Source organism: Drosophila novamexicana, unplaced genomic scaffold (assembly GCF_003285875.2).
Source record: "Drosophila novamexicana strain 15010-1031.04,08,12 unplaced genomic scaffold, DnovRS2.1 tig00000986-arrow-arrow-pilon, whole genome shotgun sequence".
Lineage (NCBI taxonomy): Eukaryota > Metazoa > Arthropoda > Insecta > Diptera > Drosophilidae > Drosophila > Drosophila novamexicana.
The window spans coordinates 714026-858204 of NW_020824835.1; the positions used below are offsets into that span (position 1 = coordinate 714026).

The following is a 144179-nucleotide window of genomic DNA, read 5'->3' on the forward strand; positions in this document are numbered from 1 at the left end:
AGTTTAAAGATCGAACTCATGTGTAGAAAAAGTTATTTTATTATATTTATAAATTTAAAATAAATGTGTTTGTCTCAATAATATTTATAAATAATTTCAAATTTTTTTCCTTTTTGCAATTGAGATACGTCTATTTAAATGAAGAAAAAGGGAGCCAGTCTTTATTAAGTTTGTTGTTTTTGGAGGTGATTGGGACCCTCGGATGTGCTAGAATGGCTCGATATGGATAGCTGGCAAAATATCTGAGATTTTGATGTATTAATGACAATAGATTCTAGCACTGCCTCCCTTTAGTTATTACATTATTTTTTTGTACAATAATAAATTATGTAAATAAATAAATATATAGATTCTCTTTTATTTATCTATTTATTTATTTATTTTGATTATTAGAGTTTACATCTGCTTGAAGTAGGCACGAACTACACAAACAATATAATATAATTCATTTCAACCTAACGACGTCGGGTAGTATCTTCTAGTTTGAGTATAAAGCTTGCGTAAAAGTGATTTAGTTAAAAGAACTCAACCTAGAAAAATATTTGGATTTGATAACATCATCAATACATACCAATTATAATAAGAAATCTATTTTGTTTTCGAAATGGTTTAGTTTGCACATTTATATTTTGCGAAGAGTTTGTTGAAACGGAATTCAAAATTTATAAAATGTAGGAAAATTAAATATAACTAAAACCTAAGTTTTCTAAAATTAGTATGGGTATTTTTAAATTTTTAAATATTTATATTGTATAAATATGAAGAACTTTTAATATGCTTTTGTTTATTAAAAAAATATAACTTAAACAAAATATTCAACTATTTTGAGACGTCGCACAAAATGCAACGGACAAATTCATGGCATGGCGAGCAAAGCATTGTATTTGTATCTGAATGTGAATTTGTATCTGAAGCGCGTTGCGTGCAACTGGCGACTGACAACTGGCAACTGGCGAGCGTAGAGTGCCTGTCGAATTGAGTGCAAAAGTGACTAAAATCGTTTGAGTGAAAACGTACGCCGCCTGGCCTATAAGAAAAATCAGCCCTCCTCCATGATGAATTTCCACAGACAGAGCGAGTTTTCCACACGCGCAAATGGTGAATTCTCCGCTCAGCGCTCAAACATGTTCGAATGAACTTGCTCGAACATGCCAAATGAACGCATGGAGCAGTCACTGGCAACTGGATTCACTGGTGAGAGTGAGCGAGCCGTTGGTTTGAGTAGCTCTTATCACTTGCTGAGCGCAGCGAGTATGGCTCATTCCGTTTCGGTTTCGCTCATTCATTCGGTTGTTCGGTGTTTCGCCTCTCTGTTTTGGCTGCTTCTTCTTCTTGTGCTGCTGCCGCTGCTGCTGCTGCCGCCGCTGCTGCTGCGTATCGGGGGAGCTCTACAGGCAAAACGCTGCCGTCGCTGACGTTCGCTGCTTGTGGCCCGTTGCCATTCAGTTGAGTTTAGTTGAGTCTCAGTCAAAACACAACCAACTGCGATTTGGTGGCACATTCGTTCGATGGCAACGGTTTGGATAACAGGCGCGCGCTTTATTTTATTATCCCACATTATCAGCGGCATTATTGTTATTGGCATTGTACGCTCAATTTTAATGTTGTATGGCCCGCGCGCTCTGAAATCGCAGTCGCCTTCGTATCTGTAGTCCAGTGGCCAGTGAATATCTGAATTTGAATTTGAATTTCAATTTGAATCTCAATTTCGAAGCGTATCTGAAGCGTCAGTTGAACGTGAAGCGCGCGTTCGTCGCCGTCGTCGGTCGTTTCGGTCAGCGCTAATAACAATAATAATTATAATAACAATAACAGCAATAATAATAGTAATAATAATAATAATAATAATAATAGTTTGTAATAACAATAATGATAACGCTATGAATGTTAAACGAGTCATTGAATTCAAAATGATTCAATAGGCGCCACTTCGAATACTTCAAATCAATATTTACTTATTAACACCCAACAAATATTATATATATAGTGCCCAGTGTCAAGTTAATTAAACACGCGTGCAATTGCAAAAACGAAACCAAAATCAAGTATACGAAACTTTAATGCAACTTAATTAATTTAAACATACAAATATTTTATAGAATTTTATAACTGATGCGAGCCGGCAACAGTGCAATAAAAATTTAAAAAAAAATAATAATAATTTCAAATATTCCAAATTATTTGAAAAAATATTGTAAAACTTAAACACATTGCATAAATAATAAAAATTAAAAAAGAAAAAAAAAAGAAAACTTGAAACCAAAATATATTAATTATTTAAAAATAATATTAACTTATTTAAATACTATTGCTTAGGCAATGCCCATTGTGCAATTAAGCGCAATTGAGTGCTAAATTTTGTATACGAGTGCCGTGTGCCGCGTGCAGTTACTTTTAGTAGCTGCTGTAGCTGCCAGTTAACCGCCAAAATTCTCACCGCCAGCAGCAGCCACAACATGAACTCCTACTTTGAGCAGGCCTCCGGCTTCTATGGCCATCCGCACCAAGCGACGGGCATGACAATGGGCACGGGTGGCCATCACGATCAGACAACGGCCAGCGCCGCAGCGGCCGCCTACAGAGGCTTCCCGCTATCGCTGGGCATGTCTCCCTACGCCAACCATCATCTGCAGCGCACCACACAGGACTCGCCTTACGATGCGAGCATCACGGCTGCCTGCAACAAGATCTACGGGGATGCAGGCAGTGCCTACAAACAGGATTGCCTTAATATCAAAGCGGACGCCGTCAACGGCTACAAGGACATTTGGAACACGGGCGGCGCCAATGGCGGGGGCGGAGGTGGCGGTGGCGGTGGTGCCACCGCTGGCAACACCTCAAATGGCTCCAATGCGCCCAACGCTGCAAATGGACAGAATAATGCGGGCGGTGGCATGCCCGTTCGCCCATCCGCCTGCACGCCCGACTCTCGCGTCGGCGGCTACTTGGACACATCGGGCGGTAGCCCCGTAAGCCATCGCGGCGGCGGCAGCGCTGGCGGCGGCAACGGCACCGCTGGCGGCGTACCACAGAATACAGCCAGCGGCGTGGGCGGCGGTGTGGGCGCGGCCACACCATGGAATGCCAATTGCACCATCTCGGGCGCTGCGGCGGCCCAAACAGCGGCCGCCAGCAGTTTACACCAGGCCAGCAATCACACCTTCTACCCCTGGATGGCAATCGCAGGTGAGTCCACAGCAGATCCAAGCAAAAGTGAGTGTCCAGCGCAGTCTCAACTCTCTACTTGATCCATAAATATATTTTAAGCTTCAGTTCGATTCAGTTTTGCTTCATTTTTATTAGCCAAGTTAAGTGCCTTGTTGTTGTTATTGTTGTTGCAGCTACAGATGTGTTGTCATGTGTGTTTTCATAGTTGTTTACCTGGTCAAGTGATGATCCATTAGACACCCACTTGCCAAGTGAATAACAGTCACTAAAAATAACAATATTGTGACTAATATAAGTAAATTGTTGACACTGTCTGGCCGTTATGGAAAAACAGTTTAAATAAACTGAATAGACTTTATTTAGTTTAAACAGATTTGCAAGCTATGTAATTAATACAAAATTATTTTGAAAAATATTTAACGTACATAAATATGTACTAAAAAAATGTTTTTGAAACAATTATATTTCTTTGAAAATGATCGGGCATTTATAAATTTTCGGTCGAATATCAGTTTTTTGGTTAATTTCGGGACTTAATAAAAAGATAATGAAAATACAGAAAATAAATTGTCATTTACTTTGATTCAACATTTAAATTATATGTTTTTTATTTTTCAAAATATTTTTGAATAATATATTTCTGTACCTTATATATTTTCCAATATAATAATATATTAAACTCTGAATCTCTGTACAAAAAATTCGAATTTGCAAAGAACAAATACAAAATTCAAATTTATTCTCAAGAAAAACAAAATTAAATGTTTTTCTTCAGTTCAATAAGTTCAGAAGAATTTTTTTTTTATAAAATAACAAAAATCACATTTCAACAATTTTTAAAATGTGTCTATGATTTCATTTTACTTTTTGTAAAAGGCTTACAAAAAAATATAAAATAAATTATAATCAAAGTCTAGTGAAAACTAAAGAATATATCTCAATATATTTTCTTTAAATATTATTATTTCAAAATTCTTAATTAGTTGGAATTTGTTAATTGGTTCTGCAATATTTAAATGAAGTGTCTTACACTGTTTTAATGCAACGCATTAATTTAAAGTTTAATCGGCCACTGGGCACAAATTTAGCTTGAAGCCAACTCAACTGACGCATGAACAAAACTCCAACCACTCGAACTGGGCATAACCAACCGATCTAGATATAACTACTGAGCTGCACCTGGTAGTTACCTCTTGTTCTCTACTTTTACTGTGCGCTGCTGCTGCCTCATAATTTTCAACACTTTGTTTACTAATTTTTGTCACCTTTGGTTTTAATGATGCTCACCGGCGACGTCGTCGTCGTCGACGTTGTCAGTAATTGTTGCAACGACGACAACGTTGGCGGCAAAGTGGCAACAAAACTGTGCTGTAATTTGTGCAACAAGAGCAGCCGCCGCGGCAGCCAACTGGCAACGCAGTAAATTATGGCCATGCGGCTAAAAGAGCTGCAAGAATAGCAAAAAAGCCAACAGCAGCGTGAAGAAATCCTTTTGCCAGGACACACACTGAGCGCTCGCGTCGGGCGGTTGAGCAGAAGGCGCGCTTATTACAGTTAACAACGCCATTATGTAATTATGTACTGCACGTCCTCAAGTAGACAGCCTTTTCGAGCACTTCGGCCACCAGCCGAGCCAAGTCCAGGTCGGTCGGTCATCCCGCAGCCTATTTACCCGTCCTCTAGTAGCGAGTCCTAAGCACAAACCTTATCAACTGCAGCTCATAGGGCTTGGGGTCGCAAACAGTCGCCGATAAGCCACAAAGCACCTTCAATAATCATAAGCGAAATTCCATTTTTAAGTCGATTCCAATAAAAAAAATAAAAATAAATCAGGGTTCAGTTCAAGACCCCCAAAAACTGACCAAGCGAAATTTATGATCGCCTTCATGTAGGTGGTCAGCGGGCAAACATAAATTTCAATTCGCATTCTGAACGCGTTAAGTTTGCAACATTCATGTGGCACTTGGGCCGCAGGGCAAAACAGCAGTAAGGGGCAGTAAAGCAGCAGTTCGCAAAAATCAATCAAATTTCACTTGGGCTATCGATAATTACAAACTTGCCACCACGAGCACCCGTAGGGGCATGCAGCTGGTTAAAAAACAATTAAAGTTGAACCAAATATGAGATGAAGGTACGCTCGGGCGACAGGTTTTTGCGGAACTGGTTCGCTCCAAGTGCTTCATTGCTCTTCATTCCCCAAGCATCGGACTCGATCTCAATCAATCGATTCCCGCTATAAAGCAGAGATGATCGTAATGTAATTTATGCCCAACGTGAAATCCTGACAATGCATTTCACAGCCCATTTCGTGCTGCTTTATACAGGGTGTTGCATGCGAATTTCTTCTGCGAAACACTCAAAATCTGATTGTTGTGTTACCTAAAAGCAACACCAATTGACTAGCTAGACTCAAATAGGTCTTCTAAGAATTCTAACACCTGAGTTTTTTTTAGAGACCAACCGTAATTATGCCAGAAGTGTTTCCAATAAGAATACGATATGAACATAAAACTCACCACGCCTTAGAGTTCTTCGAGGTGCGGGTGAATTGTTGGATCTGTTGGTGAATACAACATTTGAATTATTAGTTATATTTTATTTCATTGAATTATTTATTTATATCATTGAATTATTATTTATTATCATTAGTTCTGTTATAATTGTATAATATATTATACATGCATTTTGTTCTATATAGTTTTTGAATTTTTATATATACATACAGATATGTTTTGATGCATATAAAATGTTTACGAGTTCCGCAAACAGAAAATCAAGATTTTAACATATAAACTAATTTTTTTTATTGTAATCTAAAAGAAATCTGTTAAATATTAAATATGCTAAAAAATATATTCGCCCAAAATACTCGCCTTTATTATAATACAACATTTTGTTCTGTTTACTTAAAGGTTTTTTTTTTTTAAATCAAGATTGAAACTAAATTTTTAAATATTCATTTATTATTATAAAATTGACTATTTGTCAATTCAAATTTGCAAGGACCCATTTTAAGCACACTTTAAAGCTTATAAATACGCCAAGAATTATACATTAATGTTTTTACCTTCATTCCTTTCATTTATTAGACTTTATTCGACTTAAACGGTTTCTAACAATTTCCTCGATTTTCACATACTCCAAATCTTGATTTGCTGCTCAAATCAGCTTACAAATCTCTATTAAAATCAATATCGAATCTAAATTTTTTGCACTGTTGATTTATTTTACACTCGAAACAATTTGTAATGTGAACAATAATTTAATATGGAGCGTTTTTGGCTGTGAGCCACTGATTCCATCGCAAAAGTATTCGCAGAGGGGAAAACAAAATCAAGCCATAAATAAATCGGCGCACACTTCCAGCGATCATCGATCATTTCCAGCGGCCTCCAAAGCCAAGCAATAAAAAAAGAGAAAAAATCAAGAAAATAATGAAAAATTCCGTTTTTATCGTATCTAAACATGGTTTAAGATTTGAGAACCTACTTCAGTTTTGTTGGCTGTTGGCTGTTGGGTGTTTGAGTTGGCGATTTGTTTGTTGTTGTTGTTGTTTGTGTTATGTGTGAACACGTTGAGCGCGGGGCCATTAAATCATTGTCCGGAAGGCTTTTAAGTCATTATCGATAAATTTCAACATAAATTCTTAAATTCGTAAATTTGCTTTATTTGCCTGGCCCACACACGCACACTTATATACCAGTTGTATATGTGTGTGTTTCTGTCTGACACGTTGTGTCTTGGGGCCTAAATTTGTTTGGCTAATTTTGTTGCCCACGCAGGAAAAAAAAACAGATCCATATCATTTGAAAAGACGAGCCGCACATGTTTCGTTTCCCATTTCTTTATTTGCCCCGAAATGACCTTGAGAATCTGCTGGCCAGGTCCTGCAATTGACACGTCCTGCTGCAATCATAATTCATATTTTGAGGCTGCGTCCATGCTGCGTCTGCAAATGGGCGCAATTAACAGTGGGCATTGTCTCTGAGCTTAGGTACAGAGGCCGAAACACAAGATGAGCCAAGAACCTATCGACCTTTTTATGTCTGTTTCTCAGTCTCGGAAATCTATGTCAATTAGTTGCAGTGCAGTGCAGCAATTGTGGCATGCACGTACAATGGCCAAAGGCACGTCGAGTTCTGATTCCATTTCATTCAAGGTTAATGTTCTTGGCAACATTTTTGGCCAACATTGCATAACCAAAAATTCATAACTCATAGCTCGCAGAGTCCATATTCAGTTCAAATGCCAATGCACTACCAACATTTGGCGTGCCAGGCAGCAGGAATTGCCGCAACTGCAACTGCAACTGCAACTGCAACACGCAATTAATAGGCCACAAGTGGCACGCACCCCCAACCAAATGTTGTTATTGATGATTATGTAAGCAGCGCGAGAAGCAGGAAAACATTTTCAACGCGCGCTTTTAATCAAATTTGCAACAAACAACAAAATGCAAAATCAAAGCAAATCAAATCGATTGAAAAATTGGTTAACAACTTGCAGCGGATGTGGCTGCAGCAGACGCACGGCCAGCAGCCGGGGTGCAACATTGAGCAGCTGATGACTCGCCGCATTCGGGGATTGGTCTGTGTTCTGGGGCAGCTTCTTGCATTTTTTAATGTATTTTTAAATAAGGAATTTAATAAGCACCTTGGCGGCCGTCGGACAACGACTCGAACGCAGACATCGAATTCGACGACGACGACGACAACACAAAGTGGCCCAGACACATGGTCCATAATAAAAATAAAAAATAAATATTAAAAAAAAAAAAACAAAACAAAAAGACTGTAGGGCGAGAAGCAATTTTTGGGTATAACCCAGAACATACAGTGGGCAACAGATCAACTATATACTAGCTAAAAATGTAATAGCTAATAAAAAATAAAAACAATTATTTAATATCCGAATTAAGAAAAACGAGATATGGAGAAGATAAAATATCCCTGCAGACGTTTGTCTATGTTGGAATTGTGAAGCTATTAATGCTAAATTTGATGAAAATATATTGGAAAACAGAATATTTTGTTAAACAATAACCTATTTTCGACCGATTATGACACCTACATGATATATCTATATATATATATATAGATCATACTGAAACTAATAAATGCCGAGTTTGGTCAAGATATCTTGGTATGCGGAAAACTTTTCCAAGCAAGAACCTACTTTTCGACCGATTATTCTTACGGCAGCTATATAATACAGCTGTCCGATCCGGCAGCTCCGACATATGTACTGCCTGCAACAGAAAGACGGACCTATGCAATCTTTCAAGACGCTAGCTTTAAAACTGAGAGACTAGTTCACATAGAAAAAGACAGGCGGAGAGACGGATGATTGGACATGGTTATATCAACTTGGCTGTTGATGAAACAATAATACTCTCTACAAGGGAATAGTAAACATTGTCATTTTGTAAGATATAGGATGTAGAATGTGGGCTTGGCAACTACTGCAGTCAGCTTGAGAATTCATTACGCACTTCCATCTCTTAATATTTCCAGTTCCGACTTGGACACTCGTCATCGGAAATGTAGAGAAAATTTTAAGAAAATAGAAAAAAATATGTTTCAGCTTTGTTATTACTATTTAACAATTTGTTGTTATTATTTAAAATAAGAATGTTTTCAATCAGTTTATTATTATAAGATAAGTTAGATAAGTTTCATTCAGATTCGTCAGTTTTATACCATTGTTCATTGGTCGCTTCTTGGCAGTTGCGGAATCATGTTTTAAGGTGTTTTTGATACCTAATAAAAACAACAACACAGCCCCGGCAAAAAGCACACACAGTTACTCACGCACACACACACGCAAACAGAACTGCAACGAAAACGCGCCATGCCAAAGGGTCAACTGGAGATGGGGCAAGTCAGCAGCGGCAATGGAAGAGCGGCAGGCGGGAAGGAAGGGAGGTGGGCAGGGGTAGCCGCGGACTTCAGGGCAGCGGCCAGCGTCGCAGTGGCCAACAGAAGAAATACTTTTTGGGCCCAGGTCCCCAACATACGTCATAGCGGCGACGTCGACTGCGACGCCGTTCGGCGTGTTTATTATAAAACAACAAATCATTCATTATAACCACTTGTGTGTACACACACAGGCACAGATACAGATATGCCTACATGTATAGGTATGTGTGTGCATATGAGAAAGTGGCGTAAACATAAAAAGAAACACAAGCTGGCAACGCCATGAAGTTTTTGGATATGGCCATCTATGTGCTGTATCCGAATATGAGTATCTGTATATGTATTTGTATTTGTATTTGTGTCTGTATCTGTGTATGTATCTGTGCGTGTGTGTTGCTGTTTGCTGTCGTTTAATATGCATATTTGCGTATTATTTTGATTTTAATAATGATTTATTTATTATTAATAATTCATTGGTGGTGGGCCCTCGCCAAGATCGGATTGGATTTGTGCTGGCTTGAACGCTGATTGCGATCTGATCTCCAGCCACCAGGCAGCAGCTTCTCAAGTGCAAAAGCACCACGCACCTCAAACAGAGCCCGATCTCCAGCCAGGTTGCCATTTGAATACGAGTATCGGCTCAGTTCAACTTTGAGTCCATGAATGGGCCTATACTATATATGTGCCCAGCTGAGCCCGATCGTTGGCTGGCTCGTTGGTAACACAAGTTGCGTTATGTTGGAAACCTAGGAAACGCATATTATAATGAGCTTCAATTAAGATAGAAATCTCGAAAACAAAAGAGACAAAGATTTATAGGTTCACAATTATGCATTGACTACCTTGAGGCACTAGACCAAGAGACCAAAACTATGTGAGACTTAGTACAAGTTGACTAGTTAGTGGCAAACACACACACACATACAAACTTTCATTATCTAATGCCAAAAAGAGCTAGGTATACTTTGAATATTTGTAAAGGGTTGCAGATCACATTAGATTGTATTTTGTGTTTAGCCAAGTGAATCACCCATATTTGCCTGTGGCTTAAAATAAAGTATAATATTTATGAAATATTTTATCCTAAACCAGTAACAGCTGGTATGGTTAATATGGAAATATATTAAGGTTCGTTTAGGCATTGAGAAAACTCTAGCACAAGAGTGGTTGAATGGTTGAATCTGTACCAAATTAATGTTTTATAAATTCTTGATTTATCTTCATTTTATTAAAATATGTAAAATTTGGCTTGGTAGGCAAAATGCGGTGCAGAAATTAAACAAAGTGAGAAATGGTTCTCTCTTCAATATAATGACATTTATTTTAATAAAAAAAAATCACATGTTAAAGTGATTTGCTTGATTTAATACAAAGCAATTCTCAATATCTGCAATACTCTATAAATCGTATATGTAAGACTATATAGAAAATAAATAGTCACTTTAGGTGCAATTAAATATAAATTTTGTGTCTCGCATACTGGGTTAGAGCATTTGACTAGCGACCACTCGGCTCAGTTCTCTTGACCCATTCTCACTCTTTCGCTTAACTCGAACAGTAGCCTCTCATGTTTACCAAGTCTCCCATCTGTGATTTACGAGTGCTCCATGCAAAACTGGGTAACTGTTATACCAGTTTAAATATTTGGTAAAAGCGAATCGATGGTATATGCGACTTTTGGCCAACATGAATAATAGACCAACTATTTTGATTTACTGCCGTGCATTGAACTCAAAGATGTAGCCCCTAAAAACCCATTGCTGGCGCCTGTGAGCGCCCCAACGTGTCCCAGCCTTCGCTTCCCTTTTCGGCGCCTGACCAGTAGGAGCCTCTGTCTCCGCCTTGCCACATTAATGTCAATTTAATGTTTCCTTAATGACTTCTTTCGTTGCAACTTCTTTGCCTCTTCTGGTTGCAGTTGTTGTTGCTTTTGTTGTTTCAGTTCTTATCAGTTGCTGGTCAAAGTTGTCGCTTGGCTGGAAAGTGTTTATGCTAAATAGCTAACGAGTTTTTCCCCCATGAAAGTGAAGGGCGAGTCTTCAAGTCAACCAAATAGTTGGTTATTTCTTTAAATTTGGAGAGCTACTGCTTTAGTATGATATGGTATTATATGGTATATTCACTGGCTGACATGTGCTCGACGTGCCGTCTATTTATTTGGGTCGGCAATTAAGATTTTTATCAGCGCCTTTGATGGGGCAATAAAAACGCAAAGAACTTGCAGACAAACTGCAAACAAATGCGCACTCTTTCTGTTCTCTATTTCTCTGGCTTACGCTCTCTCCCTCTCCCTCTTTGTCTCTCTGGCTAGCCAGCTCATTTATGCGGCTGGGTATTTGTCAAGAGCGTGCTCCGCTTTAAAAAGTCATAAAAATCAGCTAAATGCGCCTTCAAAAAGGTGTAAAAACACAAACACCCAGCAGCCAGATGGGATGAGACTGGCTGCACTTGACGAAATGGTTGCCAGTTCTAACCGCAAACTTAAGGTTTAATTTTTCGTCGCGCACGTCGCTAATAAACACCCTTTGCAGACTCCTGTCTGCCGGCGATCCGGCGAGCCGCCAACCATTTGTTTGAATTTGTCTAAAGTGGCTGCCTTTTTGCCCCTCTACTTTCTCTGTCACTCTTCCCCGTTACAGTTTTCATAATTTTCATTGCTGCTGCAGCAAAAAAAGCGTTTGTCAAATTTTTCGTTTACTCTTAGTTGGCGCCCCTGCTCACAGTCGGGCACCCACACTCCGCGCATAGTTGTGTTTCCTTTTATTTTTAATTTAATATTTTTCTTTGTTGTTTCTTTTTCGGGTGCTATGTCTGCAGTCTGCATCTGGATGTCCGTCTGGGTCTACTACTCTCCCTCCCACCCTGTCATTCTCTCTCCCTCTCCTGCTCTAGCGGTGTCTTCCCCGCTCACTGTGTGCTCTTCAGCTGAAAATTACGTTTACTCAGGCGCCAGGCGCGCATATTTAAATACACACGTGTTTTATCGCTGCCATTAAATCATATTTTTATACTTTACCTTTTTGCTGTGCCACCTTCAATGACTCCACACCCTCAGCCCCTACTACGCCCACCCACCCGACCAGACTACTTTTGAGCGCGTTGGCATTTTGATTGTTTACATTTTGCACTTTCACGGCATAAACAAACAAACGGCGCTAAAAATTGTGAGAAAAAGTATAAAATAGAAATACAAGACAGAGGCAGAGGCAGAGGCATCTAGTTGAAAGGGAGGAGGAGAGAGGGGAGTAGCCTGTTTGCGAAAGGGTTTGGTCAGAACGTAATGAAGGCTCTTGTAGCGCCAGACGAAATTCCAAGTGTTTTTAAAAGTGGGATTAGCTTTAGTTATTTGATTGATAGATTGATATTGTTACACAAAAATATTCCAATAAGCCATAACGTAAATATAAATTGAATGCAGAGATGGGTATGCGCTGTGTTTTTTTCCGAGTCTCGACACGTCTCGTAATTAGAACTCTTTTTCTCTTGAGCAGCAGATCTCTTAAGTCATTATACAGTTAAAATAATTTTATCAAGTGTAACTTTCAACTTAAACCTATTCGATAGCTCGTACGTTACCATCAGAAATATTAAGCAAAGCATCGGGTAAAGATGCTTCTATCAATAAAAAGTTGCGAATAATTTTAAACTTCTCTATTTTCGACCGGGTTGTGCTGTTTTGAGCAATGCGTTTGTAAGTTTTCCCGGTATGTGTTTGAAAAAAATGTTTCGTCTTCGTATTGGGCCGATCTGTACAAGCCGGCCGTATACCATTGCAAACGAAGCCTTTATCCGTGTATTTTCGTCAGAGCCTTTATTATTAAGTTAAGTAGTTTTCTCAGTTGGGTAGCCCAACGCAACAAAAATAGAATAAAACAAGTAAGAGGTTCTAGTCCGAAGCTCCCGACTAAGGGTTACCCTGAACCCTCTTCTTCCAACATCAAATGCACATATATATTATATTTTAGAAGCTATATATCATGTTTGGTGACACTAGCTCTTATTATTTACCAAAATCGCCAAAAAAAACAGAATATCGATATCGATTTTATCGATTATCGGAAACAAACTCAATCTGCACAGGCACTGGAGCACCTACATCTAAAATTTGAAGTCTCTAGTTCTTATAGGTTCTGAGATCCTAGCGTTCATACATACGGACAGACAGACAGACAGACAGACATGGCTAGATCGACTCGGCTATTGGTGCTGATCAAGAATATATATACTTTATGGGGTCGGAGATGCTTCCTTCTGCCTGTTACATACATTTGGATTTTGCACAAATACAATATACCCTTATACCCATTTTTAATGGGTGCAGGGTATAATAAAACTAGTTTGGACAGTAACATTTGGTATGCGGCAAAAATTGACTTAGATCAAAGACCATCAAACTGTTTATTAAGCTAACCTTTTTCTTAAGTCCTAATCGCAGCTGATTTAACAAGTTGAACCATAAGTGTTGCCTTACACTTCGTATGTGATCAGTTGCATAGGTGAAAGATCAAACGAACGTGTCCCTAATCGGCTACTGTTCAGAGTGTACTTGGCAACGCTCCTCCTAAATCCCTCCACCCACTCCACTGCAAATTGCAGCATTATGGCAAAAGCAAGAACAACAACAACAACAACAACAAGAAAGCTTAGTTTCAATTTACAAAAGTGGCCCCACCACACGTGGGGCTGCTTAAGCATTAATACCTCACGCATCGCTCTCCCCCTGCGTCTCGCCAAGCGGCTGCTGTGGCATTTTTTAGCATTTTTTAAACGTTTCTCTTCTCTGGTCTTCTGCATTTTCAGGTAAGATAAGATCTGATTTAACACAATACGGCGGCATATCAACAGACATGGGTAAGAAAATTTCCACATTTTTATTTCTTTTATATTTTTAATTTAGTTTGCATTAGCGCAACGAAACTGGTTAAGATCCAGCCTAGAATATTGTAGAGTTGTCTACTAATATTAGAAATTAGTTAGAAATTAGCAAAAGGTGTTGGTGCTACATACTCCCCAAAGAGACATTGGCAAAGCAAAATTGAAGGCGTCAGAGAGGAAAACGAGCTGAGAATCTTCTCTTGTAACTTAGGGGCGTCAAACGTTAACTCAAATGCGCCAGCCCCAGACCGTGTGGAAATGATTGATTAGCCAGCTCCAAGCTGCCTGCCAGCTGATTAGGCCAAATGCGGCTTGGCAACACGCAACGTCAGCGCAATTAATGTTAACATTAAACAGAGTCAAGTAGCAGCCACCAGCCACACGTCGCAAGTGGTTCGCACTGCGGCCACAATGCTCAGCCGCTGCTCTGCCTGCCTCTGCTATCGGCAAGCGGCGACTTCTGTGGCCCAGAGCCACTGGAGGCGTTTATTTTTCAGCCAGTTGCTTGGTGGAGCCTTCGCGTTGCGAGGTTATCAATCAGCGCTTCGTCGTCGTCGACGTCGACTTCAAGCAGCTACTTCTTAAAATCCAATTACACGCACAGATTGCCCGACTGACAAACTGAGCAACTGGGCAACTGAGCAATTGCGAAACTGAAAGGCCGCCAGACTGATCAGCCACTCAAATTACATGAATCAAGCCGGCGCAAGGCATGAATTGAGGCGCAAAATTGCCGAGACGCGCCACCCAGACTTTGCCAGCTAAGACCCAAACCCAACCCACACGTCACCCTTCCCCTAGATCGAGGCTCGACTCTGCCTTGGCTTATTATTGACTATATTCAATTGATTATCTCGTGCAAAGCGGTAGCTAAATATTGGCACAGACGCAACAAGTGGGCAGCTAGTCCAAGCGTGAGTGTTTGCATCTCTAGAGATGCTCCACGGCAATCCTGGCCGCGGTCATCCTCAGTGCGGTGGGCAGTACTTTTGGCACTTGGCAATTGGCTAAAGTTGGGATAAGATGCGAGATATAGATTGGAGCTGGCAACTAGGTGCCACTGCAGAGAGCTACCACTTTGCCAAAGTGAGTGGGTATTTAAGGTTGGCTCAGCGAAACGATCCCCAGTTAAGTTTACTCTAAATAATATGAATTTTGTTATCTTTTAATATGATTTATTGTATATTAAAGTATATAATAATATGAGACCAATAGCTAGACTAAACTGTCAATATATAGGATGATAGAAAGAAAAATTCCATAAGTATTAAAGTCTTTCAATCCCAAAAATGTGCTTAAATATTAACTTCAGTTCATGTTACAGATTGTCTTGTTATTTTTCAGAAACTGATTATTGTTATTCATTTATGCTTTATAATCTTCTTAGTAAGATTCTTACTAAATAGTTGATTTCTGTTGTTTATTTAAACGAGAACTTGCAAATACTCTTGGCTCTTGATTTCCATTCATTTAATTATTTGATAAAATCTTATTTCCTTTACAATGTACATAGAAAAGGGAACATAATATGATATAATCTATATAGCATATGGTATATATGACAACGAAGCCCACCTTTTACCCGCTAAATACAACCTATAATAATGATAATCATTTTGTGCCGCGCAGGTAAAATCTCATAATTTCGCTGTCATTTCTCACTCATTTTAACAGCACAAAAACAGAGCTAGAACCCCAACAGTTGGCGCAAACTAAACGCAACTAGGGGAAGGTGGTGGGGTTGGGGCTGTATCCATTTGGTGGGCGGGGCCGTCATTCGCAATGCTGCTGACATTGAACATGACATTTTCCCCCAAAGAGATAATTAAATTGCGGGCTTAATAGAATTAAATGCCGTGTTTGCATTTCAAAATCCAAAACGTGCCAAATGCCAATGGCCGTGCTCCCCGTTGCACACCCTATTCCAGAATACGACGCGGTTCGCCTGGCAACAACAACAACAACTGCAACAACGACAACAACAACAGTGGCAGCCGCAACAAAAATACAAAAAATGTCAATTTGGACAAGTTTTGATAATTGCAGGCGCGGCCGCGACCGAGGTCCAGAGTCGCGTTCGAATTGTGGCGGCAGCTACTGTGCTGCATGTTGCACGTTGCACGTAGCACATGGCCATGGTGTGTGGTGTGCGTGTGTTGCGGCTGCTCCATGTTGCATGTTGCAGTTAATAATTATTGAAATGTGCGGCCGCCAGGAATTGTGCTCGTGCTCCTTGTGCTTCCTGCGCGGCTTCCGTCAGCAGCAGCGGCCACTGCAATGGCAGCGGCAGCGTCAATGTTGCATGCATCGTTACCTTTAAGCTCTGCTGTTGCTGCTGCTGTTATAGTTGTTGCTGCTGCTGCTGCTCAACTTAAGACTAACAATGCTTGCATTTTCCCACCTTTTTCACATAAGTTTTCAGTTGTTGTTTTTTTGTTTTCTTTTCGTTTCCTCAGTTCGTCTTCGGCAGCCGTTGCCACTGGCAGGGTAAACAAGTCGGCCACTTGGCCAGCAACTCGTTACCCACCACTCGCTGCCAACTGCCTTTCCGCCCGACACACAGTTAACCCTCTGCGGCGCACACACATCGTCGATGTCTCGAACTTGTTACCACTTTGAAAGCGGGCCGGCCTCCGTTTGGACTGGCCCCTGTAATAAATTCATATTCAAATTGTTAATTGAATATTATTTGTTAAATTTGCAAGCATTAAATGTAAATGTCGGCTGACTGGGCAAATGTGGCGGGGGCGTGACCGCGGGCCGTGCAAATACCTCTTTGCGTATAATTTCGTAATTTTGGTTATTTAATTTTATTTGCTGCTGCCTTGTTAACAGAATCTATGCGATTTCCAGAGATTTTAAAATCTGAGCTGCAATTGAACTATTAAATTCATGCATCTTTAATGCTGGACCAATTCTCTGGCGCCAATAATTTGGTCACTGTACCAACGACCCGCATAAAAATCTCACCCAAAAAACGCATCGATGAACAACGAGTACTCGTGACTGTTACTGTAACTGTAACTGTCGCTGTAACTGCGACTGCGACTGTAATTGTATCCTGTGTCCTGTGAGACTGTTGGCTGTTGTCCTTGTCAGCCGCTTTGCGTTGGCTGTTGTTGTGCAATTTCCATAATTCATATTCATAGACATTACAAGCGGCCAGACAAACAAACAACAAACGAGGCTGCCGCGAAGCTACCTGCACCTGCAATACGGACAAATGTCCGTCCCAACAGTCGCCAAAAAAAGAGCCACAAAAAAGAAACTGCAAAGTGTAAATGCGGCCAAAGTGCAAAAATTTCACATATGCTTTGGGGCAGGTTCACAAAAAACCCCGTATAAAGTAAAGCTTACATAAAACGTTTCAGCAGAAGCGATTGTGGGGGAGACAGAGCTAGAGAGAGGGAAGAACCTAGAGAGTGCTGTGTAACACAGAGATTATTGCGGCACGTTTAGACATAAATTATGCTCTACGATCTCAACAAGTGCATGGACAACTCAAAGGTTTATCCATTCATTTGATTGAGCTTTGAGTTACGAGTAATTTATACCCTGAGACGAGAGACGGAGACCCTCATAAAATAAACAGAAAATCAACAAGCCCATCATCATCATCATCAAAATCATCGTAAACATCAACACCGAAGAGAATTCAACTAAAGTATCTTATAGATACGCATGCACATTCAACGTGCTACATATGATTTTACACACAGACTCTTTGAAATTATTAACTGGGGAGCATTTTGTAGTTCGGCAAGCGTAAGTGTTGTCCTGGACCTCGAACAGCAAACTGAAACAGAAACACTTCATAAAATGGCACACGGCACTTTCGTTTTTCCCGTTGGCATCTGCAGCACGTGAACGAACAAGATGAGAGAGAGAGAGAGAGAGGAAGCAGGTGAGAGGGCAGCCAATAGAAGGCTGCCACATGTGGCAGTGGACAACGACAGCTGGAGCTAACCACCAGGTTTCAATTAATGAATTAGTAATTTGGCTTCATTGCTGTAATGAACACTTGGACCAACGTCTAGTGGGCGGATGTGTGTAAAATTTCTGTTAATGTTGTTATAAGACAGTTTGCTATAAATGATAACTTGTGGATAATATGGGGGCAGAAAATCACAGTGTATTGATGCCAATAGAACAGTTGGCCCTTCATTTGATATTTCAAGAGAAGCACATATTTATGAAATAATATTATATTTTATATACCATATCCTGACGTGCAGGAAGAAAAGAAAGAAAGCGATTGCAGGAGAGTAAATTGAATGTGATCATGAGCAGAGATACATTTTATTAGATTTCTACACTGCATCGCGAGAATCGCGAGAGGGCTCGAGTAACAATAGGAAAAAAAAGATTATTAAAATTATGGAAAAAGGTAAAGAAAAAGAGAGTAGTCTTTAGTGAGGGCATAGGCAGAAATAACTTTGTTTTAGATTGCCAACACAACTTATAATCAGCGCATGAAAAATCAGTAAACCTTAAATTCACGAAAATGGTAGGAGAACATATATGCATACGTAACAATCTTAAACCCATATATCAGTAAAGGTAACTCCTGTCGGCAAATGAGTTTGTAGGGCCTTGCGGTATGGGCTATCCGTTGTCAGTCAGCCAGTGAATCAGCCGGTACAACCAGTTTTATATTTAGATTATTAACATGAATGGAATTGAGCATAACATTTGTATTCCAACCCGGATCTGTGCTCGGCAATTCACATATTTATAGAACTTTTGGAATTTCCACAATCTAATCAATCTTGCTCCAAAAAATTTGCAATCTATTAGATATTTATTTAAGTCATGCTCCTGGGACTGGAATGGTCTTTTATGGCTCATTACATCAGTCAATGTGGCCAGCACTCGGGGAGCTCAGCGCTTCCATTAAGAGTATTAAAATTATGAATACTTCTAAACCAATGATAATTTTGTAATTGTAGTGTAGAGGCCAGAGTCCATGTTTATTACTATGCTTCATTCGTTTCATTCGCTTCATTTGTTTACGGCTGCTAATGAAAGGTTGCACTTGTACTACTCGTATTATCCGAGTATCTTTAGGCGGGGACACACCCACTTTACATTTGCGGAGCATTGTAAATGTTATGGAGCTTGCGGCCATTTGTTTTTTATATCACTGCAACTGGCAATTGTGACATTAGAGCCACAATTACGGCAAGTAATCCATAGAGACTAGGGCAAAAATTATTTGCTAAGTGAACTCACGATGTCGACAAGAAATCAGCGACGAAATTCACTTGCAGCACAGTTTGAGATACTTTTTTTCTTCTTATTTTTTGTTGTTTTTGTATCTTTTGCATTTTTTGCTTCGTTGCCTGCTTGGGCGACGCTGTAGGTATGCAATTAGTCAATTAATTTGAAAATTTATTAACCGCCAAAAAGCAATTTGCTCCACATCAAAATATTTACACACACACCAGCACATACACACACACAGATAGAAGCGCGCGCGGCTTGCGAAATGCCGGCGGTAAACAAAATCCGAAACCGAAACAGAATCTGCATCTGACGCTGGGGCCTCCGCTTGATAGCGATTGCGATAGGCCCTGCCAATCGCTGCGAGTTGGTAGCCGGATCAGTTCACGTTCTCGTTCGACGGTCAGCTGGCAAATGAAGGAATTCTGCAAAAGGTTGCGATTGTAAACTTTCGGTTTGCTGTGGATTTTGCTTTGAACAAATTTACTTATGATTTGCTGGGCAACTGCGAGCTGAAGCTCAGTTCGGGCTCAGGCTTGAAGGGAGTAGAAGTAGAGCGTGGTGCAGATAATTTATGGGTTCAGGCTTCAGGTTTGGCTCTGCGGTGCGGACCGTTGGCAGCGGAAGTGCGTGCGTCTGTTTATTTTTTTACTTTTTAGTGTGCTTATGTGTATCTTGCAGATACGTATCGCAGCTACTGCTCGCCAAAATTTCTAGGTCAAAAGAAATAAATAAATGACTTTTGTGCATGTCGCGCAGTGGCAACCGTCGGCTTCTGCTTTGCCCATAAATTTACAGCTCAAAATCAAAATGTTTTCAAATTTCAAATGATTCACGTGCTCTTTCGCGCGCGCTCCCTCTCTCTCTCTCTCGCTCTGCTGCCCTGCTCCATGTGCGTGCTAATGATTAATAACGAGCCAGAAATGAAACCTGCTTTTAGTCGCGGCCATCATGGCGATCAGCTGATCGCGGATCGTGGATCGCAGAGCAGGCGACTCACACGTCATGTCACCGCCATGCCCGCCAGCCAAGTGCAGAGGCCATCAGTCAAATCGTAACTGCAACTCAACCTGTGTATCTGTAATTGTATCTGTAACTGTTTGTTTCTGTATCTGTGTAAGCCCATTTTGAATTTTAGGTACAGCAGGTAAATCGGAAAATAGAATATGAAAACTACACAAAACAAACGTCACCTGAGCGTGATCGGAACCGCTTGCTCAGAGCAAAGGTATGCTCTCAGTTGCTGCCTCTCTATCTCTTTCGCGCGCGCTCTGTCTCTCCCTCTCTTTGTGAGGTGATTGATCATCTTTTTGCTCAGCCACAGCCGGTTTTCTTTTAATATTATGTGCGCTCAGCGTTGCGTCTGAATGAATCTCACCTTTTATTATTCGAATTGGAACATTTTGTCGGCTAGTTGGATTCTCGTTGATCGTAAACGATATTCAGAGCTCGTGTTCGTTACGGCTGCCTCTGCTTGGAGTTGCGTTTGATGTTAGAAGGCAGATCGAAGTGAATTATAGCAGCCAGTTAAAAGTGTTATACAGGCCGCAGAACACACCTGGATCTTCAAATTTGAACTCTTAGCTAGACTTATCAGTTTCTAAGTGAATTTTGTAGCATGCAGCTTTTTAGGTAATTTTATTAAAATTAATTTCTGAATGCAGGTTTTATTGGTGCATTTATTGAATTGAAGCAATTGAATTTATTTATTATTCGTCGCCAATTAAACGTAGAGTGCGGAAGATATATTACAGCTGTGTTGGCTTTCTTATAACTTATTTAGATTTTTTAGATAAAAGGAATGAAACGCCAAGGATGATAGAAAGAAAAGTTAATTAAATACAATTCTTAGCGCTTTTTAAAATCCCTCTTCTCGGATTTTATATTTTGATTGGAGTTTTTATATTGATTGATTGATTGCTTTTCAGTTTGTAATTAGAAGACTCCATTGTTTTCTCTTATTGAATATAAAATGCAATTTAAAATTCAACTTCTATTTAATTCCACTCACTTGGTTTTTAATTTTCTGTCAGCAACCACCATTGAAACCACATGCCCAAACTTTTTCCCAAATTCAAACGAATTCGAATGCGACCTACCACAGCTTATCGAAATGGTTTCCAATCTCAATTGATGATCTATTAACGAGAGCCCATAAAAATTATGCAACTTTCCACAGCAACAACAAAATGGTGCCCACATGAACAACAACTAAAACAACAACAACTAGTACAGCAACTACAATAACAGCTGACATGCAATGCCATTTCCTTTGTCACCGAAAGCAGAGAGGCTATAAATCTTGAGCATATTAACATGGACGTGCGATGAAAGTGCCAGCCAAATATGTCATTGTCAGCTCTGACTTGGGCATTGGGAATTGCATTGGAATCGGGATCGGGATTGGGATAGGGATCGGGGTAAGGACATGGGCATGTCCAATGGCCGCCTCTGCGGCTACCAAATGCGAGTGTATTGACACCTGAGCCCAGACCCAACCCAAACAGGACTAAAACGAAGCGGTTGCCTCTGGCGCCAATTGCTGCTGCTGTTGTTGCTGTTGTTCTCATGTTCGTTGTTGCTGCTGTTGCAAATGAAGTGAAAGAAAAAGAAAGTGTCAGCAGTCTCCGAGGCTCTGGGCCTCTTTGAAACAGGTAACAGAGTGCGACTAGAACCAAATGGTTAAAAAATGCCTCCAGCTACGAATCCCGCAACACTTTCCAATGAAATTGGTCAGGCATAAATCACTGATTGGATTCCTGACTAAGTGTGTGCGTATGTGCGTGCATGTGTGTGCGTGTGTGCGTGAGTGTATGTGTGCTGATAACTGACAGAGAGTCAGGCATTTTCGAGTTGCTGCTGCTGTTGCTTATCGTGCATTTGAATTGGTAGACAACACATTTTTATTTATACATATAAAAATTCTCTCTACGTCACAAAACATGACAACATTTTGGGCGTGAACACACACACACTCTTTTACACGCACACATTTACACTTAACTGCCCAGCAACAGCAACGGCAACAAAAACAACAACAAACATGGCTCAAAAGGCAGCAGCATCGTCGTCCGTGGTGACAGTGCACATAAATCTCTGTAACATGACACTTTTGGCAATGGAAATAAAATATGGCATACGGCGCACCAAAATGTCGCACCAAAACTCAGGCAGCAACAACCAAACGGCAACAGCAGCGGCAGCAGCAACACTTTTTTCGGCACTTGGCTATACTTCGACCCACTGTGCCATTTGAGAAGCAACTCATGCCGCATTCAGCTAATTACAAATGAAATTACAATGGTCAAGTCGCAGTTGCAGTCAGCTTAAAGCCACAATGACACGAGCTGAAAATGGTAATGTTTTACTCAGTTGTACAGCTACTGAAGTCCAATATGTATAATACATTATAATTACATTTTGCCTTTGCATTCAGTGGATCTTCGGGCAAGCTTTCTGTAATAGTCATGTCTTTTAAATTGTATATAAAGAAATGATAGCTCTGTCCCTATTTTTCCAACTTATATTACCAAACTCTTTTCCATTCACTTTTGTTTTTTCACAGCTTATATCAATATCTGTTAAAAAAGCGTTGAAAGCTCATGAAAGCTTAACAGCAACTTTAAAAGCTGATAAAAGCTTAATGGCTGCTTTAAAAACTCGCCTTCTAAAAGCAAATTAGTACAAAAACTAAATACAATTGAATACTACGATTTTTTGCTCTTAATAACAATGCACAGTTTTTTCTTATTTTAATATATTAATCACAATTGAAGCTAGTGTCATTGGGCCTATGGCAACGTCTGCCTCTGATGGCGATGCTGTCACTTGCAACTGTCATTTTCATTTCGTTTTCATGTGTCACTTGACGCGCCTGCACACGCCTGCCCAGTGCCCAGTACCCAGTGCCCAATGTCCAGCTCCGTCCTCGTCTTCGTCTCCTTGTAATAAAGCAAAACGGCTGCGCATGCGCGATGGTCACTCAGCCCCAACACCAGCAACAACAATGAGAAGCATCTAAAGCCGCTGCCTCTGTCAGATTTTGTGAGTGTCACTTGGTTGCTTTGTTGACTGGACCTGGGACTCGGTCTTGGTCTCATGCACGGGCACGGGCCTGGGCGACTTAGGGACTTGGAGACTTGGGTGTTTGTTATCTGTCCCGTCGACCGTCTTCAATTTCGTTTGGCCATCTCTCAGTTGGCTGCATTCCGCGCACAACACGCAAAATCTGCGCGCCTGCGTATAAAACTGTTAACTAACTCAATTTTGTAGCTGTCAGTTGGTTCCTGTTCACGACCGTCGTCCCCCTGTCCGAACGATCTCTGCCGCTTACAGATGTTGGTTGGCTGGTTGGTCGCTTGATTCTGGCTTCAGAGTTCAGCATGGGTTAATGAGTTGTTGTTGTCGCTGTTGCTGTTGCTGTTGCCGGCTTGCCGCTTACACGTGTCACAACAAATTGCTAACCGTTACGCGTCCCGGGCTCATAAACAAATCACTTGACCTTCGCATTGAAAACATTTGCGTAAAGCGCAAAGAGAACTCGGCCAAAAAAGTGACAGTGGAATGGCGGAAACAAACAATGAATGAAATATTTTCTTCAATCAAAAAAATTTAATCTGCCAATCTACAAAAAAAAATTTAATATGGATTCATAATTTATATAGAAAATATAAAATGTGCTCCTTTATAAAAAAGCTTTGATTTAATTACATTTAAAAATTTTTATAATAAATTCCGCATACGGAAAATTTAAATACAATCAAAATAAATAAATAAAATAAAAAAGGGTGCCATATTACAGGTGTTCCCGAAAAAGACTTTCTGTCCGAAAACTTATAAAATTTATCCTAATAATAATTGAGGCATAAATATCTTTAATATAAAATGAAATATTTGGAATAGAAAATGATTCATTTAAACAAAATAAATAACTTATATTTGTCAAAATACAAATCCAACAATAACCGAGGCATATTCAAGGTATTCCCAAAAGTCCTTTCTGTACTGAAACATTTTTAAGACAATCGGTAGATTATCCGCTTTCTTCCATTGTGTGCAATATGCATCTGCCTGTACCCCCTTGTAATACAACCCCCCTCGTGTGCAACAACTTCTGACAGTTGCACGTGACACGAAAACAGTTTCACGGATGCACGCGCGCATGTCTGTCACACAAATGTCACTTAAAGTTGCAAAACTCAACGCACGCATTGCAATTTCATAACTTTATTAAGCATGTGCAAGGCGGGGCACAGGCGGGGGCGACTCCGAGCTCCACCTGACAACTAAGGCAATGAGAACCGAGTGTCCCTTACCAATGCTCGTCACGTTTTGCCATCTAAACGCCAGGCAAGCAGCTGTAGCTACTCCATCGAGATTGGGAGAGGAGGAGTCCAATTGTTAGACCCGAATCGAGGTCTAAGTAAGCGCTAGTGCAGCGCTAGCTAGTGCCAGCAAAGTGGGCAAGAGGAGGCCAAATGATATAGAGTTGGCAATTCAATCATTCAATGCTTTGGCCCACATAAGGCCATCAACTGCAGAGCCAAAGAATTGCAACTGCAATTGGTGCTGCTTTAGGTAGCCCCCCCCCCCCCCCCCCCCCCCCCCCCACACACACACACATACACACACCAGAACTCCCCTTTCGAAGACCATTGTTGTCAAGGGGCTTGTGCCGTTCCTTGGTATTTTCTTTACATATTTTTGTTTTTGTACTTTCGTTTGTTTGTGTCACTCGGCAGTTGCTGGGCGCAGTGACAACAACAACAACAACAACAACAACAACAGCAACAACAGCGACAACGACAACAATTGCAGCGACAGCAACAACAAGAGCTGCAACAACAACAACATTAGTAGCAACATGGGTAGCGCAACGAACCACGCGGTAATTCTACAATGAAAGCTTTGCACACACACACGCTGTGTGTGTACAAACAAAACTTGGGGCAATAAATTTTAAACGGATCACATAAATCACATTCAAGTGAAGCTTAACACACGCGCCCAACTAGAAGAGACACAAATACAAGCGTCTCACAAATATACACACACATACACACATGCATGCTATGTATCTGTGTGCGTATGTGTGAATAAGATACACACACACATATTTGTGAGCTTGACATAGAAAACATTTATTTCCAGTTTATAAAGCTCATAAGAGTTCCCAAGGGAAATTGAATATTTTTTGCTACCTAAATTCTCAGCTCCAAATACTTTTCTGAGATCATTTAAGAAAAGTTAGTTAACCGTGTATGAAAATTTAAAATGGATACATTTCGATTCGTTATTAAAAATGCAAAAATTTGAGAATGAGTAAGGGAATATAAAAAATAAATGTGCATTTATTTGGAGCTATGATTAAATCATTAAAAATAATTTTTTTTTTATTTTATTACTTAATAATTGGAATAAAAATTTTAAATTTTCAAAAAAAATATATAATGTGCTTGAAAAGTCAGAAGCTTCTCTTTATTATCTTATTAATTGATATTGATTGAAAGAAATTAACATTAGATGGGCTTCTACGAAAATGTATTTTATAAAAAGGATTTTCTCTTAAAAAAAAATCTGTTTAATATTTACTTTTTGACCTACAAAATTTGTTTAATTTCATTCATTCAATTCTTTGCAAAGTAAAAATATGTGTGGGAATTTAGTGGAAAAAATGTAAATAATATATTTTTCTCAAATAATAGAGAGCACAAGATTAGCATAAATTTCACTCTAATATGCACGCTGTATATATTTCATTTGCAAGACGCTTGCAATTCTCAAAAAGTTAAAGCTGGGAAAGGGAGATGAGGTTTCTGCAACCATGAACTCAATAGCAAAGTCTGCTAATAAAAGATAAATAATAATAATATACATCTCTTGATAAAGCTTTACAGACAAGCGTTAATTTCTTGTTGTTTCTATCTACCTCTTTTTTTTAAATTCATACATAACAATAACCACCATAGCCTCGAGTAAAGCAGCTTAATTTTCATAACTTACATTACTTAACTGCTCCAATTTCTTGCGCCATACATTCCAATATGTTTACAATAGCCGCACCTTTCCCCAACTTAACTTACTCCTAGGCAACCTCCAAAAATGTTGGGCCAAGTAAAAGTTGTACGCGCTCGTTCGCCAAATTAACTAAACGGTTAAAGCAACAACTGCAAATTGGCAACAAATTCACAGATCATAAAGTTGCCGCTGCAACAAGGCAAGCAACAACAGCAACAACAAGAGGAAGCGGAACAGGAACGAGAACGGGGAGAAGCATCATTTCATTTGAAGAACTTTGGCATTTGAACTTGACATTTAGCACACGGTTCGGGGACTTCTTTGAAAACAATTGCAGGCCACACACACAAACACTCACACACACACACATACCCATACAGCTGCAATGCACTTTTGGCATTCCTCGGCTGTCTGCCATGGAATGCCAGGACACACCAAACAGCAACAACAACAACAACAACAACTAGAACTTGGGCAAGGGATTCCAACTAGAATGAAACAGTTGCAAAGAGCCAGCCGTTGGCCGTGCGATAGAGAGACAGAATGAGAGCGCAGATACGTCTGCAACCCTCGGCAGCAGCTGCTGCAGGGGGTGAGTGCTGACCCACAGCAACACACACACACACACACACTCACTCACACACACAGACACACACTCACAGACACAATCATGCACTCAGGCAAAACGCAGACAGCCGGCCATTGCAGCACCTGTCGGCCATGCGACAGCGTCGTGTGTGTGTCTGTGTGGGGTGTGTGAGTGCTTGAGTTTGTGTGTGTGGTGTTTGTTTGCCCTCCGGATTTTGCACCATTAACAATATGGTTCGCTTGATTCGTTGCGCTGCGCTGCGGCACGCTCGCCTTATTGAGGAAATGAGGCACAAATGTCATGTACATTTACAACCAACACCCACCCACGCCCCCTCCATTCCTGCACGGCGTTAGCGCGGCAAGGGTGGGGGTTGAGCTTAATGCAGCGCCATTGATTTGCTTATAAATTAACCCATTGACAAATGAAAATATTGTCTGTTAATTGATCAATGTGTATGCAGAGAGAGTGCACAGAACCAGTTGTTGTTGCCCTTTTAGGGGGCTCTACTGTACGACCGTGTGCGTGTGTGTATGTGTGTGTGTGTGCACTGCAGCTAAAATTTAATTAGATGCGTTATTTGTATTTGTATTTGTATGCGCCAAATGTGTTTTGGTCATTGTGGGCGCAGTGAGGCAGCAAAACGAGGGTGTGGCCACGCTCTATCTGCATTGCGTGTGAAACATTTACACACACACACTCGTATTTCATGTCGTACGTGCAAAATTTATTGTTATTGAAATACAATTGCAAAATTAACTGTCAAAGTGTGCGACCCATCGTCAATTTAGTTCGGAGCCATATGTTTCGCTGTCTGTATAACAATATCAGCAACTGTCTGTGTTTGTGTTTTAGCAGAAACACTTGTGCTTCTAATTAGTTGACCTGAGCTGTGCATGATCCTTAAACAATATTTGCTCTGAAATACTCGGGTCAATGGAATATTTTACATTATTTAAGTCTTTAATGTCGCCAAAAGAGTCCTTATTGAACAAGAGTCGCAGCAAACGACATGCTCAACCCGCCTCCCTCCCCTCGAAAATGGCACTTGCCCGCCCGCCGCTCTCTTACACCCTACCCAACCTAACTAACCCTTTATTTACACCGCTAAACGAGCTTTGCATATTTACTGTACTAGCAACAGACATTTTACGATATATTGAGAATTATTTGCAATATATTTGGCCAACGAGGATGAGAGGTGATGCGGGGGTAACAGCAGCAGCAGCAACAAGGACGACAAATGTTCCAACGACAACAGCAACAACAACAATAACAACAGCAAGTGCAGTTCGGTGCAAATGCAGCCAGAAAGCTTCTAATTCCGGTACTGAAACCATAAGTCTTTGCCGCATTGTATACACACACACACACATATCACATACACATAAGCACACATATAGGAGAGCACATGTGTATATATGCGCGCAGTCTATCTTTATGTTATCCTGACATCCCAGTAGGAAATTCGTAGATGAATTTATCAAGGAAAACTCATAATGTGAGCATATTACAAATTTTAGGTACTTAAAGCCTTAGCTTAACGTCAGATTTTATAAGATAAAAGACAGAAAAATATACAAAAATTAGGATAAAAAATATTAGGGGTCTAAGAAGTTAGTTAATGTTACAGTTAAGATTGAAAAAGAGAAAGTAATTTTTTTAATGGAAAAGTTAGGTTTAAGCAAGTAAGAGGTTCTGAGATCCTTGCGTTCATACATTCGGACATACGGGCAGACGGACAGACGGACAGACAGACAGACGGACATGGCTAGATCGACTCGGCTATTGGTGCTGATCAAGAATATATATACTTTATGGGGTCGGAGATGCTTCCTTCTGCCTGTTACATACATTTGGATTTTGCACAAATACAATATACCCTTATACCCATTTTTAATGGGTTCAAAAAGCGAAACTCAAAGGTTGCAGAAAGCAAAAATATATAAAGATATATAGCACACGCGCACCCATGTGATTTTCATGCATCTTTCACTCTTGTCCTTCCTGCTGGGCTATTAGCAAAGCTAAATACTTGAGCTAAGACCGAGACTATTTCGGATTGCAGCATCCGCTTAATAACTTAAGTTCGATACACAAGTTTTGCATATATATAAATAGCAAAAACTTATTTTTCTGTTTTCAAAAGATTTTGTTTAATTTACGTAAATTTGCATAAGATACAATTGCGAGTCTGGGCCTGCACTCTGCAGTCTCTAAATTTGTGCGAGAATTGAGCCAAAGTTCAGCTGCGCATACAAAAAATAAAAATAGAAAAAAGGAAAAATAAAAAGAGTCATAGAGTTTATTGCCTTCGGCCTGGGCTGTTGCCGGGGCTAAATTTGAATTCAGCTCAAATTGAAAGTTAGCAAAGGCACCAACAAACACATCCAACCCCCAACCCCTTCCCCATACTCACACTCACCGCTTGATATTTATGCCTTTTCGAATGCAGCTCAGCTTTAATTTAAATGGATTTCTCTGCCGGCTACCATAGCAGACATATGCCAGCATTCGCAATTTCCATTGGAGTGCGCAGCCAGAGAGCAAATGGGGGGTCGGAGAACCCATGACTCCCGACTGGCAACTGGGAAATGGCAAATGGCAAATGGCGACTGGCGACTCCAGCAACTGCCGAGGATTGATTGTGCTTGTTGATATTTTGTCAAATAACGCAAATAAATACACAATTACACACTCAAGTGAGTCCCAGGGAGGGCCGCAACGGACTGAATTCGTGGGGTTAAAACGGACAGGTCTGTGAGTACTCCACCCACCTACAGCATGACCCAACTCCTGGCTGGACGCACCGGCTGGCCGCTCTCTGTTATCCTTGTTTAAAGGATTTTCATTTGTTTAAATGTGCTTTATCGAAAATGGCCAATTGGTAGCTGGCTGTTGTTGTTGCCGCAGCCACGTGAAATTTATTCTAGCCGCACAGTGGCACAAAATATCAGGCATTTGCGCTGGCTCTTTTTAATTCAGGTGTTTAAAGTGTTATATGCCATTATTCGGGACTTAATATAATATGTTGAAAAATTAAATTTATATTTTAAGGTTTGTCAAACAAATCTTAAAAAGGCATATTGTTAGTGCAAATTTAATAACTCTTATTCCCTCTAATAAGCACTTTTCCAGAAATTCCCATTGCCATTCTTTCCACTGTGCGGCGACTTTTGACTTTGTCATTGTTGTCGCTGTTGTTGTTGCTCTTGTTTTTGTTGTTGTTTTATTTGCCACACGCCCGTAAATTCCAATGTAAAATGTTGCATTTATCTTGTAAAAATAATAAATCCAGCAAAGGGACTTTACTCTCTCACGCTTGGCAGCACACAGCGAGGAATGGTGAGGGGAATGCTGAGCGGATAGGACTGGGCGTGGTGACTATTGTTAGCTAATAGCCAATGCTCGGCAGATGGAGTTGCGTAGACTTGGCTAATTTTATAAATAGTCAAAAGGCAGGCCAAATGTGAAACATTTAACCCTTGACAGAGGGTAATGATAGAAGCGTGAGCTGCGCGATGTAATAAAAAAGAAACGCACATTGCCATTCATTTAATTTATTTATTTGCTGCTGTTTCATTGGCGCAAATCCCGAATACTATGCGATAAATTTAGTAAAATGTGAAAATTGTGTGTGCATTTTGGCGCATGCAGTTTATATACACGGACACAGAGACACACACATAGGCACAGAAACACACATGTGCATATCGTTTGTCAAGCGAGGATTTTCATTATAAAATATCGCCTGGTGTTGCGGCCCGAATATGGAAATGCATTGGGCCAAACAAACTTGCAAAAGAGTCTGCAATTTATTTTAAAATAAAAGTATCTAGTGTGACAAATAGTGTGAGATATGTTTTTGCGCAATGCGGCCAACACAGCCTCCGGACGCCAGCCGCCAGCCTCCCGTTACGCCCAACACCCCCTCGACTGCCCAGCTCTTGCACCGAAATGCGACATGTGACGCGGCGTCGCTGATTTATTTGCATACAATAGCGCAGACGTGCATAAAAAATATAAAAAATTCAACAAGAAAATAAAAAATAAACAACAACAACAACTGCAAACGTAACGCCCATTTTTGACGCCAGCTTGCAACGGGACAAGCTCCAGGGGGCGGGTTGAAGTTGCCAAATGCAGGTGGGCACCTAGCGGGGGCTGGGCGCACAGTATGCGACCTCCGAGAGTCAATAAAAGATACATTTTAAATGGCAAATCAAAATATATTTACTTATAATCGAGGTGGAAGAGGAGTGGGAGGCACTTTTATATGATGTGTAAAAAAGGCTAGTTCTATTTGGAGTTCAGCTGAATAATTCAGCTAAGCACCACTCACTGTGGTATCTAGAAGATACAATAGATCTTAATTTGTTTATTTTTTATTTAAGTTCTTGGTAGGAAATTAATTAAATAAGAATTTTATACATGAATATTTTTTATAAAGATATAATTAAGAACGAGAAAGTAAGGAGATTTTATACCCTTGTAGACATTTGCCTCTTGTCGTTATGTAAGAATAGTGAAGCTAAGTTTGATGAAGATATCTAGAAAAACAGATTATTCTTCCATACAAGATCTTACTTTTCGACCGATCGTTAAAACTAAGAGACTAATTTGCATAGAAACAGACAGACCGGCAGGCGGACTTACGGACATGGCTATATAAACGCTGCTTATTTTGCTGATCTAGAATACATATACTTAATGGGGTCGGAGACGTTTCCTTCAATGCGGTTCACATTCCATAAAAAAGATTGAATACCCTCTACAAGCCTATTTATATTCGATCCTTGTAAATACTAATTGTATAACTATAATATAAAAGACATCTTACTAATCTCTCCCCGTCTGCACTTGGGTAGTTGGAGCCCAAGCTCTAAAAAATGGCTTTATTAAGTCTTCAGCTCCTCGCCCTCGTCGCAATTCATCATTTGGCGCCATTTTGCGTAGCGTCAAGTTGCATTTAGTTGTTATTTATGCAAATTTAGCATGTTTCAACTTTTCGCCAAGTGCGTCGAGTCGTTTTCGATTATTTAAAACTTTGGGCGAAATTTAGTAGTGGGTGTGGCGGGAGTCCTTTTAATGCGCGCACCTGACGCGCTTCAATGTCTTACTGCCGGCTCCCTGGCACATAACGGTGACTGGCACCTGGATTATGGCTAAGACGGAGACTGAGACTGAGACTGTACTGCGGCGTGCTGTGTGCATAATTTTGTGCGCTGCTGTTAGGACAAATAAATTGTAGACAGCTAAAGTTATTAGATTAGCATTAGGTACAAGGCGGAGCGAAGTGCTGCTCCTTCTTGTGTGCTCGCTAAGCTTGAAATTATGATTTAGCCGGGTTATTTACATGCATATAGAGGAAATAGAGGATGCCGCAAAGTTGGCCAAATTTATGAAAAACTCGCCGCACTCTTGGCAGTCATGTGTTTTTTATAGTGCCCCCCCAATCTAAAACGACAGAAGCCACAAAAGTGCGAAAATTTCCAATTGTTTATCTTGACAGTGCTGAAAAGCGGATGAAGGCTTTATTTTGTAATTTTTAAGCAACTGTGGAAATTTTCAAAAACCAATTTTTAAATATATTTAATAACATATAAACAATATTTGATGTTATTTTCTTTTTTGGCGTTTTTTATTTTGTTTTGCTCAAAATAGATTTTTAGTTATTTAATATTTGTGAATACAATAAAAATAAAACATAATCAAACAATTATTCTCAATTAAATACGATACATTTTAGAATTATAATTTTGCATAATTCGTAATTTAATGTTTTTTTAAATCGTAATATTATTTTATCTGTTATTACTTAAAAAAAACGAAACTAACCCGTTTTGACTCTTACACAATTCTTTTTTTTTATTATTTGATTACTAATATATATAAACAAAACTTTGAGGCATTTCTTAATCTTAAACACTTTCAACTAAGTATATGTTTTCTCTATTGATTTTCAGGTAAGAGATACTCAGAATCTCTTGCGGGATCACTTCTTCCAGACTGGCTAGGTAAGTGCACTTTTCTTTATATTCATTTATTAGCTTATAGTTTACAAATATGTTTTCTTTTGTTTTTTGTCCAAAACAAATATATTTTAAAAGAAGTTTTGTTTTAAATCATGCAATTATTTTTGTTTTCAAATTTTCTTATAAGTTGCTCTCCAAAAGCCGCGCTCAGAAATATTTGAATTTTGTTTTGAAGAGTGCCCGAAACCCAAATCCCAAAAGAATCGCTACATTTGACAGAAATTCCCGAAACAAACGAAAGAAAAACTAAAAAGCCCTTTGTCCAATCCGTTCATATAATCCAAAATTGTTGAACCCATCAAAATGCTTCTTCGAGTTTGGTTTTTCTTTACTTGATTTTTGTTGTTATTGTTGCTGTTGTTCTTGCGCCTATTGCATCCTCTTCATTTGGTGTGTCCAGTGTGTCAGTCAAAGGAGCGCGCCCCAAGGCCCCCCAGAGAGGTAAACCCAACAATATACTCAAATACCAATAAATTGTAAATGTTGTCTGCATTTGCCCAATTTTCAAATACATATGTGCATACTGTATATAAACTTTAGCATGTGCATGCCCCAAGAGAGAGCGAGAGAGAGCGTGAGAGAGTGAGAGAAAGTAAATTTACTGTAAAGATGTTTGCGATATGAGTTTAACAATATAATATGTGAAATTATCAGCTCATAAAACTTGCCAAATAATTGGCAATTATTCAGTTTGTCAACCAGCATAGACATAGACACACACACACACACACACAAACACACGCACACAGACACTGACTCGATTACTCATAAGGTTTTCTTTGCTGCACAATTAAAGCCGCCCACAAAGTGGGCGCCTTTTCCCGTTTCTTGATTTTTTGTTGGTTTTTCTGTTGCACTTGGAAAAGTATCACTTGGCACGCAAAGAAAAGCGAGTGAGAAAATTGGAGAGAGCTAACCACAATTTACAAAGCGTATCATTTTGTTAGCAATTTTTCAGCATGCTGCACTTCACAGTAAACCGCTTTAAGGCACGCAGCCAGCTGCACCAAACACCAAACACCACACCCAAGCCACACACCACCCCACTCCACCTATCGCATGTAACCTATGTACATATAGCACCCATTTATATATATAGCATAGAGTATAAGCCAGGCAGTGTCCAATTAAACACAATTGAGATAACAACTCTCGACGCTGCAAAACACAAACAATTCCAATTGTTAATTGTTGTTAATTTCTGTTTTTAGTTGTGTTAACCAGGCCAAAAGTGTCTGCCTGTCAGCGACAGGCGTTCACAATTCGGGGGATTGGCACTGCAAGAGTCGCCCTCGAATATGCAACCTTTGCAGTTTTCCGCTTGTCTAAATGTTGTTTGTTTATTGGCAATTTATACAAACGCATAAATTACTAACAAGCACACACAGATACACATACACACACACTCTGAGATACTCGCAAGAAAAACATAAACAAACTTCGCTTACTAAATGCCACTTGCCAATCGTAATCAATTCTCATGTGTGTGTGTCTATAAAAAAAGGGACCCAAACGACTGTCGCTGACAGACAAACAGCCAACTGAAGTCAGCATCCGTATCCGCATCTTTAGATGTCGCTCTTGTCGTATCTGTATCTGCACCCCATAGTCGAGGCGGTGCGCATAAATATTTATCTGAATTGTTGAAATCTTCAAATGCAGAAACGTAAAATCCATTAGAAAATTAATAAGGAGCCCATAGAAATATACTTACTGCTATATATACATATATATCTTTATATATATATATATATATTTGTAGACATAAATGTGGTTTTGCTCACCCTGTAAAAAACATGTCATTTAGAATGCCATTGAAAGATTGGCTGGAGACAATAGATTGCGAAGTGGAGCGGGGGAGGCACATGAAATTAAATTGATTAAAATGCTGCCGGGTCTGGATAACGTTTTGACTTAAAGCTGATTGGGCCGCAAGTTAATGTTTCTTTTCTCATCGTCTGCAAAAGATATATTAAGAATTTTGATACAACTTTAGAAATGTATATATAAACAAATTTATGCATGCAGCTACATAACTATGTGTATATATTTATATATATATTGTACACTCTTATATTTAAATAATGATAAAACGAAACAACGAAATAATGTTGAAACAAAAATTGTATATAGTATATTTATTTAAATATAATCTATTTATAACAAGCTCCACTTATATTAAATATGATACCGTATAATAGCTAACTAATCGACTTTGCCATAAATAATAATAAATAGTGTAATTCGATTAGATAAAGAAATATCTGACATTCTCAAAATGATTGCAACTTTTAAAAAGCCAGGAAATCAATTAAAATGTTGTCTCTTTAATATAACACTCTATATTTATGCCAGATATTATATAAAATTAATACCAGCTAATAACGTATATAAACTTGTTTACAAGCTTGTAAATCTATTCACAATCTCAAATTCGAATTGGTATATTCGTATTCTATTCACAATCTCAAATTCGAATTGGTATATTCGTATTCGTATTGCCAGCTGACCTGGCTATTTATAATGGCCTAGAAACTTTGCCAGAGAGATCAATATTTCGAATATTATCACGTGATCGGATTCGTGGTCTCGTGGCCATATGCTCGCACACACTTGGGAACTGGAACTTGTATTCATAATTATAACAAAGCGGCTATTTATATAGATAGAAACACAAGAACTGCGTGTAGCAAATGTCTCGTATCGTCGGGCCGTCGGGCTGTCGGGTTGTCGGGCTGTCGGAGTTCCATGACAAAGGGGGTAGGCGCCAAGCGGCACGCAATTCACAATGAGAGGAGCATAATAATGTGCAATAAACTATCTAAATTTGTTGAATTGTTGATAAACTTTGGCGCCACTTTGTAGAAAAACATGAAACGAAGCAATTGGTAACGCGCCTGTCCCGCGCCCCGCTCAAGATCACCCTGGCCGCAGCTTTGAAGTGGGCAACAAGCTGAGCGTGTGCCAAATTGCCACATGAGTTGTTTTTTCTAAAGGTAATTTTTGTGGAATATTTAGTTCAGCTTATTTTTTAATTGCAGTTCATTTGGACTGTGGAGCTAGAGTTCCATTAGGAAAAAAGCACTTTGGCGCAATGTCGAACAGTTCGGTAGCAATTTCCGGTATATTGTAAAGTTTTACCTACTGTGAGATAACTATTTACAAAATTATCAGTTCGCCTGACATTTGACATTCGCAGGTAAAACACACAAACTGGCTGTAGGTCCAAGTTAATTATTATCTGCAATTGTTTGTGCGTGTGTGTGTGCGAGTTTCTGTGTGTGTTTATCTGTGTGCGTTTGAGCTGTATCTCTATCTCGCACATGTCGCTGGCGCCACAGTCCGCTTCCATTTAATTGCCCCTCGGAGAAGCTTGGCAAATTAGTTAATTGGCGGCCAGTTTATTGTGGCTGCAGTAAGTGGCAACTACTTCCCTGAAAGACAATCTAAACGAGCTCACATAAGTTCCATTTACATACGTGTATATAGTGCACATAGTATATTTGTAAAAGCAACGCTGGATACTCATAGAGATTCTAGAGAGAGTGGGCCATAAAACAAACCTAGTCTTAAAATTATTTAAAAATAATAATATTTATAGAACAAACTTAAAAAAGGACTAACTTTTAGCATAGAGCCGTACTAAGTTAAAAAATAAATATATAAAATAAATACTCGATTGTGGGGCCTTGAGGTTTATATTAGAATCAATTTTATTTGGATTCGTCAATTTTGGAAAGAGTATCTTAAGAGTAGATTCTTTGTATTTGAGTCTGCAATTATTTCATTTGCATATTTAATACTGATAGGATATGTTTAGGTTCCATATTGAAGCTGCAGTGCAGACAGATTAAATGGATAGTTAGACATATTTACCTTAAAGCTGATCAAGAACTCAGTTGAGTTACAATTCCTGCACCTAGAAATTGTCTAATTAGAACGTTTCGCATCGAATCAAATTAATAGCACACTCAACATTCGTTTTGAAGCTAACAGTTTGTATTTTGTTAATTTTTTAACTGCTTATATCTTTTTTTATTGAACTTTTGCAGTTTGATAAACGGATCTGAATTTTAATAAAGCCGAGTATAAGCGAGCAACCATTTAGCATTAACAAAAGATATGCAATGAAATTATGCAAAACAACAAAATAATACTTCTATGACCTACTATAAAAATAATAACAATGTTAAAAAAATATAAAAATAAGCGCTATCTACCTGTGCGTTTGGGCAAATTGAAGAAGTCGCAGTTAACGACGTCCTTTTATTGATTTTCGTACGCCATTAAATTTTGCACAGTTACCCATATTTTCCGCCATTTGCCAGGACGCTTACTAACCCCCAATTCGGCAGCCCCCAAGCCCTGCCCGCCCCCTGGTTGTGGGGCAATGTGGCAGATATTTTTCTTTTGCCAGCTCAGCAGATGAATGCGTGTAATTTTCGGTTTGATTTATGCCCGCTGACCCCCGCTCCAGGCAGCACATTCGCATCCGCCCGCAGCCCGCAGCACACATGGCCACCCAGCTCCGCCCCGCCTCCTGCCAAGGTTGGCAACCTCAGATTTGTTACGGGAGCTGCAGGCGCTTCTGGGTTTGTGCGTGTGCGTGTGCGTGTGTGCGATTCCTGCTGGCTGCTGGTCCTTCTTTTATCGCCCAAAATGCTAAACGCAGGCAATACATTTCAGCCATCCTTTGGCTTTCTCAGGGCGGGCTTTATTACATTAGGCGTTCGTAAAATAAAAATTGTGCCACTTTCTCAAAAACACGCACAACAATACACACGCACACACACTTATCTGTGCGTGTATGTGCGTGTGTGTGTGTGACACTGTGGAAATCAACCTGCTGCGGCAAACTACCGAAAAAAAGGGCAGGCCAAGCAGAAAAACAGGGCCTTGGTCTGGGCGGGAAAATGCGAAAGTGGTTTGGGGAATGGTTGTGGTGGCAGTTCTGCCAGGACACCAAATGCGCTGTGCCTTGTTCAAGTCCTCGCTTTCGCTTACATAATCAGTCATGTTATCCTTGTTTCGCATATCCTCTGACAAACACACACGCACACCTAGACGCGCACACACACTCCCCAACCTCGAGCGTGCATATAAAAATTATTTATTTATGTCACTGGCTTTTCTCAGATACCTATTTTTTATATTTTTATTGCACTTAGACCCCGTGCTGGGTGTGTGTTTGGCTCAAAAGTCGGTCAACGGATAGTAGAAAAATATTTTGGAATGCAAGGAAATCTAAGCCAAATACAACAGATAAAATATATACACATATTTATTAACATATATTCTGTATTCAAATGTGGAAGCATATTTACATAAGATATATTGCATATATATTACTCGAAGAATCCTGGAGTTAAACAGTTAGAGATAATTTTTAATCTATGCGATCTACTATGCTTTTATTATAATATATTAATATGACATAATGTACACATTTCCTTATCCATACAACTAGTTTATATATTTAGTATTTGACCCGAATAAAATCGTCCTTATCGGGAGCAACTACTCACACTAGAACAATAAAATTGCACCCTTTTAATGTTATATACATGTATGTAAGGGTAGTTTATTTTGTTATACCCATCCCTGTCTAACTATTTAAAGACCCTGACAACCCTGTGGAACTATAAGCCTCAGGAATTATATCAAAAACTATACAAATTAACAATCCCAAGCTCATTAGAAATTGACACAGCTTCGTTTTACTATTCTATTCCGATTTTACCTTGGTCTCTTAAATTTTCCACTAAGTTTCTCTCTCTCTCTCTCTCTCGCCATTCTCTTGGCGCTTCTTCCTCGACAACATTTTGTAGCTTTCCGCACTGAATTCCGAATTCCTTTGCCATTGATAAATGGCATTTGGCGCACTGTTTGTTGTTGTTTGTGTTCTTCTTCATCATCTACTTCTGCTTCTGCTTCGCCTTCTTCTTCTTTGGGTTGTTTGCTTTGCGCTTTTCGCAAAGCGTTTTAGCCGTTTGTCCTTTCGCAGTCGGCCAAATGGCAAAAGCAAAGTTTTGTTTGTTTCTGTTTTCACTTGCCTTGCCGCTGTCTCTCTCCTTCACCATCTCACTCTCTCTTTCCCATTCGGATTATTTTTTTATTTTATTTTTCCTTTTTTTCTGCTTGCTCAACGGAATCTGGGCTATTTATTCACCCAATTTCTTTTCCTTTTTTTTTCGTTTTTGCTTAGCACATTTATCATTGTGCCTTCAGCTGCACACACACACACACACACACACGTGCACGCACAACAAAACCAAAAAGCGCTCACGCAGAGCTCACACACACAATCAAACAGACAACAGTTACACCCACCAACTTGTACACTCACAGAAATCCCTTAAATGTTGTAATACAACATTTTCCATGCCCTAATGAGTTTTTTTTCGTTTATTATGCTTTCATCATTCATCATTCATTTCTTTGACCTTTTCAAGCACTGTGCATAATAAATTGATGTGTAGGGTTTTATTAGTATATTTTAGCGGAATAGGTACGCCAAATAATTCCGTATTATATTTTTTTCTGCGTATTTTGTGTAGATTGTAACCGCTTTGCGGTCTTCTGAATTCCCTAAACGCTTCGGTCCCATATCGCTGTTGGGGGAAAAAGTTTCTGGCATAAATCAACGGCGTTTATCGGCTATTTAAATTGAAATGTGACAGGCGTTGACATTGGGGAGGTCAATACTTTAAGCTAAAATATCAACAAGAAAATGTTATCTGAACTTTTTAAAAAAATTAATATAAACATATAAACATAGCAAAATTGTAATCGCTAGAAAACTCCAAAAATGTCTATTCTCGGTTTCAAAAGAGTCCAAATTTAGATTTTCTGTTTCCTTTTATTTATTGTATTTTTCAATATCTGTCATTTTTGATTTGCACTATCAAATATTGGAATGCTTTAAATATAAACTAAAACACACAATATCACATACCCTAAAAATTTAAAAAGGCATTATTGGACTATTTTACATATTAATTTTTAAAAATTCAAAATGGGAAATAAGTTTTTGAAAAATAATTGGATTGCACAACCACAGATTCCTACATTTATTTCAATTTTTTATTTTTTTTTTTTTTAATAATTTACCAAATTAAAAACGAGGCTTTGAATTTGCCTTTGATGCAAAAGAAAGAAAGATTTTCATGTGACCCACAACTGATCGCTGCGCACTTATCGCTATATTATCGTGAGTTCCGTTTGATTTTGACTCATTGTACGCACGTTTTGCACTCGTTTGCTTCACCTTGGCGAAACTCATAAACTTCTCAGCGCCGGCGCGAGTTGCGTCCCGCTTTGCGTTTGTGTTTCACGCACGTGAATTTGCCAGTCATTCATATCCATATCCCCCCACACTCCAGGGTACAGCCATTTTGCACACACACTCACAGGCACACACACATTGTGCGTGTTGGGTAGCCAAAAATAACTGAAAGGCTTGGCCGCATTGCGCATTCAGCAACAACAATCATTGAGCAGAGTTAGAAGCAGAGGAGAACGATAAATGAGTCAAGCTGCCACGCAGTGCCATCTGTTGGGCATTAGCGGCAACTAAGAAGGGCCCAACGAGCAAAGCTTTAACAAGCTTTGCGGGATCATTGCAGCTGCTGAGCTGCGAGTTTGGGATGCGCCTCAAATCGAATCGAATATAAATCGTTTGTACCCATACATAGCAACAACATCCTCACACACACACACTCGCCGTCGCACACACAATTGGAGGGTGTTTTAATTAAAATGCAATGCACGTGTCCACGGCTGGTGGAAAAACATTCGTTTTGATGAGGTGTTGACTGTAATTTAAATGACAACGTTAGCAAAAAAATATATGTATATGTACATATAAAAATCCAAAACTGAATTTTAAGTGCAGCCGTTACCGCTTTTTAAAGCATCGAAATGACGTTATTATATAATTATGTGCGGCATACAACCTCCGACGGCAGCTTCTAAGCAGGCCAGCGGCCCATACAATTCCCAATGGAATTGACCCATATAACAATCGAATGCTCTGCTATTCCAGCGACGGCGTCTGCTGCTTCTGCTGCTGCGGCTGCTGATGATGACGAAGCGAGGTTATAAATGAGTGCTTTATTGACCGGCAGCTTATGCAATAAAAAGCGCTCAAGCTCAAGGCGAGCGCGAGCTCTCTCCAGCGCCTGGCCGTGCTGCCGGAGTCTGAGCTCTTTTAGTTTTCGGCGCGCACACATAAATAAATCGATGAGCGCTCGAGCCGCGTCGCGTCGCGGCGTGAGTTGCAATATTTTATTGATTTTGAGCGCGTTGTTGTTGCAAGTTCATTGTTTATGCGCTCATTAAGTGTCAAGTGAACTAAGTTTAGTTAAGTAATTGAGGAAAGCAGCCTAAATCTATAAATAAATGCAATTGAGTGTCGAACATTTAAACATTCACAAGTCTCGCTTCAAGCAGCGAAGCTGCTCTCTCACTCGCCATCGCGCGCTCTCTCTCTCTCTCTTTCGTTCGTTCGATTTGTATGTGTGTGTGGAATTTATGGCGGCGCATAAGAAAGCGCGGCAAGTGCGATAAATTTTGCAGCCCTGCGGCCATAAAACATGCGACTTGCAGTTGAGTAATTTTCGTTGGTGTTTATTTTGCGGCAACATTTACGGAACATGCGCAAAAAGCAATGCCGCAAAGCGAAGAAGAAGCAGCCCAAATAAGCTGCGACGCGTGTGTTGCAAATTAAATTTATTTATTGTATTTAAAATGCGAGCAACAGTGTTTTGTGTTGTTTTTGTTATTGCTCTTACTGCTGGCTGGTTCGCACGTAAATTTCCAGGCAAAAGACGTGCTTAATTCGCTTTATGCGCATTTGTCGCCTTTTCACAACAAACCAAATTGTTTATGTGCACAAAAATTGAGCGATTGTCGCTCGTAAATCGCGCGCGCCGCACGATGAGAAACTTTATAAATATTAAATAAACTTCATATTGTTAATTAATAAACAAGTGAACGAACAACTAACAATAACTACGTGTGAAGAGGTCCCAACGTTTTGTCACTCAGTTCGCGACTCTGAACAAGTGCTGGAATTTTATTTCCCCTTCGCACTCATACACACACACACACACACACACACAGCGCAGGCAGGCAGGCCAGCGCACACAATGTCTGCCTGATTTATTTGCCATAAGTCAAAGCAGGCGCGCGCACATGCTCGTCGCCTATGCGCGCTCTGCGTGTGCGAGAGCGAGCGGACGAATATGAAGAAAAGGCTGGGTTATTTGTCTTACGGCAACGCTATTATTCATTTGGGCTGTTGTCTTGCGCTCGCTCGCTCTTTCACTCACTCACTCATGTTCATTCTTCGCCGTCTGGGCGCTCATTCGCTCTCTCTGCAACTGCTGCCCAGCGAGTGCAAGTGTGTGTGTGTGTGGGTATCTGTGTGCTGTGGTATGCGTGAGTATCTCTGTGCTTCTGCCTGTATGAGTGTGTGCTTGCGCTCTCTCTCTCTTTCACTCTCTCTCTGGCTGATTTTAATGGCCGAAGTGAAGTGTTTATCGTTGGCACACAATATTCGCAAGTGGCATTTCTTATGCCGTCGGCCAAGCCCGCCCCCTTTTTCACTCAAACTCAAACACATACACACACACACACATCTATATATATATGCATGCATAGGGACAGTGTCGCATTCATGTGCTCTCTAACAGTGCGCTTTGTTTTTGTCCGACTGTTTTCCTGTTGCTGCTGTCTCTAGTTGTTGTTGCTGCACTTTTCCTCTTGGCTTTTCTTGGCAGCAGTTGAAAAACCGCGCCACAATTGGCAAAGCGTTGCGTTGCCTTTTCTGCTTCTTCATCTTCATCTTAGCGCAAAACTTGGCAAAAAGAGTTGTTTTAAAAATTGTTTATGGCCGCAAAAGCTGGCGCTGTTCATTTTCCAGCAACCGAAGGGAACATTTTTGCCCCATCTTCGCCTGCAACATTCCACTGATTAATAGTTTTATTTATTTTTAGCGCTCATCTTCCGAGTCGCAAGTCGCTTTGTCGTTGCTTCTCCTCATCTTCTTCTTCTGATTCTTGTGTCTTTTTCTTGTCGTCTCTTTGTAAATTTATGAGTCTTTATTAAAATGTTATACGAGTTTCTTATATGTTTTCCCTCTCAGCCTCGCTGCTGTCCAGTGCTTCTTTTAGTGCCTGCTTTTTTCTGATTTCTTATACGTTTTATCAGCTCTCCGCTTGCTTTTTTATCAAATTTGGTGTCAGTTTTTCCTGATTTATTGCATAAATTTTCGTGGGGCTCCAATGAATTGTATCAGAATCGCAGATAAGGGGGCTTATAGTGGCGTGATGGGCTGCTATAAAAAGGGTTTCGTTTAGCTACTTGATAAGTATTTAATCTTAAGATTAGAGCTAAGTGTGAGCTGAGATAAACGGCTGCGATTGCAGAATAGATACCATTTTTGAATAGAAAATACATTTATATTCTATTTATATAGTTTACGAGAATTTTTAGTCTAAATTTCTTGGCGATATGATATTTTACAGTTACGCTTAATTTCGTATATCAATTATTTCTGGAATCTCCGCTCTATGAAGATATCAGTACTTCAGTCGTAATATCTGAACATATGATATGAAATGGTAAAAATTATTAATTTGTGGTAGAGCTTAGTAAAGTCTTATAATTGTAGTTTTAATTGGCTTGCATTTAGTTTTAATTTTGGCTGCTCAACAGTTGACAATTCTCCCATCGTTGATCCCAAGTTTCTTTCGACGCTGTTTTTTTTTTTTTTTCGTCATCTTCTGCATTTATCTGAACCACGACTTTTGGACTCTGAAGCTGAATCTGAACTTTGCTGACCCCCAAAGTGCAACATGTGAACGTTGCTTGTTCTGCCTCTTGTTGTTGTTGCTGTTGTTGCTGCTGTTGTTGGTCACATCGTGTCTGTGTCCTCTGGAGTCGATCGAATCATGACAAGAATTTCGTGCCGAAAACCTCAACCGAATGAGAAATGTTGTTCATGCCGCGTTATTTCTGTGCATTTCAGCGGGAAATGGTCGTAAATTGCAGGCGGCACGAACTGCAAACAGACGGCGGATCGAACAATGTTAGAGTTATCCTTGAGCGAGTCCCTTTCCCTGGTTTTTTATGCACTCCACACACTTTTTAGCCAGAAGAATAACAAACACATGAGCAACAGCATTTTTATGATTGACAATTGACTTTTTAACGGCAAAATAGTCAAGGTCCTGCGCCCGTCCTTGGGCTGCGCTCTATGAGCCTTCTTTTTTTAAGGATCTGTTGGGCAATAAAAAAAACACTTCCAAGTGTCATAAACAAAACGCGCGCCTCGGACGGAGGCAGGTCTGTTAATTTGCGCTTCCGTTGAAAATTCGCTCGCAGGATGCTGTCAGACAGCGCACAGGACACACACACACACACAGATAGTGTCGTGTTTTGGCATTGCCTTTTAGGTAGATAGGCCGCGAATGTGCCTGGCATTTGTCAGTTTTTTATTAAGTGTCCTGCAATTGCCAACTGCCAGGAGCAGAAAAAAAGAAGAAGAATTGCAGGTAAATAAGCGGAAATTGCGGGAGTATTTAAGCGAATGCAAGCACAAATGATATAAATGGCAGTAGAATTCCAAGAAGATTGTCTTAAATACGTGAGTAAATTATTTAGAAAAGAATTGCAATCTATTAAACATCTACTGACAACAAGAAAAAAAACCGACAACTAAAAAATAATAATTTAGAAAAGAATTGCAATTATAGGCAATCTATTAAACATCTGCTGACAACAAGAAAAAAACGACAACTAATACAAGATTATGAAACTGTGATCGAATGATTTAAGACTTTCCTTATATATATATATTTATTCTTAATTTTATATATAATGCTTTCCGGATTCAAATCAATTATTTATAGCTCTGCCAAATGTACTCAATTCGTTGTTGTGTCTAAGGTGACAGACAGTAAATATTATGGACTTTATTGTCTGTGGCAATTAAAATATTAAAATTTTAATGGTTTTACTAGCGCCAAACTAATAGAAATTAGTAATCAGTTTGATGCCTGCAATCTGCCATTCGCTGTCCCTCTTCCTCTCTCTCTCTCTCTGCCTATCTCGCTTACTCTCTCTGTGTTCTCGAAGAACCAACAGCACAGAACTTGACAGTTTTTGCAAATTAACTGAGGCGCAATTCGTGTCAAAGCGCCTATCAGATTTCTAATTAATTTTCCGTAAAACGCATGAGTCGACAGAAATGTGAGCGCTCTGGAGAGAAGTGCGGCGTGTGGCTGATGGGGTTAGGCAGGTGGTGGATGGGCGACTTCCTGGCTCTTGTCAAAGTTTGCTGATTAAATCAGTCATAGAAATGTCGACAAAGCCAGCACAAAAAGAAAAAAACAAACAAAAAAAAAAGAGAGGCAAAACCTTTAGACCAAATCAAATATTTGCCAGTGCCTGGTCAGGACGGCCCGCGTGGTCTGTGTGTTTATGTGTGTGCAAGAGGGGGAGCTGACATAGGAGACCAGCATTTAACCGTTAGTTTTGTGGTCTTATTATGCAAAAAAAAGTCGCAGTCAGAGTCGGACCACCGCCAAGCGCGCAGGCCCAAGCAGCCAACCAAAGAGCCACGACACAAAAACCAAACACGAAACAGTTAAAAGGCCAAAAGGAGGCAGAGGCAAGGGCGAAGAGGGGGTGGGTGCACATACATACGTACAAGGAGAAAAAGTCATCGTCATCGGCAATTCAAACATATGCAGAGCTGCCCCTGCCCCCGCCTCCGCCCCTGCCCCAGCCCATGCTACTGACTGCTGACTGCTGGCTGCTTAGTTAGCCTCATTTAGAAAACGTTTGTTATGCAATGCCAACATTTGTATTCGAAAATGTTTTTTATTCAGTTGTGGACTTTTTTCTCTGCTGTTGCTGCTGCTGCTGCCTTTTGTGTTGTAAGTTTTTCGTTGGCGCGGCCTAAATGGCTGGGCCTCTTAGCCAAGCGAACTGGCCCCGTGTGTCCCCCGTGTTTCCCCGTGTCGCCTCGCGTCCCCTCGCACTGCCTGAGAACGTGGCGACATGGCTTTTGCGCCGACTTCAGCTGTTTTTCCAACAAGAGTCGAGTTTGAATTTTAAATGCAATCATTTCCTTTACCGCAGTTGGCTTCCCTCTGCCCTTCACACCGTCGCCGTCCACCGTCCGCCATCCGCTTGGTTAAGGACACTTCGTGATTTTTGCTATGATTGTCTGGCCAGGCCGTTGCCTGCTTTTGGCCCAGCTCGTTTCTTAACTAACGAGCCAAAATTGTTTAAATATGCGCGAGATATAAAACATTTCGTGAGCTACGAGAGCGCACAGCGCACTGCGCAATGTTCAATGTTCAATACGAAATTCAAATTCAAATCCGAATGGCCAATAGCCCAACACAACGGGACACCTAGGCCCAAGATGGCCAAGAGGCCCCAGCTTCGAGCCGATGCCGATGCCGATGCCGATCGCTGCACGCCCGCAGCATTTCCACACAAAAACCAAAAAGAAAAAAAAACAACACTGATTTATGTTGAGCAGCTTTTTTTGGCGCAATTTATAAAGATGTCGACGGAAAGTTCGGTTACGTTTTGATATACATATAAATATATATATTTAAGGTATACATTTTGGGAGTTTCACGTTTTACCTGAGCGCCCAGCAACTCAATAAGATACCACAAAATAAAATGAAGAAAAAAAACAACAAACATTTCGGCGCTGTCAACCCAATTCAAATTGTGTAGAAAATCGTGAGGCGCATAATTAAAATTTATGCACACATATGTTTAATTCATGGCCGAGGGGGAGCAGTGCGCGAGAGGGGAGGGGGAGGGAGACATCAAAACAAGCGGCAATTGAGATGTATTCGAGTTGTTTTTCGATTGGGCAGCGCAGCCAAAAATGAGTCTCGAAAGTATTTATAAATGAAGCTCATGACAAGTTAATAACAATCGCGATAAACAAATTTTATTATGCATTTTAATACGTGTACTTGCGTCTGGCATAATAAATGTGCAGGAATTCGTTAAAATTTAGAATGCGTTAATATAAATGCTGCGATTAATTTTGGCAAAGCAATAAATCAATTAAATTATAACCTGTTGCGGGCTTTAATTCCATTATAATTCATTGGGAATTATATTTTAATTGATTTTATTCGTTTGACATGCAAAATTAGCTAATGCCATAAATAAGCTCGGATTAGTTCGGATAAATACTGTGTGTACAATGAACTTATTAATAGGGCTCCTCCCCAACTATTAATTTCAAACATTACAAATCAATTGAATGATCCGTTTGATTATGTATTTGTTGTTGCAATAGGCAAATGATTGGTTAATAGCCCTGCTAGCAGATTAAACAAGTTAGTTTTGATCGCATCGAAGACTCATTCATTTGTTGTATATTTAAAATGTGATTTGATAGATAATTTATGATCACAGTTAGCAAATTATAGTTGTGCAAGAGTCTGCTGCCTTTTACTTGTATTATTCCAAAAAATATCCCAGCTTGATATTGAGGCCATACAAATGGCGCCAGTTAGTCAGCGAGGACTTTGGGCCAAGCCATGGGAATTGGTCAGGGCCAAGTGGCCCGGCCGAGATGCTGAAGGCGCTGCCATTTTTGGTGCGATGCGAAAACTTTACAATGGCAATTAAAAGTAATTACCACAGCCATTAACGCAGCAGCAACGAACAACGAAAAAAAGCGACCTCGAAACGCGATACCAAAAACGGGCAAAGCCGGCTAAAAGGAAAAACCGGCAACTAAAATGCAAGAAAAGCAAACAGCAAAAAATGCACGTAATTTATTTGTCATCAATTGGCTGGCAATAAATCAGACAATCACAAAAATGCTGTCAACATTAAGACATGTGAATACGAATACGAAGGCGAATACATTTGCAACAGCAACAGTCGCCGTCACAGCAGCAACAGTTGCTGCTGCTGTTGTTTTTGCTGTTTGCTGCAGTCGCTGAGACAACAGCGTCGAAGTCGCCAGCATTTCAAGATTTATGGGCGTGTAACCTGTTTCTTTAATTGCACATTTGCAGCCCCAAACGACAACGACAACAGCAGCAGCAGCAGCAGCAGCAGCAACAGCAGCAAAAACGTGAAAAATGAATTAAATAAAAATGCACACAAAGCAAACGAAACGATTTGAAAATGAACTGAAAACAGTAGCAAAAACACTCGCAAAAAGTTGACTCGATTCTGTTGCTGCCACTGCTGTTGCCGCTGTTGCTGCTGTTGCTGCTGTCGCTGCTGTTGTCGCCGCTTGGCTGCACTGCATCAAATTTGGCAGCATGCGCGGCTGCACTGCAGAAAGGTTGCCATTTTATATATTTTGTGGCTCGCTTTCAGCTTGCCAGCATACGTGAGCAGCAGGCCTCTCAATTGTCGCCATTTTGGGTCTGTGTTGCAGTTACAAGCCGCATGCAACATCGTTAATTAGCCGCTGCCATATATGAGCGACTGCAGTCAATCATTAAATTCAATTGCAAAGTTTTCCTTGACTATTTATGGCCAACTGCTGAAGCTGTGCTGATCAAGCGGCAGCAATTAGCAAAAAGTTGCTCAATTCAAGTATTACTTAAAGCACTTTAAAAAATATACAACATTTAATTGTGATATACAAAAATATTTGAATTTTTTAGATTATTTTAAACTCAATCTCAAAGGTATCTATACAAAAATCTTACCTCTGTGAGCTGGCAGAATGTACACAATGTACTTAAAGTATGCATTTTTAAAACTTGCCAGACTTAAAACACGAATCACGCCAAGATTGTAAAAATACCACTTTACTTGAACCTATGTAGTGAATATTAAGCCGAACCGAAACAACTGAAAAGAACAAAATTTATACGACACATCCAACTGCAAAGCATAAATAACCCAACCGAACCATTTCATTGAACTAATTTTATTTTGTAAATGCCAATTTTAGGTAGAGATCAAGTTTTGCGGGCATCTTTTGTATGGAAAAGTAGACTTGAAACATAAAATAAAAATTAAAGTTTTTATGGTAATCTAGCGGGTATAAATGTTCTCAAAAAGCATTGAAAATGCTTTTGAAACTGATTGGAAACAAACAACTTTCATACAAACGTTTCCCAAATCGCTGAAACGAATACATTAAGTTAACTTATATAGAGATTGAAAGTGAAGTTTGAAGCAAATCTGTGAATCGCATTTCTACCGAAGGTGTTTAGATTTTGCGAAAAATGTGAAACACGTCTCAAATGATTTTTGATATATATCCTTGAAAATGAATTTGAGCGCGAAACGTAATCCACCAAATCTTTCACCCCTATTTCCACCAAGGAGGAAAACATTTTTGGAAAAGTGTGAAACACCCTTCAAATGAATTTGAACAAAGAATTTTGAAATTGAGTTTGAGGCCGATCGGATGGTAAACAAACAAGTTTCATACAAACGATTCTCGCGATTTTTCCATACTTGCGGGTGGAATTCCCCGAAACCTCGTCTTAACGTGCACCTTCATTACATAATTTAACTACAGAGAGAATTTCAGCTTCCTAGCTTCCTGATCACCAATCTGTCAGTTAGTCAGTCAGGACAAACAGTTTTATATATAGAGTTAGATGACAAAAGAAGTAGCAAAACCAAGCCTAAGTGAACTTCATGCCTTGAGCATGAAGTTGGTCCGAAACGTTGTGGATAATGCCCAGTTACTGTTTTATTATTATTCTCCCAATTGCCGTAAAGAAAAATAATTGTAGTATTATTATTATTAATTAATAAAACTTGTTGTATTAAATGTATTTAAAAAATAAATACTTAAAGTTTCATGCTCAGCTTCATATAAGTATATGGTTATCAATTTAAAAAAATCACTTCAAGCATAACAATCAAATGCAACACATTAAAGTTAAATTTGAATTAAATAAAAAAAGGGTATAAGCCCCTGAAAACTCTGTGCAGCTGCACATTTGGGGCAAGTTGCATGTGGCAGAAGCAGCAGCTACCAAATAACCAATAACAATTTCAGTTGCATGTTTTTGCCGAATTAAAATTTGCAACGTGGCACGTTCGCAGTTAGCCGCCAAAGTTTGGCGCTGATCCTGCCACAAGCACCAGGCCGCAGGCGGCAGGCGGCAGGCGGCAGGCAACACACAATCTGAACAAACCCCCTTCACATCAAGGCTGTGGCAGACGTAAGCAACTCGAGTCGTATTCCCGCTTAGTTATTCATGTACATTTGTATCCTGCGCATAAAATGCGGCTGCGGCTGCTGTGCGGAAAGGCAGCAGACAAATAGTAATGAAAACTCTTCTCGCCAGCCAGGACACTAGTTCTTCTGGCTCCATTGTGTGGCTGCCGCGTCGTCTCTTTGCTGTGGCAGCAGCGGCGAGGGGTCGAGGGGGCAAGGCGCGCAGCGAGGCAGCAACATTTCGACATAATGTAAACTAATTAAAATTCAAAAGCCATAAACAGATTTTGCCAATAAAACTTTGCTAGCTAAATATTTTTTGCGCACACACACACACACACACACACACACAGGAGAGCGGGCAGAGAGTGCGATAGAGGGATTCAGGGGGGCATAGCTAGGGAAAACAAAGAAAACTTCAGACAAGTGCGGGGATCTCGGGCATCCAAGTTTGTTTGGGCTGAGTCTCAATGTTAAAGGCAGCTTTTAAAGCGTTTTCTCTGCCTTGTTGTTATTGCTATTGTGCATTGTTAGTTGATGCTATAGAAGCAGATATATGTACATACTCCGACTCGTACCCGTACCCGTATACATCAGATATGCATGTGTGCTTAAGATGTGCTCTCAAGTCGACTCGTGTCGAGTCGAGTCGAGTGCAGGAAGTGAAACGTAGGAAGTGTGGCCAACAACATTTTATACTCGAGCGCATAATATTCATATGCAGGCCATAAAAAACTTTGGCAGCTCAACGAGAGATCTTCTTCTTGTTCGTCTTATGCTGCTGCTGCTGCTGCTGCTGCTGCCGCTGCCACTTCTTCTTCTTATTCTCGCACACCCACCACCCGCCAAGCGCCGCAATGCTTCTGGCAAGGGTTTGCACAATGGGTAAAAGCGCCTGGGAGAGTAACTCTTAAAGTTATGAAAACTGAGCGAATTATTATATAAAAACAATTGCATAACTGATTTCGAACATTTTTTAAGAATATCTTTTATATATGATATAATTGCTTACATAGTTACAGCGATTTTAGCTGTCTAATAAAAATATAATATAAAATTTAATCTATATAAAGAAATATTTTTATTATTTCTTTATTTGACTTTATATCGAGTAGTTATAAGACGATTCTTACAATTGTGGCATCTACTTTCATAGCGAGTAGTTTTAGGTAGGCATCACGATGCCCAAAATTCCCCATTGTGCGTTTGCAACACTTGAATCTTGGACAGACATTTGTGCAATATACGAGTGGGTTTGGTTTCGAGTCGAACTGAGAGTTGGGGTGTGTGTGTATTTGTGTTTGTGACTGAACAATTGAAGTTCGCCGTGGCAAATATAAAAAATGAGCGCCAGAGATAGAGAGGCAGAGAGTGAGAGAGCTTCCCGATTTGATATTGTTGCTGTTATTGTTGCTGCTGTTGGTGCAACGCCTCCATTCGCTGGCAAAGTTGCAGCTATGTTGGGCAGGGGCGAGGGGGGCGCTCGGGTAGAGCTGGGTGCTGGCGGCAGCTTAACTTAACTTTGCTTTTACTGCGATAAAATGAAAATTGCACACGCGCCATAAATAAGGATTCTCACAAGGATAATTTATAAAACTTTGCTCACAACGTTTTACTTATGAGCAGCAGGCGACGCCAGACGAACACACACACACACACGCACATACAGCCGCCCCCTCCCCGTCTCCCGGTATACCCCTGCTGCCAGCTGTACCTGTGGGGCAGTTACGTCGCCTTTTGGGGGCAACTGATGCACTGCAGTCTCGTCCTCACTGTTCCTCTGGCCCTGCACCAGTTAAGTTTGTAAATTCCGTAAGTGTTGAGACTATGACGTATGCAGAGAACCCTTGCCCCTGGTGGAGCGACCCTATCTAACGAGACATGCCACTGGCTGACCAGGCCAGGACCCAATCGGCCAACAAAATGGCCCCACAACAGTCGAAATTGTAATCGATGTGCGAAATAAACAAAAGCGGACATAATTATCGAGTTATCGCGCGGCGCCTTGCTGCGGGTGTAACATACCCACACGACCCACAACCCACGACCCCACCACGCAGTGTTCCCCATCAAAATGGATGACCCTGCCTGCCGCCTGGTGTCGTATGTGCGCTAAGCCCGCACCGAAAATGCTCGCCATGGCAACGCATCGATATTTATGATGTCATGGATTTTATTGCTGCCTCTGCTGCAAAATATTCATATGCGTTGCAGAGCCAGCTACGGCAATGGCAATGGCCACGACTCCGGGTCTGGGCACGGGTCGGGGTCCAGGTCCGGGTCCGGGTCTGGGTCCGAGTCGGGAGTCCGGCGCGGAAACAGTAAAACGACCATCAGCCGAACAGGATGTAAATTTTGCAGCAAAACGAGACGCACAAGGATGTGAGGCAGTGCGGGGCAACAGCGTCTGACTGGGAGTGGTGGGTAGGTAGGGTTTCGAGCAAAATGAATGTCGTCGGGTGGCTTGTTATTGACGTTGCCGATAAGGAGGTGGCGGCCGAACTGGACCAGTGCGAGATGACGCTGGCGCGATAGTCCAGTTGGGCAGCCGGACAGACGCATCGAGGAGGTTCAGCAGCGGCGGCGGCTGTGCGGCTGCCACAGATGCTCTAGGTCACAGTGCAATAAAATGTTGCCAATATTATTTCGCTGTTGTTCTAATGCATTTTTTTTGCTGTTTGCTATTTTTTGTTTGCGCCTCTGCTGCCTATTGCCAACTTTGATGCAAACTGGCCCGCAGAACGCAAGCGAGCCGAGGCTCAAACTGAGGCAACACACAGCATCAGTTAAGAGCCGCGCACGGAAGTTGCACATATGCCTCTGCCTCAGCCGGAGCGAAGGGGTCAAGGCGGGGCCCGCAGGGGTCGCTAGCGCACTGTTATGCGGGCTTTGGAGGTCGCGCTTTGGGGTGTCGGGTTGCTGTTGTTGCTGTTGCTGCGCCGACACTTGAGTTATGCGCATAGATTGAAAATTGTCGATAACCGAAAAAAGAATCGCACGAACTGCAGCAACAAACAACAAACAGAAACAGCAGCAACAACAACAACAATAACAACTCGCAGCAGTTTGCAATTGTTGTTTGGTTTGTCAGGAACAACGATCGGTGGGGTGTTCAGTGTGGTTGTGTGTGTGTGTCTTTGTGTGTGTGTGTGTGTCAGCAGGCATCGCTGCTTTTTGGGGGCGTGCCCACACGAAGTTTGAGCGCGTGATACAACACGCCATTATAAAGTTATTAAAAGACAACACACAAAAAACAAAAACAGCAACAACAAAAAGCAGAGCAGTCGAAACAGGTTGAGGAAGCATGCGAATGAGCGGCAGGTGAGAAGGCGACGAGCGCAAAGCTTAGGTAATTGTTGCCTGAGGATTGTTGCAATTGTAAGCTGCTTATGAGACAATTTCGTGGGCTTTTTAGGAGTCTGTTTAGCTAATGAAAGTAGATGCAGAGAGTAAAGTGAAACCAGAAGATTGCAGGTACTTGAGAGAAACAGACGTGAAGATATACTTCGAAACAAGCCCATAAAATAGACATATTTAGATAATTTATTGATTAAAAAGGTATATATATATATATATATATATATATAATAAGCAAGGCCAACAAATGTTTTTGTTTGTTTGGCTTGAGGCTGGGCTCGTGCGCTTGTTTTACCAAATTTGTAAAGTCAGACTGAAGTTCGAACCTTGGACTCCCTGCAATTTTTAATACAACTATTCAATTGATCCTCAATTAAATTCATTACATTTACACACATTTATTAAATCAAATTTGAATATTTTTGATATATAGAGTACATAAACAATTATTGGCGTAGTAGCAGCGTAGGCTCAGATGCTGCTGTTTTTTATCCAAATTTGGCGGATTCAAGTTTCAAATGGTATTTAAATTGGGATTCAAACCGCTTCGTTGCACAATCTTCTGCAGTTTTCATAGGAGTTTATTACTTATAAGAGCTCCCTCTAGAAGGTACTATATTATCATCGGAAAGGTATTATGTGCAAAGTAGCTTATTTAAACAAATATCAGACTATGTATTTCTATATCTCACTTTCGCTCCCACAATTACTTTATCATAATATTTTTTTTTCAATTCTGCTTTGCGCGATATCCGTAAACGTTTTGCATTTAGCGCCGCTGTTGCTTAAATTTGAATAAATTAGAATTCGAGTTTTTTATATAACTTTTTAAGATTTTAGATATGCGACATTCAGCACAAATTGTCATTTCAAAGTGGTATATAAAGCTTGTCGTAAAACAAAAGAAATAGGAGTTGGTGTTATAAAGATTATGCTTCATACAAAATAACACAGCTCGATCAGTATTCCCTGCCTCACAATCTGTAGTTTTCCCCATATGTTTAACAAAAAGGATTTAAGCCGTCTGCTGACAGTCAAAATCGCGACAAAAACAAAAAGAGTTTGCAACAATGCTGAAATTGTTTATGAGATTAAGCTCATAAACTGCGAAAATGCATTTTAATTGAAGTGCAGCTTTGGGACTTCATAATATACTGTATATTTTTGTTGTTGTTGTTTTGTTTTTGGTTGCAGAACGCGAAGCGCTGCCTTTGCTGCAGCTGCTGTAGTTGTTGCTGTTGTTTCAGGCTGTTGCTGATAGTAAATTGTGCACATATCGATATATGAAAACTGGAAAACGTAGACAAAATGAACAGCAAACTGGCCTGGTTCCCGCCGTTGTTGCCCGCAGCCCGTAAGCCGTAACCCGTCACCCTGGACAATGGCGTTGATTGTTTGAACTTTGTTGGCGCTTGCCTGAAATTTTTTCATCTCTTTTATTTATTTTTTTGTTGTTTTTTTTTTTTTGTGGAACTGCCAATAAATTTGCAATAAGCATAAATCGTTAAGATTTATGACACGCATGCATATAAAATAAATAAGCTTCTCTTTATAAAACAAAAATCAAAACGACAAAATAATGGCTGTAATTAAGAGCGTTGATTGGAGCTGCCGTCGAGCAATAGACAAAGTTCAGTTGCGAAGGGAAAAATAATCAACGAGGAAATGCAAATATGCGATATTCTATCAGTTGATAAGAAATGATGAATAGAGTTTTTCTAGATTATAAGAGTCCAATACTGTTGCCCATTTGTCAGCATTTGATTTATAATTATGGCTGCTGCCATGCCGCTGCCGTGTGTATTTCATGTCATCTGTGCTGCCATCTCTATCGGATGTGGCACTCAAGATGTGGCGGAAGTGCCGCCCCGACAGCGCACTAATTGCCAGTCACTCCAGCCAACTGCAGCCAAGGGGGAGGGTTGGGTGCTCGGCCTCATAAATACGCCATGTTTGCATGCATTTTAAATGAGAAATTGTCTGTGTCGAAATACGGCAAAGCACGCCATTTAATTTGTATGAATCCATCAGCGCCTTTGTCTTGGCCAACACCAAAAAAAAGAAGAGAAGTGCACAAAAAACCGAAACTAGACGGCGACGCGACAAGTGAAAACGGAGTCTCAACCCCCTTCGGCGACAGTGCCTCATCCTGTTGGCAGTTTTCATGGCTTCGCTCAGAATTACCATCAAGTTGACAGTTCTATGGCGCGTTGACAGTTCACACACACATGTACTCACACACATATGCAAATGTCGCCAACTCGTTGGACTCATTCTTGTGGAAAATGTGTCGTGTGAAGAGCCCGCAGAACGGAAGGAAGGAACTGGGCGAACGAAACCAAGCCAAACCAAAACGAAACGGAACGAGCTAAAATGAAATGAGGAATGTCCCCGGCAAGTCGTGTGTGTTCCACACAAAAAGCGCAAAACGTGGCGAAATTCAAATGTCTGTAGCTACAGAAAAAAAAGATGGAGTTTCCTCGCACACTGTCCAGAAACTTGAAAATGCAAATAAATGTAAGTTGGCCATTTTCATTTTTATTTGCTTTTCTTTTTTTCACGTCGCGAATTCGTCACGTGAAGCGACCCCGCCCCCTTGCCAGTTGTCGCTCGACTGCCGTTCAAAACTATTTTGGTCGTTGGCATTTAAAGTGTCACATTTATATGGCATTTTTATGCGGTCCGAAGAGAACAACTGCCGCCCTTCCTCCGTGCGCCCGCGACGCCACAACAAACCGCACAACTGCACACCACATTCACCGCATTCCCCCTTCGTTTTCTCTTTCGCGTATGTGTGAATTTTCCTGTGCCTGGGCTAGAATTTTAAAACGTCTCCTCTCTAGACAATGGCCACGTATAAAAGTCACTCACGTGTTAAAATACAACGACACTTGAATGGCTCCGCTCGCTTCTCATTGTCGGATTGAATGAGTGCAGCTGACAGTTGTGGTGATTAGACAACAGCCAGGGGATTGTGCCAGTAAAGTCAAGGGTATTTTGCTTACATAGAGACATATCTGATCTCTACTTAAGCTAAGAACTCTTTATACTGATAGATGAAATATTTTGTGAATAGATTGGGAAACCTTGACATTCCTGAACTGAATCGCGTCACCAAGTCTTTGCATAAGGATTTTCCGTTTAAGATTAAGCATGTATAGGATACTACACTTTTCTCAGCTCTCTTCATGCTCAAATGGAGCTTAGCTCTCGATTCGAGTCTCAGATGGACTCGCCACTTAAATCGAAAGTTAACAAACCCAAAGATCCCCGATAAAGCAGTGACATTTCAGGTACATAGTGCATACAACCAGGTTCTTATGCTAGAAGTTGGGTTTTATCTGAATTTCTGAAATCCATGGCCTATACTCCAGAGATTGAGCACATCCTGTTAATGTCCCAGAATGGGATAATGGGATAATTGTCAGGCCATTGCAGGCATTGCAGCTCCAATTACAAGGCATTGACTTGTTATATGTTCCCAACGAAAAAATTATTGTGAAATGGAAACATTTTGGTTCCTTGTCCCGCAAACATGGCGACTATTTCCATTTTTTTTCTCAAGTGCCGCACAAATGTCTCTATTTTTGGACGACAACCACTTCAGATTCCAACTTTGAACTCCTAACTTCGCTGAGCTGCAGCAAATGTCTCGCTAACTAGCGCATATGCGCACATTTTACTGATACACACACACACATGCACACCAAAACGCACACTCGTACACGTAGATATTCTAAGTACCCTTGCGCCAGCTACAACATGTTCAAATCATAAATCATAATTCAATATGGAGTACAACTCCCCCCTTAGAAACAGAAAAGACAAAGAGGCAGAGAGAGAGAGAGAGAGAAAGAGAGATAGAAAGAGGGTGAGAGCGAGTTTAACAAGAGCTAGACAAGCATTCAATGGGACATCGGGCGTTATCCCTGGTCCAAGTTTGTTGTACAATGAAATATGCATTAAAATTGCCTACCAATTGGCAGGCCATAAAGTAGAACCCGATCGGGCAACGCTGCCATGTCGAATTATCCAGCACATTATGTGGATTTTTCGTGGAAATTCGATGATGCTTGTCCCAAGACTCCAACGAAAGTACGCTGAGCAGCTGTATCTGTGTCTGCAATAATTTCATTTTTGAGGGAGGTGCCTGAGCGTACATTGGCGCCATGGTTCGTCGCCTGGGAGAGCGTTGCCAGATAGTTGCCAGCGGCATGTCGTTCATTAAGCAGACTTAGTTGAGTGCTAATTGCATAAATCACATGAGGATTTTAGTCGTCTGGTTGCCTCAACAACCCCCCGCCCTCACCCCTTTAACAATGCTCAAAAATTTCATATGTGCATTTGCCATGCTTCTGTCTAGTTCTTGCTGGGGCAGCGCCGGATTGAGAGGGGTCTTAGCTTTGGCAAACGTTTTGGCTTTTTGTGTGTGTGCGATTAGGCAAGTGACTGTCTAAATAATCGCACACTAGCTAAGACCCAAAGCCCACTAGTTGGCCACAACACAAAGATGCCTCCGACATGTGGCACTAAAGTAGCTTGTGGATGCAGATGTATCTTTTGGCAGTGTTCGAGGGACCGCAACACCAACACCTGAATCTTGGGACAACATAAACTGAAGTGAGCCAAGGAATTTGGATTAGAACTTAAAAGATATTATGGATTATACAACATACGTGGCCAAACTGTTTTGTCTACTCTGCTGCGGCAGCGGCGGCGGCACACAAATAAAAAGAACTTGCCAATAGTTCGATGACATTGCCACAAAACAACATGGGACAAGTACAGCAACAACTATCAACAACGATTGCCGAACAACATCATCAAGCTGCGTCTGCGTCTCGAGTTTGGGGCCTGAGAAAATTGCCACCGCCAGCGGTAAAGTGCCACAAAAGACCCGCATCCGCAGCGACAAAAGGCCATTGGAGGGGGCAGCAGCAGAAATGCTTGTTTAAGATTTAAAAGTAAAAATAGCTCCTTATTCATCTTCGATACACGAAGGCAGCTGAGGATGCGGATGCACCCCGGCTGCCAGTCCGACTGCCTGCCTGGCCAGCTGTCCTGCTGTCTGCCCGTCTGCCTGTCTGCACTGGGAGCCAAGTATTTGGCTGCCACGGAACGTGCAACGTGGCAGCAGCTTCAAGTCGCATGTTGCGCCGCATGTTGCATTATTTGCATATGTGCGAGGGAGGAGCTTGCTGGGGAACAGCCAGAGCGCCTTGCTGCCGCCAGCATAAAACGCAATCCTCCAACCACAGAAAGAGGCAGCATGTTGCCAGGCGATAGGCGAATGCAGCAAAATGTGCCCGAAAATTGTGGCTAAAGCCAGAACAATGTCTGCGCCTTCGAGCGTTTTGTGCGCGGTTTGTGTGCGATTTAAAGCAGCGCCAAGTAACTAGTAAATTAAAAAGAAAGCTGATTAATTTTTATGAAAATTAAACGATGCTTAAAAATAAATAATATTTTTCACATATTGTTGTGTACATTTTCGTTGTCAACCTACTTATTATACAAAAAATTAATGTTTGTTAATGGGAATAGGGGAATTTTATATTTATTTATTTTTCTTTTAAGTTATCAATTTAGCAAACAGCTGAGTAATTAAAATACATTCTCAAGTTATCTGCAACTTTTAGTAGGTATCTGAAAGTCGAGCTATATGCAGTATTTCTATTGATTTTATTTTAGTCTGTTTTGCTTATCCGCTCTCCATTATTTAGATATGCATATGTATTGCTATGCGTGTGTGAGTGTGTGCTCTTCATGTGTTGCTTCAATCGCTTCCTTGCTGTTGTCTTCTTCTTGCTTGTCTGCCCTCTTTTATCTGTTTCGCGTCGCAGTTCGACTCGCCGAACTCTGGCGAAAGATTCGCTTTTGAGATATGCCCACAATAAAACACACAAATAAAAGCTGGCAAACCTGCAGCAACTGCGACTCACCTTTGCAGGCGCAGCCCCTCTGCCCCTGCCACCTGCCCCTTGCCCCTTGGCCCCCCTGGCCTCCTTGGGATCGTCTCAGCTACTCGGCTGCGTTTTCTTTAGCCTTAGCGCTGGCCAAAGCTGGCGGCAAACCTTTTGTTTATTTTATTATCGTTGGCTATTTGGCCGCTGCCTGCTCCTGCAGCTCCTTTTGTATATGGAGTGTGGCGAAAACGCTTAAAACGAAATTTATTTAGTCGACAAAAAGCGGGAGAGAAACGCAGCGGCAAAGAGTTCAACAGAGAGAGATTCGCAATGCGACAAAAATGCGACTAAAAATAAAGCCAAAAATCCCAGCAACAAAAATTGCGACGCAGAAAAACAAAAACAAGAAAAACTAAAAATAAATAGACGCAATGGTCCAAATGGTTGGCTAAAATTAATTTTAATTTCTATATTGCGGGCCAAAATTTTAATTCAAAAATGTTGTGCGCGAAAAAAATCGGCTTAAAATAGCCGCCGAATCAGCTGCCAAATCCAATTTTATGATGGTGCGCCCGACATTTGCATAAATGTATGTGTGTGTATTCGTGGGAGTGTGTGCGTGCGTGCAACAGGAACAACGACAGCGCAGCATGTGGCAGCCTTGTTGTTGATGTTGCTGCCATTTGAAGCCAGAGTTAGCATAGATTGGGTCTAGGGAGGACATGTGGGTGGGGAGCAGCTACCATGGCATCGCATGTTGCTCGTGTTCAGCAATTCTCGCATGCAAGCAAACAGCACGCGAAGACAGATTAGAAATCCGCCAGCCGTTCCGCGGCAGCGAGGTGGCGAGGCGGCCCACTGCGATTTTCTAGAACTAAGCCCCAACAGCGAATGCTACTCCCACCGCTGCCTCGAACTGGATGTGGGCATAGAGCATGGAGCATGAGAATGGCTGTTATCATTCCAAACCCAGCGGGAAACAGCGGCAGTGGCAAAGGCAGTCGATTCGTAATCAAAACTACAATTGAATGTTGGGGGTGCTAGGAAGGGAATTAGATGTTTTTATTGAGCAGAGCTTGAAGCGGAAGTTCTGCAGATCTGTTAAGTGTCCGAAGGAACCGGCTTCAATAAACAATGCCTTAAAAATATTATTAATTAATGAAAATTAAAGTTAAAATGATTTTTGTAAAATGTTAACTACTTTTTGAGGCGATAGTTTTAATGGCATAATGCTTAGTAAAATAATAAAATAAAAATGAAATAAATTCAATTTCAATAATTATGCAAAACAATATGTTCTCCTTTTGTTGCTAAAAAATTGCAAAAGAAATACACTTCATTTCCGATAAAATTCTTCAAACTAAGCGAATGCTTTCAGACATTTCTAAAACTTGCATAAAGAAACTTATACCTTGACTTGTGAATTATTTGCGCGGGGCCACAATAAAAGGCAACTAGAGGAGCAATGAAATCATTTTCTTCAAGGAGTGCCCAACAATTGTCGCTATTTCTCTAACATTTCACTCTGCCTTTCTCCAACTGCCGCTCAACTTTGGCTGCGCGCTGAAATTTGCATATGCCGCCTGTCGTCGGCCCAAGGGAGGAGGGCAGGGCTTGTTTGTTTTTCTTTTAGAGAAATGGCAAAAAGTTCCTGCATTTTTCTTTGTCTTGCTCCACTTGTCTAGCTGGTGTGCATTGTTGTTGTTGTTGTTGTTATGCTTGCAACTGTCGGCATTGCCATTTCGAACTAAAAAGTAAATAGAAATACGAGCCGAGAGTTGAGCCATGGCCAGAAGCAGCAGCAGGCCAAGCAGATTCCAACTCCGACTCCAACTTCGACTCCAGACTCATTTCTTTAATTTTCTAAACGATTTTCAATTTATGTGCCGCTTTTTTGCCTCGGCACAGCCAAGATCTTCAATTATACGAGAGTTTGGTTCGGTTCCAGGTAAGGCAGGCAGTTGCAACTGCCGCTGCGTCCCTGGGGCATTGCTTGTTAGTCGAGGCTGCGAAATTGCAATAATGTTAATTTTTTGCAACTATTTGCCATGCCCCATGCCTCCGCTACCGCCCCTGCACCACTACCTAACCGTGCTCAGCTTTGCTCCTCTGCAGCAACAGTCGCCGAAAAGGGTTTAATTTCATTTCATTCCATTGCAACAAGTACGTGTAAGTGTGTGTTTATGCTTAGCAGCTGCTGAGTGGGGCAAGGGGAGGGGTCGACGTCCCAAGTAGAAGCTGCAGATGGAGCTGCCGTTGCCATTGCCATTTCTGTTGCTGTTGCTGTAGCTGTTGCCTTTGCCGTCGCCGTTGCCTGTTATCTGCAAAACTCCATTAGAAAGGCAACGCGGCGGCACGCAGGAAGCAAATGGCAATGGCGCGCTCCAGCTCCCAGCTTCCAGCTCCGAGCATCGAGCATCGAGCTCCCAGCGAGCTAACGAACAGATGCACACACACACAAAAGACCGCGGCCGAGGCAGGCGCAAAAAACGACGACGCTTAACGACTTTAAAGAAAAATTAAAAACATCCCAAAAGGAATACATCTTCGCCCTGCCGCATACATCGACATGGGGCGAAACTGGAACCTGAGACTTGGTCTCTGGCTCTTTTCTGTTGCTGCGGCAGACGTTGCATGTTGCCCATCCGTCCGCTCGGCCGTCCAACTGTCCGTCTGTCCATCTGTCCGCCTGTCCGTCTGTCCGCTCAACATTGTTAGTGGCTCTCGAATTTATTTTAACGAACTAGTTTGGTCACTTCATACAACATTTTTTTTTTCTCTTAGCCAAGATTTTTTTCTGCTGCTACAGAAAACTGTTGCTGAGTTTTGCGCTGTGCTCGGCTGCATTTGCTGCGGGTTATAAAATATATTCGCTTTATATAAATAAATAAATTGGTAAATGGCGTTTCATTTGGAGCTGGCATCTCATGTGTTCTTGTCTCCGTCCTCGTCGTCGACGTTGTCGTCGTCGATGTTGATGCGATGATAAATGCGGCAAAAACCTGTCGCCGTTTGCCGACTAGCAGCAAATTGAATTTATTTGCTCGCAAACGTCGCCAGGCAATGGCCGCAAGATGGAGACCCGATCCAAAAAAAAAAAAAAAAAACCAAATACACAACCAGTTGAGTTTTAATGGCTTACAGCGCGGCTTGTCTGATTGCCAGCTATGCTGAGTATTTGGCCGAGCTACAGAAATGCAGACAGGTCGATTTTAACTGCCAGATTGAGGAATAACCCAAACACAGTTGCAGTTGTGAATAAGGAATAAGATACATATGTCATTAATTGGAAAAAAATATATATATCCATATACATAGGAATATGTCGATTTCAAATGGAAGATTGAGGAATCACATGATGATAACCCAAACACAGTTGCAGTGGCTGCCCTGTCTATATATATATATATATATATATAAAAGATATATATTTTGATTATAAGGGAATTATATGTACGCATACATAACATTAATACATAAGATATAAATTTCAGCAAATATATGTACTTGACATAAGTATATTAGTATATTTGTTTAAATTCAAGAATTTCGGGATATTATTTTGCCTTTGCGGTATTCTTGATGAAAGTAAGACAAGCAGTTCTTTAACTTCTATATCTAGAATACATTCCTTTACTTCATTTACAACTTCTTACTTTCTTTTTTCGTATTTGTTGTATTTTCTTCAATATATTAAGATTATTTTTAAATTTCCACTTAACTGCAGCTAAATGTGTGTTTTAAATTATATTCAAGTGGCTTATAAGCCAATTGCTTGCGCATTTCCCTTTAAATCACTAGGATGTACGTATATATTTTGTTAATCCTTCATTAGCCACATCTACAACACTGACGTCATTATGCCGTCAAGTCAGTCGCTTACTTCGCTCGACTTTACTCATCGTATTATGCTAAGGGTATATATAGAGAGGGAATATTGCAGAACGCACCCAAACATGAGATAAACGAAACGGAACCACTTTTCGCAGCTGGCGCGCCCTTTTTATTACGCTTTTATACATACATATATAGATATAGATATATATATATATATTCTTTTCTGTGGCGCATTATGAGCAACAACAGCAACGACAGCAGCAACATTGAGCAACAGCAGCAGCAGCAACAAAAGAAAAGAAATCGCACAGCAAAATGCTTAACGAGCACGAAGCACTTGCAAAAAAATGTTGCAAGCAAAACGAACAGCAAAGAATTATTTACTTCAAATTCCGAGTGCAACATAGAATTCGTGCAGCGGCAACATGTTAACTGAAAAGCGCAGCAGCAACAACAGCAGCAGCAGCAGCCGGGACTCATGCATATAGGAAAAGAGCTAAAACGCCGATAAAAGCAACGATGGCAGTTCGGCTTCGTTTGGCTGCCCAGGCGGCCATGTTGCTGATTGCCATTGCAACCAGCAACCAGCAAGCAGCAACAGCGACAACAGCAACGGCAACGGCAACTCATTGCGAATGCAACAACTGCGCGCCTTTCTCAAGACTTGGACAACGTTTCGGCCAGCATCATTACTTCCATTCAAGCTGTTTGGCTTGGCGTGTACATAAAAAAAAATGCTGCACGCTGTAGCTGCTGCTGCTGTTGTTGTTGTTGTCGTTGCTGCTGCCACAACCATTTTGGACAAAGCAACTGGGCATTGGTTGCATGTGGCTGCTGCTGCTGTTGCTGCAGCTTCCAGCGAGCCACTGCCAAATAAAGCAAACGCATTGCAAATTCCTCGTCGACCGTTGTTGTTGACTTTTTTGCAGCGTTTTTTAATGATTTAAAATTCCATTTTAAGAATTTTATACTTAATGATGTGTTTTGCGTTGTATTGCATCGTCTGTCCCCCCCTCTCACACTGCGCTCGTGTCCTCTGCTGCGTCCTGCCATTGGCGACTGGCAACTGGCGACGTCGTCTTTGCTTTTGATCTAAACGCTGCGTGCTTTTCGTAAATTGCTTTTCGTTGTCGTCCCGGAACGTAGCCGGGTTCTGGGCCGACTGGCCGACTGTTACCTTTTGTGGAAGCCGCATGAAATGTGTGCGACTTGTCGTCCTTTTTTTCTCCAGCTCTTCGGGTTTTTTTTTTTTTTTTTTGCACAAATTAAAAGGGCCCAAGTGCAATGCAATTGCCGTCTGCGGAGCATGAAATCGCTGCAACCAAAATATTTGCCACACACACACACCAGTAGCAAATGCACACGGCTGAGATTTACGAGGGTCCCCGCAACTGGCCGTAAATCAACGCAAAATGCGCAGCAACTGCAACTGCAACTGCGAAAACTGAAAATTGCAACAGTTTCTAAATTTTCATATTCCATTGACGCATGCAAATTTCACGCCCACCGCCCGCCGTTCGCCACCTGCGGCGATGTCCTAACAACAAACAATGGGCAAATACCTGCGCCATGGCAATTTCCCGAATTTCCCGCCAAGTGCGTGCGGCAATATGAATTTTCATAATTTTTGCACCGTTTGCGGTTTCCGCCTGAAATAGTCGCAGGTTTTTGTTCCCGCTGACCTGTCATAAAACAGCTGCAGTGCGATTTTTCCTTTTTTCATTTTTTCTGTTGATACATTTTCATAACAATTGTCATACAGGCCGACAAAACGTTTTGCCGACTTTTTTGTTAAGCTAGATGTTTTATTTTTATTCTCTCGTGCTGTTTAGAAAGTGCGTTACATGCCCGAAATTGAAGCCCAGCGTCGAGCTTGTGATTTATGGCCCGACGGCAATTTTGGTCATTTAGAAAGTTGGCAACACAATTTAGTGGGAAAACTGAATGCAACGAAGAACTGACATCAGTTGCGGCTGAATTTACAGTGCGGACACACGAGTCGAAAATGAAGGCGACAAATAAAATATAATATAATATAAATATTTAAATCTTTTCATAGTAACTATAAAATGTAATTTATAAAAATAAATATAAAGTGATCTTAGAAAAGAGAATTTATAAAAAATATAATATATAAAAATAAAAAAGACAATTTTAAGCGATTCAATCAAAAAGTTTCTCTGAGTCATCGTCAAGTCCAGCTCCATTTTGGTTGCCAGGTCATCTTAACTGTCCTGCTGACCTCTCTCAGGTAATTGCAAAAGGCTCTGAAGTTCATTTCGTGTCGCCTGTTAGCGCTGGCATAAAAATTCAATTATCACTTAATAAGAGCAGCAAATGAAAACTGCGCGCGGCGCACAGTTGCAACAACGCATTCGCATTGCTGTTGTTGCTGTTGTTGCAGTTGTTGCATAACGCATGCAAATGGCCAACCTGCAACCGACAAGCTGCAACCTGCAACAATCAGCGAGAGAGAACATTTGCACTTTGCGTTATTAACAAAAGGTCGTTAAAGCATTTTAAGTTACTTTATGCGGCTCATTTTAATTATTTCATTTTACTCAATTATGCCACCAAAATATGTGGCGCAGCAGAGCTTGCCACGTGCGAAATTAAAAATCAAGCAATAAACTGTTGCACCTCATCATATAAAACTGCCAAAAATTATTAAAAATTGAAAGAGAATTTATAGAATAGTCATAATGCATGTTTTAGTTGATTGACATTGAGAATCGAAATAATTATTATTTAATAGACAAAAATAATTGCATGCATATAAATGAGTCCCATAAATATCTGAAATATTTAAACTATCACAAACAATAAACATATGTATTTGAGTTTTAAAAAATGTATAAGAATATATACGTTCTAGTTTGATATTCTTCAATAAACTTTTTATTTTTCTGCTTCCAGGTAAGTGTCGCTATTTATGAAGAACTTCTTCACATGACTCTTCCCCCAAACATTGACAAAGTAAGAGCATTCAGCTTAAAGTGAGTAAATAAATATCAAAGTTTTTAAAGCAACCACCAGTTAAGAAAAAAATAAAAGAACTCCCACTCAAAGCCAAAGGAAAAACCCATTTTCCAGATTAGCTGCAAATGCGAAACAAAAATTGGAAAATTACTCATGCGTATGTTTCAGGCTCGAGACCCAACCCAGGCCCAGGCCCAGGCACAGTACCCGTTGCCAATATGGGCACACATGCGGGATTAGTTTGCGTTCAAAAAAGAAATAGAAATTTTTTGCCGCCTGCTCACAAGTGGGCGGGGCCCAGAGACTGCAAACTCAACGCCCTCATTTAAATTTATTTGCGCAAATTTACTTTCCCATAGCATAAAATCAAATCCAATCAATAAGCATCTTAAATAAATTCATGGCGCCCGACACACACATACACCCTTACAGTGCCATACCCCACCTCTCCCTTCTTACTGAGCCACTCAGCTACCTCATTTTTTGTAATGCTAAATAAATTTATTTGCTAATGTAGTTTTTTCTTCTCTCTACGCCACATGTCGAAGAAGTGCAGCAAAGTAAAGGAAAAAAAAGAAAACAGCTCCGAAACGGAAAGAGAAATAACGAAACTTGGTACTTGTTAGTTTTATCTGCATATCATTGAGATAAATTTGGTGCCGATCAAATGCCGTGTCTGCTATCTGTAGGTCTGACTGTCTGCCAATGTTGCCCCGCTTGGGCGTGGACAAAAAAGGCGTCGTTTTCGGGGGCGAGCGGCGGTAGGAAAGAAAAAAAATCGGCAGAAAAGCCGCTGATTTGCATACGAAAGTAATTTGATGTCTTGCGAGTCATACACACTCGCATACACACACAGAAAAGTAAGCCGCCATAACGGCACGTCACGAGCTATATTTCCCGAGCTACTGATAAGCAACTCGCGAGTAACGGAGCGGGGGAAAAGGCTTTGGAATGGTTTTCCAATTAATATCTTGCATGTAGAAAGGGAACTTATAAGAAGAACCCATATATTTATTGTATATTATTCTATCTATTATAGTACAGAACAGTTTACAGACAGTTTAATGCTTATATGCTTATATAGAGAAAAGTTAGTCGATCAGTAAAATGTTTAACTATACAATGCAAAGCATAAAACTGTAATGTGCTAATATAGATAACAGTTTATAGATTAGTAAAAGGACACAAGTCAAACAAAAATATACGCCAATATGCTTTCGAGGGAATTAACTTGATCATTTTAGAATATATCCGACGCATGTATATGGCAAGCTAGGATAAAGTAGAAGAAATGGGTCTAGAACTAGATTTCGAGAGCTTGGGATGGTCTATGTAGTTAAAAACTACGTTCAGCAATCTGATTACCCAAATTTACACTCACATTAATCAACAGCAAGCGGGTGCTTAGCTTTATGAGAGTTTCATCCGATAAACATTTTGCAATATGATTTTGAAGAATTTTCAATTAACCGCCTGACAGTTTTGTCACCCTTATAGGGAGCATTTCGGGGCGGCTTTTGAGGCCATGATACTCGCGACCAAATGCAAAATGGCCGTTCAGCGTGCAAATTGAAAATTTCCCTAAATTTTCACAGCCGTTCTTGATGTGCCAGACGTCCCACCCACACATAGTTTTATAGTTGTTTGGTCAGTGCATATGTAGATTTTCAGCTGACCTGACAATTTCCCCAAAATGTGATCAGGGCGGGGGCTTGGGGCGTAGCAATTTATGGCGCTACGAAATTCCTGGGACTTAATTGTCTGCGTATAATGAATGAATAAACGCATTTGCCTGGCCAAACTACATGCATATAGCATTGGGAACGGACATGGCCGAGCATATTTATCAAGGGGGCCGCTGTGCTGCAGCTACTGAACGCTAGGTGGCGCTTGTGAGCCGCCATTAACTCGCGATTATTATTAGTTTTTATTGCGCTTTTCATTGTCGATTTTCAATTTTTAATTGAATTTTAATGGAATTCATGGGGCGTGCATTTCGAACGCAAATTTTTACGGCATTTTTTTTCACCGAATATTTTGATTTAATTGCTCGCTCATTTGGAGTTAATCAAAGGCGAGTCTGATTATTTTCGCTAAATTAAATTTTAATCATAATTTTAATGGGTCGACGCGTTTATTGCCATTTTGTGGCATACGTATGCATATGTATATAAATATATACATGTTCATTTTATGTGTATGTATTTAAGTACATTTGCAACACTTTAGCGAGCCGTTTAATTAGTTTACACTGCGCTCCAACCCATTTTTGGCTTTGCCTCTTTTTCTGCTTTTGTTTTCACGTGCCCCCATCTACCCCAGCTACCCCCTGTTTTGCTCCATGCCGACAAACGTTTTATTTCGTTATCTTTTTGCCGCAGGCAGCTGCAAATGCCACGCAAATTAAACATGCTACCTTTTTTTTACACCAGCCCTGCCTGCGCATTTTTTACCTTTGTCGCTTGACAAACTGCTCAGCTCTCGCATTTCTCTTACATTTTGGGCCCTCTCGTTGGGTCGGCTTGGTCGTTTGGCCATTTGGTTGTTGGCCATCCGGTTATTAAACACCCACTTATTAGCTGCTTTTATTTACATATTCATGCGGCACACTCCCAGCTTAATTGGAAGCCTTGCCACAGCCTGACTGCCTGCCCGGTTACCATTTTAGGTATGTGGCCAACGTAAATTTTGACTCCTTGCAACCTGCACAACAACAACATCAAAAGTCTGCTAATCGCATCATAAATATTCAGCGTGGTTTTGCTTTGGTTTTTGATTCAAGTTTTCACACCCTCCGGCAATTCGGGCGTTTAACATATTTTATGACTGCGCCGAGGAGCAGGCCTCTTGAAAAAAGTGTTGCATACGCCGCGGCGCACGCATGAGGCAAGGATTGGGCTCAAGCAATTGGATATGGGCTGTGCACCGAGCGTATGAGACGCAGGCATAAATAATTTCACAGCAGTCGCAGCAGCCTGTGAATTATTTTCGAGAAAAGTTTGTTGAACTTCTTCTCATTTTTTATTGCGTATATATAAATATGTGTGTGTGTGTGTGTGTTTGTGTATCTCGCATGCCTTTCACAGCGACCGCTGCTCGAAAATTAATTGCTTAATTAGTTACGGGCAAACACTTTGAAATATGGCCGCGACGCTCGACTTTGCTTCAATTCAGTTCAGTTCATTTTTTTGAGCTCAGCTCTCGCCTTTCAACTGGTCATAATTGCTCTATTAAACGGGCTTACTTTGGAAACTCGCTTTATTTTTTATTGTGGATGCGACATGGGGCTGCAACCGCTTGTGCTAATGGCCAGTTAGCTGTCAAGGGTTAGCGTTAGGGGTTAGGGAGCGGTTGCATTGAGTTATACGACTTTCGGCTTTGCCATTAGGCATGCAATATTTTTATATACCAACACGCATACGCTTGCAGCTATACAGATATACAGTTATAGCTACAAGTACAGATATAGATACAGATACTTATGGCCATTGCAACAAAAACATGTTTTATGTCGTCCTTAATGACCCCCGAGTCGAGTCGAGTCGAGTCGCCGTACTCCGTCCTCCATCGTCGGCGGCGTCGTCGCACTTAATCGCTTTGAATTGCAAAAGCAAATAATGTGCAAAAAAGCATAAGGATAAAGGATAAAAGGATAAACCATAGCGTCGCCGACAGCGGCAGCATCATGTTTGTGTGTGGCGGTTCCTTGTTGCCTTATAGCATCTTCATCGGCTCGCCACGACCGCCACGAACGGCACTCCCACATCTAATCGCCAATGCCCCATCCCTTGGTTATCTCTCTGGCGGCCACTGCAGAATGACGCCATTATTTTGACAAATTTTTTGGCAATGTTTTTTGTTGTTGTTGCCGTTTCTGCTTCTTGGCTAAAAGCTCGACTGCTGTCAGCTTTTGTTGGTTTTTAAATTGCATGCAATAATTCAATTTTATATATCCGCAAAAAAAAATCCGCAAATTTGTATCATTTTTATTGGTGCTAGATTTTTCTTGAACAACTTTTTTTTGCCAAGGGTGCAGTATAGTCTCTTATATACATAGATAAATATATGTACATAGAAGTGTGTCTTTTTTGGCACAGCTCGAAATGACTGTCTTTTTGAATAAAGTGCAGCATGTGATAAGTATGACAAAATTCGAGTACTCTGTAATTTTAGTAAAACGGAAAATCAAAATAAATAAACTATTGGTTCCCTTGAATGTATAAACTCGCCTGTGCCTATTCTCTTGAGAGTAAGAAAACTGTTCAATTCTTCTTTGTGCGCTATCCTTAAGCGTTTTCCATGCGCGCTGCTATGCTACTGAAATAAGAGTCATTTCATTAATTTGTAATTGCCAAGTGAAAAAATCTCTTATATAAAAAATACTTTTAAAATTGTATTATTTAATTGTGACCAAATCCTTTATTACCAGTATAATCAGCTTTTTAATTTCCACACCTTGCCACCCTTTTGGCCAGCATATGCTGCAGTGGAAGTTTATGCAAATTACTTAATAAAATGTTGACAACAACAAAACTAAATACAATTTCAATAGCCAATATAAACATTTCCCTTAGCACTTGCCCCCGAAGTGTATAGCACTCTGCCCAGCTTTGGTCAGCTTTACAAAGGGCGTTTTTTGTTGGCCATTTATGGTCTTTTAAGGGCGGTAACTCCCAGTGCCAGCACCACCCCTTTTGGTGAGTGCTGCAGCCATGGTTGCCTTGGTGGTTAAATCACTTGCGTGACACAGTTTTTGAGAAGAAAATGCGAAACGTAATGATGAACCTGTCCTGAGGGGGTTGAGGGCGCTGCTGCCACTCGGCTTACAAGTTGGCTTTTTTGTTGGGTGACAGCACATAAATTTCGCATTAACCTGACGCGTGAGAAGTCCAAGGCATTAATAAAAACAGCAGCTACTCCTGTTGCAACCCTCGCGTTTGAGACGCTCACGTGCCACACGAGGCAGCAACTGCTCCTGCGCCTTCGCCAGCTGCCCCTCCCCAGTCCACAGTTGTGCGCTGCTGCGCTGCTGCTCTGGTTTCTGTTTGGCTTCTGTGCCGATTTCAGCTGAAAGATAAATAATAAAGCGCTTCCCGGACGCAGTCATATTTGCGGTTGCTCGCCCCACCTCGCCGGCTGCCCCTCTCGTCTCCCTTGTGGCCGCCTGACTTCTTCGCATTTTCGCAATAAAATCGTAATAAAACACATTGGTCACGTAATTTCGTTTGTCTGTGGGATTTTATTGCCATTTTTTCGTGCAATTTTAAATTGTTATAAATGCGACGGCAGCACACAGAAGCCGTGTGTTTACGCTCAGCTTCATTTTCCCCCTCGAGCCACTGGTTCACATCCTGCCTCCCGTCTCCTCGCTATGCGTACTTATGTATTTATGATGTGGAAAATATCTTGAAACCTGCAGTCAGGCAAAATCGATGGTATTTGCTTTTGGGCTTACTCAAAAATGTCTTTTCTCATTAAATTGCCGCCCCTCATTGCCTGTTTCTGCAAAATGAACAGCAGCACACGCCCTCATATTTGCCTATACGCCAACCAACAAGCTGACAGGCAGGACACTCGAGCGAACAAACGGCAAACGGCAAACGGCAAAACTTTCACTGCCAACACCGCATGGACGACAATTAAGCAACAAAACTTTGATAAATTGCTTCCTTGCTGGCATTTTATGAGTTCTGTAGACCCCCAACCTGCGGCCAGAGGGCGATTCGAGAGCTGAGAGCTTCTTTACACTAATTATGGGGCTCATGGTTTCCTGCAAATATTTGTTATCTACTTTGTGGCGCTGCCAGCAGCCATTGGCAACCAGTGGACCAAAATCCAATAGTAAACAAGCAACAACAACAAAAACAATGTGAGGAGAAGCAGAAGCACCAACAACAACAGTAACAAGGCAGCCATGTGGCGCCACAGTACGATGTTTGCCTCATTGGGCAAGTTCGTTATAAAGCACAAATTGTTGAAATAGTTTTCATTTGTCGGCCTCAGCTCATCGAAAGGCTAAAGCAATTTGGGAATATATAATGAGGCAACGTTTTTTAAATAATTAAAAATATTTGAAATTTTTTATTGTTTCCTTTTAGTATAATCCAAAACCTTAAAGATAGATTTAAAAAAAATATTTATTTTGGGAATTTTTTAGGTGCCTTATTTTCTTTTAATATTTGGAACTAATAAGAAACTAACAATTTAATTCAAACCTTTCCATTTTCTAATATTTTCTATTGGCCTGTTCCTTTAAGAAACAATAACAAACCAGTCCGTTGTTTAATTTTCCAGGTTGCCCTTCACTCTTCCCAAAAAAAAAATGTTTCAAAGCAATCCATCACTAATAATAAATAGTTGGCGGAGTTCGGGATATTGTCTATATTGATTAAATGCACTTCATGGAAAATAAATTGTTGGTTTGGAAAAGTGGAAGTGGGTGGGTGGGGGGTGGGTGGGTAGGAGAGGCCATTGTTATGGTTATGGATAAAACGCAATCTTCAGCAAATTATAGCAATTTTTATGCTTATAGAAAAGCGCATTGCATTCAAGTCGCAATTTGCTCCACTCGCTAACCCTAAAGGGTAAAGACGCAATTACTTTTATTATTCAGCCGGACCTCAGCGGACCGCAGCGGACAGCGTCTTGACCAAAGCTTAGCCTTCACATTCACCCCAAAGGCAGCAGCGGCGTTGGCAGCAGCAGTGGCAGCGGCAGCTGTGGCGAGTGCAGGCACAGGTCAATTCCTTTGAGCCCCGACTGATTGATGACTGTCTAGGCAATTTTATATACGAGTATATATTCTGGCGTTTTTCGTAAAGTATAGCCTGATATTATTATAATGCAAAATGTATTATTACAAGTAAATGGCAGCCAGGAATTTTTCAGCAACTTTTTCCGTGGGCGTTGCGGCCGACTATGGAGAATGCTACGCCCTTTCCCTGCCTTTGGTGATACTGCTGCCTCTTATACTCGATCTTATACTCGGCCATAAATCGCAATGAGTCAGCGACTGCAGAAAACTGTCCACAGTTCTTAACTCATTTTGGCTGAACGAGCGATGAACGCACAACGCGCGACGTTTATTGGTTCCGTCTGGCCATTTATTTCACTCCTATGATCCGCTGGCGGAAGCCATTAAAGCCACCACCAACATACGACGACGACGACGACGCGGCTGTAGCACAGTAGGCTACCACTCGGAACCGGCTGCTGCTGCTGTTGCTGCCGTTGCTCTACCTGACTTCAGTCGGGTTTTTAAGATAACCAGAAACCGGTTCGCTTGTGACTCGCTGCTGCTATGGCAACCATAAACATGGCAAAGAGCAACAGCTAAAGATGCAATGGCACTGGGCAACGGGCAACGGGCAATACATCAGCCCAGCTCATCCAGTTGAAGCGGTTGCAGAAGGAGCCGCTGCCCATTTGGCGACCCATTAGACAATCGCGCACATTTCATCAAGCCAACCACTTTGCAGTGCACGTGGCTGCGTTTGGCTCACGTATTCACCACCTCCGCCAGCCCCGAGCCCCCCTCCAGGTTAATCATATGCGCAAGTGCCAAAAGCCCGCCTGATGAACGAGCCGCAGTAGAACCGAACCGAACCGGTGTCTTCGCCAGTTTCTTCGTGTGTGGCCCGACTTTTCTATGCGAGTGCCGTTGGCTCAGGTTCGGCCTGGTCTGGCCCATTCCGGGGATCGCAGTGCCCAGCACAGTCATTAGTTTAATTGCGCTGTTTATGAAGCGTTTTCATTGACTGCTGGCCAGGCGAGTGGCCAACAAGTGTCTGCAGCTGGTTCTGCTGATTATCATTTAACAATTTTGTTGTTGTTGTTTGTTGTGTGCTGTTTGCATTTTGCATGGGACGCGCTCATTTGGCCATGTTGTGTGTTGTTAGTTTTAAATTAAATTAAATTTAACGTCAGTTAATGGAAAACTTCATTTATGCCGCATGATACGTGTAATCTGTGGCAGCTTGAGCAATATTCTGAGGCGTTGCATGCGGCAAGCCTAAGTCGTGTATTTAATTTAAGACAGAGAGCTGTGTTTATCTGGGTTGAATCAGAACTTTTCCAAATAATACCAAAAAGATAAAATATAAATTTGAAAAGATATCATTAAATGCAACTTTTAAACGCGGACCCAAACTTTCTAAATATTTATCGCCTTTTTATAACAATATAAGTATATGACAATTTGTTTAATACTTTTGAAACTTGAAATTAACAATTTAAATTTATTTAAAATTTGTTTTCCTCTTGCAATTATTTGTAGCTCAAAGCCACTTGCTCGTAATTGTCGTTAAGGCTTGTAACATATTATCCCGCACTTTTAGCTTGGCTTAATCTTAATGGAAATCAGCAGCAAATTGCTGGCGATGTTAACAATCAATTTTTATGCGCGAGTTGGTCCCCAACTTCATATAGTTCCGGTTCTTATCGCGACTAAGCAAAAAAAAAAAAAAGAAGAAACATTTTCGTCTATTACCAGCTGCTGTTAAAACAATACAACAACAAGCTGTGTGAAAATGTTGTTAGATCGGGGAAGGGGGAGGAGGGCAAAATGCAAAAGCAACAAAACATTTAGAAGCAAATAATTTCGAAACGTACTTAAAATCAATTTACTTAATAACTGGGCAATTTGAGTGCGCGCAGAGCCCGCTCATTTATTGCGGCTACTTTTGAATGTGCCGACGCACACACCAGTGTGTGTGCGTGTGTGAAGTGTGTAAGTGTGTAAGTTTATGAATAAACTAAACATGTTGCATGCCAAGAGTCGAGCCTCTTGCCACAACGTCTCGGGCAGCTCAATTCATTTTGGCATGAGAATAATAATTTCCAGCCAAAGCAGAACAATGGCCGCAACAACAACAACAAAAACAACAACAATAACAGAGCTTGTAAAAAAAAGGAAGAACAAAAACAACAACTAAAAGCGCTTAATAATAGTTGTTCCAACACATACGCGATCACTAACCAATGCAGGCCTAGCCGGCGGGTAATCGTTTTACTCACCCGGCGAACGTTCAACGGGCAATTTGAAAAGCGCGCAACAGCAACAACAACAGCAGCAACAGCAGCAGCAACAACAACGGCAACAGCAACTGGCCAAAACAAATCAACGGCAACGGCAACAGCCGCAGTCCCAGCCCCAGCCCCAGCCACAGCAACCTGCTGACCAGTCCGAGTCGGTTTTCAGGTCTTGACTGTGGAACGTGTCCCTGGCCATGGGGCAGACCTCCACTACATCCCAGCTCCACTTTTGCACTTTGCATGCAGTCGCTGATACGACAGTCAGGCGGGGGCGCAGAGGCTGGCTAAATTGTTTGACTGCAATCAAGTTGGGGCTGCCTTTCGTTGCGGCACACAAATCGCAGCTGAAATTCGCAAAAGAATTTCTAATAAATAGAAGTTGTTGCCTGCGTTTAATCAACTGACAAACTTTTGAGTTAAAGTTTATAAATTGAATTAAATATGCGCCTCAATTATCTGCACTTGCATGCTGCAGCTCCTCTTCTTTATGCGCGTAATCTGCAAATTTATTTGCACGCTCGTCTTACGTGCCCATCTTAACACATACTCAGCGGCTATGAGTTATAACTGGTATATTGCAGGGCTCTGCCTTTGGCCCAGTCTCTGCTCCAACTTCCTTCGCCGCAGCTATGTCTGCATCGCATCTTCGCCTGCCCGCTGTGCAGGATGCGAGCGCTCCAAAATCCCTTTTGGCCAAACTGCAGCAATTGAAGCGCAAAACATTTCAGTTAAGGACTAGACTTGTATATACTTAATATATACTCAAGCTTAAGACGTATGGATTATAATTGAGATATTGCACTTGATTTAAAATAAAAAAAGAAAGATCATAATTCAGCAGAGCAATTTTACTATTAAATAAATTAAATGTAGATTAAGCATTTTAAGTATGTTAACTCAAGTAACCATGTTGTTGTATAATAATTCAATTACTGAAAATCTTTTATGGACTCTTTCTGTAAATACACTAGTCGCAAATCCAACTAACTAACTTAACTAATTGTCTAATAACGAAAGGCACTTTACCGGACCCTGCTCAATTCTATTCATTGCCTGCAAATTATATTGCCAGCTTATTTGTCATTTCATTTCGCTAGCAGACAGCATTTGTTGTTGCTGTGTGTGTGTGTCTGTGTGTGTGTGTATGTGTGCGTTGGTAGTTAGTTTTTGCTGCCCAAGCAGAGCAGCTTTTTGGGGGCAGAGTTTGTTTTGTGGCTATTTTATTGCATACACATACATATATATTGTATAATACACAAACACCAGCATAAATATCATATATATACACATACATACATAAACATATTTATATGTACATATATATATATATTTATATGTGTTTGTTTATGTTTTTGTTGGCTGACTGTAAAATTTGTGTGCCGAGAGATAAAAGTGCCAGAGCAACTTGTCATAATAAATTTTGGAGCGAGCGCTGCGTCGCCTTTTTGCCATTTTATTTATGCGCTTTTCATAAAACACAATAGCTTTTGTTTAATAACAGTGAAATTTATTTTAAAACAACAACAACAATTACTTTTTTGCCTTAATGAAGCGCCCGCAGACAAATTTCATGCACTTCGATTTTTTGTTTTGGCTTCTGTTTATTTTTTATATATATTTTTACTTTGTTGGTTTTGTTTTTTTTTTGCAATCACTTTGCAATTATAAATTTGCATAAATTTATTTAAATATTAATAATCTGTTAACGATGCAATTTCGTTTGGTCGCTTGCTTGTGGGGAATGATCGAATCGAATTCGAAAACTATGGAATACCAAGTCCAATAATGTTTATCAGCTCCGGTACACTCACATGCATACACACACACATAGCTGCAAATAAACTGCAACAGTATGAAAACAATGTGCAGCATTCAAATGATTAAAACAGCTCCAAAATGCTGCAGCCACAGACCAAGCACAGCTCAACACACACAAGCACACACGCACACACACATAGAGAGAGAGAAAACAACAACAACTGACCAACAACTGTGTGCGCCACGTTAATCTTTGAAAATCCGAGTGCTGTATGCGGTATTATGCGAAAATTTATCTGATTTAACACCTAATATACAATAACTTAATATGCAGTGTGTTCCAAACGCTTGCACGAGCCTGCAGTCATCCAGCAGCCGCCCAGCATCACCAGCTCCAATACCACAGCCAGGCTCTAGCCCCAGCATTTGGTCAGGGCGCAGCAAGCGGACAACAACTGCGCTAGGCCAGACCAACAGCCAGGCACAGTGCACAGTGGCACACATATAGACAAATATATTTTAAAAAATATGTATATAAAATATATGTATTTTTTTGGGAGCATTTTGCCTTATGATAGAAAGTAGTTCCTTTATGAATCATCATCCAATAATTTTGTTCTTTTAATATGGTTTTTTTATAGTTGTTGGAATCGAAATTATATTTATGTATATATATTTATGTATTATATGTATTATTTTTTTGTTATATTAGTCTATATGTTTTATTAAGTTCTTATAATTGGAAATATTGATTTGATTTAAAACCGACTTATTAATACTCAATCGAATAATGATTTTTAGATTTGTGCCTGCATTAAGAAAGCAGTTACCCCACTGTGAGGTGGCGGTGTTTTTGGGGCTTGCAGCAACAACAACAACCGCATCAACTGCAATGTTCAGCGTTTGCGCCCAAAAAGGTTCAACAACTACGACTGGCCTTCTACTCCCTGCCTCCTTCTCCGCTCTCACTCTCTACGTCTCTCTCTCTCTCTCTCTCTCTTGTTTTCTCTCTTTCTCTCGCACACATATTCACACACATTTAGGCACGTTTACAATGTCCGTGTCCATGTGAGTCGCTCCTCGACTGCGTTCGAATGCTGCGCCTGGTATGCGGCGTTTGGAAAATGTGAATATGAACTGCATAAATCTTTGAGAGGCAACGGCGGCAGTCTTTGCCAGTGAGCCAGCCCCTCGTCCCGCCATTGGCTTTACGGCTTTTCGGCTTCGGCCTCGTAAAAAAAAAAACAGATAGAGCAGGCCGCCTGTTGGCGCTGGTGCGAGCCAGTCCCAGTCCCAGTCTCAGTCCGGCCGGTGCAGATATATGGGCATAGGTACTCGTAGTTGGAGCGCAAATGCGAATAGAATGTGGCGGCATCAAAGTTCAGTTCACTTACTCACCCGGCGTTGATGGCCATGCCCAGGGAGGACTGGATGTGCAGGAGGTGGCAGCGGGCACTGCACTGTGCGCCCGCCGCTTAGTTCACTGCAGTTTTATGCGTCAGTGGGGCGGCAGCCAGTCATGGTTTGGTCTGTGCTGGCCTGCTCTGGACGTGGCGGGGTATTTTTTCTTTTCGGGCCTAACACTCATAACTCTGATATTATTATGCATTCATATCGCCATTTTAATCACACACATGTAACGGACCATGTGTCCAGTGATGTGGGGATTATAGGCATCGCTATCGAATGCCAAAGCAGCGGAGAACAAAGAAAGGGGGCTTAGCTACGAAATATAGGTGCAACAGTTGCTCGTAAAGGATCGTAATGAGCAGCGGATGTCCATTTTGAAGTAGATACAAGGGTATCCTATGGTAGGTTACCTGTATGTCAAGCTAAAGGTGATTACAAATGAGCTGCAGGTGATTCGGTTTCATATTTAATGGGAGCACTTAAGGAATAAGCTATGAGCAAAGGTTGTTGGATCAAACACTGAATTTCCTTACATATTTACAAAAGTCACTAACATTTTCAATTCAGTAGATCAACATTTTATTTTGAATATATTTCATTATGTTTTAAATATTTTGCAATAGATAATTATACGTATAGGAAGAACTAGGTATATCTTGAAATTAGAGGAACCATTTGAAAAGAGTTTACGTTTCTTTGAAGGATATACACATTTGTTAGTTTTTGAATATCAAGAAGTATAAGAAATAATCCTAAAATTTGGTATGCAAGCCATATATATAAGGCTAAACGTGCTCTCTAAACTTATTTAAATTCTTTGTGGAAAAGTAACAAAGATATTTCTCCAAATTAGTGATTACAAAGCACTATAACCTGCAGCTTATTCGATTTTAATTGAATCAGTGGAAATATACCATAAACATGCTGCTCTACAGCTGGGTCTTCCACCTCAAGCCCAGCAGCGAACTCAAGCAAAATGTCGCAAAATCTATATAATTTGTAGCGCAACAAATTCCAACTGTGTGCTGCCGTATGCCACCGCAGTGTGTATATAGAAGGCAACACTTTGAGGCCCCCCAATGATTTATTACCCAATTTTACTGCCATGTTTTCTTAATTTCGCATTCGACATTTTCCCTGCATTGGCGCTGTCGAGGCGCCTTCTTTGCCTTGGCAGCCATGCGTACCAAGATACAGTTAGTACACACACAAACGCACACACACACACACACCCCGACCCACCCCTAGGCAAAGGGAAAGCATGTACCGTTAGCTGGCGGGTAGTAGCTCAAAGAAATAAAATAAAACACGCACCAAAGCACATTCATCCCTCGAGAAATATCGCTTATTTGGTCGGTAATAATTCTTGCGCTGTGCCAAGCCGAAAAAACCCACCCACTTACCACCCGCCCTCTCCCCCCTCTGTCTTTCTTCTGGCACGTCTTGATAAAACAACGAGCGGGCGGGCTCTAAGACAAAAGCAACAACAATGGAAGGCAATGGCAGCAGCATCTTCTGCCGCACTCCACCCCCCTTTTCCAGGGCCGCCGCATCCAGCTGCCACGTGCGTGAGCTGCCGGCGAAGGCGTGGAACCGAAGCCATGGAGCCGGCCATGGAGCTCATGAATGCCGCAAGGAGAAAGTTTTACGCCCGGCGAAACGCAACTCAAGGTCCAAAAAACCAAGAAGTTGGCCAAAGGTGAAGCTGGCTGAGAATAGGAGCGGCCCCGGCTCGCATTTTTCGCTCGTAGACACTTTTTACGAAATATTTCATCGAAATGTGTCCCTGGTGTAACATTTAATATTAAAGGTGGGCGGCCGCCCAGGCGGGTGTTGGCCAGTGGGCGGCGGGGTGCGACTTCTTATAAATTAGCTTTACTTTTAAGACATTTTGTTGCGAATAAAGCAGCGCCCGGAGAAAGTTTACAAAATGAACTAGGAGAGCGCGACAAGTGGAAAGCATGAAAGAAAATAAAAGAAAATAATGAAAGGCAACGGAATGGGATAGGAAAGTGTAAAGAAAAGAAATGCCGCCCAATGAAGCGTCGCCGTAGCGCTAGAAACTTGAACCAATAAATCACAAGTTAATTACAGGCGCGTATTAACTCAGTGCGCTGCATTGAGAGGGCATCCCTCCCCCCTCCGACCCCCTCTCCGTGCATAGGCCAGCCCTTGGCCACATGGCCCGCCCCCCAAGCAAACAAGCTACAAATTTCATAATTATATTTTATGCGATTTATTATTTGTTGCACGCTGTCATGTCTGTTTGCCCAGAGATAATGCCCAGGCTGCGTCTTGTGAGCCACTTCTACTGAGCTCTGCCGCTTTCCTCACTCCGCCCCCTACCCCAACCAGTCGCATCTTGCCCGCTTGCAGTTTACCCCATTGTCGTCATGTGTTGGGCCAATTTAATTGCCGAACTTTCTTTGTAGAGGATGGGGGACTGGCGACAAATGCGGGCATTTTTAATATGGCGCATAGCCAGGGGAACCGCTACGGACGTACTGCCTCGATTTATGTCTGGCAAATTTAATTGCGCGCCTCGATAAGAAGAAATCATATTAATTATGATTATTAATTTTATTGGTTTCATCTGCTGCTTCTGTAATTATTGTTGTTTTTGTTGAGGTTGTTGTTGTAGCTGCTCCCAACAGAAGATGGCACCATTTTACTAATGGCAGCAACATAATTTTTGGATGGTTCGAGCTGCGCCGTTTGAACTTTCGTAATACGAATACGAATCTAAGCTCAAGTTTTGAGTCAAGTTTTCATTCTAAAACATTTACTATTCTGTTGTTATATATATTTTCTATTCACTTAATTTAATATTTATTTCTTATTAAGTAAGATGGGTTATATAGCTTATAGATTAAGAGCTTTTAAATTGTTTCAAGCTAATGTATTTTTAAAATCTTTATCCAAATCTTAATGTGAATATTAACTTTTTCATCTTTATCTCTTACAAACTTAAATAGTAGGAGCTAGATTTTTTTATTATACACACATCACAAGGAACAAATAAAATTGTGAACGGGGTGGGGTAAGAGCAGGCGAAACAAAGAGAATCACAATGTGAAAAAAATGTAAGCGAAAAATAGAGACATGCGAGCAGAGTTGAAAACGCAACTGTTAATATAACACTTTAATCAAATCATTAAAAAGTGTGTGTAATATTTGATTTCAGGAGAATCGCAAAGAAAGGCAATATATAAAAATAAGTTTCTATGAAAAATTGAAATATCTTGGTCTGCGTTTATTATAAGATACACATACATACACGCATACGTACATACATACCTTAGGACTTTCAGAAATGTGCAATTACGAACATATTTCTCCTGAGGCTTTTTCCACTTATTAAAAACTGTCATTATTATGTGTATCCACGTAATCTCTTGATACACTCAACATTTAAGGCGGCTAAAGTTTCCAATTCTTAACGAGTGTTCATATACTTGGAGGCATTCTCAGCTGCTCTGACTCGAACCCTTAGTAATTTGCACTTTATAAATGGTATACGAAGCATAGGAAAGTTTTCATTGCCCTCTGAAGATTGCGTGTGGCATTTCTTGCATGTTTGTGTAAACAATTTGTTGTTGTTGTTGTTGCTTGCTGCTATTTTCCTCAACTTTTTGTTTTGTTTTTTTTTATTTTTTTATTTTTAGCCAAGTAATTTACATATTTCCAAGCATGGCCTGGCCATTCGTCTAAGCGCCCCCGCCATTTATTCATTAATTCCAAGTCGTCCGACATAAATTAGTTAACTTGGACTCGGAATCGGACTCAGAGTTGGCCTCTGTCTCGTTCTTGTTCTCGTACTTGGTTTCGGTTTCGGTCTTGGCTGGGAAGAATTTTAATGTAGCGGCGCATAAGGGACGCCCGTTCAGTATTCCCCCAGAGGGGAAGCGAGAGCATCCAAGCCAAAGTCGTACTGTTTTGGGTGCCCAACGGTACCAACTCGGAAACTCGGGTAGGAGGCAAAAGGCATATACAACTAACATAAGCTGCGGTTTCTTTTTGCCAGCAAGTGAAGTGCATGTTGAAAAAGCAGCAACAACAACAACAACAACAACAACAACAACAATCGAAACCTTGGGCTGGGCAGGCGGTGCTGCCAACTCAAGTAGAAAAATACTCGTACAATGCAATAATACAACAAAAAATAAAATAAAAAAATAAAACCTGGAGAAAAAAAACATTGCAAAATGAAACGACGGGCGTGAGCATGAAAAGCGAGCGAGTGCCGGTCCGTTGGCTGGTTGGTTGGCTGGCTGCTTGGCTGGGCTGTCTGAGGCAGTTGGGTTGGTTGTGCCACCTTTTTTGTTGTTGCAAAGTTTTCCTCGGCTTTTTGTTTTGTTCGCAACAATCTTGAACATTTTTTGGCGCTGTCTTTTTGTGCAGCAAAGAGAGAGAGAGAATGTGGGCCGCAGGCGGAAACACCCAATACAAGTCACATCTGGATTTATGTCATGCCTTTAATTGGCTGCTGTGCCGATGCCGATGCCGCTGCCGCTGTCGACTCCGACTCCAACTCCCACTTGCAAGCCCCACAGCCACAGACCGAGCCCAGGCCAACAGTCATCCATTAGCTGCAAAATCGAGTTTGGGGGCGGCCAAAAGACTAAAAAACACAAGTGCCCAGGGTCTGTGCCGCAGCCGGTCCCAGTCCCAGCCCCCGCCTGGTCCCGGTCCCGGTCCCGATCCCGGTCCGGTGTGCTGGGCATCTGCCCGCCTTTGCCAGCAATTAAAAGCAAATTTTTCTGGCCGCCATCTTCGGGATTTTCAGTCGCAATTAAAAACGAATTTCGCGCGGCTTCATTAGGCGACGCGGCCAAATGCGACTTTAAATATTCATATGCCCCATGCCGGATTATGTATAGAATCAATGGCTGGATCTAATTCTCCACTCGAGAATGATATACTAGTGGGCACATAACTAACCGAGCATCGTAGTGCCAGCTGTCGCCGGCTGTTGTGCGATTTCAAATTAAATTCAATAAATTTTTTGCATATGCAAAAACTCGGCGAAATATCAACACTTGCAAGGGTTGCCACAGGATGGTGTGGGGGCGTGCCCGGGGGCGGAGAAACGGTTCCGAGCTCCACTTGAGAGTTAACACTGAAGCCGTCGCCCAGTCTGTGGCCCCTTGGAATTTATGCGCTCCAACGACAACATATGGTCACGTAAATTCATGCGACAATATACGATATGATGTCACACACACACACACATACCCAAAGAGACACATGTGTGTGTGTAAGCGTACTTTATTTTTTATGCAAAACGTTGTAGGGATTTTTTAATATGTGAAAAGAGTCTTAAAACTGAACTCTGTGCACTGAAAACTGTCGCACCTCTCGAGCCGCCTCAGACTCCGTCTCCGACTTTGATTTATGAATGACAGCCGCCATTCGCCTGACTTAATAAGCGTGGCAGGCATCAAACAATAATTTTAAAAACTTTAAATGTTATTAATATGGAACATAGGGGTTGGGAAGTGGCTCAAAAGCAAGAAGAGTGAAGCTGTGTAGAAAGATAGAAAAGTCTTAAGGAGTATTAAAAAAGACTCAGGGAAAGAAGGAAAGAAAAAGTTTACAGAAAAAGTCGTGTATAATATAAACACCTTTATGTTTGTCAATAAATTTAAATATTTAAAAATTCATATATGTACATTATTTTCTTGTTATATTTACTTATTTCAAGTTTTTCAAAAACTGATTGCAAATAGTTAAGCAGACAGCGACCGTCGCGAGTATTCGTCTAGTATAGAACGAAACCGAGTGCCTCTTTTTTAAATGTCCGGAAAAATTTCCCCCAAAGACGTGTGTCCGCCTAATAGGAGTGTCCTGAAAAATTCGATTGAAAACCTTTCCAACTATAAATAGATTTCATACATTTCAAAAGCTGAAATTGGGATATTAGAAGAATGCATTATGATTTGAATAGTTATTAGCTTGTGGAATATGTTTACTTGCTCACAAATTTGCAAGCCTTAGTAGTTAGTCTCTTGGATCTCACTGATCCATATTTGTTATGCTTTGCCAATAGTGGGCAGAGCGGTTGGCCCGTTGTTTGCCAGCTTTTGTTTTTGCAGTTGCCAGACTCTTGGCTTCCCCTGGCTGACCCCTTTCCGGGACAGCTATTGGCCGTAACTTATGGCTGCCCCAGCAGCGTTTGGCAGAGTGTGAAATTGGCAAGCAGCAAAATAAAGAAACTTTGCCTTGTGGCCAGCTAGCCAGCTAGCCAGCTAGACAAGCAGACTGATAAAGAGAAAGAGAGTGGAAGAGGGAGAGGGGCAGATAGTTCATAATTTCGAGTAAGATTTTATAAAATATTAGTTAAACAAAACATAAACCAAAACGTTGCAGACGTTTCTGCATACGAGCGTGAGCTAAATCACCTAAAAGCATGCAACATAATTCAGCAGGCAACACTGCCAGCTTCTTGCCACACACACACACACATACACACACACACATGTGTACACACTGGAACAGAGACGAAGACGTAAACAGACGACAGAGCCAGCCAGAGAAGCGACGAAGCTTAACGTTTCCGTTTCCTTTATGCTCAAGCAGCATACGAACACCCACACCACGCCCCACCGCCCACTTTTAATGGCACTGTCTTGAGGCGCAAAGGGGCAGAGGCTAGGAGATTGCCTTTTCGGAATACGCTTTGTTTTGCATGTGCATGAGCTAAGTGAATCTCGAGACTGGCACTAGCTCTGGCTCTGGCCTGGCTCTGGGACTGGGACTAGTACAGGGACTGGGGCTAGGCAAGACAACAAGGTTGACATTAGCGTGCTTGGCGCACAACGAAACCCAATTAGAAACGAGAAATACGACACCAAAGTGAGGCGACGAAACAACATGAAAATGGAGCTAGCTCCGCTCCCTCTTAGTTGGCCCAAGGATGCTGCCAGGACGCCGTTTGGACCGTGTGCGCAGAGGCCAACAATGAAGCGTGTAATTACAAGCGTAAACGGTGGCCCAATACGCAACGGTGGGTGATGGGTGGTGGGCGGTAGCCTTGCTTCGTGTCAGGCCAAAAATCTCACATACTCACGCGCGCGAAAAAGACGACAACCATTTTTTGAAAAGGGTTGCGACTGAGTTATGGCGCCGGGTGGGTTGAAGGTGCTGTACACGAGTGAGCGCCTCGCAACGCATAATTACTTTACAAGTTCATTATAAAACATCATAAATCTATAAAAGAACGCTTGGTGGGGGCTGCAGCGCGGCGCTCGAATACAATTTTGAACTTTGGCACTTTCCTTTGGCCCATTGTCGCAGCGGTGAATTGCGAGCATTTCTGAGAGGTGGGCACCAGTGAAAAACAATAGCAAGTAATTCACTTGCGAAAATGTTATTGATTGCGAAACACATGAAACACGATGACAAAAGTGCGCAGACAGCAACAACTGCGGCACTGTAACGAACAGTGGAACAAATGCAAGCACACTATCGAGCACAGTGGGTAAGAAAGCGGTACTTTATTATAATTTAATATATATATATATATATAATTAATTAATTATATATATATATATATATATATATATATATATATTAATAATTAAGTACAGAGTATAGGCGTAAATATGACAGTAAATATGATGAAAATATGTTAGCTGAAACCATTTTTAATTTCGGCTTAAAAAGTAATATATAATTATAATCAGAATAAGAATTTGAATCGAATAAAAATTCGATATTTGTACATATATTTTGCATCAGCTAATTTATTTTATGAGAATATCAAAAGTTACACGACTTTGCTACACGGTGCTTTTTGGCCCTCCAGAGCTGTTTTTTGTTGATTTTGCGCAAAAGCAATTTGAGCATAAATCTTCTAAACGACAAACTCGCCTGCACTCACACACACGCACACACACTCACACAGTAGTCAATGTGGACTGAAACTTGTGAAAATGGACGGGATAAAAATGGGTGGGTATACGGACTAGGAATAGGAACCGGTTCCAGTAGCAAGTGGAATATGAACGCTGCAGCCTTCGAAATTAACTGCTAGTTTCACACGTTCTAGCAGCCAAGAAAGAGAAGGGCAAAGGGCAGCAGGCAGAGCTCGAGTTGAAAAAGTCGCGTAAGCCAGAAAAAAGTAGAGGAAAAGACCTGAAAGAAATGTTGCAGTAAACTTTCACTTTTGCACAGAGCAACAGCAGAAACAATGAAAATAAAAGCTGAAAAACGGAGAAGAAATGTTTGGCTTTTGCCAGGGAGCAGCTGCTCTGAACCCGTAACAAATACCCTCTCAACCTACCCCCCCCCCCTCTCACTCCCCTCTTAATCTTCTCCCTTCCCAGAACTATTTCTCTGTGGCTCTCCCACACAGTTGAGCCATAAGTTTGTCGTTTAGTTTTTGGATGGAAAATAAAAATAAAACTTCAAGTGCCAATTATGTGTGAAATTCCGACACTTTTAGCTTGTTTACTTTTATGCGCTCTTAATGAAGTTGCACTTGCCACACAAACACACACACACACATACTTAGGCACTTACACACATGCCAACTGTGTAATACGAGCAAAGGTGTTGCAACTCTTAGGGAATTTTAAGCTAATTATATGGCTTGTATGAAATTGAACGCCTCAAAAAATCTCTCTGGGCCAAGTGAAGCATCTGAAAAGCTCGAATGTGGCCATATCGAAGGGTGCTGCTGTGCAATTGGCCGCCACAGCTGGCAGCACCATTGAAAAAGCAATTAAAAACGCATTCGATGCGATTCCCTGAAACGATAAACAAGGCAGCAACAAAAAAAAACCGAATAACTGCGACAGCAAAACGGCAGCCAGTTAAGCGAGTGGGCGTGTCAAATCAGTGGGGCGCTCTCAAATGCAATTAAAAGATACAGATACCGAATGTATCTCAAAGATTGCCTGCGTGCAGGCTGAGCGCCTGCCCGCTCGGCGGCCCAGTCCATAAATAATCTACATCTGCCGCTTATCAGCTCTAGCCGCCATTTTGTTGCACAGTATAATTTATGATTTGACACTTGCGTTGATTTTTATTGGGCAACAACATTTGAAGAGCCTGCGGAAATGTTGCACATTTCCGTTTCTAGTTTCGACTCGCAGCTCCATAACTTTCCGCGATAGTCATCAAAAGTTCTCGATTACGTCAGAGCAGAATTTTTTTTATTGTATTTTTGGGTTTTAGTTTTTGTCTAATGAACTCTGAAATTGAAAATATATCGCTGGCAAAACTCTGGCCACTGGCCACTGGCCACATCACCATCAACATCATCATCATCGTCTTTTCCAGGCAGCTTCCGCTTGCCCCCTTGGCTCATCCTTTGCAGCTGCTGCTGCTGATGCTGATGCTGATGGTGCCCCACGATATGGAACAGCTTGACATCGTGCCACTTATTTATTTATTTATAATGTCGACATCGACTTTGGTCTTGGATTTGGCGCTTGCTGCCTGCTGCTGAATAACTTCATTTGGTAGTCGCGTCTTCTCTCAAAATGCTTTTGGTTGTGCTTCGCATTTTGGAGCTGTTAAGAGTTTCTTGTATCCGTAGATGTATCTCGGCGCATCCCGCCAGCTGTTGTCCGTTCATGGAACCGAGCCAAAATAGAGTCGTTGATTATTTAAATGAAGGCACGACAGAAGAAGGCGTTCCACATAGTCACACATGCCCATCTATCTCTATCTATTTCTATATCTCTTGTATCAGTATCTGTATCTTTGTCTATGGAAATATGGAAATGGCGTGTTGCGTGTTCAAATTGTGTTTCAATTTTTTTTCTTGTTTTCTATTTCTTGTATTTTGTTAGGGCGTTCACGGCTCCCATTAATTGAGCTATTAAGATAAGCCCGCAGCGCTTTTTGTTCAGCTTCAACGCTTCGAAGCGACTGGGTCAGTCGTCATCTGGAGCGTCAGTCAGCCAATGATGGAATTATTATACAATCCAACACAATATAAAGCTACATATTCAAGCAGGGACAATAAATTTGTGATGTATTCATTGTCTTTTCAAATGTTGTTTTAATTGCCGTGACATGGCGGCCAATTCATTTCGGGTCTGGTTTCGGTTCCGCATATAACATGAAAGTGAAACCAACAACTTGATGGAAAAATTTATAACATCCGACCTCCAGCACTCAGTCATGCGTGAATTTGATTAAAACCATTTTCAAGATGAACTCAAGACATTGAATTGAAGCTAAGCTTTTGATTCAAGTTTTGCACTGTGTTTGTTTCACGAGTATCTAAATTATAAATCGTAGCTTAGTAGCTGGTTTTATTTCGTTAGCTTAAAATTAAAATTGTTTATTTTGATTGTTTTTATTTGTAATATTTATATTAATATTTTTATTATTATTATTATAATTAGTATCATTATTATAATTGTTATTATTATTATTATTATTATTATTATTATTATTACTATTATTATTATTATTCTTATTATTATTATTATTATTATTACTATTTTTGTTATTATTATTATTCTTATTATTATTATTATTATTATTATTATTATTATTATTATTATTATTATTATTATTATTATTATTATTATTATTATTATTATTATTGAGGCTTACAATGTCAAATATGTTGACCGCATGTCAACACTTGTGAACAGGCCTCGAAGACTCTGGAAAAGGTTCGCCGTGCTCGGATGTTAATAAAGCGAAATTTGGCCCTCCATTTCCTTAGAGATTATAGGATATAAGTAGTTATAGTTATTGTTATTTTATTTGTTATTTTAAAAAGCTCATAAATCTAAAGTACGTTTTTAGCAGATAAACTAGTCTCATTTATACTATTGACTGCCCTTGCTTACTCCTTATCAATCTCGCTATCTTTTCCCTCTTCCCCTCTCTTTTTCACCTCAATTTTTGTTTGCATCGTTTTCTCATAACGAACTTTATTAAATTGCAGTACCGTAAGAGCTTCGACGCATAACTCAACACTAAATGCAGGGCTGCTCTTCTCTTCCGTGGACCCTGCCCTGTCCCTGCCTCTGCTCCTGCTCCTGTCTGCACCGCTGATCGCTGCTCACTGATCACTCGTTGCCGTGGCTGTGCGCAAAGGAAGCTACCTGTTGCAACGGCAGCTCTGCCAATGAATTATTTTAATGACGAGCAAAATGTCCGTCTGACCAAGTACTTGTCCGTGTCCTGCGCATGCGTGAGCACCAGTTGCCGCCATGCCGTAAAAACCAGTTTCGGCTGCATTTCCCCCACCCTTGCCACAGCTCACCACAAAGCGGCTCATCAGGCGGCCATTAAGCGTTGCGCTTGCACCAAAAAAAAAAAAATATATATATATATAAACAAAAAAATGCGTGAGCTACAGTTGCCCCCAAAAAGAGCTGCAAGCCCGTTCTTTAAGCTGATTTTATCGAGTCAGCAATTTCACCAGCGAATTGAAGCATTGGAGCAGCGGACCTCGTATCACAGCAGGCCCCATCGACAAAGTGAATTTTCGAGCCACAATTATGTTGAGTTTCGGATAATTTTGGAAGGCTGTGCGCACTTTTATGCTCATGTGTGCACGCTTAATCATCCTTGGCACATCATTGTGGGCTCATGAGAATGGGAACAGACAGAGGCGGAATTGGGCATGGGCATGACCATGGATTTGGGGCTTGGCAATCGGTGGCTTTCAAGTGCAGTTTTGCAGCTAAGGCATAAATCGCAAAACTCAAACAAAGTCAATTACCAAAGTGTCACCAGAAGCACTCCGACTCCCCCTAGAAAGGCAGCTATGCGTGTGTGTGTGTGTGCAATTAAAATCTGATTGCCTGCTACTGTTGCAAGGATATGAGTTGGTGAAAAATAGAAACTCCGACTGTTTGTCTGCGCATATCCGCAAGATGCAATTTGAAGGTGCGTGTGTGTGTGTGTGTGAGTGTGTGTGCAGCTGTGCACACCCAAAACGTGTAGCTCAAAATTTGAAAACCACACGCACACACACACTGAGAGAGACTGCAGCGGGCACAGATACAGATGCCGGCATTGTGTATCTCGAAGATTGCGTTCGTGTTCGCAATTGCAACTCAATTGCGCATTTGCCACCACAAACATCAATATTCAGGAGGGAGACATTGGCATAGGCATAGACCATAATCACGTCTGAGGAAACAGTGGCTGTGCCGCGCCCTACCACTCCCCCCAGAAACACACCCGCGTCCACGCGTTGTCTATACGCACTAGAGAATCGCACTCCCTGCGGCCAATTTAATTGACAGATTTAGTGCGCCTCGATTGGCAGTGCGGAAAATTAGTTTTCTGTCTCGCAATCAACCTTCGGTTTGATTTTCTGCGGCTTTTGTGCGTCTCTCTGGCGCATTTAATTGTTTTATCGACACTCTCGAGTAGCCGAAATTCAGCATACATATATAAATACATATATATATACATATATATATGCATGTAAAAGCGTGTAGGTTGCCTTGCCCCCCGGACGTCATAAGGTGGAAACACGCCTACGAGCAACACGCACGAAAATAGATTTAATTAAATTGCGAACAAAATGCGTGCGTCGTAGTAATCGGGGTAAGACAAAGGCGACAAAGGAAGCGGGCGGGAGGGTGGTCTGGTAGGAAAGCCATCATACACTCAATTAATCGATTTTGTATGGATTGTCCATGCATGTGTGTGTGTGCGTATGTGTGCGAGAGAGACCTTGGCAGAAAAGGGTTCCTGTCAAACAATTTCCGGTTGAGCGACTTCCGAAAAGCTTTTGCGACTCAGCATATATCAGCCTGAGCCTGTTGAACTGAAATAAAGAGCTTTGAGATTTATGCGAATTCTATTGAAATTGTTTATTAATTTATATTTGATGTGGATTAAATGATTCGACGAATCAATGCTATCAAAATAATTTTAAAAGTTTGTTGAATTAAGAAATCATATATTGACAAATACACGCTTAAACCATGATACATATAATTTTCCTAAAAAAAATACAATAATATATTATGATGCTTTTCAAATGAACTGCCAACTAACTGCAGATCATATATTTATTTATATTTTCCTAAGAATCAAAAACAAATACCCTTTAAAGTTGCGTCTAGGGTCTGCATAAGATCTAATTATAAAAATCTGAGAGCTAAATATTTTCAACGACTGTTTTCGACAGTTTTTAAAAATATCTCAGATCACAATCGTATATTCCCGAATTACTTTGTCTGCGCCGTCACCCCTTTTCCAGCTAAGCGATTGTAATTCCAGCGAATTACAAACAAAATTGTTGCCTTATTATCAAAGTGCTCTTAGACTTTGGTCATGTGCATTGGGACGTGTTCCGCGATGGATTCTTCTCACTTCTGGCCCAGTGGCGGGCGCGTGCGTGACAATTTTATGTGCCAGCAAAGGCAACAGCGACGACAAAACAAAACATAAATTAGAGCACGCTTGAAGGAGTGTGGGAGCGAGATAGGGAGGTATCTGAGGTAGCGTTTAGGGAAGCCATTGGAACTGGAACTGGCAAGTTGGGCCGAAATCGAATTAAATATAAGTAGTTTCTGTTGCCTGCCAGCCACAAGTATATAACTGTGTATAGCACACACATGCGCACTGCTGGTGCGTGTATCTGTGCCCGTTTCTCCACATGTATTTGTATCTGTATCTGTAGCTGTGTATCTGTGTATATAAATAGTTATAATAGAAGCATAGATCACACGATGCGCCGCATGCAACATGGAGTCACCGTCACCTGGAGATTTATTGGCAACGCCCTGGCCAGGGGTGAGTCAGTATGAGACAGAGACAGAGACAGAGACAGAGACAGAGAGAAAGAGAGAGGCAGAGCGGGAGAGTGAGTGTGATGCAGCCACTGTTTGTGGCAGTTGGCCAAAGACGCGGGTTTGTTTTTGTTTTTCTTTTTTTTTTTTTTTTGAAAAGGGGGGGCTTGGTTCAAAGTTCGCTGTAAAGGCAAACACGTAAGCTGTCAAAACTTTAAATCCCGCAGGAATTTAAGTTAAAAAATACAACACGTACTAGGCACCCGGGCGCAGCTGCTACACAGCAAGTAGGTCCCTTCCCCTTCCGCTCCCGCTCCCGCTTTCTACGCCCAAATAAAAACGAATATCAGCCATCAGCAGCGTAGACAGAACCTTGAAAATGTATCTCAAAGGTTGGGCGGGGGCAAAAAGAGATATACGAGTGTGCTCAAAAGATTCCAGTATACCTCCGCCCTACACCCCTCCTTCCTGCCTTCCAATTTGCCCATCCTATTTAATGCTCGCACTCGTCTAAATAATCTAAAAAAATTTCGCGCCTTGCCATAGCAAGTTTTATTGTCTAGTTAAAGCCCTTCCGCTCCCCTCCCCCTGCTGCTGCAAATACCAGCATTTAAATTATGTACTTAGAAATACACAAAAATGCTCCGAAAGTCTACAAAAGAAAATGGCGCGACGCAGCAGGAGATGTGGCAGCAGCAGCAGCAGAAGAAGAAAAAGAAGAGCATGGCAGCAAAATGAATTTCGCACTTTTTCGCATAATAAATTTAAAACTTGGCCAACACTGGAGAAAAAAAGTGAGCCCCGCAAAAAAATAAGCCAAAGTATAAAAAAAGTGGACGCAAACTTTGGTAAAAAGTTTATTTTTGCATATATATATGTATATATATATATATATATGTATCTGTGTATAGCGGGCAGGGTAAGGGGGACTATGCTGCGGCAGGCGCGTGACAAATTCCATTTAAAATTGTTGAGCTCAACTCACGTACTAGCGGGAACCGAGTCGGGAGACGCCTTCTTGCCAGTTGCCTCCTAAATAAAATGAAACTTTTGCAAACCTCAACGTGATGTATTCCACTGGCACAGGACATGCGCTAGGACTAAGCGCAGCCTCCGTGCGTGCGAGTGAGCCAGCGCGAGTAAGTGTGAAAGAGGCTGTTCACTAGGGAGGGGGCGGAGTGCGGCAATACCCGAGTCAAGCGCTGAGACTTAAGTTAATCAGCAAACAGGTTTAGTGCTAAATAAATTTATTTATGCATTTACGGGTTGCCATTTTATTTGTATTATTTGCATTTTAAGAAAAGGAAGGGTGGAGCTCGGGGGCCGAACGAATAAATTGGAATTGCAAAACTCTGGCATTAAGAAGAAGAAGCCCAATGAAAACTTAAACAAGAAACTGTTTGGACTAGTAATAAATAGCACGATTCCTTTATTGGGCTAATCAATTCAATAAGCTTATCAGAAATATTGGAAAAATACTATTTCTTCAGTTAATAATAAATATCACGTATTTTACGCATGAAACACAAGAATTTGACAAATTATTTGAAAAAAAAAAAAATATTTTGAATAATGTTTACATGCTAAATTTCTTACACAAAAAAAAAAAAAATACAAGTAAAACAAATAAAACAAAAATATTTCGTTTTTTAAATGAAAATAATAAAATAATTTGAATAAATTAGAATCAAATTTAGAATTTCAATTTTGAATTCTTTTTAAGTATATAACATAATTTATATTATAAGCATAAATATAATACAAAATATTTACAACCACAAATCTATTTTAACAAATCTATAAAAATAAATAAATACATTAATAATGCAATCGCTCTGCTCTATACATAGTAGTGCCATATTCTTCGAAAATATGCAGTTTTTTTTTACAAATTAATGAACTTATATTATTACGTCTTTCGATACCAAAACCTCAATCTGAAAGCCTTTCCGATTTTTCGATATATAAAATATATGAAATGCACAAAAGTTGTATATTTTGTAAGAATTTCGCGCTGTTTGTAATTAAATAAATGTTATATGCGAATGTTTTCATAAATAAATAACAAAATTATATTGTATAAATTTACCTATCATGGTATATGCATTCGTCTGAACGTATAAGCAGATAATTTCTTTGTTGCATGGTGGAAATTTATTTTCATATCGTTTTTATTGTCTATAAAATTTTCTCGCCATTTATTTAACGTGTGTCTGGGCGCATGCACACACGCACATGCATACATACATGCACACATACATACAGACTCCAATGCTGGAATACTTGTTCGGGTAAATGTGAAAGATAAATGCGTTTTCACTTTATGACTTTCGTGCCGGCATAAATTTGTTAATACCTTTAGGCCAAATTTATAACATAATAAATGCTCATAATATTTAACTTAACATTTTGCCAGGCCAGGCCAGGCCAGGGCTGACGGCGGCCCAGACTCAAACTGCGAGAGCCGCCCCAATAAAATGCGAAAGTTACTTAACATTGTCCATTGGCAACTGGCCACAGTGCAGTCGGGCAATGGAGGGGCAATGGAGGGGGGCGTGTGTGATAAAATCTCTCCAGCTCTTGTGCTCTTGTGATTGTGCATAATGCAGTCGAGAATGCGTGTGTGTGTGTGTGTGTGCACATAAAATTGAGTTATTGCACTTGAGGCAAATTAAACTTCATAAATATTTAAAATCAGAGATTAACACGGCAGAATAGCACAGCCTACTGAGATAGACAGACAGAGAGCGAGAGAGAGAGAGAGAGAGAGAGAGAGAGAATTGTTAAAGTGCAGTCACATTCCATGCTGCTGTTGTCGACTCTTGTGACTTGGCCAATTAAAGTAGCATTACAATGGCATAACTGCAATTTAAGTGGCACACGGCACAACGTCACTGAAAGGCTGCCAGTCAGCATATGGTACGTGCAACGTGCAACGTGCAGCATGCAACACGACTGACAGCAGCCTGAACCGCGGCGGCACAGCAGCAAACGTTCAATTTAAAGTAACGATCTCTGTGCCAACAGATACAGATACAGCCGCAGCTTCAAGCTACAAGCCAACAGGCAACTGCCAATGGCAATAAAATGAAATGTATTTTTTTTTTTGTAGTATTTGTTTTTTGGTTTCTTGTTGCCTGCCTACGTCAAAATGTTGCTGATCGTTGCTGAAAAATTTATATTTATGTTTTCGCAAAGACAAAAACGCAAAAAAAAAAGAAAACGAACGATTTCTGTAGCAAATTTGGCAAATGATTTTTCAATTTAATATGCTTGTTGAAATGTTTATAAACGATCCAAATGAGGCAATTGAACCCACACTCGCTGTCCTGCTATGTCAATGTATTTGCATACCCAGTCCCTGCTAAAGTCACCAGCTGCAAATAGTATTAAGACATTTGATTAAGACTTCATCTGGGAACAATTGCAGGTGAAAGCTTAAGTCGCCTTGCAGACATACCTATGCAGCATCTTAATCTTGTGTTAAATGCCATTTACGGCTATATTTGCTGTAGCTTAACTAATGTTTAAACTTTCTTCTCGCCAAACAGGCACAAATGGTCTGAGGAGACGCGGCCGACAGACATACACCCGCTACCAGACGCTCGAGCTGGAGAAGGAGTTCCACACGAATCACTATCTGACCCGCAGACGGAGAATCGAGATGGCGCACGCGCTGTGCTTGACGGAGCGACAGATCAAGATCTGGTTCCAGAATCGACGAATGAAGTTGAAAAAGGAGATCCAGGCGATCAAGGAACTCAACGAGCAGGAGAAACAGGCGCAGGCGCAGAAGGCAGCGGCGGCAGCGGCCGCGGCGGCCGCCGTCCAGGGCGGGCATTTAGATCAGAATTAGAATCAATTCAGCAAAAACAAAAAACAAAAAGAAAATTATTGTAACAAATAAACCCTTTACTTAACTTAAATTAATAATTGCATATATAAATTAATAATATTGATATTGTATGGTACCATAAAAGAACTATTTCAAATTGTTTGAAAAGCAACCGAAAATACGTAAAGCGAACAGCAACAAAAATTACAAATAAATTTCGTAGACACTAAGAAAATGAAGAACTCTAAAAGTAGTTGACAGAACACAGATCTACTTACCTAGATACATACATACATACGTATATTTATGCATACGAATACAAAATACAAATTTTCATATAAAGTTCCACAAGAAATGATCTTCGTAAACTATTTGAAAATTGTTTGCCCGCGTAAGATTTTTGTTTTAAAACGAGCAAAATTTATTTTTCAAATATTCTGTTCAAATGTTGTTTTCCACCAGTGTCGCCCCGCAACCCGCACCCTGCCCTGCCCTGATCCACACAAAAAAACCCCTTTGTTGCTTACTGCTATGTTTAAATTATTTTGTTCGAATAAAGTTACAAATAAAAAATATAAAAAAAAATACTCATATAAAATGTTAAAAGGTAAAATTTAAATTCTGTTGATATGAATTTTTGTAAGGCGCGTTTTTAAACCAATTAAAAACAAAACAAAAAAAAAAGGAAAACACAAAAACAAACATTACTTAAAAACAAAACTATTGAAAATTTAACTTAAATATAAATAGAATTCGTTAGCAAAGTAAAAGTATATTACAAAAACAAAAAGAGAATAATAGAAAACTAAAAAACAAAAAAAAAAAGAATTATTATAATAAAAAAATGTGTATAGTTCATGCTTAAACTTAATGCAATTTTAGTTAACTCTGTTTAATTTTAAATTAATTTGTTTAGTTTTCGTCTTAGGCTTTTTAAGCGTGCAACAACAACAACGCCACACAACACAAACATCAACAAAAATAAACGTGAAGCTGTTTTCTTTAAATAATTTTTAAAGTTTTTAAACTAAATTAAATCCTATTTTTATTATGTTTAGTTTAATGAAAAGCGTTTATGAGATTATCTGACAACAACAAGCAGAAAAACAAAAACTTTGCTTCGGCAAAACGAATAAATTATTGGTTTTGAAAAAATCTAAAAAAAAAAAAAAACAAACGAAAATTAAAGAAAAACGAATGAATTAATTGTGTTATTATTTTAGTTACGATTTTTGTTGTTTCGTTTTGTCTTCATATAAAATAAGAGCTTAGAGTTCTTTCGGAAATCAGCGGGTCGCACTTGCGATCCGCGTTTGTTGTGCATGCGAAATTGCTTTTGATCTCGTTTCGTTAATTGTTCGTAAGTTGAATGCTATGATAGAGATGATAACCATACCGATAACATTATCGTTATCGAAAGCTATCGATATCTTTCGGCCAAGCAGCGAGCTGTGCTCGATGCGACCTCCGAGTTGATATTCTTTTCAGTTCGATTCACTTAAGGGCTAACCAAGCAACCTTCACATGATGTATACGTAACTAGCGCATAAGGTTTAACAGATAAATATATATATATATATATATACATATACATAAATCTCAAAATATATATATACATATATATATATTTATATTTGTGTATTTTACATGAAAATCGAGTATAAATGAACAACAATAAGAGAATATTTGCAACAAACGAAAGTACGTAAGAGATAAGTTAAATGTTATAGATTTTAAATGCAAACAAAATGAAACATATACGTAAACAACAAAACAAAGAAGCGTGGAGTACGTGGCCAAGAGAGCTCCCCTCCCCCTAAAAAAAAAGAAGCTAAAAATACAATATCTAATGATTTAAATGTGAATTGTCGTAGCAACGGATATACGTAAAAATGAAACGGAGCGCGTCGGCGTTAGAATTTATTGCATTCTACAAACTTACCTACTACTTACTTATGTAATACATATGTATGTGTGTATATGTGCATGTGTACGTACGTGTATTAATAAAAGGCTACATTACGATTATTGTACATTCTTGTGGCTTTCTTAATTTATCTTACCCCTGACAGCCTCATCACCTAATTGACATTAATAATGTTTTTCTATTCCTTAACACTCATGTATAAACGAAGCCCAAAAAAAAAAAAAAAAACCCGTCATGCGTACAGAAATGAACAAACATGCAAAATACTGTCATTTTGTGTAGGGTAGACAAATCGTTTATGCTCGTATGCTATGTAATTTTTAATTTAACGCCATTCTATGTTAGAGCCGTAAGCTGTAAATTATCAATATAAACTATACGTACTATAAATAAAAGGCAAAAAACCAGTGAGAGTGTGGTAAATAAAAATAAAGCGAATAAAAATTTGAACTAAAATCTCAAAACAAAAGTCGAACTTTTAAAGCGGAATCATGGAGGGCGCCCGTTGGCAGCGCCACCTGGGTCTTAATATGCGCAGTGGTGACCAAGCTGACAGAAAGCTGACTGCCACGAATGTCCCGCACTGTTAGTTTGGCTATCGACTGACAGAGGGCGCCAGATTGTTCGCTCTAATCACCCTGTACCTGCCCATCGCTAGCATTCATCGTTTAGTCTTGGACACACAAATAGGACATATCGATAACGAGCACACTTTAAGATACGATTTAGGATTCTGTATCCAAGTCTCGCAGATAAATTTAAATTCGTATCAATTTGCAATATTTTTAATTTAAAACGCAATAAGTTTTCATAGGGAAAAGAGAATGTTCCGTTAGAATAGCAAGTGTTTTAAGGGTTTTATAACGTATTCCATTAATTAATTTGCATGTACTTGGCCATGCAGATGTATTTTTCTTACGTATTCATTGATTATTAACTAAATATACTAAATAAAGATTTCCATAAATTGTTTATTTATTTTTAATCATTCAACATTCCCTTAAGCATTTAAAGAGCAGGAATCCACTCTCTAAAATCTGATGTTCTTTCAGTTTGCGCTCTTAAAACTCGTTTCAGCATTTCACAGTTCCAGTTTAATACTCTTGCAGAGTAAGCGTACAGTATTTTTGCGGGAAATGTGAATCATGTGAGAACGACTTGGTTAAATATATTAAAGCCATCTATTTTCGAGTGACATATTTTAAAGATGGACCATACAAACATCTCAGTACATATCAAAGCTAACTTGAGCGCAATTAATGTTTTAGGGTATTAAGAGTTCGACGCGTTGCAAATTTTTTCATGCATATCAAACGCTGTTTTAATATTTTTCAAGCCAGTTCTGTTTGTGCTGTCGATCGGCGCGATCGTAATTGCTTCCTGATAGCACAATCATCTTAATTAAAAGTCGGATTAATAAATACTGTAAGGAATACAGATGAGTGCACGCATATAATTGTAATCTTTTTAAAACTAAAATAGTGAATATGCTATTGAAATATTTCAAGTCACATTTGTTCAGCATCTGCGTGATTTGCTTGGGCTTTGGCGCAAGTAAGTAGAGTATAGAATGGTAATAAGAATATCAAAGTCTAAAAATAAATGCCCAATGAAAACACAACTGCACACAACACACATGCATACATACACACACACACACTGTATGTGCACAGTCGTTGCATATCAGGCATGCCAATGTTAATATGAATTTGAGTTAGTATTTGTGATCGTGAGAGCCGTTGCCGTAAACTTGATTTGAGCCAGCATTAAAAGAATCAAAGAGAGGGAGAGAGAGAGAGAGTTCGCTTTACAATTTTTGCTCTCTGTTATTGTTTTTGCTTTTGCTGTGCTATCGATGAGAGGCTCATCTCACAGGTAGATAAGAACAAACCTAACTTGAGTAAAGTAAACAGTACGCGACCGATTTGACAAACTTATTGGCCTATAACCAAATTAAGTTTATTGTTAAAAAATATAAAAGTGTACGTACAAATATACATAGATATGTTTGTTCTCTATATATATACCATTTACATGCGCATATATATATATATACAATATGTAACTATATATGTATATATGTATATATTTAACATATGTGTATACATATATATATATATATATGAATATACAGTGGTCGACATATTTATTTTGATGTATTCTTTTGAATATTGGATAAAAAAAATTTCTTAAAAAATTAAATTAAAATATATAATTATTTGCCTCTATGTTTACTATATACATAGAATATATATAAACACTGACCTGTGGATCGGTCTAATAATGCATTTTGCAATAGATAATTGTTTTCAAATTCAGTATTTTCATTTTCGAGCTGTCTTTTTTTTCAATTCAATCTGTTTTATTATGCGCTGGGATTGATCAGCGCCTTCTGATCTCTACCAAGCGAAAGACAGTGAAAGAAGGGTATAGCCACAGTGTTTTGTAGCTTATATAAGTAGTATTTACATTGAGTGCTATTGACAATGACGGGTTTTTATAGTAAAGGGAATTGAAGATATAAAGATTTAATTTAGAGTAATTCGCCTTGTTGTTAGGTCGCAGGGCTCGCAGCAGTTTTTCGTCGTAGCGGCTGATGATCTCCTTTGTTGTCGAATGCTGTTTCTACAATTTAATTGAATAAGGAATATTTTTACTAGCTTGGTTTAAATAATTTAGTTCAACATTTGTGTAGGGTATCGAAAGCAAGAAATTTGACTTGCAACTGATTTTAGAGTTTTTTGGCTTATCAAGATTTTCGAGCACACTTTTTGTTTTTATTATATTTTTTACTTTTGTATATAAAGCGCTCATGCTAACTTTCTCTATGCCAAATAGGAGCAGTTTATGGGGCCTGCGGCCCCACCAAATTCGAGTGCGATAATGGCAGCTGCATATCGAAGTTCGATGCGTGTGACGGCGTCAAGAACTGCCCAGATGGGTCGGACGAGACGGGTCAGGCGTGTGTCTCGCACCGAAAGCATTGCAGCAAGCCCTACTTCCAGTGCAGCTACGGGGCATGTGTGATCGGCACGGCGCCCTGCAATGGGAAAAATGAGTGCGCAGATGGATCGGATGAGACGGTGCTGCGATGTGGCACCGATGACGATATACGGGCGTTCGATAAACTCCATCAGGGCAACTGTCAGTGAGTGCTTAGTGGTTGAAATAGTGGTTCGATTGGCCAGATAAAAGCATCGGTTTCGATTTCTAGGAGCAACGAAATCAAGTGCCTCTCTGGCATATGCATTGATAAGAGCAAGTATCTGTGCGATGGCAAGGATGACTGTGGAGACGGCAATGGCTTTGACGAGTCGGTTATGATGTGCGGACACATCGAGTGCCCGGGCTATGCGTTCAAATGCGCCAGTGGCGGCTGCATTTCCAACCAGTTGACTTGCAATGGCAAGACCGACTGCTTTGATGGGTCCGACGAGGCGCCATTGTTGTGCAATACAACCGGAAAGCCCTCAGAACAGCCGTTGGTGGAGCCTACGGATCAGCTGGGTTGCCCACTGCCGTTTGGTGATGAACAGCCCATACTGAAGGATCATCATGGCACCTATCTGACGCCACCTATTATCAGGGCGACCGTCTACTTCTCTTGCAATCCCGGCTACGTGCTGGAGGGCGCCGAGAGCAGCCACTGCGCCAATCGCAAGTGGAGTCTTCCCATTGTGCCAAAATGCGTGAGTGAGTAAATGAGGGCAACAATTGCTGGACAGGACCTGATCTTTATAGCTAATGGTACTTATTCTTGGCTTTCAGAATACTGCGATTCCTTGCGTAACTCGAGCGGCCACTCCAATAACCTGTTCAGCGGCTATTCCACAAGGGCGACGTGTATTTATAACGGGCAGCAGGTTAATTGCGGTGAACGCTACCATCCACCTGGCACCGAGGTGAAGTTCGTCTGCGCCACCGGCTTCCAAACGCTCAGGACTACGCTGCCTGATATCAAGTGTCTGCCCAGCGGCCACTGGAGCCGTGAGCGGGAGCGCTGCGATCAGGAGTGCGGACAGATTGCGACACCCATCAAGCAATTCTCGGCCTTTGGCTACTCCGTCAACAACACGGTGGTGCCCTGGCACGTCGGCCTCTACGTCTTGCTCAACGAGAAGGTCTACAATTTCATCTGCGGCGGCACCCTGCTCACTCCCGACTTGGTCATCACGGCCGCCCATTGTGTGTACAGCGCGGTGTCTGAGCAAACCTACAGTTTCGAAACATTTAGCGTGGTTGCCGCTAAGCTCTATAGGGGGTACGATGATGTCACCAACGAGGATCGCAAACGGGACGTGAAGGACATTAAAGTGGCACCGTAAGTGTTGGATTTTTACTTTTATTAAAAGAGCTACCGATTTTTCGAAAGTGTTTTATTCAAGTGATCCTGCCGAGATTTATCCAAGCATTCATTGGATTCTATCATTATAAATTGGTTGAGAAAAGCAGATCCCATAGACTCCTGTTCTAACCTAAACCAACTGAAGACATTTTAGTAATGGAGTTCATCTAGTCATTTTATTCATTTTATTTTTTTTAACACTCTGAACCCATTAAAAATAGGTAAGAAGAGTTTAATGTATTCCGCAAATGTATGTAATAGGCAGACGAAGGCATTTCCATACAATATGTATATACTTGATGAGTACAAAGAACTGAGTCGATCTAGACATGTCCGTCTGAAGGTCTGCTGTCAATCCATCTATGTGACCGATGGTCGACATTTAAAATTCGGTGACTCTAGGCAATAAAACCAAAGAGTTTTGCTTAGAAAACAGAATTTCTATATCGATTCTTATTGATTGCTTGGAATCGGGGCAAGATATCGATCATCGGAAACAATCTCGCACTGCGCATGCACAAGGAGGACCTACTTGCATGCACGTTCAAGACTCTAACTCTCATAGATCCCGAGATCGACGCATTATACACACGGTCAGTCGGAGCGACGGATGGTCAAATATACGGAGATGACAAAGTCGAATGGGTTATTGATGCTGATCAAGTATATATATACTTTATGGGGTCGGATATGCTTTAGATATTACATATATTACATTTCAGGATACAAATATATTCTTAGGGCTAGGGTATTAAGAAACATTTAAATTGGAATATATTTATTACGGTATTATTAGAGTATAGTTTATATTTTAATGTAATAAAATATTTATTTTTACTTACCCTGCAATATTCCGATTAACCTGATATAATGCATTTATACAGCCGCTACAAGGGGCGTGAGGACAATTTCCGCGACGATTTGGCGCTCATCGTACTGAAAGAGCCCTACCAGCTGAGCAATGTCATTCGGCCGGTGTGCGTATACTTCTTCGACTATGCCTTGAAGGAGACCGTCAATAACGAGGTGCGTGGTCAATTTGCGGGCTGGAATTTTAAGGATAAGCGCGAGTTGCAGTTTGTGCCGGCCGAATCGAAAATGAACGCCGTCTGCGCCACCCATCTGCGGGATATAAGTCCCGATAAGTTCTGCATGTATACGCAGGGCAAGTCTCTGGCATGCCACGGCGACAGCGGAGGCGGCTTTACGGCGCAGCGAGAGACGCAGAGCTTCTCGCGGGATACGAGCCGGCACTACTTGTATGGCGTCATTAGCAGTGCCCCGAATGCGGGCCAGTGTGCCCAAAGTTTAACATTACTCACAAACATACAATATTTTGAAGATATGATCAATGATGCTCTCAAAAAGAGTATTGAATTCAGATCTTAAGTCTGCAATACTTGAATATATATAGAGATAATTTAGTTTTAATATAAACATTTTATGTTGAAATATCTAGAGAACACTCAGTGGTAGTTACTCGAAGAATAATCTACACTCTGTATTTAAAAAAAAAAAAGAAATGAGTGTTAATAAAAGTTCTGGTAGCTAGCTGCAAAAAGACAAATTTATTAATATAAATTTTATAATCTTCATTTCGAAATATAATAATATTATTCCAAATATATCTCTACCAAAAATATGTATGTAATCGTTTCATAAAATATAATTCATTTATATGTTTATGTAAAATAAAATACTTAACTATAACTGGTCTCAATCAGAATTATGAGTTATTGAATTGGCATTTTATAGCTCAAGGGTGAGCAAGAGCCTACCCTTTTTGCCAACAGCGACTTTTCTCCTAACTCTAGATTAGCAAACCCTTTTCATGAGTTTGAAGCCATAACTTCTTGAGAATTATAAGCAACAAAAAGATCTTATGGTTCGGGCTGTGCGTTAATCACCAATCAGTCAATCAGTCAGAGATAGAAAAACAGTTTTAATAATATAAATAAATATATGTTTGCAATAACGTTCTTAACTATAAATTTAGACGAATGATTATTTTATCGTAATCTAACAGAAGGGGGGAGACGAACGAAGAATAGAAAAGCAGAGATAATGAGTACTAGCTTACAATTTGTAGTGAGAATCGCGTAGTAGATCAATATTTTTAAATACGTTTCTGGTTAATTTTCAGCTCAGCTTAACATAAGCAAGCATAAAAACGATTGTAAGAGTTGAAACAATAATTGTAAGCTTAATAACTAATTATGTTTATAATACTCACCAGCTTTTTCAATGGCCTCCGCCATAGCCATAACTACTGTCTACTCCATAGTTGAATACGCTTAAGTTGATGTGTTCCCAAGCCGTTGCTGTGAAGCCGTCGTCTCCTCCATAGTTAAGGACGTCGTCTCCTCCATTGATCGAGCTGCCACTTTCTTCAATTTTGAAGCCCCCGCATCCTTCTTTGTTCAAGCTTTCGTCTCCTACTTAGTTGAAGCGACATCCTCCTTTGCTTAAGTTGCCGTCTCCTCCAATATTACAGCCGCCACCTCTTCCACTTAAAGTGAAGGCCATAGGCTTCTCATAGGACTTACTTTAATTTATGAGAATCGGGTAGAAGATAATTCCTTAAGTATAAATTCCACCCGCAAGTATGAAACAAGTAAGAGGTTCTAGTCGGGAGCTCCCGACTAGGGGATACCCTGAACCCTCTTCTTCCAACATCAAATGTATATATATATTCTATTTTAGAAGCTATATGTCAAGTTTGGTGACACTAGCTCTTATTATTTACCAAAATTGCCCAAAAAACAGGATATCGATATCGATTTTTATCGATTGCTTGGAAACGGAGTAAGGTATCGATTATCGGAAACAAACTTGATCTGCGCGGGAACTAGGAGCACTTACATCTAAAATTTCTAGCTCCTATAGGTTCTGAGATCCTTGCGTTCATACACACGGACGGACGGACAGACAGACGGACATGGCTAGATCGACTCGGCTATTGATGCTGATCAAGAATATATATAATTTATGGGGTCGGAGATGCTTCCTTCTGCCTGTTACATACATTTGGCTTTCGCACAAATACAATATACCCTTATACCCATTTTTAATGGGTCAGGGTATAAAAATCGCGCAAAACGTTTGTATGAAACTTTTTTGTTTACCATCCAATTGTCCTCATACTTAATTTCTAAGTTCTTTGCTCATATTCACTTGAGGGGTGTTTCACACTTTTCCAAAAATGTATTCCTTCTTGGTGGAAATGGGTGTCAAATATTTGGTGGGTGGCGTTTCGCGCTCAAATTAATTTCCAAGGTTTTTGTTGAACATTTATTTGAGATGTGTTTCACAAAACAAAATATCAATCGTTTTTCGCGATTTTTCCCATTTTCCAAAACCCTGTCTTGGCAGCACCTCCATCACATCAGGTAAATACAGTAAAATTTTCAGATTCCCAGCTCTTAAGGTTTGATCACCAATCAGTCGTTCAGAGGAGGAAAAACTCTTTTATATATTATTTACATATATATATATATATAAATAAATATATAATATTAATAAATAATATACATATATATATATATGTAAAATATATATGTATATTATTTATTTATTTATATTATTTTTTATTTATTAGAATTCAAATAAAGAGAGCATTTTATTGGGACAACATAAAGTATGTACATTATATATGTAAAATATGTGATCAACACTAATATGTACGTTCCTTGAATTAATGCATTTCATGGGCATTTTTTTGAATTGTTCAAATGTCCTTTTAATATCTTAATGTTTGACATTTTGCTGTTCGTGCCACTTTGTCGTGTTCTCAATATGTCATTGTTGACATTTTACTGAACATCAAAATTGTTGGGTTCATAAATTAGCAAGCCGTAGTTATACCCGCTGTCTTACTCTCTGTTTCTCAAACTATCTTTTGTGCGCTTGGAGCCATTTGGAACCACTTTTGCTGGAGCAACACCAACAACGCCAACAACGACAACTTCAAACAAATTTTAGTCCACTTCTGTTTTATGGCAAATTAATGGAGCGACATGCTGTCCATGTTCGAACCGAACTCCGCCTGTCCGCGCTGTCCACTCGAGCCTAGCAGGTGGCCTGCATTAAGGGCGGCGGTAGTTACTTCCAGCCCCAGGACGAAACTTCACTGGACCATGGCACATAGCAGACCATTCAGACAACTGCCAAGCTTTGGAGCTGCTGTTTGTTTCACACATGCCAAATGAATGAGCTTTTTTATTCTTTTTGTTGTTGCTGTCGATTTGCAGCTGTGTGGGAGTTGCTTTCTTTTGCCGAGTTTGCCATGTTGCCAGCCGGGCAAACATATTGGACATTTATTATTTTCGTGAGTGTTTTTGCTCGTCGGGTAAATTATGGTGCCACAGCCGGGTGACGGTGCGGTGAGTAAGCGGGTGGACGAGTTACCCCAGCGACGAGCACAATTGCCAGCAGTTCATTTGTTGCATTGTCGCCCCAAATGGGTTCGCATGGCTAGAACGCTTAGCTGGGCCAGATTAGATCTGCTTTTGTGCCCAGTTTTTAGATGATAATAAGCGTTAGAGTACGGGATTGGGTGAGTGGCTCCGTTGTAGTGCGAGGGAGTGTTAAATTAATAATTGCATAAATTTTACATGTGCTGTTGCATGAATTATGGGCGGCGCAGCATAAATCGCGAATAATGTGCGCACTGGCCGTGCGAATATTTATGGCTGTGACTGTAAATCATCAAACCATAAACGCACTTGCAACGCCTAGCGGTCACACGGTGGCAAATGCAATACTTTGCTCCCCCATTCGCACAGCGATTTTTTATTGAAATTACCAACCCAAGCGAACGATTTTATCATATGCGATTGGTATTCATTGGGATAAGATTGAATCTTGTTAGATAGATCTTATAGACATCAACTTGAAGTATGTAAGTATGTATTAGGGTTAGCAAGGTAATTAATTAGAAAAATAATATTATTATTGATAATAGCATTCAAGTCTAGAACAATTAGAAGCTAGAGTGTTGATTAATTAATAAGAATATTTATAAGATTTCCTTAGATCATGGAATGCATTTTAAAAAACTTTTTTCAAGCTTAATCCCATTCCAGTTGTTATCTATAAATTAACTGCATTTCATTGCCTATATTCCATTGAGTTCATGTACTGACCACAGCATTGCATTGTTTGCACAATTGTATGGAATTCACAAAAATTGACTCATGATAAATGAATGCGTAAATTTAATGAAGTCGCACAATTGTTAATATATATCTGCACAATGTTTCGTAATTAATTTAATTTTATATATTTACCGATAGCTGAAGTTTCGGTTTATATAATGGACTCATAAGAGAATTTAAACAAGTAAGAGGTTCTACTCGGGAGCTCCCGACTACGGAATACCCTGAACCCTCTTATTCCAACACAAAATAAATTTAAAAAAAAAGCTTCCCTTGGCAGGGTTTGAACTCGCAACTGACCGCATTACTTGCTGTCGACACTACTCAACTGCCACACCAACAAAAAAAAAAAAAACACTTTCCCCGGTGGGGCTTGAATGCCTCTATGCCTCTACTTAGCAGCCACACTAATAATTAAGCAGATATGAGGAAAAAAAAACTAAAATAGCATTACAGAAAAAAGTCGCAATTACCATTCTGTTAGAATACGAAACAAACGCGCATGAATGTGTGTGTGTACATGTATACACAAATTCTTGAAGTATTCGCTAGCTGTCCCACCCAATTGCGCAGTTACATATAACTTTGGTTTTTTCTTAACCGATCTTTATGAAATTTTCTACAGTATATCTTATTGTACCATACAATATTTGTGTATTCTCAAAAAGGCAATTTGCACAAATACAATATTCCCTTTTTACCCATTTTCAATGGGTTCAGGTTATAGAAATAAAAAAATGCATGGAAATCACATCTCTTGACTTGTTCAGTTATTTTCATCCGAATATTACCTGTAGAAATTGCTGAATATTATAAAATAAATGTTTTTTTTTTAAGCTGTGGACCCCTTGATTTATATATTTAAAGAAGAAAGTGCTCTAATTCATATTTAAGTTTTACGCGATACCCAGAATACTGAGAAATAAGTCACGCCTAGATCCTGCCTAAATTTTTATTATATATATATTTATATATAAATGAGCAATTCTGACGTAAGCATGAGTTATGTTTAAATATTCAAACATATAAATATATATTTAAATATATTTGAAAATATGTATTTACCCAAATATTCACATACACAAGACCAATTAGTTGATTGACAGTTTTTAGTAACAAGACAAAAGAAATAAATAAATACAGAGAAATAGGAGGGAAAGAGAGAGGGAGAGAGTGAGAAAGAGGGAGTGGGACAAAGGGTTGTGCACGATCAATAATGCATATAAACCTGTTAGTACTAATCTAATTTAAGAGAAATTCTTGGAGGGGCGCTTCTGAACTATTTGTTTTTAAAAAGTTGACGGGTGGAGAGGAGGGTATAGGATGATTTATCAACAAGTATTAGAGCACATACATAAATGTATGTACGGCTTGTGCTATACGTTCATCAGCAGTCAGTTAGGAAGTCAATCAGCAAATCCGTCAGCACCAATATTTTTATATTCCATATCATATACATGTGTGTATTTACATATATATATACAGATATATGTGCATACATACGTTCCTATATCGTGTTGGGTGGTACACTGGCAACAAATTCACCCTTTTAAAATGAAGCACTTCCGGCACAGGCGGCCATTATTCTTAATACACGCATGGAAATGAACAGAAATTCGCCCAATAAAAGTTCAATGCCATAAATTAAGAGCATCCTTGCCAGGCTGAACGGGGCTGGCTGGTGTATCTGGTGGAGCTGGGACAAGCAAACAGCTGCGGACCAGCGCTACACGATGACCAGACGGGCGGGCAGCCAAAGCTGCATTTCCTGCTGCAGTGGTGCCTGCTGCAGCCGGCAATAACGGTGTCGGTGACGGAGACGGTGTCGGTGTTGGAACTGTCCTCGGTGATGGGGACGGTGATGCTGAACGCTGTCCAGAGATATGCGATCAGTAAATACGTTTCCGTTTTGCCAGCTAATACACTTCCTATTTAGTTTTCGGGGCGCTCTGAGTCTGAGTTTGCTCCTCTTGGACGACTTTAACTCCGGGTTGGAAATTTAAATGGCCGCCAGCTGTTGATGGCTGGAGCGCTGATGGATGCCAGCTCTGCAGTGAAACAAAAATATGGAAAGTAGAAAACCCATTACTCTCAGCTGGCGCGCTGTGAACTCCACTTTGATGTTTCGAAATCATTTCGTTTTCTATACACAAATATTTAAGCAAGGAGCGCTGGCTGCAGGACCACTGCGTCGCACAGGACACGCGCTTAGATTTATGGGAGGGTGGCAGACAAAGTGTCTGCGGCTCGGCCAGCCCTCAAGAAGAACTGCAAGACAGTAGACCAACAAAGAGCGCCTGCAGCTCGCCAGTTGTGTTAAGCCAAGCCAAAGAAAACCAAAAATAAAGCAAAATGTTGTCAGTCCAGAGATGTGAAACTTGGCCAAGTCAAAGTCAACCAAGAAGTGGCTGCTGGCGTGGGAGCGGTTCGGTTTGGTGGTGGGAGGACAATGTTTTGCGCAACGGCTGTCAAGTTTCTGCGGTGCATTGCAGTTTTCCACAAGAAAGTGCAGCGCTCGCAATTGGACCCCAATCCCAATCCGGAAGTCGGAAGCACTCCATTCAATCTGTGAGCAAGCAGCGACCATCAGTCACTGGCTTTGGCTCTGAGTCTGGCTCTTGCTGCAGTACCGAAATGAGAAATTCCCTTTTTATTTAAATTGTGGCGAAAAACAGCGCTGTATCTGCCCAGAGAACTGCCTCAGAGCCCAGAGCACAGCACCCAAAGCTACTGCTGAGTTTTCCACTGGCGTTTCCGGCGCGAGGAAGATGAATGTTGTGCCACCGACAACACGATGACGCCAATAGTTTTTCAGCTTTGGCTCTCCCTGTTTGTTGATTCTGCAAAATGCCAACCAAAAAAAAAATAAATAAATAAAACATTTTGTTTTCGAAACTTTTGCCAAAGGATTCAGACTTCGAAATTCAATTGAATTGATGAGCTTTAGTACGATTTTCCTTGCACACTGAAATATAGAAAGAATATATACCCTGTTCCCATTGAAAATGGTTAATAAAGGTATATTGTACTTGTCCAAATGTGTGTATCAACCAGACCGACCTCAAAAAGTATATACATGCTTCATCAGGAGAACTAGCTGGGTCGATCTGGCCATGTCCGTCTGTCTGACTGTCTTATCTTATTCATTTAAACTCCCGATTGGTATATACGGATTGGGTGATATATTGCCCCCTCCTCCATTAGCCGAATATTGAAAAACTCACTTTTTAAGTCAACGCTTTGTGATTTGGTATATACGCACTTGTGAATGTCCTATTTATTTATCATTATATATATACAATAGATTATGTATTCGTACACGCTCACTAAAATGCATTTATATTCTATGAGGTGTTTCAATGAACTCAAATTGATATAAGCACCCTTATCAACAAGCTGCATATCATGCCCAGCAAATGACAGCAGCTGTCGTTGACATTGACATTGCTCGACTTGGATCAACTGCTTGTAAATTTGAACACAAATACAACAAGACAGAAGATCTATATTGCTGACTTCCCTCTATAATCTTATGCGTATTATTAATACACTCGTATTAAATCAGCGGAGATTTAATTATGAAGAGAGATTCATAAAGCTGTTAATGAATCGAATTTCGGTTTCTTTATAGAACAAGCGCGCGTAGATATAATTCGGGCCCCTAAACTCTTAAGAGATCAATGACTAAAATAAAGCTAACACTTTATTTGGCTTCTTGTTGGTAGCCTACGGCAACATCTCGGTAAATATATATGTTCATGACCTAGAGCTGGACAGTTTAAAATTAGGTTTACACTAAACAGGCCTCTAAGCACATGATCTAATTATTAAACATTTCAAATAACCTCTTTTTGCATAAAATAATATATCTTATTCCAGAAATATACATTGATACAGTTGCAAGAGAACATAGGTAAGATAAGCTAACAGAAATCAAAATAAAATATAATAAAAATGTAGTTTAGCAAATCAATTATTCCCCGACTTTGAAAGAGATCAGATCCGATCTGCCGAAGGCACTCAAGCAGACCTTTCCGAATTAGATAATAAATATTGACTTACTTGGCTCTCGTGTAGCAGGAGTGGGCAATGCAAATATTATCCATATATTCAAATAATAATAGAATAAATATCAGATTCGCTTTTTAGATAACACGGTGCAAACAGCGGTCCAACAACTATATAAGGTAGCTGACGTACCAAATCTGGAAATCCGTAAGCACGATTGTCTAGACTAGAGTCTCTTCATATGTGTGACTCATATTCCAACCAAAATCGAAGTCTATATAAATTTCTCTAGAATATGTTTGATATACAGCCGATTGGTAAGATAATGCTTAAAATTTGGCATTTGTAATATAAAAAGTTATATCTGATTTTATTTTCCAGGTCGCTATATGGTCCTCTATTTGTGTAAAAGTTTTCAACAACTTGAGTATATCTTAGACATGTATGTGTGTGCTTACCTTTGATTTTTAAAGCTACAAGCCTTCCATCAGTATCTGGATGAAGCCAATTGCACTGCAGGATTTTATATACCTTAATTCAAACCAAGTCCGTAATGTTTTACATAAATGAATGAAACAGTTCTTAACAATACAAATTTAATTTAATATAACAGAATTTCTTCTTCTATGCGTTACACATTTCCAGACAAAATTGCTCTCTTCCCTCTCCCTCAGCAGAGAACAGACACAACAATTAATTTTGTAAGTACGCAATCGAAGTACATACCAATAATATTGCAACTAAGTTTCATTTTTATTTCCATTACTCGGGAAACAATTTCGAAATCTTAGGAAATAATTTTTTATTGCATACACTTAAGGGGTTAAGAAATATAAAAGCCCTGGCAATGCGGCTGCTAGTTTTTGAGATTCGGTCAAAAGTATGCAGTACAAATTATACAATGCGTTGGATTCCTCTGTGGGCTTCATAGAATTTAAATGGCAAATTTAATTTGGAAGGATACAAATTATATTTCATAAAAAATGGGAAGCAAATAGAGTCTCGATATCAGCTTACTTTAGAGTAAGCTATTATAAAAAGGATGCAGAGTTGTTGTATTCAGAAATTAACTTTGGTGATACTTGTTTATTTATGTTGCGTGTGTGTGCACATGAACGTCAAACAAGCTGCTTAAAAACTTATCAACGCTTGAGGCTATTTCCATGTGTTATGTTCAAATGGCTGTAGAAAGCGTGAGTGGTTTTGGCCCTTAACCGGATTAGAAACCATTTTATGTGCCATCTGATGGGGCGGCATCACATATACACCCACATACATTCACGCATACACATTACTGTCCTGCATAGGTGTAGGTGATATTTTGAAAAGGGATAAAGAGACAACAAGCCCGACAAATGTCGCCAACGCCGCAGTCGCAGTCCTTGTCTACTATGGCCCAAATGTGTTTGTGTGTGTGATTTTATGCAGGAACATCCATAAGTGTCATGTTCGGTATCCTCATTCATCCTTGGCGCGCACGCACGTTTTTTGCGCCCTTTTTGTTTTATTATGTGCACGAATTTCTATAAATGCACATACATATATGCTGTGTATACAGAAAAGTGTGTGTGTGTGTGTGTGTGCGTGAGTGCGAGCCAAATAAATTCCGTAGCTCTAGAACCAAAGATTTATTATCAAATTAAATTTCTGACAGAATTTATTGCTTTATCTCTCGCCAAACATAGTTCTTTCGCCTCTCGGCAGCATCAGTAACACTCCACCAGCCGCCAACATTCATCCAACAACCCAACAATCCGACCGACCATTCGACCATCCGACCAACCATCCAACCAACCATCGAGCCGGGTTCTGAAACCCGAGCCACTTTCAAGTCCGTGCATTTCCGGAATTGTTGCTGTACTGTGCTACTTCTCCGGTAAGCAACCAGCGAAAATTTTATTTTCGGTTTTTGTTTTGTATTTTTGTTGTTTTATTTTTTTGTGTTTTGTTAATAAAATTTATAGAGAACAAATTTGGACAATATGCGCGCATTATTCTCGCGTGTTTCGTACATTTATATGGTGTTGATAGCAACAGCCACACGCACACACAAACAGTTGCGCACACATGTATGTGTGTACAGTTCATAAAGCACATCGCGTTTTTCGGTTTGTTCAAGATTGGGTGGAAGACTAGAAGGGCCGGCATATTAGTAAGGGCACGAGCATAAGTTCCGCTGCGCTGTCTTTACCCACTTTTAGATGATGCATCGTTGTTGCCGTTTTCCATAATTAAGTAGTAACTGCTTTTGGGAGGAAGCTATCTACCCATGCCCATATAAACTTAATTTTTAATAAGGCATTAGCAAATACTCAATTTCTTTTCATTAGATTAAAATCACCGAGTAGAAAAGTAGTTAGCTTGCATTAAAAGAAAGTCACACACTCAGCAGAATATTTTTCTATCTAACATTTAATTTCTTTTCGTGAAAACTCTTCTGCAATCGATTCTGAGAAATGAAAAAATAAGTCATCGATACAAAAAATTTGAATTTTTAAAATAAATAAAGGCTCAATAATATTATAAATTATATTTGTTCCAAGCAAGATATGATTACGATCATTTTATCAGGATTTATGACATTACAAAGTATTTAAAAATATTTCAATGCCCAGATTACTTTCTTGACAATTCATATAAGGGAATAAGCTAGACATATAAATATGGTAATGCTTTTTAGCAATCACTTTTAATATTAAATAAAAATTTTCAATATTTATGTCGCCACTTTTTGGTTCTGTTAATATCTTTTCTTTTCAACTGGACGCAGTGGCAGACAAAGATTCATTTAAATCTAAATTCAGCACATGTATTGATATTGATTTATCTGTGTAGAGCACATACATCTTCTGATCTTACGTATGCCACACATTCCTGCCCGCCCACAATGAATAAACTTTTGCAATTTCAAATAATCGCAGGCACCATAATGAGGCCTTCAAGCACACGCACACAGGGCGAGCGTAAAACCACCCTGGTCCAACACCCAGCGCAACCCCAGTCCCCGTGGAGGGGCGCGGGACCTAAACAAAGCCAATGCAGACCCGGGCATACCAAAGAAAAGAAAAACTTTCTTATTGCCAAAACTGCCAAACTCAGACCCGAAACCGAAACCAAAACCGAACCCAGGCCCCAATCCCCAATCCCCCACACCCGCTTTCGCACCCGCTCCCCTCGCTGGCCTGTGGCGGCGGCGGCAAAGTCGACAGCGGCAGCCAAGACGACGCGGCGATAGCATGAGGGATTACAGCGCGTGATTTATATGGGATTCCGAAGAAATATGGGCGAAATGTGTCGGCAATTTTTATTGGACATTTTAAAAAGCGAGTAAGATGTTCTACGCGCGCTCTCCACACACATACCCCAAGCTGCCCCCTACCTAGTGCCTGTCACTGCCACCCTGCTTCTAATGTTGCTCTGTTTGCTGTTGTTGCTATTTTTGTTGTTGTTGGTGGCATGGACGCTGCTGCGGCTCCTGGGAATAAGAAATAAGGAACTGCGGCAAGAAAGTTGCTGCCTGGCCCTGGCCCAGGCTCAGGCCACATATTTTCCGCTGGTGCTCGAGCAGCTGCTGCCACAGCATTTTCCCACTTGATTTTCCGTGCGTAGTTAGTAAGGAAGTCGCGTTCGCGTCCATTCGTTCGCAGCCTCTAACGAGCGCCGGCGAATATTTATGATCGCCCTCTTACCGCTCTCCCTCCCTGACTCCACTCGGTGCTGGCGAGGCAGCAGGCAGTAGCCAACAGGCGGCAGGCAGCGGTCGGTTGCAAAAGTTTTGCCCAACTTTGCCATTTTCAGCGGTTTTGCATTAATTTAAATTTCGAATGCAAATGAGCCAATTTCACTGAGTGCCACGTTTTGGTCTAAAGATGCTGCTGCCACGGCTGCACCCCCATCAACCCCATCAAAGTGCGGCCAATTCTCGGCTTGACAAATTGCCCCAAAGCCCGCGATCCATGCTGCCAACTTTTCACTCATCTTCCACTCTTCGCTCTGTGCTACACGAATTTTTGTGTGAATTGTGACGCGCAGCAAGTGGCGTCAAAATGATTTAGCTTGGCCCTGGCAGTGCAATTGTTAATGCGCCACTTAATTTAATCGCCTCCAGTCAGCAGCATCCTCCTCCCCCAAACCCACACTCTACCACACATGGGCGGGATTACATGTACTTTTGGAATTTTTGTCGCGCGTTTTTTTTGCGTTGCAAATTTGCAACTCGTGGCACGTTGTAATGGAAATTAATTAGGCAACTTCAACCGTCATCAGAGGCGGCCGATGTCGACGCCGGCGGCGGCAGCTCTTTTATTTACCACCCGCGGCAGCTTTATATCATTTTTAATTTAGTAGGTGTCCCACCTTGGGCATATTGTGTAATTTATATCGTCAACGCGTTAATTAACGAGCCCAATTGAAGTTAGCTGAGCATGATTTCAGATTGCTTTCAATTTTGTTTCCTTACAGGGTATAAAATCTTTTCTTTTTATACCCTTGCAGAGCGTATTATAATTTTGTCGTGAAATGTGTAACCCATAGAAGGAGACATCTCCGACCCTAAAAATTATATACATATATTCTATATATCAACAGCCGAGTCGATATAGCCATGTCCGTCTGTCCGTCTGACCGTCTGTCCGTCTGACCGTCTGTCCGTCTGACCGTATGTCCGTCTGTCTGTTTCTATGCGAACTAGTCCCTCAGTTTTAAAGCTATCTTTATGAAACTTTGCAGAAGTCCCTATTTCTGTTGCACGCATCACATACGTTAAAACCAGCTGGATCGGACTATTATATCATATAGCTGCCATAGGAACGATCGGTCAAAAATTAAGTTTTAGTATGAAAAAACATTTTGTTTATCCAGATATCTTGACCAAAGTCGGCATTTATTAGTTTTACTATAATCCTCATATATATGCAAAATCCTATTAAGATCGGACCACTATATCAATTAAGTTTTTGTATGGAAAACTTTTTTGCATTTTAAGATATCTTGACCAAACTCGGTATTTATAAGTTTCACTATGTTTCCTACATTTATGCAAAATCTTTTTTATATCGGACCACTATATCGTATAGCTGCCATAGCAACGATTGGTCGAAAATTAAGTTTTTGTATGAAAAACGTGTTTTGTTTATCAAGATATTTTACCATACTTTGCATTAACTATTTTCCCTGTGCTTTTTAGATACGGGCAAAATATAATGAAAAGGTTGCAAGGGTATTAAATCTTCGGCGTGCCGAAGATAACCCTTCATTCACGTTCCATTTCATCTTAGTTTGGATTCACTTTCATTTTGCAGATTCGAATCGAGCTTACTTAACTAACAAACATGGAAGCTTATAAGGCTTAAATACTAGCGAGTATTAAGCAGCTGTCTCCGGTTCTTCCTTTGGTTTTAGATATTCTCCGCCCGTGAGAAATTTTATATTATTTACATCGATTTTTTAAAACGGAGTTGAAGTCAATTGAATGAAATACAAAGACGAAGCTCGCAACTTCGCAACATAATTTTGGACTCCCATTTGAAATCAACGGATGGTGGATTTTGCGTTAGAATGTTCTGTTCTGTTAGATTGCGTAGCAAACGCGCATGAATGTGTGTGTGAACATGTATACAGAAATTCTTAAAGTATTCGCTAGCTGTCCCACCCATTTGCGCAGTTACATATAACTTTGGTTTTTTCTTAACCGATCTTTATGAAATTTTCTACAGTATATCTTATTGTACCATACAATATATTTATATTCTCAAAAAGTCAATTACATTAAAATTGTGGCTTGGATTGGTTGCAAAATAAGTTGGGTTATTAATTTGTTTTATAGCTCTGCGGTGTTAGCGGGGAGGCGATAGGTATAAAATGAAAGATACTTGATATATATATAATATTCTAGAAGCAACATATCATGTTTGGTGAGTCTAGCCCTTATTATTTCCCCAATCGCTAAATAAACAGGATGTCGACTTCGATTTTTGTCGATTGCTTGGAAACGGAGTAAGTTATCGATTATCGGAAACAAGCTCGATCTGCGCCGGCACTAGGAACACCTAAAGCTAAAATATCAAGTCTCTTATAGGTTCTGAGATCCTTGCGTTCAAACATACGGACGGACGGACGGACGGACAGACAGACGTACATGGCTAGATCGACTCGGCTATTGATGCCGAGATGGGTCGGAGATGCTTCCTTCTGCCTGTTACATTTGCATTTTGCACAAATACAATATACAATTTTTACCCATTTTCTATGGGTTCAGGGTATAAAAATGATCAATTATTGGTGGAATTAGCTTCAGTGATAGGTTTAACCCTCAGGCTCTCGCTGTGGGCTGTGCGTTGATCACCAATCAGTCAGTAGGTGAGGCAAATAAACAAAAGTAAATAATATTTTTTTAAAAATGTTCAAAATCTTAAGTGAATCAACAACATTTTTTTTTTTTACCTATGCGCAATTATTGTCACGATCGATGGATGCGGCGGGCAAAATTGTCGAGGAGCGCAAAAAAAGACAAGCTAAGCATGTTGTGTCCTTCAATTTAATAAACAACTTACCGAAGGACAGTCCTACAAATACTTATACCATTAAATTGGACAGGTGAAACATTGGGAAAGCAATGACAACAATGAGTGACCTTGACCTTAATGGCAAATAGCGAGGCCCATTGTCAGTCACCTTACATTCTGCAATAGAAATTATAGACATTATGCGTTATTAGGTCACAGACAACGCACTTTTACTTTCGGCCAGTTCGCACAGGTAGCTACATTAATTCGGCCATAAAACAATGTACACCTACCAAACCGGAAAGGACGGAGTGTGTCATACGAGATTTTGTAAGTTCGATTTGTTGCGGGGCAATAAAACAGATTTTCGTCAACCCACGGCTGACAGTAAGGTAAGGTCATGCCAAAGATATGCATTACAAGAGCAAATGAGTCGAGGACGGCAACAAGAAGGGAGAGGACCGCGATGCGGGAGAGTGCGATGCCAACAATTCGATAAGATAAGTGGACGTTGCCAACTAAAATGTCATAAATCTCGGCGCTAAGGATGCCTGTTTAAAAGCAAAGGAAATAAGAAGAAAGCAGAAGACGACAAGTGAAAGAGTTGTCGCTGGCTAGCGACGGGTAGGTGCGACCGGGGTCAGCGAAGAGGTCCAAAAATACACTCGACATACGAGTATCCCTCGATACGAGTGTCCCCCGTACGAGTCCGCGTGTGTGCCACACAGCACTTGCCCCAAACACTCGCCTCAGTGCGCTGATTTATTTGCCCGTTTTGCAGCAGATTTCTTGACGCAGTATTCGTATAAGCAGACGGCAAACAAGATGAATGGCACGGATGGCGACCGGGCGGCTCTTGGCCGTCGCTGGCGTCTCTTATTTGTAAAAAAAAATTTTTAAATAAAAACCAGCTATCCAAGTTTGCTGCTTCAATTTCTAATAGTCGTGCATAAGCTTAAGAGCATATTCAGTTTCTTAATTATGTTGGTGATTGACTTTGCAATACCCATTATAAAAATGCTTAATAACCTACTGACTACCCGCAAGTACTAAGGATTAACATACAGCTCTTGTAAAATCTAGAATGCACTTAATTCCGACATTTTTTCGTTTCCGTAATACTGAAATTCCTTCGAGCTAAGATGAATATTTTTTTTTTGTGCTGGTTATCAAAGTTAAGTATTTTTTTTTGCTTTTTGTAATGTCCTCTGTTGGTATGAAAAAAATTCTTTCAATAGTATTGAGACTAGAAGCTTTGAATATATGTACATATACCCGTATATTCCATGAATCAGTTTTTAGTTAAGCGATTACAAAATAGTTTAAGAAAAAGGTTATGGTATCCAGACTGAGGTACCGATGCGGCCAATTATTAGCCACAGAGCCTCGTTCCGGATTATTTGGACACGTCTCCGGTTCGGCATATGCCGCTCAGATGATGTATTACGATTGTGAGCGGTCTGTTGGTTTTAAATTTAAGGAGCGTAATGAGCTGGGTTTATCATACGGCCTAATCAATTTGAAAAAGTACAGACTGGACTCTTTTTGAAATTGTTTACAGGGTATTCAAACAGCCTCACATTAACAGAAAGGTGTGTGTGCTTATTATATTATGTGCTCATTTCCACCCTCATTGGACAACAATCGAGTGGCGGCAAGAACAAGGAACCGCGGAGCGACGCCATGGAAACCCTTAATACCCACCATAGATCAACCATTTTGGTCGTAAATTACATTTGAAATCTCTAATTTGTTTTGCTCCAAAGGTGAAATCCTTTCTCGAAATCCCTTTAACTGACTTTTTACTTGTCGCTTTTGTTGTTGATTTTCGAAGCGAAGCGAATGAAAGATTAAGAAAAATAGAATGTGTTTTGATCTGAAATAGAATCGAAGCATGGTAATGTTTTGGAAAGATTTTATACTGTTGTTTTCTTATTCGGACTTAATTTGCAATTCAGTGTCAAATGATGAAAACATCTTCATTCTTCTGTGAATGTGCTACCAAATTCAATTGGCATTCGGGGCACGTTGAATGCAACGAATTAAAAGACAATATTATCAATTATTTTATTAGCATGAAAAAAGGAATTGCCAAGGCCCCAACCGACCAACGCGGCTGATGACGCGGATTCTTGTGCATGCAGAAATGAAAAATTCCAAACTAAAAGCAGAACCCACCGACTTGGCATAATTCACGGTGCTACTGCGACGCTTCGTGTCTGGCATATTACATACGGGGCCAGGCCTTGCATAACTAAAGAAGCGGACATGCTAAGGATCGATGGACATATATATCTGTATCAGTACGAGTGGTGCGACGAACAATGCGATCGTGAGTTATGAGTTGTCACCTGTCTGTCGGGACTGTCAAATTGAAAGTGGATTGAACTGCGCCGCAGAGCATACGCGCTGACTAATCGCAATCGTAATCTTATCGATTGCCGATAAGCATATCAATTAGCGTCAATCGATGCAACTTTTAGATCATGGCCCAGCACCTGTGTAAGTGCGAGTGAGTAACTCGTGCTCAAATCGGCCATATCGCGATCGGTTGGATCGTTGGCAATGCGAGTGTGTTGTAGTTTCTCGAGTTCTTGCTTTTAATGAAAATTAATTGCGCCACCAAAGTCGTGTGTTTTGGTCGCATTTAATTGCATTTTACAGTCGTCGCGCTGGCCAACGACTTAGGTCGGGCTAAGACGATGCCAGACAGCAGCGGCTCGCACCTTCCTACGGGTCGACGGCCAATTTATCAAAATGCGAAGAATGTTGCTGCTCTGCCCCCATGCGCAAAGCCACACATACACATTTACACACAAATATATACAGATATATGTAAAAACAAGCGCATGATTAATTTCTGACAAATGTGCGACACAAAAGAGATGTGACACACCTCGGTCCCCAACACTGGACCACAAGATGGCCGCATTGGCCGGCCTTCCACTTGCCGGTCTTCCCGCTCTTGCCGGTCTTCCCGGCATTTTGATCACTTCTACGAACCTCCACACTCTGTGTGACAAACTGGTAACCGTTGCGTCTCCATCGTGCGCGTCCGCTTGGACCTTGCCGTGTGGCATCAGGTTCCAGAGACTGCACACGCGCTCAAAATGATCGATTGCAGCTGGTCGCCAGAGACCGTGTGGCTTTTTGGCCCCGTGGCGAAGGTTCAAGCTCCATATGAACACAACATACATCATTCGGTTATCAACTAGACAACATCTGCGCTAATTCGTACGCATTTTTTATTTCACGCAAAGCAAACAGCTGAAAAATGGCAACCAAATATATATATATAAATATACACATATGCTAACGAAAATAAGTGATAAGCTTTGAAATCTATTGAATTGCCATAACTAAAATAAATAGAGTCAAGATGCTATCATAGTGCTTATTCAGAGTTCTGACCAGGTACTTGGTACTCAATGTTAAGCCCTTAACGAAATTTAAAATATTATTTGCTAATTCAGAGCCAAAAAGAGGAGGTCTGCAAATGCACCATCTTTCATTCGTTGTCCACTAAACGAGACAATAAAGATAAGCCGAAAATGGAGCATATTAAAAAACATTTGCGAGGTGGGAGCGCAACAAGCGGTCACAAGTGCCTCAGCAATTGTCCTGCTATGAAGAGACACACATGAAGCAAAAAAAAAATTAAAAAAAAAGTTTGCACTGCTAAAAAAAGGAGGAAAGAAAATCATGTTCAGTTGGTGTGTGTGTGGGTGAATGTGTGTGTGTTAGAATGTGTTGTAACAAGGGCTAGTGGCCGGTTGTGCGGTCAAGCCCCGGTGGACGCTGGCCCTTACCTTTTACCGCTTAATGTGCAACATTTGCTGGCCGGCAATTATTTGATAAGCGCCTCACATTTGAACAGCAGCAAATAAATTGTCTTGCCGCAAAATAAATTAAAAGAATACTGGCAAATGTTTAACTTTGGACTCGTCCCGCAGCTAACACTTGAGTTTCCAGCGATATTGTGGACTGCACTTTCGGGTCTCCCACAAGGCCAGACTTAGCTCTAAGAAAATTCAGCTGCCCGAGTACATAAATTCAACTGTGCTCGCATTAAACTACAAAACAATTCAAAAAATGTTTTATGCACTAAATTAATGAATGTGCGTCGGCAACGGCAACTCAGTTTTGGCCAGGGCTGGGAAGTGCCTGGAGGTCCTGTTGCTTGTCTCTGCCTAGACCTTGGTAAGACCACATCTTTCTTCAGTGTCTACGTGTGTTTATAACAAATGCGTATAATAGCTTAAATGCTTTTGATTATTTCCGGGAAAAATCGCTTTACAAATAGCTAACTAAAATATTGATTTAAGTCAGGTACAAACTAAATCAGCCCAAAACGAGATAAATCAGAGATAAAAGTACTTTTAAAAAGGGTCAACCTTATGACTAAACACTGCTCTATGCAATTATAATTTACTTCTATAAATTATTAAATGTTTATATTTAAGCATAAGTGCATGTTAATGTCGGAAAAATAAAAAACACACAAGGGAAGATATATACAAAAACGACTATCAAATAAAATAAATATTTATATATTAGAAATATAATAAAATGTAATACAAAAGTGTTCAATAGCAACCAAACTCCCCGATACAATCAGGTCACAGCTTAGATCAAACAACACACAAATAAAGCTATATAGTAAGCTAAGCTAGTATTTTCTGCAGTATCAAGGGCATAAATAGAAATTATTTACTGAAAAAAAATATACAAACATATTGGAAAATCATTTCAAATGACAATACTTTGGCTTTCAACCTGCTAAGACACCCACCAATCCCACTGACATTCTGACATAAAAAAAATTATTTATATCAACGAAATTTAAAAATACAATAAAAGAAAGAAAAAGAAATAATAACAATCTGTCTAACAAAATCGTTGAAATGTCAACTAAATAAAATCAGAGCTATTTGGCAAGCTTAAGAATTAAGTTTTTCACAACAGTCTCATAAAATGTAAACATACAATATTGCTTAATACATTATGCGCTTTGTACTTGCAGACGTAAATCAAACTCAAAGGTCCAGCTTACATTATAAATTTCAACTTATTTATTTTAAATAATCAAATTATGTTTAAAAAAATTATGAAACTTGCAAAAAAAAAGTTACGCTCAAAGAGATAAAATTTAACAAGTAAGAGGTTCTAGTCGGGAGCTCCCGACTAGGGGATACCCTGAATCCTCTTCTTCCAACATCAAATGCATATATGTATATATTCTATTTTAGAAGCTATATGTCAAAATTGGTGACTCTAGCTCTTATTATTTACCAAAATTGACAAAGGATATCGTTATAGATTCTTATCGATTGCTTGGAAACGGAGTAAGTTATCGATTATCGGAATCAAACTCGATCTGCGCGGGACCTAGGAGCACCTACATCTAAAATTTCAATTCTCTAGCTCTTATAGGTTCTGAGATCCTTGCGTTCATACATACAGACGGACGGACGGACGGACAGACAGATGGACATGGCTAGATCGACTCGGCTATTGATGCTGATCTAGAATATATATACCTTATGGGGTCGGAGATGCTTCCTTCTGCGTGTTACATACATTTGGATTTTCCACAAATACAATATATCCTTATACCCATTTTTAATGGGTTCAGGGTATAAAAATAAAAGTAATTCGCTCGTTAACCACTTGTTGAAAACGTTAAATAGCAAAAAGAAAACCTAAAGTGTGTAAAGTGAACAGAAGCAATAGCCAGCTAAATAAATTCCTGCGAATCGATCAGCCAAGATTCAATAAAGTCTAACAAAATCAAATTTCAAATAGCATCAGTTAAATATACACCAAAATATGTAAAAAAAATTAATATATTTCGTTATCTTGCTGAGTGTTTTGCTCAAAATAGTATCAATTAAAAAAATATCAATTAAAAATCAATAAATAAAAACAGATAGACATTTCGTTATATTTAAGAGAAAAAAAGACACTTTGAACCGATTGCAGCGCCATTTTGTATGGCAATGAGAATCTGCCGAGACGGGAGACTTTGCCTTGTGAGGGCCATCAATTAAATGCGTGCAGCATCCAACACCTTGGCAAGGGCTCAGTTTACGGGGCCGCTCGCCTTCCTGTGGAGACCGCGTGCACTGTTGGCCAATTAATCAAAATCGTCGCCGTGTGCAGTCGGAGTCAGTCAAACGAGAGCGGGCAAAGAAATGTCGTTAACTTAAGTGTCCAATTAATTAAATTCGCATTTAAGAGCCGCCAAGCTGCGAAAAGCCATTAAGATAGTTTGTCACACACTGGGAGAGCGAAACACTCGGCCACCAGACCCACCTCCCAACACCCCCTCCCCACAACCCACGTTCACCCTCCACTCGCCCGCAACATTTGCCTGGGCCAAAACTGAAAACTTTGCTCCTTGCGGTTGCTTTGGCTTTCGGTTGTCTCAGCCTCAGCCTCAGCTTGGAATCTTCCAGCTAGTGTGTGTTTTCTTATTTTTTATGGTGGCTTTTCTTTATATACTCTTACGCTATCCCTCAGCTGCTGCTGCTGTTGCAGTTGCAGTTGTTCTTCTGGCCTTTTCCTCTTTGGCCATATTCAAGTTTTATGGGCAAGTTTATAAATTTGAGCTGCTTGCTCATGCGGTTGTCTGCTTGTCGGTCTGTTTCGGTGCTCCATCGTCCTGACAGGGCGATTTCACACTCAACTTCTTCGTAATAAGATTCATTTCTCTTTTCGTATACTGTGGATACTTCCCTCACACATGCTAGAGCCAAAAGCCGTAATTTCAGTTAGGCACTCAATTTAGCGATTTTTTTTCTTAAATTTTCTGCCTCTCTACATCACGCATATACTCTTATTATATTAGTAAACAAAGAAAATAAGACACCGAAACTAAAACGAAAATAATGACTTACGCTTTAGAGAATATCATGCAAAAGCAATAAAATGGTGCTAGAACTTAAATATTTCAGCATTGTCTGTACCATTTCATCGAATCAGCTTTCTCATGTTGATTCTCCAGCACCTTCAACGAACAGCTAGAATAGAAATTGCATGCGCTTGCATCCTCCTAAGAATGAGAGAATGTTGGTCATTAATTGGTGCACCATTCTCAGAGCTAGAAAAATATATTTGATCTAACGGTCAATTCAAAGTTAAAACATATATTGTTAATAAAATTAAGAGCGTTTCACACCTCTCAACTTTTCCCGAGTGATATATATGTATATATGAAGTCCTGTGCAATATTTACTTAATCTAGATGTTGGTCAAAATCACATTACAAACTTCGTTCCCCTCCATCTGCCACCAATCAATCATCCCAATTACGCCAAGATTCATCTAGATCAAATCTTAAATCAGAAAGCTAACCTCTTTGTTTAGCTCTAATGCCATTCGAATAGGAACTCATCTCAGAACGATATTGAAAAGTGGCCTTGAAAGGTGAATCAAATAATCGGCAGCAGTCATCCGCAATCTCAAAACTATTTGAAAAAGTAAATTGCAATCTATTCAGTTTCAGAACGGGACAGCACCATTCAAAACCGATTGAATGTGTGCTCGACTACATTAACATATTTCAGAGGAGTGATAGTATATCGGGTTTATTAGTTGACTTGCAGCGGGAATTAATCGTCTCTGGGAAGCTTAGTATATTACACAAGTGAGCCTCTCCATCAAATTCTCAAATTCTTTGCTGATCGTGTGCTGCTATGTGCTGAGCAGCCTGCCAATCTGTCCATACCAATAGCCACGCCTTAACGTAAAAATTTGTCGATACTGTCATTTTATGCAAAACCGTCAATGCCATCTGCAAGAGCTTCTGCATCGTTTTGCCGAATGCACCAAAAAATGGATAATTCACTAATTTGTTGATCGTACTTTTCACCTTACATAATCCCTCAGGCTACACAGGCATCACTCGGCCAAGAGCCCTGTCAATTATATGACCTTGTATTTGGACAGTTCGTTGAAATATCCGAATTAACGCACAAACTGTGCATTCCAAATTTTCCAAATACAAATGCCTATCACTGATCCCACTTGCCACTTGCCCGCTCGCCTTAACTGGATGTTATGCAACAGATCAAAACTCCCCATGCGGTGTAATAGGGCAATATATAACGCTGTTATCGTGTCCACCTGGAGATATGGAATCCAGATCTGGGGAATGGCCTTTAGGTCAAACCGAAAACGATTCCAAGCTCTCCAGAATAAAGGCCTTGTCCAATCACCTGGCTGAAAAGACGACAATATCTTACTTTGCTGAAGTAGTAATAATGTGGCGTGGCTTCTAAATTTTCCCTACCTGTCCGATATTGATATATATATATATTTTTATAAAATAAGAAATTATGAGTTAAACAACAAAATATGCAAATCAAATACTGAAATACTCTGACAAGACAAAAACTTCAACACTGAAAAAAATGCGTAGTATGCTAAAAATGCGCGAAAAGCGAGAGGCTTGTCGCGTATTACAAAAAAATAAACAGAATTTAATTAATCAATATTGTATGAAAAACCGCACCAATCAAAAGAAAATTCATTAGTTTAAAGCAATGAAATATATAAAATCAATAAACAAAAGAGGTCTGCACCCGGCAAGCTGTGGAGACCGACAGAGCACAGCTACAGTGCCAAAAGGGTAATCAAAATTCAAATTCTACGAGTTATTTTAAAAAACTTAAATTTTAAACATCGGTTAAATTAATAATGTAAATTGGAACAGTGAGTTACCATTTTATTTGCAAATACTCATGTTTCAAGAACAATTCAGAAAGTGCTAGGCCTCTTTGAATATTTTGATCTGAATATATCGTAAAAACTATATTTTCATTACAATACATTTTTTATTTGCAAATAGTTGGTGTATAAACGTAGTAATAGATGAGATATAAACTGTTGATTGCAACCTGCTGCTTTTGTTCTCGAATACCTGCGCTACACGTGAAGAAACACCTATTAAAAGTATTGCACGATTTTTAATAAAGGTCCTCAGCTCATTCTCTAATTCCCTAATGAAGGTCGTGCTACACAGTGTGAACAGAGTAAATAAATTCGTAATTATTAAATTCTTCCTTAATTTTAACATTTTTAAAATCTGTATTAATTACAGTTACTTTACAGTTCAGAAATGTCACAAAGTAATCTAGTTTATCGTTGGCTCGTCCAAGTGCCAAAATGATAAATGACTTCTAATAGACGCGCTTATTCCTTAATGATTAATAAAGCAACTTTCAAGTTCAAATCCAACATAAAGCGCATATAGAGCTCGGGGAAAGACGCTAACTGTGAAAATGAAAACACAAAACACTCAAAAAACGACGGCGATGCGCTCAAAATACCACTCGAGTGAAAACTCAAGAGCTCGTAAATTTCGTCTGCGCTGCAAAAGTAAACGCCCATAAACAAAGCAATTTGCCCAGTGCCGCAGAATCAGTTTCTCAATGAAAGCCACGTGTAGCCATAAATTTGATTGTGCTCTGAACCAGTTCTCGGCGCGCTCCTCTAACAGGTTTCTCATTAGTCCAGTGCTGGAAAACGCCGGCTGCGAGTTGGCTGCTAAATGTAGCGACATCTGCACAAAATTATGCCAAAGTTGCAGAAAAACGCAAAATATTTTGCTTGTATTTTGGCAGTTTTTGAATTGCTAGCGGTTTTCTGACGCTTCCCAACACGAAAAATGGGCGGAGACTGATTGGCCACCTCGCTCACACCACTGCTGCTGCCCGGTTGAATTGCTTCCCTTTCTGTCTACCATTAACAACAACGCAAGCATATGTTTGACACAGAAACAGCTGCTCTCTTTCTCTCTCGCGCTCTCAAAGAGAGTGCGCAGTGCTCATGCAGCCAGTGTACGTGCGTGTGTGTGTGCAGCAAGCAAAAGATGAAGATGCCAGCAATAAACCATTCCCTTCAGCTATAAAGCATTGCGAGCGAGAGAGTGCCATACCGGCCAAGCGTGTACAAGCAGGACGCAGCAAGCAAGCTGAGAGAGGCAGCCACATCGTAAATTTGTGCGCGTGTGCGTGATTTATATCGCACTACTGCTGCTCTGTCGCTCTGCCGCTCTGTCGCTGCGCCGCAGCGTCGCAGCCATCATGGCCGGGCAGAGCGCGGACTGCGACTGCGCTCGTAATTCTCCCGCTTAATGGTTTGTTTACATCATAAATAAATATGGCTGAGCTGCGAGAGCCGAGTCTGCGTGGTAGAGCAACGCACAGTTTTGGCGCGCGTTCTTCGCTCAGAAACGTTGTTCCCAAATTCGCAACAGTGACGTCAGAGGCCAGCAAATGAGCCAATTCACATAAGATCATAAACGCGCATGAGAAGCGACAATTACAAATGATATTGACAGCAAGTCTTGCCATATTGCTAATATGGATGGAAAACTATTTAAGAATGTCATTTCCCGAAAAGGTAAACATTATTTGTGCTGCTGCTGTGATTTGTTAGAATAAACTCTAATTATATTAATGGATTACTTAAAGGTGCACAAATGTCAACAATAAAATGTACATACAAGTTTAACTTTTGAAAGTTAGATAAATTAAAAAGCGACTTCTTTAAGTCGAAATTCTTGTTTCACTAATTTTTCTTCTGTTGCCCAGTTTGTTAACATATATTTATAAATTAAAATAATCGTTTCTACGAATTTCTGTACTTTTGTTCGATACATTAGTTTCTTGAATTAAAAAATATTTCAGATTTTACATACATATTAACATTTCACTAATTTTTGATCTAAGGCCATATTTAAGCTTCTAGAAATAATAATTTATTTTTTTGTGATTTTTTTTATTTTTATTTATTTATTATTTACTATTATTTATCTTTTTTTTGATATTGCTGGAGAATATTTCCTTTTTGTATTAGGTACAAACGCGAAATATACGAAAATATAAAAAATTTTAAAAATGCTCTGTATTGTGTTCAGAAAAGCATTGTGTGTACCATCCATAACATTTTTTTTTTTATCTATAAATAAGCGTTATAGTTCTTAAAACTTATACATACCTATTCAATTCATTCTTCATCCATTCAATTCAATTGAAATTTGAAGAAACTTGGACGAAATTGTATTGAGCATTTTCAATTTTTCCATGACTTTCAATTGTGGTTTTGTCCGATTTACGTATATAGTTAGTTACTACTAAAAGACTACTAAATAATTGAAAATAAAATAAAATACACCATTGTATTACTCATGTGCAGCTTCATTTTGTACCCAACTTGCTTATCATTTGCCGACGGGCCTGCAGCCGGCGGCGTCTGTGCGTGCAACATGATGAGGCACCATATATTAACCAATTGAGTGAATAGTGGAGTGGATGGGGGGATGCGGGAGGAGGGTCATGGTCGTAGATACTTGCCTATCTGAGGTGGCACAACCACTTGTGGCGCTTTACTAATTTTACTGCCCGAAAATGGCACGCTGGATGGTCACACAATTACGGATGTAATAAAATAATTTGCCGTAATTGCAATTGAGCCGAGGGGCGGCAGTTGCGACGCCCGTCCGCCAAGAAGCTGCCATAGCGCAAAAGTTTGTCCCTGATTAAGCCCCTCACCCGCGTGCCGAGTCCTTCGCAGTCGCAACAACCGCCACAAACACACCCCTTTCAGTAGTAGACGGCTTCGGTCTTTGTTTCAAAGTTCGAGCAGAGTTCGAGCTGCTACCGGCTCTCCTTTGGCCGTTTGATAATGTGTGACAATGTCTTGGGCACTTGCCGTGCACAGAGGGAGATTTTAATTTAGCCAGGATTTACCTGAGCAACTGGCAAGCGGAAAGTGAGAACAAGAACTCTGTTTGCCGACTTTGTTCTAATTTTGCATAGAAAACTACTTAATTATTACGCTCAGCCCGCCAGCTTGGGTCTGTGAGTGCTGTGTGTGTCCGTGTCCGTTTTATCCTTTCAGCAGGCTTTGAGTTATGATGTCTTTATGACGCTTTTGTCTGTCCAGGCACAGGCAGTCGACCCATCCCTTGTCCAATTCCAATCCTTTTGTATGGTGTTGCCGTGTAATGAGCAAGTTAATTCTTATTATTATGGTTATTATGTGTGTAGCCAGAGTGCGGACTATCCGGCCAAGCGTTATTTGCCACTACTCACTCTTACGCGTATGCGTGGGCGAAGTACTCATAAACATGGCCCATCCTCAACAAGTGTTGAGCAATCGAAGCAAATAAACATAGAGCACATAAAATGAGCCTATAAAAACAAATAGTGGGGCATGTGGCTGCCAAGTGTCGACCCCCTTGGATAAACAAACGCCGCCTTCGAGCGCCCCTCAACACATATCGTGTGGCACCTCACAGGCTTCGCCAGAACTGGCCCATGAAAGCTGCCCCCGGGAGCCACTAGGTCTCCGGGCACCGTGTTATGGCTATGTACTATGGTGCAGGCTGGTAGCTTGGGCATGCTGCGAATATTTCCACATTTGTTTTTGTTTTTTTCATGATTTTCAAACTCTGTACAAATAAACAAATTCTGCGATTAACAATATTTGATGCTTTTCACGCTTTTCACACTTTTTACTTTCAAACGGCACTAAAATCGTGTTTGGTTATTTGTTTTGAAAATAGCTGCTACATTTCTTTAATACATGAACTCTAAAGCATTTAGGGGATAATCAATCCAAGCAGTGGTGATCTTATTTTAGTTAAATTCTTGGAAATTGGATTGGACTCTATCGAAAGGCATTGTTGAGACCGAATTACTTTTTAAAGGAGGAATCAAGTTGTTTACCTAAGAGACAGTTTGATAGATCTTCTTGTAGTTAACGTTATTTATTTAAGCAGCTATTTAAAAAAATCCATTTCTTTTTTAAGAAAGTTTTTAAGCCGATGCCTTAGACGAAACGGGATGGCTTGTGCGCTTTTAAAAGTTATTTTGATACTTCCATTAACACCGATTCCATCTTGAATACCTATTAAGGATTCCTTTGCTTTTACCCCACATAATCAGCAATTTGTATTGGTTTCTGTCCCTAATTCTAAGCGGAGGGCGACCCTAGAGTCAATGTAATAATTATAAATCAATATGCATTCAATAATGGGCTCTCACAATTATTATCTGTAAATGTAAGCGAAACACACTTCAAGCAACAACAACAATCGAATTGATAGCACACTCCGAAGAAAAATTCAAATAATTTTCAAGTGTTGCCAACTTAATTAAGTCACAAAATTTATGAGCTCCTTCTGGCTGGCATTGGTGTTGCCAACGAAGTAGCATGCCCCAGTGGCATGATGATTATGGGCGGGCTCACGCACACACGCACGCACACATACACACACACACACACACACACACACACACACACACACACACACACACACACACACACACACACACACACACACACACACACACACACACACACACACACACACACACACACACACACACACACACACACACACACTTACACACACTCTTGGATACTTTCAATATCAAATACAAATAAGCGCGGGAGCAAAGCAACTCAATTGACACGCGTCGACCCGCGCCACTTACGAATCGAAACATCTATGTGGATATCGACAGCCGTGGGCGCCCCAAACGCTACTCCAAACTCTGCAAATGAAGCCGTTCACATTCTTGGGCTCCGACTCGAAAGCATTCATTGAATCTGACTCTGAATGTGCGTTCGAAGCGAGGAAGCAGCGCCAAATGACGACAACGTCACGACGATCGATTTTAACGATTTGTTTTGATATTTTTACGATTATGGGGCATCGTTTGCACAACATAAATAGAACATAAAACTCCCATCACATTGGCGGGTCACAATTTCGGCTCGAGTTCCAATTTCAATGCCCGCCAGCAATACCTACGGGCTTCGTTGCTAGGCAAGCTGCGAGTGTTGCGCTGGGGGGCTCTGTTGAATTCAATTAATAATAAACTAGCTGCAAGTGGCAGCGCGAAGAAATCTCAATGAATATTTACATTTAACGATGTATGAATTGCACTTTGGTGGTTTTATGGGATTGACTTTAAATTGCCCACCGCGACGCCAGATGCATGATGCACTTCAAGGAGCATTAAGCAACTGCCTGGCTGCATTTCGTCCTGCTGCTTCGAGTTCCTTTTGCATCATCGTAAATCACAGGCGCCGCATGCATATGAGTTGAAAAAGAAATATGCCAAAAATTGCATTTAAGCGTAATTTTTTTGTAAATATTTTTGGTGTTCTGTCCTTGTTGTTTTATGATGCGTTTGTCCTGCGTCCGCCCGCATATATGCAAACTACGCACTCTACGGGAATCTTGCCTCTGCTTTTGCCTGCCTCGTGTTCAGCCCGGCGACATATCTGGAGCAAAAACATAATTTCGGTTCATTTTTTGTTGTATGCCTAGCGAATATTTTGTCTGCTTTTATGATTTATGACATACGGCACAGGATGCTTAGACAGCGGCAAGTGTGGCTTGCAACACAGCACATGAGACACACTCGCAATGTGGTAAGGAAATGAATATTTGAATCAATACGTCAGGGCATATGTTGCCAGTACCTGTTTCGCCCATTGAGTATTCACTGAGGTTGACTGAGATTGAAATAGAAATTTAATTGTTGTTTAGATTAGTGAAAACACTTAATGATTATTGAAATAGAACTATCAAAAGTTTTGAAATGCTACAGAATAATTTATATTAAAAAAAACAAAGCCTACTATACGATGAAATCATGCGCTTATCGAAAATATAAAACAATTCATATGACACATTTCAGATATGAAGATATGGTTAAAAAAATCCGTGCATTGCTTTTTGAAAAAATTTTCATAATATTTTTTATTGGGCCGAGATGTCGGCACTTAAATTCCTTTATGCTGTTCAAGAATTCGAATCGTTTTCATCAAATGCATGAAAATGCGTGCGGGTTGTTACAAATAAGACAAAAGTCACGTGCGGGGTGCCGAGTTTTGTGCATTTGTCATATTAAAATAGAACATGGATGCTCTAGCTCCGCTTGGCAGCATCTCCTGGCTCCCCTCGTCAGCAGACGGCCATATGCCAGCAGCCGAAACAAAATGGCGTCTGTCAGCTGCTTGGCATCCACATGTGGATGCAGCCGCCACTCGCACGTCTGTGAATCCGACTACGAATTCAAATTCTGAGTGCTGCTGTTGATAGATACGCAGGCAACCCAATTTTCTCACAGGCCGTCGCTGTGGCGTGTCCTTTGGCGTGTCCTTTGGCAGAAGGAAATGTTTGCCTAAGCCTCAGATGTTGTTGCTGCAATTTTGAGCTGCGTTTTCGGCTGGTGTAGCAGCGTTCAATTGTGTATGCCTCTGCCCTCTCGCATCGGTAGTGCCACATAAGGCTGCAGTTGCTGATAAGCCTGAATCGAGCACAAATCGATTGCCCCAGCGCTGCGTGTGCAACATGATAAATGTGCGTGTTATCCTCCTTTATAGCAGTTGTCAGTTGCAAATGAATTCCAGCAACAACAACAATTGCCGATACACATGCGCCACGTCTCGTTAGTGCCAGTCCCAATGCCAGACCCAAATCCCACTCAAATGGAACGGACGCTCGTTTCTGTGCCGTAAGCGACTCGTGCAGGGGCTTCAAGATAACGCTCCATGTCAAACGAATCTAGCTTTGGAGAATTGATAAGAATTTTCCCCAAGTATGATGTATTTCAATTATCTTAAATTGACAGAAAATTAATTGCATAAACGCAGGAATATTTTCAAGGACTAATTGGTTGATGTACAATTTCAAGTAACCAATTGCAGGGAAAACTCTTCTAACGGAAACTTTAATTAGGCGTTCACTTTCTCTCAAACCATTATGAATCAGGCCGTAGCCATTATACATTTTACTTAAATTCATAGTTTTTTATTCTTTAATTGGGTTTTGAATAGAATTCTAGTTTTTATTTTTTTTATTATTTTATTTAATTTTTGACTGCATTTGATGAAACCGATATTTTGTTGTGTCATGTTGTTGATTGTGTTCTCTAAAACGTAAGTGGATTGTTAAAAGCTTTTCGAAAATAATGTTTTTTACATATTTTCAAATTTTGAATTTTTTTTCGTTTGGGGGTCGGAATTGGTAGTTTTCGTTTATCTCAGCCGATGTCAAAAAGGTTTACAAAAATGGAAAGCCAATATATTTAGCAACCATTAATTTCTGTACACATTATAAAAGTACATTAGTTTAGAAAATATTAATATTGTTATAAGAACAATTATTTATATTTGTATCAAATAATTATTTCATTTACATTTATTCGAAGAAATTGCAAATCCATTTAAATAAATAGAAACAAGAAAGAGGTTCTAGTCGGGATCTCCCGACTAGGATATACCCTGAACCCCCTTATTCCAGGGTTCGAACTCGCAACTGACCGCATTACTTGCTGTCGACTCTACTCACACACCAGCAAAAAAAAAAAAAAAAAATAATACTTTCCCCGGTAGGGCTCGAGCTCGCGACAGACCGCACCACTTGCTATGCCTCTGCTCAGCAGCCACACCAATAATTAAGTTCTTATGATAAAAAAAATAACTAAAATAGCATTACAGAAAAAAGTCGCAATTACCATGCTGTTAGAATGCAAAGCAGACGCGCATGAATGTGTGTCTGTACATTTATACAGAAATTCTTAAAGCTGCTGCCCCATCCAATTGCGCAGTTGCATATAACTTTGACTTTTTCTTAACCGATCTTTATGAAATTTTCTACAGTATATCTTATTGTACCATAGAATATTTGTTTATTCTGAAAAAGTCAATTGCATTTAAATTGTGGTTTAAGTTGGGTTATTGACTTGATTTATAGCTCTGGGGTGTTAGCGGGGAGGTGGCGATAAGTATAAAATGAAAGATACTTGACATATATATAATATTCTAGAAGCAACATGACATGTTTGGTGGCTCTAGCTCTTATTATTTACCTGATTTGCTAAAAAAAACAGGATGTCGATATCGATTTTTATCGATTGCTTGGAAACGGAGTAAATTATCGATTACCGGAAATAAACTCGATCTGCGCGGGAACTAGGAGCATCTGCATCTAAAATTTCAAGCTCTTATAGGTTCTGAGATCCTTTGGCTCATACATACGGACGGACGGACGGACAGACAGACGGACATGGCTAGATCGACTCAGTTGTTGATGCTGATCAAGAATATATATACTTTATGGGGTCGGAGATGCTTCCTTCTGCCTGTTACATACATTTGGATTTTGCACAAATACAATATACCCTTATACCCATTTTTAATGGGTTCAGGGTATAAATATAAAGTTATAGAGTTGGAAAAAAACAAAAATTTTATTATATAAGAAAAACCAGTCTTCGAAATAGTGTGACGAACGCATGTTGAGGAAATAAAGAACGCGTTGTAGAATTGACAAAAATGTCTCTATTATCGTAAATACATTAAAATTTTCCCCACAATGGAACCTAAAATAAAATGCTGTTGACACAGTATACCATGTTGACAATTAAATTAAATATCAACTGGCAAGTGGGATGCTATAAACACAAGTGCTCCGATTTCCACAAAAGCTGGGCCTACATATCCTCAACGGGCTCATAAATGATATAGCTGGTGTGGCCCTCTTTCTCATCTGGTGCAATACGCTCCAGCGTGGCGACCAGCAATTCGTTGACATTAAGCTCACGGAGCAGATCCATCATCATGACATAGGAGATGCGTAGCATGGGTGTGCCCTCCCTGCGCCACTTCTCGATCATTTCGTGATTGGCAGCCAGCTCCTCGTCGCTGCTGAATATGTGATAGTTAATACGGCAACCCCTATAGCCGCGTACCTTCACCTCGTGCACGGGCTTTGCCTCAGCCCTCCGCTGGCGTTTAGCCTTCGGCTCACTTTCATCATCATCGCTAGTTTCGACGGCGTCCAGGTCGCTGTCGCTGGTGCAGTCGCTGCTGCTCTCGCTGCTGTTGTCGCTGTCCTCGTTGGTGTCGTCATCGGTATCTTTCAAGCTGCTGCTGACATTGAGATCCTCAATTAGCGAAAGCTTGGAGCGCAGCAGATGTAGTTGACTGGTGTCCACAAGAAGCAACATGTAGTGCAGTTGTCCGTCCGGTCGCACTGTCTTTAAAAAAAGCCTGGTTTTCTCCTCGCTGATAGGCACTGCATCTTGCAAAAGGTGCAGCATAATCTGAGAGACGGTTAGCTGGCCAAAGAGCTGTTCCAGGCGTCCCTCTGGCAGCTGAACTTCACTCTGACCCCGCGGCGCCACCCAGAGCGTATCTACATAAAGCTGTGTGGCCACTTTCTCGCCAAGCGACTCGCCCACCAGCTGCAAACAGCGACCGCAATGAATGTGCTGTCCACACTGAATGACGCGTTTACCCAAAATCTTGGGACTTATCACAATATAGTTGAGAGCATAGAATAATTCGCCCTCAGCTAGAGATGTGGGCTTCTTGTCGCTGGGACAAAAGTACTTTATTGGCTCCATGGTGTAGACGGGCATTGGACGGATGCAGTCGTAGCGGCGCACGGGCACCAATTCGTTGTAGCAATTGCTGCAGTGTAGACCACAAGCCATGGATTCGTTTAGGAGCAGATGCAGGTCCTCAATGGAAACGTCAACGGTTTGCTGGTCCAGAGCCGCATCGTTAATATGGACCAAACTGAGCTTCAGGGCTGTTGCATTGTTCGTCTCCTTGTCAACTGTTATGCCCGCCTCTGGGTTTGTGTTGATCTCAAAGAACTTTCCCAGAGGCGTGAACTGCTCAAAGTCGCGCTCGATCCAGCGTATGCCATTCGCGCTCACATCAATGCGTCTGGTCTGTTGCCTAGCCTTATCCTCGTCCGGGGAATTAAGCATCAGCACATTTATCCACTTACTGGTGCGCATCAGCGATATGACAATCAGTTCCAGTGGCATGATAATATCACAATGAGCTTGCCAAATGTTCTGTCAGGTAATACACTTCTAACACTGAGTTTGACAGCTGGATTAACCAAAAGGCTGCTGGGATTGTCGGTTGTCTTGCAATGAGTTCAAGTTGGTCACTGGGATTACGTAAGAACTTGTGCAACGAAAGATGTATAAAGATGTATTTATATTCAATTTAATATTCTACTTTTAAGAAAACGCTGAGCAATGTTTAACACTTTAAAAGCTAATTGTCAGCAAGTGATAAATAATTGAAACAAAGATCTGATTTTTACATTCTGCAAAGGTTCCTTAGTGATATATTCAAAAAATAATTTAAATACATGACGTTTTTAGTAAGGATTCAGAAAATTACGTTGTGAAGTCTGTAAAAATCAAAGTGATATATGCAATGCTATATCAGTTATTTAACATATGATATTATATTCTTTTTTCCGTGACCTTTAGTTTATATTTATATTAAATTTGTAAAAGTGTGTGAGGCTAAAGGACTCATCAATAAAATAATATGATATATGTACACATGCAAGTATTGCTGCATATAGTAAGAGCTAGAAAATTTTTTCAAGGGCACGCAATCATCGGCCATGGCCCAGCTTGTAGGGGATCTGCAGTGATGACTCCTACGAAACGCTTTTTACCGTCATAGAGTCGCACACACGGAAACGAAATAAATCGAGAGCGAAATGCATGGTCTCAAAAGGATGAATGGCCAGTTTGAAGGCAAGCAAAAAACAAGACAACAACAATAACAACAACAGCAGCAGCAAGCTGGCAAGTTACGAAAAGCAAAAATATTGAAACGAAAAATACAACTGACAAAATTTTATTTCGTTTTATTTGCAAAGCGGAGCACTCCATAAATTTTCGGGCGCTCAATATTGTTTCAGATCATAAATCATGGCTGCATTTGCGTACGGACGTACATTTCAAACACACATACACACACACACACACACATACAAACAAACACTTGAACATGCAGCTGCATTCGTATGGTTTGGGATGTGGAAACTCGGGGACTCAGTCTGCATTTGCAATGGCACAGACACCGACAAAATGTACCTTGTATCTGACATTGGGCTGCAGAGGCACTGCAAAAAAATAATAATAAACAGCAAAAGGCCAACAGCAACAACAACAACAATAGCAACATGCACTCATAGTGCATTTGTATAAAGTCAATGCCGCTGCACTTGTGCCATAACACATTCGTATTCGCATCCGCATCCCATCGAGCGCCACGAGCCGCACCCCTTTTATCCACTGAAAAAGCACATCCACTCGGCATTGCGTTGGCGGGCTAATAGCATGCAAATGCAAAATGAAGGCAGCTCACCATCAAGGGGGTTGGTATGGGTAGGGTCACGGGAGGGGGGATTCAGGCTGAAGAGGTCTGCAAATTCACATTAACGCAAATTCCGTAAGTGAAGTATGTTGCATTTGCCGCACGTAAATTTAAAACGCGCGGCACAATAACAAAACATTTACTCAGCGCTTCTCGCTTATTTACAGTTAGAAATACTGAGCAATGTACATATACAGATACAGATACAGATACAGATACAGATACAGATACAGATACAGATACAGATACAGATACAGATACAGATACAGATACAGATACAGATACAGATACAGATACAGATACAGATACAGATGCAGATACAGATACAGATACAGATACAGATACAGATACAGATACAGATACAGATACAAATAAAGCTGCATCTGGATTTGGTCAAGTCGCCCTCGGATTTGGAGCTGGAGTAATTGAAGGAGTCACGGACGCAGCTCTCTGGACCCAGCTACAGCTGGCATCTGTATAGGCATTCGCATTCGCACTCGCACTCACATATTTGAAATACATAAATCTTGCGGATGAGCGTGCGGCGCTGCCGGCGGGTTACTGGCTTGCCAAGTGGGCGGCACGAAGTGGGGTCAGGCGTCGACTTGGTTGGCCATTGGGTGTCAGCAGGCGCAGCAGCAGCAGCAACAGCTGTGGGGAAATATTGGTAATTTTTGGCTATTGAATAGAACTGGTCTCTTTTTATGAAAAGAACTGAATTGGAACACCAAACTCCATGCAGGACCTTAAGGGTTGTATGACTCGTTACACTGAAAAAATGTAACTGTAGAAATATATAACTGAAAACCTTAGCACGTGCTAAGAAAAGCATTAGCGACACCAGTAGATGAACCGATCTAGCCATATCTGACGATGTGCCTCTCTGTCCGAATTACAAGTTGAACAAGTAAGATGCTCTAGTCGGGAGCTCCTGATTAGGGGATACCCTGAACCCCCTTCTTCCAGCAGTAGTAATAAATAAAAACAAGTAAGAGGTTCTAGTCGGGAGCTACCGACTAGGGGATACCCTGAGCCCTCTTCTCCCTACATCAAATGCATATATATATTCTATTTTAGAAGCTATATGTCAAGTTTGGTGACTCTAGCTCTTATTATTTACCAAAATTGCCCAAAAAACAGGATATCGATATCGATTTGTATCGATTGCTTGGAAACGGAGTAAGTTATCGATTATCGGAAACAAACTCGATCTGCGCGGGAGCTAGGAGCATCTACATCTAAAATTTCAGTCTCTAGCTCTTATAGGTTCTGAGATCCTTGCGTTCATACATACGGACGGACGGACGGACAGACAGACGGACATGGCTAGAGCGACTCGGCTGTTGATGCTGATGGGGTAGGAGATGCTTCCTTCTGCTTGTTACATATACTTGCTCAAATAAATTATACCCTAATTACCCATTTTTAATGGGTTCAGGGTACAAAAAGCTACACACCAAATTGAGGGAATCTTTTTTATTTATCAATTTTTCAGACCCAGCATCTGTGTTTAAACTTATTTGAGAGGTCTTTCACACTTTTCAGAAGATCAAACAAAGCATGAACGATGTTTCGGTACCAAAGACCAATCTGAAGATTCAGTTGAGACGTGTCGCTACTTTACGCTACTTTTTGGATAACCATCAGATCGGAGCCAGAATGGATATAAAACCTTGATTATATATTTCGATTCTTAGTTCAATCATTTTCCATTATCTATGTAAAATAAAACTTGGAATTTCGAGTCGAAGGTTAAAATTTTAAGTATAAACACTCGGTAGTAATGTACATATATATGATAAAGGTACATATGAAATATGTATACGTTATCTCCAGTATAGCTTATTATCAATTAGGTTATTATTGTTTTAATCTATTGTTCGAAATATTTTACATGATTTCAAATCCGTCATAATAATTTTTGTAATTTGTAAAGTCATCTTAATTTATCATTTTTTATAAATTTATTATATATTATTATAAATTTATTATATATTACCTTTTATCCACTATCAATTTAATAACTCAATAAGTAATCAATCTTTGAATTTGTTTGCCAAACTTCGGAGCCCATCCGATGTGGGATCGCCCAAGGCAATCCTTTACCTTTAACTGACTACAGATGGCGCTTTAACACGATGGCAATCCATCTGCGGTACTAATAAAAGATTTCGCTAAATTGATACTGTCGATGGAGTAATTAAACTGCAATTTTTATGAGACATGTCGGACAGAGGCCGCTGCTATCACAGATCGAATAAATTATATTCGCCGGCTATTGGAGGACGCAATCTTTCTCTCTCTCTCTCTCTCTCTCTCTCTCTCTCTCTCTCTCTCATTCCCTGCCTGCGCACAGACGCACATACACACACACGCATGCAGGGCGAGAGTTTGTCTCCTGGCAGCTGTGTATATTTGCGGGCCGCATACGGTTGCTCGTTCGCTTCCACGGTAAATTTCCCGACGCAATTTTGCCACAATCCGGCTCTGGGTTCCGGGGGAGGATGTGGCTCTGACTCCCGCCTAGAACTGCAGTTTGTTTTTGGCACGCAAATAAATTTGGGGCCAATACTGTGAAAAGTTTTGAGCCCGTCTGATTGCATTTTAATTTCCCGCCTTTGCTGTTATATTGAATTCGCCCGTACACTTGGCCCGACTGCCGGGTTCGACCTACGTGATTGCCAGCTAATGACTGTCGCCTCCGTTTTGGATGTTCCTCGATTCCCCCTTTACGAATCAACCAGTCGACTTGAGTTGAAAGTATGCCTGGCACACATTCAAATGATTTCAATGTAAATGGCAAACAGCACAAAATTGGAATAAAATAAAAAAAAAATAAAAAAAAAAATTCGTTTGGCATGAAGTTGTTAATTTTTATGACGTCATTACTCGCCTCGTAAAATTCGCTCAACAGTTGGTCGCCAGCTCCGGAGAGCAACAGGCGCTGAATGAAGCTTCAGTTTTATGAACATGTTGGGGCAGGAACTGGAACTGGAATTCGGACTGCTACTGGTACTGGGATTGGGTTTGGAAATCTCGGCAAGTCAACTTGAAAGTTGTGAACTTTATTTCCAACCGGAATTTTTATTGTTATTGTGCCGTTTATGACTTTTACGAGATTCGCTTGCTTTTCAGCTCACTTCTAATTTGTTGCCCATTGTATTCGTTGCTCTCTGTTTCCTCACTTGTCACGATGGGCACATAAAACAAATGCGTCCTTGCATTGGTGACATTTGCACAATATACAAGAAAGGTTACAGCCAAATGGAGGTTGTGAACTTTTGTCATATTGAAGAGGTGTGAAAATACTTACGCTTGACATTGTTCGATTGTTATTATTGAGGGGACCTATTGTAAAATAGCTTTTGATTACAGGTCTAAAATTCATCAGATTGATATCTTCTTTTTATAATATCGATACATGTGCTAAGAAATTTTGCTCAGACTTTATGTCTTTAGTTTTATTTTATATAATTGATGGGGATTTAAATAGTGTTAAATATGCAAATCAAAGAGCGCAGACGTATAAAATAAATGCCCTAAAACGGTAGCGCATGCGATCAATTATTATGTTCATCAAAACCGGACCGCAGGCCAGCTAAACAAAAATATTTTGTCAAAAAATATTTTGTAAATCTTACATCAAAACCAAGAGAATTTATCAAGTCATATTTTACACAATATTATTAAATGTATTTTATTTATTAACAACAACAAAAACAAATGTTCAAATGTCTTAAAAGTATAAAAATTAAAAACAGGCTTGTCTTTTAACTGTATTCAACTCACGAGCGCCTAATTAAAATGTATAGGTATTATAAGGCTCACATATATTGCAGCCATTATTAATTTGCTTGCTTTTACCTTAAGCTTAACTCTGTCAAAAGATTGAATTTCCGGTAATTTAAGGCCCTCTTATTCGATGATTGTGGAAGAGTTGAAATTAAGGTAGTGCTGTCATTCAATCTTCCGTCCCCCGCGTGGTAGAACATTTATGCGCCATGTTCTACTTATATTTTTATGGCTGCTCCTTGCAACTCAAAACCACAAATACACACTCACACTCGACTAGAACGGCTTCCGTAGACTCTGGCATTCACCTCGGCACATACTCGGAAACTGAACGGGGAGCATATTTTAAACATGGATTTTTAATTAGTAGCAAATGTATCCCATTTGTTTTTTTACACGTTGCCGACGCGATTCACGTACACATGTATACACTGAGGTATAGCCGTACTACGGGCTATGCGCTAGTTAACACCCCCTGGATACCAGGCCCACCCACTCTCTGCACGGGCACCAAATTAGTCGAGAGCCCGAAGCTGAGCTGCGTGCTCCTTTTCGACTTGAGCGCATATCCCCATTCGCTGTTGTTGCCTCTGTCGACGACGTCATTGCGTCTCATAATGCGCGCTAATTAATCCTGCAAGGATCGGATTTTCCCGACGTAATTATATTTACAGCCGCCATGCGAGCTAAACAGCAACAAGCACAACAGCAAGAGCTGGAGCACAGGAAACTCGTCCTAGGCAGGGCTCAGCAATCGCCGACTGAGGTGTTGAGGGGGAATGTGGGGATTTTATGATGTACAGCAGCGTTTTGTACTTGGTAGGTTGTTGAAGGGTGGATGGGCTGCCACTCCCAATGGCAACAGCCTGGCAGCACCGGTTGCTGTCATGACTCTGAAGCATGCGAGCTGGTGGCGCTTCGTGAAAGCGCGAAAAGGATACACAAGAATATTAAATTAATTTTTAAGTGCGTGCAGAAGACGCAGGCAACACTGGCAAAGGAAGACGCAAACACGAACAAAGCAGCAAAAAAATAATGCGCTTTTCTTGCTTGTGTCTATTGTCTGGTGGCAGAAAAAGTTTAAGCATATTACAGCACCCGATTACAGGGTGATTCGAATTAACAATATACAAATCAAATGGATACAAACATATAAAGGAATGGATAATGTTACGAGACGTATGCTTAAAGAGATAATTACTTATATAACTAACACTACACGAGCCATTTCCAGATATCTTCGATATAAGAAAAAAGTCTCATCGCCTTGTCAACTTTAAATTGCTTTCACTCCAGGTACTTAAGATCAATCAAAGCTTGCATGTGCTGTTAGCAAATGCGTTCGGTCACATATGAATAACGTCAATGAAAGTACATGAAAGCTGTGCATGATATTTTATATCAAAAGGAAAAGCTTCCTAACTAAAAGGTTTCATGAGCTTTTAATACTGTCGCAACATTAAAAACTACATCAACCAAAAGGTAAAGCTGTTAAGCTGTTCAAACACTCCCTTCTTTAAAGGTATATTTTTCAAGCTTTATCTTAGTCAATGTAAGTATATGAAAGCTGTTGAAGATATTGAATACCTAAGGTAGAAGCTTTCTAAAATTAAAAATATAGGCATAACGCTTTCTGGTTATAGTAGTCTAACAAAAAGCTTTCATGTGATTTCAATACTGGCGCTATATTAAGAATTATATCATCAAAAAAATCAAGCTTTAAGCACTTTAAGCATTCTCTCCTTTTCACGAATTTTCATTTAAAGCTTAATCTTCCGGTAGTTTAAATATAGGCCTAATATTTTCTGCTTATATTGATCACTTAATCTAACCAAAAGATTTCATGTGATTTTTATATTGTCGCTGTATTATACTTACTATGAACTAAATTATTCTAAATTGAAAGCTTTAAATCTCTTGTACAACTCTTTCCTACACAAGTTTTGTGTTTAAAGTTTAAGTTTATCTCTACACCTCATGCTAGATTTGGCTTATCAAGCCCATCTTTACATAATAACCCTGTATATTATGAAGTTTTTGTCTCACAGATTGTTGCCATGATTTTTATTTCTTTTAGTCGCGAATATAAATAATGAGTACATTTTGTTTATTTAAGTTTGTTTTTTCTCTTTTTGCTCCTGCTGCTGTTGCTGCTGCTTTATTGCTTTCCACGCGGGTGGCTAACTGGCAACTGCCAACTGGCAGACTTGAGTTTCGTGCTGCTCGTGATGTTGTTCCTTGGCAGATCCGCCGATACGTTAGCAAATTAGTTTCAGCAGTTTGGTGAGCTCCCTATTCGCTGAATTAGTTGCTATTTTCTTTGCACAGCTTTGACTGTGGTGGGCAACAGTAAAATTAA

The 144179-nt window shown here is 40.3% G+C and overlaps 3 protein-coding genes and 1 long non-coding RNA gene across 7 annotated transcripts; 2 read left to right on the forward strand and 2 right to left on the reverse strand.

Annotated features, from left to right (window-relative positions):
- The first annotated feature begins 2276 nt into the window (after positions 1–2276).
- LOC115765631 (homeotic protein ultrabithorax) lies at positions 2277–96556 on the forward strand. Of its 3 annotated transcripts, none has more exons than XM_030709282.1 (4): positions 2277–3213; positions 13887–13937; positions 32757–32807; positions 95577–96556. In XM_030709282.1, exons 1-4 carry the CDS (start codon positions 2457–2459, stop codon positions 95879–95881), a joined length of 1164 nt encoding a protein of 387 aa, XP_030565142.1. In that variant the 5' UTR covers positions 2277–2456; the 3' UTR covers positions 95882–96556. The 3 variants fall into 3 exon arrangements, with proteins under 3 accessions (XP_030565142.1, XP_030565143.1, XP_030565144.1); XM_030709283.1 differs by having other exon boundaries at positions 2277–3186; XM_030709284.1 differs by lacking the exon at positions 13887–13937 and having other exon boundaries at positions 2277–3186.
- A 2591-nt stretch (positions 96557–99147) lies between these two features.
- Positions 99148–103758, forward strand: LOC115765630 (modular serine protease). Its single transcript, XM_030709281.1, has 5 exons — positions 99148–99341; positions 100626–100935; positions 101002–101480; positions 101556–102108; positions 103017–103758. Exons 1-5 carry the CDS (start codon positions 99275–99277, stop codon positions 103519–103521), a joined length of 1914 nt encoding a protein of 637 aa, XP_030565141.1. The 5' UTR covers positions 99148–99274; the 3' UTR covers positions 103522–103758.
- A 27546-nt stretch (positions 103759–131304) lies between these two features.
- On the reverse strand, positions 131305–132437 carry LOC115765695. 2 transcript variants are annotated; one of them, XR_004018140.1, is made up of 3 exons: positions 132305–132437; positions 131740–132103; positions 131305–131671 (listed from the first exon to the last, which is right to left on the reverse strand). It is a non-coding gene; the product is annotated as an uncharacterized LOC115765695 (long non-coding RNA). The 2 variants fall into 2 exon arrangements; XR_004018139.1 differs by having other exon boundaries at positions 131307–131671; positions 132186–132436.
- A 2688-nt stretch (positions 132438–135125) lies between these two features.
- LOC115765757 lies at positions 135126–136861 on the reverse strand. The gene has a single exon (XM_030709420.1). It carries the CDS (start codon positions 136666–136668, stop codon positions 135322–135324), a length of 1347 nt encoding a protein of 448 aa, XP_030565280.1. The 5' UTR covers positions 136669–136861; the 3' UTR covers positions 135126–135321.
- Positions 136862–144179: the final 7318 nt, after the last annotated feature.

Excerpts from the sequence above, each read along its gene's own strand:
- LOC115765631 (XM_030709282.1), top strand. The coding sequence starts at position 2,457 with ATGAACTCCTACTTTGAGCAGGCCTCCGGCTTCTATGGCCATCCGCAC. Across the intron at positions 3,214-13,886 it reads CACAGCAGATCCAAGCAAAA|GTAAGATAAGATCTGATTTA; the intron begins GTGAGTGTCCAG and ends CTGCATTTTCAG. Across the intron at positions 13,938-32,756 it reads CGGCATATCAACAGACATGG|GTAAGAGATACTCAGAATCT; the intron begins GTAAGAAAATTT and ends ATTGATTTTCAG.
- LOC115765630 (XM_030709281.1), top strand. The coding sequence starts at position 99,275 with ATGCTATTGAAATATTTCAAGTCACATTTGTTCAGCATCTGCGTGATT. Across the intron at positions 99,342-100,625 it reads TTGCTTGGGCTTTGGCGCAA|GAGCAGTTTATGGGGCCTGC; the intron begins GTAAGTAGAGTA and ends TATGCCAAATAG. Across the intron at positions 102,109-103,016 it reads AAGGACATTAAAGTGGCACC|CCGCTACAAGGGGCGTGAGG; the intron begins GTAAGTGTTGGA and ends GCATTTATACAG.
- LOC115765757 (XM_030709420.1), bottom strand. The coding sequence starts at position 136,668 with ATGCCACTGGAACTGATTGTCATATCGCTGATGCGCACCAGTAAGTGG.